This window comes from Cetorhinus maximus, chromosome 5, assembly GCF_964194155.1.
Source record: "Cetorhinus maximus chromosome 5, sCetMax3.hap1.1, whole genome shotgun sequence".
Taxonomy (NCBI): Eukaryota; Metazoa; Chordata; class Chondrichthyes; order Lamniformes; family Cetorhinidae; genus Cetorhinus; species Cetorhinus maximus.
In genome coordinates this window covers 115,824,804-115,968,982 of record NC_135883.1, presented here as the reverse complement: position 1 = coordinate 115,968,982, position 144,179 = coordinate 115,824,804, and the positions used below count along the sequence as shown (strand labels likewise).

Here is a 144,179-nt window from a genome sequence, read left to right as displayed (position 1 = left end):
CCCTGTAAATAACCCTGCTGTTTCTCTCACTCTCTCTCGCTGTAAATGACTACGCTGTTTCTCTCACACTCTCTTGTTGTAAATAACCCTGCTGTTTCTCTCACACTCTCTTGTTGTAAATAACCCTGCTGTTTCTCTCACACTCTCGCCCTGTAAATAACCCTGCTGTTTCTCTCACACTCTCGCCCTGTAAATAACCCTGCTGTTTCTCTCACACTCTCGCCCTGTAAATAACCCTGCTGTTTCTCTCACACTCTCGCCCTGTAAATAACCCTGCTGTTTCTCTCACACTCTCGCCCTGTAAATAACCCTGCTGTTTCTCTCACACTCTTGCCCTGTAAATGACCATGCTGTTTCTCTCACTCTCACCCTGTAAATGACCCTGTTGTATCTCTCACACTCTCTTGTTGTAAATTATCACGCTGTTTCTCTCGCACTCTCTCACTGTAAAAATTGCCCATGTATGTCCTGTCCACAAAAAGCAGAACAAATCTAATCTAGCCAACTACCACCCCATCAGTCTGTTCTTGATAATCAGCAAAGTGATGGAAGTAGACAGTGCTATCAAGCGGCACTTACACAGCAATAACCTGTGCACTGATATTCAGTTTGAGCTCCGCCAGGACCACTTAGCTCCTGACCTCATTTTTTTTAATTCATTCATGGGGTGTGGGCATCACTGGCTAGACCAGCATTTATTGCCCACCCTTAATTGCCCTTGAGAAGGTGGTGGTGAGCTGCCTCCTTGAACTGCTGCAGTCTCTGTGGTGTATGTACACCCACAGTGCTGTTAGGGAGGGAGTTCCAGGATTTTGACCCAGCGACAGTGAAGGAACAGCGATATATTTCCAAGTCAGGATGGTGAGTGACTTGGAGGGAAACTTCTAGGTGGTGGTGTTCCCATTACATTTCTGACCTCATTACAGCCTTGGTCCAAACATGGACAAGTGAGCTGAACTCAAGAGGTGAGTTGCTTGCTTTTGACATGGAGGCAGCATTTGACTTTGTGGCATTAAGGAACCCTAACATAATTGAAATTAATGGGAATCGGGGGAAAACTCTCCGCTGTTTGGAGTTATACCTAGCACAAAGGAACAAAGCTTGTGGTTGTTGGAGGCCATCATCTCAGCTCCAGGACATCACTGCAGGAGTTCCTCAGGGTAGTGTCCTCAGCCCAACCATTTTCAGCTGCTTCATCAGTGACCTTCCCTCCAACATAAGATCAGAAGTGGGGATGTTCGCTGATGATTCCACAATGTTCAGCACCATTCGCGACTCCTCAGATACAGAAGCAGTCCGTGTCCATATGCAGCAAGACCTGGACAATATCCAGGCTTGGGCTGACAAGTGGCAAGTAACATTCACACCGCACAAGTGCCAGGAAATGACCATCTCCAACAAGAGAGAATCTAATCATCACCCCTTGACATGCAGCAATATTACCACCTCAAAAAAATAGTCACCGGACTGGTTAGCATCTGTGCTTTGGGACTGTTGAAAACTGGTTCTTCCCCAATTACGAACGCGGCTGCCCTGGAAGGTTGGAGGCCGGTTGATAACCGACTGATACCTGGTTAGTAGATAGTTGACCTTGGCTGGTTGAAAACCGACTGATCCAACCTAGAGGGCACTCGTCCTCCGTCGAGTTGAAAGGCTGTTGGTGCTGATTGCCGGCTCATCAGCTGCTTTGGTTTGAAGGCAGTAATCCCAGGTTGGCTCCCAGTTGATCCTTATGAGTTGCAATATTACTGTTAGTGACCCCACTCCATGGTGAAATTTTGTGCTTCCCCACGTCATTGGTGTGTGTGATTGTGAAGGCACTGGCTGAGCTAGCTTTCAAATTTATCGGAGAAAATTGAATTAGGTCAACATAGCTGCTGTATAAGTGTATAAATTCCTAATCTCCCAAAAGACCCACCCTGAATGATCAAGTAGGCCTTAAGTGCACAGGAATGATGTGCAGAATTGTAACTAAACTGTTGATCAAGAAACTAAAAGAGACAGTGGATGACTTGAAACTTTTATTGTAAAAACAGAAATTAAATAATGCAAGACTCAACTGAAAGAAACACATTATTTACAAAATTAAACACAACTAAAATAAGCACTTTATCTACAAAATGAAAATGTATTAAAGGCCCATGGAATACGGCTTCTTGTTCACATTCTGATTTCACTCTTTCCTGGAGTGTTGCACTGCCCCATGTGCTAACAGCCAGGGACTTTACAATGTTGTCCGCTAGCCGTGGACTGAGTCTCACAGCTGCTCCAGGGTCTTAACCACAGCCAGCAATTAAACTTATAAGTGAAATAAGGGCATCTAGAAAACAAAACTAGGTAAATAAAATCACATATTCCATTAAGGTTCTCATCCACATTGGCATGACTTCAGAACAGCGTACTTCACGAATGCCTTTAAAAGGTATGTAACTGGCGAGCTGAGCTTCAAGGGGAACTCAGCACTGAGTGCACACAACCACCCTGTAGGACATCAAGGAAGAGGCACTGCGCATTTGGGGTGGCACAGGCAAGTTGGTTTTTCCCAGCTGCCTTTCAGTGCGGTGCCGGGCAAGTGCTCCAATGCGGGTGAGGACGGGGGCCAGGGTCAAGGCAGCACAGAGAGACTGAATGAAGTTCACAAACACAGCCTGGGGGTAGGGAGGGGGGTGTGAGGGTAGTGGCCACATACTTGGAAAAGCTTGTTAGGAATGAGCATTCTTCCATAGCTGAGACTTCAGCTGCAACTCCATTGACATGCTTGGAGTTCGGCCTCTGAAGCATTTCTGCCAATTCAAGCAACACAAAAGCATGAATATGCCACCAAATGCTCCAGAGCTTTTCAGCCCTCGGGCAATCAGATGTGCTTAGATCTCCGTGGCAACAAGCAGTCAACTATGTCAACCTCAGGGGCTTCTAATCGCTAAATGTTTAGCTGGTCTGCGACCACCACAAATGCATCCTACAGGTCTGTGCACGATTCCCAGGGAGTATCCATGACTCCTACATCCTTAGCAGGTCTCAGATCCCTAACATCTTCCAAGGTCCAGGGGGGCTGCAGGATTGGCTCCTCGGAGACAAGGGCTACCCACAGAGGGCGTGGCTGATGATGTCCGTGCGTTGGCCTCAGACTGCAGCAGAGGGACAGTATAATGAGGCTCATGCCGTGACCTGGGCCTTGGTGGAGCAAATGATAGGCATTTTGAGAATGAGGTTTCGCTCCCTCGACCTGTCCGGTGGAGCACTGCAATAGTCCCCAGAGGGTGTCACACATCATAGTAGCTTGCTGTGCGCTACACAACCTGGCACTGCAACAGGGGGAGGCTCTGGCTGAGGAGGAGATGGAGGAGCTGCACAGCTTCTCAGATGAGGATGTCAAAGGGGATGATGGTGATGACGTCCTCGAAGTTGAGAATGCTGGTGATAGGGACATTGCACAGGCCAGATAAGGCAGGCGCACTCAGGAAGCCCTCATAGCTGCAATATTCGTTGAGGATGATGACAAGATGCAGTGAGGACAATCCTGACATCATCAAGTTGCTTCTGTGAATGTTTGACCCCTGTGTTGCTGATAGCAGTGCACTTACCCTCAGTGCTCAGGTCCATGTCATGGAGACGCAGTGGAGGCCCTAATAGTCACTAGATTCCAGGAGGATGATGACGACATGCAGTGAGGACACCCCATAGATCTTCACATAACCTCTGTGAATGCTTGATGCCTGTCTGACTGAGGGCAGTCCACTTGCGCTCTGAGGTCAGGGTCATATTATGGAGATGCAGCTGTGAAACTTTAAAAGTATCTGATTCTTTGTCAGCCTTCAGCACCTGTCCCCTTCAGGAACACAGCGTCACTGGTCACTGATGCTGAAGAGCTGGAGGGCCAGCCCCACCTCAAAGGTGTTGAGAGCACACAGAGAATGACAGAACTCTGTGACGCCTGCCCACGACATTCTGACAGCAATGACAAGCACCGGCGAGATGCAGGTGTGGAATGTGTCCAGTGAGTGTGAAGCTGGACCAACACTTTGGTCTGAATGTTGTACACTGCACAGGAAGAGGCCATGGACTGAGACACCTGCCTTTATCTTGTGTGGGAACCAAGGTTTCACATCTGAGTGATACGAGTACTGCTCATCATAAGAAGGAACCATAGACAAGGAGATGTTCTTGGGAGTTTATTTACAATAGTGAACATTAAGTGCAAGTGATTAACATCCGTGCCCAGGCTGCGCAACTACATCTTCTTACTCACAATGATGAATGTTTTATCCACCATTCGCAGTTTCCTCCAGAAAGGGGTTTCTTAATATGAGCCGCCTCGGGGACATGCCCTCCGTGACATTTGGCATGGTGCAGAGGGGTTTTCTGTATGGACTGCTGCTGCACACCTTCCATTTTCTCGCCCTGGTCCGCCGCCCGGACACGCCCTGGCGTGCCTTGTTGCCGTCCGGCGGCGGAGGCCCCCGATGGGAGGCCCTCTACGGAGGTGTTCTCCCTCTTTCTATCGGGGTCCTGGGTTGGAGAGTGTTGCATGCAGCAGTCCCCTACAATAGGAGAATGTTTAGGTTCACGGACTCCCAAGACACTTGCCCTTTTTGCGGTCTTGTGGAGTCTGTGGACCATGCATATATAGGATGTCTTAGGCTGCACTCCCTTTTTAGTTATTTAAAAAATCTTTTGCTACTATTTTGTTTGCACTTCAGTCCCACGCTCCTGATCTACGGACACCCGGTGCGGAAGGGGGTCGGGAAGGAGGAGGACCTCCTCGTGAACCTGCTCCTGGGCCTGGCCAAGTTGGCCATCAACAGGTCCAGGCAGCGGGCGATCGACGGGGGAGTCCCGCCTGATTGTTTGTCCCTCTTCCGCGGCTACGTTCGCGGCCGGATGTCCCTGGAAAGGGAGCACGCGGTGTCTGCCTGCACAATCGAGGCCTTCCGTGCCCGGTGGGCACCGCGGGGACTGGGGTGTTTTGTTGACCCCTTTAATCACATTTTGGTTTAATGTTTGTAAGTTTCCTTTAAACTTTGTCCTTGGTTTTACAGCTGACCTGAATTAGGGGCTGTGCTTAATTTCTCCCTTGTTATTGTTAATTTAGTTTATTGTTTTGACTCAGAAGAGTTACATCTTCTTAACCTTCCTAACCCTGCTGCTACAACTTGGTGCTCCCTCGACATCCACAGTGAGGGTAGAGGCAGCCTGCTGACTGCAACAATCTATTTGTGATGACTTCGGTGTGTGTCCTCTGGAGGGCCAAGACCTGGAGGGCCCCGGCCTGCTTTGGGTGTCCTGCTGTGGGCCAAATGCACACTCCCCGGCCTGTGCAGGTGAGACAGGAAGAGGGGATTTGGATCGGCCAGACATTCCCGGAGTCACCTGGGTAGATGGCCCCGGGATGTCGAACTGCTGATCCTCCTCCCTATTGGTGCCCAAGGGCCCCTGGCTGACTCCTTGAGGAGGAGGGGAAGCTGGAGTGAGGTCGAGCTGACGCGCACCCCTCTCGCACTGATACTGTTGGAGGCCAACTATGGTGTCAGTGATGGAGTTCAGCCCACGCAGCAGTGCTGGACTGATGTCCTGGATCAAGATTGCCATGGCGGCTGCCATCCTGCCGATATTGACCTTGGTGCATTGGTGTGCCGGCGCTATCACATCGAACTGAAGGCAGACAGACTCCTCCATCATCCCTTGCAATCTGAGGAGTGCACCCTTCCTGATGTTCCCGTGATTGTCTTTGCAGCTCCACCAACTGATTGAGGACTGAGTCCAGATTCTCATCGTCTGACTCGGACTCAGCAGATTCCTTGCCTCCAGCAGTCCTCCGAGGGCCAGTGACCAAGGATGTCCCTGCCTCTGCCTGCCGTGGAACTGATTGTGTGCTGTGCTCACCAGATTGTGATCCACAGGCTGCTCTATCTTGGTCCCACCATGATGTGTGTCACTGCACTGGTGGAGGATGTGGGTGAGCACCATGATGGGTCTTCAACGGTGCTGCTCTCAGGGTCCTGATCCGAGGAGCCCACAGCGCTGGTGTCGGGGTCAAGCTTGCCTGAGGGCGACATGTCAGATGTGCCTAGGACAGAAAGTGGAGGTTATTCGTGCTTGGCAGCTGCATTGAACACAGAACAGCGGACTCAGAGTAGAGTTGAGAGAGGGATAATGTGGTGAAGGTTCCTCATGTGGGTGTTCACCCCACAACCTCACTATTGCTGCAGGAACGGTTCATGTCCTCTCCATCCAGCTCCAACTCGCGACTCTCGAACGGAGTAAGGACCTTGATGTCTGGCACTCCACCCCCAGTCTGGGACTTCTCCCGTTGATTGTCCGTGATCTTGTCCTGCATGAAGACAGATGGAGAAAGTGAGCAAGGCGCATGCCAGGCCGGACGAGAAGGATGCCAGGCATGCGTGTGTGCTGAGTGGAGCCATGGATTGGATGGGGAAGTGATCTCCAGAGGAGATGAGGCCAGATGGAGATGTTAGGGTTTGTGTGAGAGAGTTAGTGGTGATGTCCCTTGAGCTGGCAGTGAGTGAGATGCCAGTGAATGTGTGATGGGCTTGTGAGTGGGTGACTTGAGATTGATGAGATGGTTGACCTACCCTGGCAGCACGAATGAAATCATTCATCCGTTTTCTGCACTGGATGGCTGACCTCTTGTGTGCAGCATTGGCACTGACCACCTCTGCCACGGCCTCCCAAACCGGAGTGATGTGACTGATGGATCTCCTGTGGCCAGAGCGGGGGTAGAGGACATCACAGCGGGCCTCCCTGGCGTTCAGAAGGCTTCCCAGGGATGTGTCACTGAATTGGGGGGGCTTCATTCTTCTTGGCTTTTGGAGCCATGTCTTCCCTGGAGCAGTCCTAGGCTGCAAACATTGAGAACTGTGCGTGCGGCTGCAGTTTAAATATGGCACCCGGCATGAGGAAATGGAAAGGTAATGGCGTTGCAGGCAAATTGGAGACTGTCTGCCAGCAAGACGGCGTATTTCCCGTGACTGCATAATTTATGAGGCAGGAAGGGGACAAAACAGTGTGAAAACCTGGCATTGTGGCCGGCAGGTAAAACGTCCTTTTTCACGCCCGCTACTGCACTTAGTGCAAATCTGGGACAATTCCACCCATCAACTTTTGGGGATAGCCCTTACCACCCACTTGCCAACCTGTGGCCTGCCTAGGCGGCACAGAAAACTGATGAATGAATCATGACTACTGCTAGGAAACTAGACGCAGATGTGATTGATGCATTGCTTGTGGTTGTAAACAAACTGGGCATTCAGTGAGTGGAATCTCTTTTTATTGCGAATGATGACAGGATGGTGATGGGAAGCATGTAGGGCAATGTGGCCTATGTCAGCCTGGACCTTGGGGAAACATGCAAGTAAAAGCAGAGCTGGGAATTGGACTTGGGAGCTGATTATAGATAAAATTTGGGAAAATGTTTGGAGCAGAGTCAGTGGCAGCCTTGGAGCAGAGGGAGTGGGTCCTCTGAAACACAACCAAGAGAGCAGACTGTTGAGTATCTCAATCAATCTACTGAAGTTTAATAATGGTGAAATTGTCTGTAAATAAATAAAGCTCCAGGGGAATAATGTTGCAAATTTTCTTTTATTATGTTGTATTATTCTTATATCTAATATCTACAAATGATTGATTGAATTGATGAAAGGCCTACACACAGTACATTGTACAGTGGCACGTGGCCAAAATCGTCATCCTTAAATATGATTTCAAAATAAACTGTTAAAAAATGATTGTGCTTCTTGGAGAAAAAAATTGAATTTAACTCAATCTAAGCTTATGTTTCTAACTGTTGACAGTACTTGTCATTCGTTAGTCCTTTCTTGGTAATCACTAAGGATTTGTAATCAATGTTCCAGTTGATTTATTCTCTTGTTGATTTGATCGTAAAGTTGTTAAAAGCACATTCACTTCCGATCCATCTTCTTATTCGAGCTAAAATCATCACTAGATGTCTGGGAGGAGACAGAACAAGTCAAATACAGTTCACGTCATTCACCATATTACAAGAGGCAGAACAATGAAAAGGGCCATTTGTTTCATAAAACATATTTTTTAATAGAAAATGGGGATAGAGATTCTGCAGGGATTCCCTAATCTCCTGCCATAACTTTGGTTGAAAATCAGCTGGAACCATGTTCAAGTGGCACAAATGATCACTGAAGTTGTTTTCGCCTAACTATGTACGTCCACAGATTAATTTCAAGAGGACTGGAAGCATGATGTGCCAGAAAACATTTGCTCATCACTACCTAGAATTATTCTGAAAATCTTTTAAACCCATTCTTAAGTAAACTCATTATTAATCAAGTGTTAATTTTAATGTACAAAGTAGTTAATCACTACTGCATAGTTTTGCTGGGAGTCTATTGCACCCATGAATTGTTCTTTTGAGAGGTATGGCTATTTGAGTGAGATTCCTCAAGGTGGAGCCAATGAACATGCTACTGCCTAATTATCACCAGTCACTGTTAGTTTAATGAATTTGTGGGTAGATTTCCCAAACATTAGCCTGGTAGGGCAGACCCATTTATTGCAAATACATGTTGCTCATGACTTTTTTGTCCGTTTGTTTTGCATTTAGGGCTAAAGAAGACAACCCACCATCAATGGCTACAGATCTAATTGAAGTTGTGTGTATATGGGCCAGAATATGACACTCGTCGGGGGTTATGCGCCGGACCCGACCGACTGTTAAATGACGCGCAATGACGTCGGGTGAGCATGCCGATGTCATCGCACGCTTGCGCGATACTTCGGTCGGCAGGCGCACACGAGAGTCGGCAGTGCGCCCGCTGACAATTAAAACGCCTATTAAGGCCATTAAAAAGTTGATTGAATGAAATTTTTCGCTGTCCGGGCAGGCGAAAAGGCCAAGTGGCCTTTGCATTCTTTTGGAAACCTCATCCATGGGCAGGATGAGGTTTCCAACAGCTATTAAAAAGTAAATGAAAATTAAAACATTTCATTAATAACAGGTCCCTGCTCATGACAGAGTCACATGAGGGGACATGTCTTATAACGTTTTTAAAATCTTTATTTTTAATGTTTTAAACTCTTCACCTTCCTGAAGTAGCTCTGTGCCTCAGGGAGCTTTTCCAGGGCGCACCCAGGTGCATGAGTGAACTTGTGCTTTTGCTCTCTCCTCCCTCCCCAAAACAGGCAGCACTGAGCCGCGCGCAGTCCGGCCCCGATCACGGGCAGTAGTCAGCCTCCTGACCGCCCCTGATGAGGAACAAATCCTCCCCGTGATGTTTTGGTTAGATATATGCTTTATCTTTCATCCCAGTGATGGGTATGATAAGACTTGATTAGAATATTCAAGTATATGCATTTAGGAACTTCTCTTTTATAAGGTAAGATATGAATTAGTGCAGTAGTATCTATTTCTTACAACTCTGGTGTGTACTGCTTTGGAAGGAAACATAAGTTATTTTCTAAGTTTTGAACTGCTTTTATTTGGAAACCTAGTTAGGAAATCTCAATCAGGATTGGGCTGGGAGCATTAAAGTTGGCCTCAGTGTTCCTGGACTAGAGAGGAAAAAGCAAATTCACTTAGGGTTCGTGTTCCCAATCACTAATCATTAAACTCCTTTTGTGAGTACTTGATGTGCACTGCTTGGCTGTGATAATCCCCATGGTTGAATAGCCTGCTGACAATTACTGTCTCAGCGCAAAGATGAAGAATGGTTAAATTGATGGAATGCCAGATGGCTTCAGTGCCATTATCTGTGGGATCCTGGTTTAACGTGAGTCAAGGCCTTCAGAAGAGGAGAGGACAAAAAGGAACAACTGTGCTTTATAATAAATATGCTTTATAGGGGGAAGATAAATATTAATGCCAGCATTAACAGACATTGAATGGAAACACTGCTTCTGGCATTACAAAAACTGATATTAAGTTTAAAGTATACTCTTGTTCACTCAGGTCAATGTACCTTACCTTCAAATGTTGTCACACATCTTTTTCCACCATATTCACCAATTTTACTAAATAGGGGGATCTTTATCCGAGCACGCACGCAGTAGCTTGTCCTGGGTTTCAGATTCTGTATATTTATTGTGACACTAGTTGCTGTGTGTGGTTCAGGTCTCTGTAGAAAATAAGGAATTGTTGTTTATTTATTTTAACCAAAAAAAAAATCAGATGAAATACTTTTTTTTTTAAATTGCCTATTTTTGTGCCATTGACTTTTCTACCTTTCTACTCAATTCTCTCTGAACCTGGGCACTACACCCCAGTTTAGTGGTTAGGCAAATAACCGGGTTGCACATCACTTGCAGCAACAGTACTGGGATCAATGAGGGGGCAATGTCTTGTGTTGTCTCTCTACCTGTCATTCTCTTTTCACTGGCACTGATGGCAAGGCTGAAGTCTGGAGCTTCATAGATGTATCCCCCCTGCCACCGGCCATGCATTGGCACAGCAGGTTAGTCTCCAAATTCTTAGACCACAATGTCATAGGAACTTAAGAACAGGAGTAGGCCATTCAGCCCCCTGAATCTGTTCCACCATTCACTTAGGCCATGGTTGGTCTGTATTCTCACTCCATCAACCTGCCTTGGTTTTGTGACCCTTAATATTCTTGCCCTAAAAAAATCTATCAAGCTCACCTTAATACCACCATGGTTTCAGCTTTTATTGGTACAGAAGTTACATTTGCTGAAAGAGATCACAAGGATGCAGAGTTTATGAACTGCAAACACTGCAAATACCCAACCAGAGAACAAAGTATTCTCAAATCAGTATGAGGGGAATTCTACATTCAATCTGAACTGTAACATATCTCGTGTCAGAGACATTTTTGAAGTGACTAGGTTTCCATGTAGAAAATAATCCTATTTTCCAAATTTATAAACAAATCTGGGTATAGATATGCAAAGCTAAAATATATATTTTCTGTTTTTTATGTATTTCTGTTTTTACCTCTTACTATCTATTATAAAAAAAGTTATTACTCCTTGTAATTGTTCTCATTAAAATGCGTCTCTTATTCTCATATATTATCCAACATACCCCAGTATACTGATAACACATTATTTCCTGACATGATGATATACTGGTACCCTGATCCTAGGCCTGTTGCCAGTGCCTCTGTCCAACAGAACCTGTGAGAAAGCTGTTTGCTTTCATACAGTGTCTCATGTGGAAGTCACCATGTGGGGAATCACAAAGTGAGACTCCACATTCAGCAGTTCATATTAAAACTATGGGCACATTAAGATGTTGCAATGCTAGGATGCCAGTACTATGGTGCTTTATCTAAAAGAACTAATGGAGCATTATTACCATAATGCTTTCATCTTACATGATCCAATGGATTGCCTGTAATTTCTAGTTGGTATTCAATGCCACTGTATATTTCCTCCAAGGTAACCCAGGAGCCCTTTTTCCTTCTGAAAGGTGTCCGTGGAACAAACAATTTCACCACTACTGATCTTGCCTGGGGTGTGAGTTTAATCTTCGGAGGACCAATGGCTGCTAAGGGTTTAAAAACATTTGGCATAAGATTAAAAACTGATATTGTATTGACATGAATGCCTCAGATAGATCATAAATGATTCAAAAAAACAACGCCTTATATTTTCTGTTTTTTGTACACACCAAGAGGCTGTAGATCGATGAGTTTTGTATTAGTTTATTGTAATTTTTGTGCTTTTATCCCCTATGCTTATGAGTAAAAAAAAACTAATAAATGTCTCCCATTCGGCCTCCTAACTTCCACATCCCATAAAGTTGAGCTCATCCAAAACAGTGCTGCGTGTAACCTAACTCACAGCAAACCCCATTTCCCCATCATTCCTGTCCTACATTGGCTCCCAGTCTTGCAATGTCTCTATTTTAAATGTGAATTCTTGCTTTCTGATCACTTGAATATCTCCACCTCCCTACCTCTGTAACCCCCCCAAACCCTAATGCTCCCATAAAATCTCCCTGCTGCTCTAATTTTGGTCTCTAGAGCATTTCTGATTTTCATCGCTCCACCATTGATGGAAATGCTCTGAAGAAGAGTCATACAGACTCGAAACGTTAACTCTGTCTTCCTGTCCACAGATGCTGTCAGGCCTGCTGAGCTACTCCGGCATTTTCTGTTTTTATTTCAGATTTGCAGCAACCACAGCATTTTGCTTTTATATTGTTGGAAATGCGTTAAGCTGCCAAAGCCCTAAGCTCTGGAATTCCCACCATAAAAATCTTTGCCTCTACATTTCTCTCTCCTCCTTTAAGATGCTCCTTTAAACTAAACTCTATGACCAAGCTTTTGCTCACCTGTCCTAATAGCTCCTTATGTGACATGATGTCAATTTTTAGTTTGATGCCTCTCCTGTGAAGCAACTTAGGGTATTTTACTATGTTAAAGGTGGTATATAAATGTAAGTCATGTTGTATCACTAAAACTTGCAATGATGCTATCACAAAAATTAAAGGATAATGTACCTCTTAGGAAATTTACTCTTGATGGTATGTAATGAAGCACAGAATGCCAACAAAAGAAAGGAAAAGAATAGCTTGCATTTATATAGCACCTTTCATGACCTCAGGATGTTCCACAACCCCTTACAGCCATTGAAGTACTTTTGAAGTCCATTCACTATTATAATGTTGAAAAGGTATCATTGAATTTTATTCACAGCAAGCTCCCACAAACAGCAATGAGATAATGAGTAGGTAGTCTGTTTTATTGACATTCAGTGGAGGATAATTATCAGCCAGAACACTGGGGCTAACACCAGGACAACCCTGCTCTTGGGATCTTTTATGTCCACCTGAGAGAGCAGATGATGACTCAGCTTAATGACTCATCCGAAAGATGGCATCTCCAATAGTGCAGCATTCCATCAGTAATACACCACAGTGTCAGCTGAGCGTTTGTGTGTATTTTGTTTAGAAAATTTATTTTTTTACAATTCCTCCAAAATCTCTTCCATGGGATTCTAATTAATGCCAAAGAGGTGTGCTCAAAACAGATTGAGGTGCATGGATCACAGCCATTTATTGCCATAAGGGTACAGCATATATTTTTCCATACAGTTTACTATCCAATATATTTCTAGATCAGCATCCTGGGGTGTTACCATTGACCAAAAGCTAAACTGGACCAGCCATATAAATACTGTGGCTACAAAAGTAGGTCAGAGGCTAGGAATCCTGCAGCGAGTAACTCATCTCCTGACTCCCCAAAGCCTGTCCACACATCTAAAAGGCACAAGTCAAGACTGCAATGGAATACTGTCCACTGAGTACAGCTCCCACAACACTCAAGAAGCTCGACACTGTTAAGAACAAAGCAGCCCACTTGATTGGCACCCCATCCACAACCTTCAACACTCATTACTTCCAGCACTGATGTACAGTGCCACAGTGTGTACCATCCACAAGATGCACTGCAGCAACTCACCAAAGCTTCTTCGACAGCGCCTTCCAAAACCGCGATCTCTGCCACCTAGAAGGTCAAGGGCAGCAGATGCATGGGAACACAACCAGCTACAAGTTCGCCTCCAAGTCATTCACCATCCTGACTTGGAAACATAATCACTGTTCCTTCACTGTCACTGGGTCAAAATCCTGGAACTCCCTCCCTAACAACCCTGTGGATGTACCCACACCACATGGACTGCAGCGGTTCAAGAAGGTAGCTCACCACCACCTTCTCAAGGGCAATTAGGGATGGGCATCCTGTTTCACATTCTGTGCAAAATTTTTTAAAAAATGTCAACTCTCGGTTAATTCCCTTTAAGGCTCAAAGAACAAATTTCTCCAGTCCTTTCTCAAAACTCACTTCTCTAATGACTTTTGAAATTTTTTAACGATCTGTCTTTTGAAAGACAGTACACCAAGTCTTAGGGATTTCCACAGTCTAACTGGGGCATTAGGAGGCTGGTCAGTAAGGATCTTTACCTTCTGAATCCTTCTGGGTACTTTTTATTAGATTATTACTTTGCAAGTAATCTTCGAGATTATTCCAGATCATTGCTTTCTCACAAAATCACAAGCTAGATTCAAATGAGGAAGGCCATTCATTCACCTTAATTAATCCATCAGAAATACTCAGGATAAATGAGAAACATATTAATGCTCAAATACTTACTTTCCCAAAAAGGAATAAACCTTTCACTGAGCACCCAGTTTGAGTGACCATTTGTTGTTAGGGCTTGGACTCTTGCAAAGTGTGGCTCCATAAAGTCTTTTGTCTCATGTGTGAGGTCACAGAATGGCTGACTAATTTCCCAGCATTCTGTTTTATTTTTCCATTGCTTTTCTCCATACCTACAATGAACAATTTTATTTTGGTTACATTAAGTACTTGAGAAGGAATAAAAATGAATCGTTAACAGATTGACAGATTACAAGGTTGGATTGAAATCATTTACAAAATCACAAGATGAATATCGATAATGAACGCTGTTCAACCACCTTTAGCTCATCTATCCAGAGAAACTTTTCTCAGTCCCCTTAGTAGGCCATTCAGCTATTACTTCAAAGAGTCCAGACACTTATCCTCTACTACCCAAGGTTGAAGTTCATTCCGTGTGTTCTTCATGTGCAGAACTTTCTGACATTGGTCCAAAATTTACCTTTTATTAATTTGTACCTCTTGTATATATTCTTGTCCAACTATGATGTGCAATGGAGCTAAGACCTCACACTAAAGGGAATTATATAAAGGCCATCTACATTTCCTAAGCAGGCCTGGCAAATGGAGACCACTAGTCTGCTAGGACAAAGGACCCTGCAACCCCCTTAAAATTCTTAATGGTTGAAACATTAACAATCTCAAGAATATAGATAAAGAAATATACATCCTTTGTCAAAGCCAAAGTGAAGAGTTGGGAGTCACATGACCCTCCCTAGCTGGGAGAACCAGTTACACTGTCTTGCTGTATTGCCAAGCAGTCTGCCATCTTCCGTCTAGCAAGCAGCAGCTCAGAGCAAGGGCTCAGTCCAGGTGAAAGCCTAGCCCCCATCTACACTGTTCCTACTAGATCTTTTGATCTTCTATACCATCGCTTACAAGATTAATTCATCTCCATGTACCTATCCCATCGTGGAAGCCATCTCTATGAGAAAGGTGAATTATCCAATATCCGTTTTCAGCCTGCCGACATCTGTGAAGGAATACGCCATTGGACTTTGATTCTGGAATCTGGACTCATGTGAAACAATAATTCTTTATTCTGTGGTCTTTACCTTGTAAATCTTTCTTTCTCTATCCCTGCCCTGTCTTTTATTGTATGACTGAAAAAGGAGGCTATGTTGTGACCCTCCTCTTGTGTTTGAGTGTGTGCAAATAAGCTGCCCCTCTGAGTTTACCCTATCTCGAGTTTGCTGTGGGGTTATTAAGAGAAATTGGATCACACCATAACTGAGGGGTTGGGAAATATGCCACCACTTACAAAGGGGGAAATCAAAATCAGAACACCTTTCTGTTTACGGAAGGTTGGTAAGAGGAGAACTCAGAGCTGTTTAAATTAAACCCCCTCCTGCCTGTAACAGATGGCTTAGTTTTAAGTAATATTCAGCAAATGCTTTTCTATACATTCACTATCCAATATATCTCTATAACATCAATTCTTAGTCAATTCCATCTAAGATTCAAATAACAAATTTCTCTAGTCTTTCCTCAAAATTCACTTCTCTCATTTTAAAGATCTGTCTTTAGAAAGAGTACACCAAGTCTTAGAGATTCCCACAGTCTAATTGGAGTATTAGGAAGCTGGTCAGTAAGGATTTTTACCTTCTGAATCCTTCTGAGTCCTTTTTATTAGATTATTACCTTGCAAGTAATCTTCAAGATTACTCCTGATCATTTAAACTGGTATTTTACCTGGTGCTGAATCCAAATAAATAGGGTATGAAATTCATTCATCCCAGTTTTTGAGTGCAATGCCCTGTGCCCATTCAGTTTGAAGTGGATAAAACAGACAGCTTGTCTGCCCACCTCATCAAAATGATTTTGGTGCCAGTTCATCCACCTCTGCTGCTGATCTTGCCTTCTCAAAGCTGCCTATATGTTCTGCACATAGCAGGAGGCCCAGACCACGTTGCTACAGACCATGTAGTGCAGGCAGCCTGCTCCTTCTTAAAGATAGGGTGGCTCTTAAAGGGAAGCGCACAAAAAATTCCTGCAATGGAAATTCTGGCAATCTGAACACCCAGGACAGACAGAGGGCTCCAGACTGGCAGATGTGGCACTGAAGGCATTAGTGGTGCAGTTATGCAGGAAGAGGGACACCATGGTGCCATGGGATGTGGGGGTGTGGTTGGGGGGGGGCAGGGTTGGGGGGGTGAAGAGGGGGGTGGTGGTTGAGGGTATGCAGGAGACCCTTAAGAACCACTCTCCAAATGCAGTGGGAGCAGGTGACTAAGAAGGTCAACTCCCTGAATATGGTCCCATGGACTTGGCAGCAGAAGTCTAATGACCTCATGAGGGTGGCCAAGTCAGTGAATGTATCCTCATGACGTCACTGCCCATCACTCCATCCGCCTCCCATGCTGCTCAAAGCACCACACCAGCACTAAGCCAGCAGCTATCCCTGGCACTCGGGACTCACGCCTAACGTCCTGATACTCTACCTCACCCTCACGCCTACCAATGCTGCCAGCCTCACACCCACCTGTCACTGCTATCGCATAACTCCAGCTATTCAGCTATGGCAACCACATCACCCAAATACAGTTGTGTCCAATCATTGGCATTTTGCCCCCTCCCTGACAAGACAAGGTGGGCACAAAATAGAAGGCGCAGAGCACAGCTGGCAGGGGACAAGGTCACCTACATCTCCTGAGCCCGATGGAGGAGATGATTCTCAGCATCAAGGGGCCAGTTGAGACAGGGCCCATAGCACCTGACATCTGAGCACATTGGGGATGGCAGCATTTTCCTGCCTTATGTCCCTTCTCAACTCCCAATACATCTTCATCCTGTTTGACATGATAAGCAAGCTGCTGATGGTGTGACAATGGACCTCTTCCTTCTCAGCAACCACCCCACTTCTCTTTTGATTTTCTACTTCAGACACCCAAGAACTGACACCTGCCCAGCCACAGCAGCTGCAGGAGAGGGTGTGAGCAATAACATGACAATGATGAAGAAACTTTGGCCGGGATTTTCCCTGCCCGCTGACGTCAGGCGTGTTCGGTGCCGTGATTGGACAATATGGCGAGAAGGCCAGAAATCGGTTGCACGATGCAGTGAAACCAGTTTGCAATTGCCCTCTCCAGCCGCCGAGAGCGGGCCTCGTTCCTCGCTCGGACGTTGGGAACCTCACTGTAATACATCAGCATATCATTTTAAGGCCAGCCTGCTGGACTCATGAGCCCCCGTTGGATCGTCCACCCACGTCAATGGGAAATCACGCCGACGTGTTTCACAACTGCATATATAAGGTGTGCACTTGGCGAGCTGCACTTCACTCGGGACTTCAAGGTTTGTTTGCCTACCTTGCTTCGGTCAGCGCTCGCATTCATCAGCGCCAGGCTTCACAGACAGCACCACATCACTTTTAAGGGGACTCACAGGTAGGTCTCTACCTACCAGACCAGCCATATGTGGGTGGCTTTTCAATGTCTGCAGGGCAAGGTCTTGCTTGGGGAGGGGGGAGAAGTGGCTTCAGTCAAAGGAAGAGGCTGCAGGATGAGGGCTGTACTGGGGAAGGAGGGTATCCCATGGTGTGTGTGGGGGAACAAGTTGATCTGTGCAAGTGGCCTCAAAGTGGTGGGGGTTGAGGAGGCAGTCTCCAGAGGAGATGAGGCCAGGTGGAGATGTGAGGGTGTGTGTGTGAGAATGGGTGGTAATGTCCCTTGAGCTGGCAGTGAGTGAGATGCCAGTGAATGTGTGATGGGCTTGAGTGTGTGAGTTTAGAATGACGAGATGGTTGCCCTGGCTGCACAGATGAGGTCATTCATCCACTATCTGCATTGGATGGTCAACCTCTTCTGTGCAACATTGGCACTGATCACCACTGCCATCACCTTTCATGCCAGAGTGGTAATGTTGCTGCCCCTCCTGCGATCAGAGTGGGGTTAGAGGACATCACGGTGAGTCTCCACGGCATCCAAAAGGCCATCTTTTCTTTGCTGCAGTCCTGGGCTGGAAGCACTAAGTGCGGCTGTACTTTAAATGTGGTGCCTGGCGTGATGAAGCAGCGAGATGATGGTGTGGAGGTGAATTGGAGCCCGTCCGCAATCAGACAGCATGTTTTCCGGGAATGCATAATTAATGCGGTGGGTTTGGGATGATACGGTCATTGCAGCTGGCAGGTAAAACGTCATTTTTCCCTCCCGCTACCACACTTAGTGCAAATCTTGAGTGATTCCGCTCTTTGTTGCTTGATCTTACAATCCCAGCCACCAGCTCAGACATTGACACAGCATGCACATTGGAAGCTAGCATAGCATTGTGATCAGGATGTGATAAGCCACCAGGCATGAGTGGGCAGCAGCCAGGCCTAGGGTAAAGGATGGCTTGTTTGCCAGCTCACAGGTGGGCAGGATGGTGGACAAGTACTGCTGCAGAGGACTCAGATGAAGACATTGAAGGACTGGTATCCAGGCGAGCGCTGATTAGGCATGAATGCCAAAATTATGGGTGCATTGGTTGGCTGTCAGATAGCCTCCTATCATTATCAAGGAGCGCAGAGGGGTGCTGCTCCAATTTGGCAGAGGACATGGTGCAGAACTTGATCTGTCTGCAGCCTCTGTTCCAGCTCCCAGTCATGCTGCAGCCCCAGCAGACTGTCAATGCTAGGCCCTGTACCTGTTGCAGCTTTTGTGTGAGCAAGATACCTACTCCCCTATGAGGGTGCAGCAACACTCTCTGGCAAATGTATAAAAACACCTCCAAAAACACTCCAGAGTACTTTTAGGAACTATGTAATTGAAAAAGTTCCAAAAAAAAATTAACAGAGCTGGGCCTTTAAATAACACTACTGAAACCTTGGGCTGAATTCTATGAGCTGGGGCATATTGCTCACCCCAGCCACCCCCAGTAGAATTGTGACCGACTTTAAAAATGGGTGTCCTCCACGGTATGATGGGGGTGGCCATAATAAGGTAATTGCGGTACTTCCGCCCCTCAGGGAAAGGAATTCCTATCCTTGAGAGCTGCCGGCCAATCTGATTGTAAGTACTGGTCCCAGCAGCGCCATAACTCAGTAGTGGCTGCACACTGCTGGGACTACAAGCAGTTCCCTGAGAAGAAGATCCATGGTAACCGGACCTTGAGCTAAGTCCAGGGTTCTTGGTCAGGAAGGAATCAGGAACCCTTGGGGGGATCAGGGAGGGGTGTGGATGTTGGTTGGAGGCCGGGGAGGAGTAACTTCTTGGGGGGTGTCCTCGTTGAGCTCAGGCACCTCCCCAAATGAGGAACCCTCCCCCACCACTCAATCCATTCCTTTCCCCCTTTTCACCTGAGATGATGAAGTAGTGGGCTGGCCTTCATATTGCCTTCCCCAGCTGCATGTATTGTGGTGGCAGGATAGCAGAAACAGGCCCCTAATTGCCTATTAATTGGCCAGTTAAGGGCCTCAATAGGCCAAAGAGCAGGCAGGCTGGCTAATGCCTTACCCGCCCACTATATTATGCAGTACAGCTCAGGGGTGAGTGAGAAGGAGGTGGGCTAGCCCCGTGACCTATTTTAACTCCCCCGTAGCCCCCCCCCCCCCCCCACCCCCCACAACCGCCCCTGCTCTCCGCCCCTTCACCTGCAAATACACCTGCTGGGGGGTCGTAAAATTCTCCCCCTTGTGTCACATCAGCTAGTTGGACTGTGTGATGCCAGGGTAGCACCAATTAAGTTTGTTTGAGGGCAGGCATGGGTCACAGTTGTGTGCGCCCCTATCAATGAAAAATGTGCAGCTGCATGGACAGTAGATCGCGGTGCAGCCTACCCTTAGGGATAGCAGGTGTAGGCACTTGTGGTGCAGCTGGAATTTGCTGCATGTCTTGTTCATGGGGTTTTAGTTGCCTGGGCCTATTTTGCTGCCCTTTTGAAAATGGGTTGTTTATTTCCAATCTATTGGATCTTTCCATTTTTCATTAACTTCTTCAATGCTTCACATATCTCATCCCCAATGTCTTATTAATATCTGTCACTGGAAAAATTTTTTTTAAGCCCTTATAGCCAGTTAACAATTTCCATCCCATTTAGAACTCATTTGTTATTCGATCCTTGGTTATAACATTTTAGGGACAATTGAATCATTTAATATGTAACTATCTTAAATGCATATCTGTCTTCTATCTTTTAAGATTCTGACCACTCTTCCTTCTTGTTGTAACACTCTTTAATTGCTATTTTTTTCTATCTGTCACAATATTTCCTTCCATGCCCTCTTTATCACTTTCACCATAATTTTAATGTGCTTCTTCACGTTCTTATATTTACCTCAGTAAAATAAACTTACATTTTATATTGCACCACATAAACAGTACTCTTACTAGTATGGCTGGCTTCCTGCCATTGTAAAATGTTGTAGAAATCATTGGAATTGAAATTCACTTGCTGTGGGTCTGGAATAAGATCTGAAAATGGAACAGGATGGTTATGCTTGATATGAGAAGGTTTGGCAGCACAACATGTGTCCTGATGTAAGATTTAATCATTTTTTTTCTTGTTTAACTAACGTTCCCGAGCAATTCATTTTTATAGCAAACCTTCATTAGCAATTTTACTTTATGACATTTTGATGGTTGATTTCCTTCCAGTGATGCTCGGCATCATCAGGTCAGGCCTATTCCGGGACTGCCCTAGACCATTTAAATGATCTAGGGCAACAAATCCCAGTGATCCTGGGGCTGGTCAGGCATTTTGGGTGCCCAAGAAACCTGGCCCTTGAAGGTAAATTTTTGTTTTACTGTTTTATGTTTTTTTAAAAATTATTTTACGCTATTTGTAGTGTTCAAAGGCCAAGTTACACAGGCTCTTTTAACATAGCATACCTAATTACAATAATTCATGAAGCACAAGTTAGAGGTGAGAATAATATGTAGCACCTTACCATGGGAGAAAATATACAGCACCATTTATAAAAGCTACCATATGCCAAATTAATATTTAATTTAAGATATGACAATAGAATTAAACATTATGACAGCTACATTATTGACTTAACAGATACTTACTCACTCACTCACTTTTCCAGAACCTCATTATCCAATTCAGGGTTGTGCGGAATCAGAGCTTAACCCGACAGGCAATGGGTGCTAGGTGGGGTACATCCATCACAGGGCATATTTTCTCACACACACAGACACACACACACTAAGGGGTAATTTAACTGCAGCCAAACCGCCGAACCAGCATGTCTTTGGATGGTGGGAGGAAACTGGAGCACCCGGTGGAAACCTACGCGGACACGGGGAGAATGTGCAAACTCCACACTGATGCCCAGGGTCAGAATCGAACCCGGGTCCAGACACTTACTAAACTTGTTAAAAGAACCAAGTTTTGGTTTGGATAACAAATACATGGGAAGATTTCCACGTGAACTACATGTTAATCGGAAATCAAGTTTACAATTTGGTTAAACATTCCTCAATAAGGCTCAAATCTTCACGGGAAAACATAGAAACATAGGACTTAGGAACAGGAGTAGGCCTTTTGGTCCATGGACCCTGCTCTGCCATTCAATAAGGTCATGGCTGATCTGGTTGTAGTCTGAACTCCACTTTCCTGTCTGCTCTCCATAACCCTTGACTCCCTTGTCTATCAAAAATCTATCCAACTCAGCCTTGAATAAATTCAATGACCTGGCCTCCACTGCTCTCTGGGGAAGAGAATTCCATACACTAACAGCCCTCTGAGAGGAAAAAGTTCTCCTCATCCCCATCTTAAAATGGAGAGCTCCTATTTTTAAACTGTGCCCCCTAGTTCTAGTCTCCCCCACACGAGGAAACATCCTCCTGGTATCCACCCTATCCAGTCCCCTCAGGATCTTATATGTTTCAATAAGAATACCTCTCATTCCTCTAAACTACAATGGGTAAAGGCCCAATCTGTTCAATCTTTCTTCAGAAGATAAGGCCCTTAGCCCAGGAATGAATCGAGTGAACCTTCTCTGAACTGCTTCTAAAGCATTTATATCCTTTTTCAAATAAGGAGACCAAAACTGTAGTCAATATTCCAGATGTGGTCTCACCAAGGCCCTATACAGCTGCAGTAAAACTTCCATACTTATATATTCCATTCCCCTTGCAATAAACACCAACGCTCCATTTCCCTTCCTGATCACTTGCTGTACCTGCATACTAACTTTTTGTGATTCATGTATCAGGACACCTGGATTCCTCTGTACCACCAAGTTCTGCAATCTCTCTGCAATTAAATACTATACTGCTTTTCTATTCTTCTTGCCAAAGTGGGAAAGTTCACATTTTCCCACATTGTATTCCATCTGCCAAATTTTTGCCTACTCACTGAACCTGCCTATATCCATTTGTAGACTCTTCATCTCCTCCTGACAACTTATTTACCTAGCTATCTTGGTGTCATTGGCAAGCTTAGCTACCATACATTCAGATAACTTCATCCAAGTCGTTGATATAGATTATATATAGTTGAGGCCCCCAACACTGATCCTTCTGGCACTCCAGTAGTTACAGCTTGCTAAACCAAAAACGACCCATTTATCCCTATTCTCTGCTTCCTGTTAGCTAACCAATCCACTATCCATGGTAATATGTTACCCCCTACACCATGAGCTCTTATTTTGTGCAGCAACTTTTGATATGGCACCTTATCAAATGCCTTTTGGAAATCCAAGTACTCTACATTTACAGGTTCCCGTTTATCCGCATTGCTTGTTACTTCCTCAAAGAACTCTAATAACTTAGTTAAACATGATTTCCCTTTCACAAAACCATATTGATGCTGCTTGATCCCATTATGATTTTCTAAGTATCCTGCTATAACCTCCTTATTAATGGATTCTAGCCCTTTCTCTATGACAGATGTTAGACTAACTGGCCAATAGTTTTCTGCTTTCTGTCTCCTTCCTTTCTTGAATAAAAGTTTTACATTAGCTATTTTCCAATCTGCTGGGACCCTCCCAGAATCTGAGGAATTTGGAAAATTATAACCATACCTCTACTATCTCTGCAGCTACTTCTTTTAAGACACTAGCGTGCAGGCCATCAGGTCCTGGTGACTTGTCAGTCTTTAGGTCTGACAGTTTTCCCAGTACCTTTTCCCTGGTGATGGTGATTGTTTTAAGTGCCTCCCTCCCATTCATCTCTTGATTTTCAAGAGTTTTTGGGAAGTTTATTAAGTCATCTACAGTGAAGATATACACAAAATACCTGTTCAATGCTTCTGCCATTTCCTTGTTTTCCATTATGAATTCCCCTGTTTCACTGTCTAGAATCGGCGTTCTAGATGAATATTCACTTTAATTACTCTTTTCCTTTTTAAATACTTGTAGAAGCTCTTACTATCTGTTTTTATAATTCTAGCTAATTTTGGTAGTTGCCGAGTGGATGGTCCATCTCTACCTCCTCTGGAGACCCCAGCATCACAGATGCCAGTCTTCAGCCAATTCAATACACTCCACATGATATCAAGAAGTGGCTGAGGGCAGGGAATACTGCAAAGGCTATGAACCCTGACAATGTTCCCGCAATAGTGCTGAAGACATACTCCAGAACATGCTGCGCCCCTAGCCAAGCTTTTCCAGTACAGCTACAGCACTGGCATCTACCCGGCAATGTGAAAAATTGCCCAGGTATGTCCTGTCCACAAAAAGCAGGACAAATCCAGCTCAGCCAATTACCAGCCCATTGGTCTACTCTTGATTATTAGCAAAGTGATGGATGGGGTCATCAACAGTGCTATCAAGCGGCACTTGCCTAGCAATAACCTGCTCTTTGATGCTCAGTTTAGGTTCTGCCAGGGCCACTCAACTCCTGATCTCATTACAGTCTTGGTTCAAACATGGATAAAAGAGCTGAACACCAGAGGTGAGGTGAGAGTGACAGCCCTTGACACCAAGGCAGGATATGATGAGAAGGAAAAGAGAGGCTTTTAGCAGGTACAAGGGAAGTAAATCAGCGGAGGCATTAGTGGAGTACAGAAAGTGCAGGGTGGAGCTTAAGAAAGCAATTAGGAGAGCAAAGAGGGGATATGAGAAAGCTCTCATAAAAGTAGGGAAAATGCAAAGATATTCTTTAAGTATATCAATGGGAAGAGGATAACCAGGGAAAGAGTAGGGCCCATTAGGGACCAAGGGGGCAACCTATGGGTGGAGCCAGGAGACATCGGTAGAGTGTTGAACGAACACTTCATATCTGTCTTCACACAAGAGAATGAGGGTGAAGGTATCGAACTCAGGGAGAGAGACTGTGAGGTTCTTGAGCAAATTGATATAGGGAGTGACAAGGTATTGGAGGTGTTGGCAGGCTTAAAAGTGGACAAAACTCCAGGTCCGCATGATTTGTGTCCCAGGCTGCTGAGGGAGGCAAGGGAGGTGATCGCAGAGGCTTTGACCCAAATTTTTAATTCCTCTCTGACCATGGGGGAGGTGCCAGAGGACTGGAGAACAGCTAATGTGGTTCCATATTTAAGAAGGGTTGTAGAGATAAGCCAGGGAACTACAGAACAGTGAGTCTCATGTCAGTGGTAGGGAAACTATTGGAGAAAATTCTGAAGGAGAAAATCTATCTCCACTTGGAGAGACAAGCTTAATCAGGGATAGTCAGCATAGCTTTGTCAGAGGGAGGTCATGCCTGACAAATTTGATTGAATTTTTTGAAGAGGTGACCAGGTGTGTAGATGAGAGTCGTGCAGTTGATGTAGTTTATATGGATTTCAGCAAAGCCTTTGACAAGGTCCCACATGGGAGACCTCTAAAGAAGGCAAATGCACATGGGATACAGGGCAATTTGATAAGGTAGATTCAAAATTGGCTTAGTTGTAGGAGACAGAGGGTGATGGCAGAAGGCTGCTTTGGTGACTGGAAGCCAGTGTCCAGTGGCATACCATAGGGATCTGTGCTGGGTCCTCTATTTTTTGTCACTTATATAAATGACATAGATGACTATGTCGGGGGGTAGGATTAGTACGTTTGCGGATGACACAAAGATTGGCCAGGTGGTTAACAGTGAGGTTGAGTGTCTTGGGCTACAGGAAGATATAGACGGGATGGTCAAATGGACAGATAAGTGGCAGATGGAATTTAACCCTGAAAAGTGTGAGGTGATACACTTTGGAAGGAGTAATTTGACAAGGAAGTATTCAATGAACAGCATGACACTAGGAAGTTCTGAGGAACAAAGGGACCTTGGCGTGTGTGTCCATAGATCTCTGAAGACGGAGGGGCATGTTAGTGAGGTGGTGAAAAAGGCATATGGGACACTTGCCTTTATCAATCTAGGCATAGATTACAAAAGTAGGGAGATCATGTTGGAGTTGTATAGAACCTTGGTGAGGCCACAGCTGGAGTATTGTGTGCAGTTCTGGTCACCACATTATAGGAAGGATGTGATTGCACTGGAGTGGGTGCAGAGGAGATTCACCAGGATGTTGCCTGGGATGAAATATTTAAGTTATGAAGAGAGGTTGGGTAGACTTGGGTTGTTTTTATTGGAGCAGAGAAGACTGAGGGGTGACCTGATCGAGGTGTACAAGATTAAGAGGGGCATGGACAGGGTAGATAGGGTGCAGCTGTTCCCCTTAGTTGAAGGGTCAGACATGAGGGGACACAAGTTCAAATGAGGGGCAGGAGGTTTAGGGGGGATGTGAGGAATAACTTTTTTACCCAGAGGATGGTGACGGTCTGGAATGCGCTGGTGGGTTGCCTCACATCCTTTAAAAAGTACCTGAATAAGCACTTGGCACATCATAACATTCAAGGCTATGGGCCAAGTGCTGGTAAATGGGATTAGTTGGTAGGTCAGGTGTTTCTTACGTGTTGGTGCAGACTCGATGGGCTGAAGGGTCTCTTCTGCACTGTGTGATTCTGTGATTCTGTGATTTGACCGTGTGTGGCATCAAGGAACTCTAGCAAAACCAGAGTCAATGAGTATCAGGGGAAAACACTCCACTGGCCCAACCATCTTCAGCTGTTTCATCAATGACCTTCCCTCCATCATAAGATCAGAAGTGGGGATGTTTGCTGATGATTGCACAATGTTCAGCACCATTCTTGACTCCTCAGATGCTGAAGCAGTTTTAAAAATTCATTTACGGGATGTGGGCTTCGCTGGCTGGGCCAGCATTTATTGCCCATCCTTAATTGCCCTTGAGAAGGTGATGGTGAGGTGCCTTCGTGAACCGCTGCAGTCCCTGTGGTGTAGGTATACTCGCAATGCTGATAGGGAGGGGGTTCCAGGATTTTGACCCAGCGACAGTGGAGGAACAGAGTTATATTTTGGGGTTACCGTTGACCAGAAACTGAACTGGACTAGCCATATAAATACTGTGGCTACAAGAGCAGGTTAGAGGCTGGGAACCCTGCGGCGAGTAACTCATCTCCTGGCTTCCCAAAGCCTGTCCACCATCTACAAGGCACAGGTCAAGAGTGTGATGGAATACCCTCCCATTGCCTGGATGAGTGCAGCTCTAACAACACTCAAGAAGCTTAACACCATCCACGACAAAGCAACCTGCTTGGTTGGCACCCCATCCACAAACATTCACTCCCTCCATGACCAACACACAGTGGCAGTGTATACCATCTACACGATGCATGGCAGGATAGTACCTTCCAAACCCATGACCGCTACCATCTAGAAGGACAAGGGCAGCAGGCACATGGGTACACCACCACCTGGAATTTCCCCTCCAAGCCACTCACCGTCCTGATTTGGAAATATATTGCCGTTCCTTCACTGTCACTGGATCAAATCTTGGAACTCCCTCCCTAACAGCACTGTGGGTGTACCTACAACACATGGACTTCAGTGGTTCAAGAAGGCAGCTCACTACTACCTTCTCAAGGGCAATTAGGGATGGGCAATAAATGCTGGCCCAGCCAGCGAAGCCCACAACCAGAGAATGAATTTAAAAAAAAATCAAAGTCAAAGTTCAAGTTTGACAAAGTCATTTTTAAAATTTGTTAATGGGATTTGGACATCACTGGCTGGGCCAACATTTATCGCCCATCCCTAATTGCCCTCAGTCAGAGGACATTTAAGAGTCAACCGCATTGCTGTGGGTCTGGAGTCACAAGTAGGCCAGACCAGGTAAGGACGGCAGATTTCCTTTCCTAAAGGACATTAGTGAACCAGATGGGTTTTTACAACAATCAGCAATGGATTCGTGGTCATCATCAGACTATTAATATTTGTTGAATTCAAATTTCACCATCTGCCGTGGTGGAATTTGAACCCATGTTCCCAGAGTCTTTAGAATGTTAGTCCAGTGACAATACCACTACGTCACCAATGTTAAGAAAACAGCCTAAAGTTAATGGAAATGGAAGGCAATACCCAGACAAAACGAGAAAAATGCCAGATAGGTTAATCGAAAGCATGCCTGAAGGAAGAAGAAGTAAGTAATTCTTTTCATTACTTCTTGTCAAACGATGATATTTTTGTTGATCGTGTACTGGTGTTCATTATATGTACGTTACTCTGGCAGTATCTGTCATATACGTTTTGGTTGTGATCACAGTAAAAACATGTATGCAACTCAACCTCTTTAATTTTCTGGTATAGTTGATGGTAGTTTAGTCATATTGTATTCTGGGACTCATGTACATGTCCCATTTTAATGTATAATTTGTTTTTTGAAGAGGGGAGGGTGTGTAGTATATTGCAAGATCTGAGCACTTTGTTCTATTGTCCTCTCTGCTGCTATCTCTGTTGGGGTAGTATAAATAAAGTTGGTTCAATAATGGCTGTCTGCAGCTGAGCATTGTCAATACACAACAGGTTTATTTATTAGTATACTTTTGGCCTGACCCTGCTAGCTCCTGTTGGTCTTATGAAAGGTAAAAAATATTAGGCTTAAATTGTACAACAACTGGATTTCACAACCAGCAATGTGAAAGCAGCAAATAAGGCATTGTTGAGTGTTATAGCTTCTACAGGCTTTCACAGAAGGGGAAAGGTGCAGTTGGCAGTCATACCTGGATTAAGAGACAAAACTCCAAAAACAGTGTTAGAATGACAGAGGAAGATTGAAAGCAAGAGAGAGAGAGAGAGCGGGAGAGAGTAACGAGGCACAGGAAGAGAATATTGTGTGAAAAGCATTGAAAGAGTGAGAGAAAGAGAGAAAGGTCAAGTGCAATAACAAAGAGAGAAAAGAAACATGATAAAAGCAGAGTTTGTGTGAGAAATCATGCAGAACAGCTTCTCCAGAGGAGTCTAGGCTTTTTAAGATGCATATACTCTGGGCCTCCAAAACAATCAGGCTGCAGAAGTTTCCCGCAACCCCCAGAAACGTTTCAAAAACAGTACCAACCTGACCTCAGTCTCACAGGCCTGCAAGCCTGCTGAGAGCTTCTGTTTCCAGCCCTAACTCGCTGGATAAATAAAGCTCTCGAGAGTCAACTGCAAGATGAGGAACAGAGTGAGGACATCTTGTAGTAATTGAAGGTCTAGCCTTTCCTACTGCCTATCAGGGATCACGTGATTGTTCTTGGAGAATCCAGCCAATGAGCTCTAAGAGTGGGTAATCCGGAGGTGGGAGCGATGTGGTTTTTCTAGGTGAGGACTTGGTTCAGGCATGTAGCTTCTGAAAAGCTCTCTGTAATAAAGTTATCTGTTTCAAGTAGAAACCTATCCAATACGTCGTCATTACACATCTGACCTGGCCAGGTGCCCAATATGGAACACCATTGTACACATCTCAAAGCTGGCAGTGAACATTGCCATGAGAGGTCCACTATACCTTAATTAGACTTTTTTTAGGGCAACTGTAGCTATCTTTAATCATCCAGATCTTAGGGTGGATTGTTCCAGTCCTAACCAGTGGTAATGAAATAACCTGTGAAAGGCCTGACCTGTGCTTGTGAAGGCTATTTGTAAAGGATACCCTATTATTTATTCATGAGCCAGAACATCCAATTTTGTTCAAATCATTTGTTTTCATTGTATTATGACTTATGACCATTGCCCTAGATACCAGCAGAGCTGCTTAACTGAGCAGTTGGTATATTTGACATTGTTTAGACAACTAAAATGCTCTTTATGGTTATGCTGAAATTGCTCTAAGGAATCTTGTGGCCCGGTCATGCTAATACTATGTTTAAATCATAACTGCCCCAACATTGACCAAACTGAGGGCACATTAAGGATAAAACTGCACTATGTTCTGAGCAGGCGCCAGTTTCGAACCCGTACGTTCATTTCAACAACTCCTCACTGCAGTTCTTGTATTTCCACAAAATGTATGAACAGGACCCGTAATTTACTTACCAGAAACTTGTGAACAACATAGCTGTGGGAAACAAAATAGCACCAAAGATTGAACTGGGAATCTTGCCATCTCTTCTAAGGGCTCTGTAATCATTTGTGGGCTTTTTATCAGGTAGAAAAGGAGAAATGAAACTACCTTACTTGAAAAATATTTATTTAAAAAAAATCCCCCTTGCAGCAGAAATCCAATAGTGCGGAACTACTGCCTTTCCCTGCATTGCTGCCTCAGCACAGACACATTTTCTGCACCAGAGCTCATTAAAAATATAATTGGCAGACTTCTGATGGGATTCAGCTTGTTAAGTACAAAGGAAGAGAATCCCTTTGGTGCCACAGTGGGGGTATGGCTGCAGCATCAGAAAATCCAGTGAATGACCTTAAATATGCAGAAGTACCTGAAGATTATGGGAGATGTCCCACTGAAGTTCTTAGCCAAGCCTCTCAACAGATATGTGGTGAGTGTCGAAAAGGGAGGAGGCTGCTACATTGTCTTCCTGGGACCCACAATCACTAATGAGTACCTTGACAGGCCAATCAAGAATGCTAAGAGAAACAGAGGGATCTGCAGGAGTACTAAAGAAGGAATCAAGCCTGGGAGATGACCCGAGCTCAGGAAGGCATAGAAATCCAATTGGGGATTCTATTGATCTGTCCTGCTGTTTGTTTGACAACTAGTGTTACATGCAAAGAACTTTCCTCCAATGGAATGGAATAAAACCATTTACAAACTCCATTCCCTAGTCAGTGAGACTCCATCCCTCTCCCTGCCTACTGTCTCTTGCTGAACCAAGCTGTTCAGTCGGGATTTTCCATGCCTGCCTGCAGGCTGCGTTCCCTGCCATTGGACGTCGGGAACCTCATTGTTATACATCAGCATAGTATCATAAGGCTGGCCTGCCGGACTCATCCCCCGCTGCTGGATCGTCTGCCCACATGGGCGGGAAAACACGCCAATGTGTTTCACAACAGCATGTATAAGGCGTGCACTTGGCAGGCTGCATTTCACTCTGGACTTCAAGGTTCATTTGCCTATCTTGCTTCGGTCAGCACTCGCAGTCATCAGCACCAGGCTTCACAGACAGCAGCACATCACTTTTAGGAGGGCTCACAGGTAGGTCTCTACCTACCAGATCAGTCATATGTGGGTGGCTTTTCAATGACTGCAAGGCTAGGGATTGCTTGCGGAAGGAGGAGAAGTGGCCTCAGGCAAGGGAAGAGGTTGCAGGACGAGAGCTGTACTGGGGAAGGAGAGTATCCTAGGGCGTGTGTGGGGCCACATGTTGATCTGTGCAAATGGCCTTAAGGTGGTGAGTGCTGTGGAGGCAGTCTCCAGAGAAGAGGCCAGATGGACATATGAAGGTATATGTATGAGAATGGGTGGTGATGTCCATTGAGCTGGCAGTGAGTGAGATGCCAGTGAATGTGTGATGTGCTTGAGTGTGTGAGTTTAAAGTGATGAGATGGTTGCCATGCCAGGCTGCACGGATGAGATCATTCAACCTCTATCTGCATTGGATGGCCAACCTCTTCTGTACAGCATTGGCACAGATCACCACTGCCATCGCCTACCAAGCCAGAGTGGTAATGTAGCTGCCCCTCCTGCAGCCAGAGCAGAGGTAGAGGACATCACAGCGGGCCTCCACGGTCACCAAAGGGTGCTTGAGAGCTGCTGTCTTTTTGCCTTTTGGGGCCATGTCGTCTTTGCTGCAGTCCTGGGCTGGAAGCACTGGGCATGGCTGTACTTTAAATGTGGTGCTAGCATGATGAAGCAGCGAGGTGACGATGTGGAGGTGAATGAGAGCCTGCCCGCCATGGAAATGGCATGTATCCTGGAAATGCATAAGTAATGCAGCGGGTTTTGGGATGATACGGCGTGAAAACCCGCCATCGCGGCTGACAGGTAAAACGTTGTTTTACCCGCCCGCTACTGCACTTAGTGCAAATCTGGGATGATTCCGTCCATCGTCTTAGATCCTAAGATTAGCATCCAACCACATATCACCTCCATCACCAAGACCACTTACTTCCACCTCCATTATTATCAATCATCTCCATCCCTGCCTCACGTCATCTGCTGCTGAAACCCTTAACTTTGCTTTTGCTACCTCAAGATTTTGCTATATCAATGCAAGTTATAGCATAACAGCCATACAAAAATATAAAGAAGATGCAAAAACCTCACCCATAAATTGTTTGCAATGTGGCTTATCCTGCTTTGTCTCTCGAGCCTAATCTCTGTAATTCGAGGTCTGCTGCCATTTTCTTTTGAAAAATCCAGTTCAGCCCTGCCTGTTGCTGCCTGACTCAAACCCCTCCCAATTTGGCCCATCCTGAATTAGGAATCTGATGGAAATTGGGGTGGGATTTCCAGATCTGGGTGATGTCTGCCATTTTTAAAGATCTGCAGAGTCTTCCAGACTCTGCGAAAATTTGGTCCCTTGTAAACACCCTTTAGAACCTTTTATGAAGGATAAATATTGACCTGGACAATATCAATTGTTGTGGAGAAGAACAGCCACTCTGGAGTCTGTGAAGTCCAGATAAGTAAAAATCTTTATTCAAGTACGCCTGGGAGAAGCTCCCGAGTCTGCCAAGGAAAACTTGTCAAAATTTCACAGTTTACAGCATCTTTTATAATTCTAACTTCCATACGTTATTACTAAACCTCGTTAACAGTCACAAATAGCTACAAGATATTGCTTAGCAACTACTAATGGCTACAGGATCTCGTTAAACAGCCGCCCATGGCTAGTCATTCTGATACATTCACCACCTGGTGAGTTTCTTTGACCTACTTAGTGAGACAATAGCTAAAGAGCAGATGTTAGACCATAATAAGACCATAAGACATAGGAGCAGAAATTAGGCCATTCGGCCCATCGAGTCTGCTCCGCCATTCAATCATGGCTGATAAGTTTCTCAACCCCATTTTCCCACCTTCTCCCCGTAACCTTTGATCCCCTTACCAATCAAGAACCTATCTATCTCGGTCTTAAACACACTCAATGACCTGGCCTCCAAAGCCTTCTGTCGCAATGAATTCCATAGATTCACCACTCTCTGGTTAAAGAAGTTTCTCCTCATCTCTGTTCTAAAAGGTCTTCCCTTTACTCTGAAGCTGTGCCCTTGGGTCCTAGTCTCTCCTACTAATGGAAACACCTTCCCCACGTCCACTCTATCCAAGCCTTTCAGTATTCTGTAAGTTTCAATTAGATCCCCCCTCATCCTTCTAAACTCCATCGAGTATAGACCCAGAGTCCTCAAACGTTCCTCATATGTTAAGCCTTTCATTCCTGGGATCGTTCTCATGAACCTCCTCTGGACCCTTGCCAGGGCCAGCACATCCTTCCTGAGATACGGGGCCCAAAATTGCTCACAATATTCTAAATGTGATCTGACCAGAGCCTTATAAAGCCGCAGCAGCACATCCCTGCTTTTATATTCTAGTTATCTCAACTTCCAGCTTGAACCCCTCCACCCTGCCTGGGATTGAATTCCGTTTATTGTTTACACAGGCTGTGAACAGTTCCAGAATGTCAAGTATCCCATCATGCCCCTGAGCCTGCTCTGAGGTTATCAGTGTGTGCGATATATATATTTTAATTCCAGTGCTAACTGCTTAACTGTTCCACTTCACAATTATAAACTAAGTTGCCAGTAATGAGATTAATTATTTTTTCTAAGTAATGTCTACCTTCACCATTTCATTGGCAAAAATCTGTTATATGGATCGGTCAAAATACACTACCGGTGGGATTTTCTGCACCTGCCCGCCACTGCGATCTTCCGGTTCCGCCGCAAGTCAATGGACTTCTGGCTGGGGCGCCACCTCGCCGGCGGTGGGTCCCACCCGCGACAGGGCCGGAAAATCCCGATCTACAAAGGGCATTAATCAAGAGCTCTGTTTAAAGTGCTGTCCTCTGGTTTTGATTACTTTATATATGCATAAACAAAAATTTTATAATTAAAGAGACCATGTCAAATTTGGGAATATACTTGTGACCATTATCAAAAGTCTAATTACTTGGTGACTGAATAGCTCACCTAAAGGTTATTTTCCCTGGAGCAGAGGAGATTGAGGGGGGACATGATTGAGGTGTATAAAATTATGAGGGGTATGCATAGGGTAGACAGGAAGGAATTTTTCCTCTTGGTGGAGGGATCAATAACCAGGGGGCATAGATTTAAGGTCAGGGGCAGGAGGTTTAGAGGGAATGTGAGGAAGAATCTTTTCACCCAGAGGGTGGTGGGAATCTGGAACTCACTGCTTGAAAGGGTGGTAGAGGCAGAAACCCTCATAACATTTAAGAAGTATTTGGATATGCATTTGCGATGCCTTGGCATACAAGGCCAAGGGCCTAGTGCTGGAAAATGGGATTAGAATAATTAGATACTTGTTTGACCGGTGCAGACTGGATGGGCCGAAGGGCCTTTTTCTGTGCTGTAGACCTCTATGACTTTATAAATCATTTTAAACACCTCAATTAGATCACCCATTAACAAGGGAATACAAGCCACATTTACGCCACCAGTTCTCATAATATAACCCTTTCAGCCTTACTACCATCCACCACCTTAAACATTCACTTCCTCCACCACAGCACACAGTGGCAGCAGTGTGTGCCATACACAAGATGCACTGCAACAACTCACCAAGGCTCCTTCAACAACACCTTCCAAACCCATGTACCCTGCTACCTAGAAGGGCAAGGGCAGCAGATACATGGGAACTCACCATCCTGATTTGGAAATATATCGCCGTTCCTTCACTGTCACTGGGTCCAAATCCTGAATCTTGCTTCCTAACAGCACTGTGAGTGTACCTACACCACATGGACTGCAGCGGTTCAAGAAGGCAGCTCACCACCACCTTCTCAAGGATCATTAGAGATGAGCAACAAATAATAGCTTAGCCAGCGATACTCATATCCCATGAAAGAATTTTAAAAAAAAATTCTGGTGAATTTGCACCATATCCCAATGCTAATATATCCTTCCTAAAAAACACATAAAATACTGCAGATGTTGGAAATCTGAAATAAAAACAGAAAATGCTGGAAATGCTCAGCAGGTCTGGCATCATCTGTGGAGAGGGAAATAGAGTTAATGTTTCAGATCAATGACCTTATATCAGAATTTGATGAAAGGTCACAGGCTTGAAACTTTGGGCTGAATTTTCCCAGACCCATGGAAGTGTGGTTGGGCCAGAAAAATAGGAGAAAGCTGAGTCAGAACAGCTCCTGATACATTCCCACCACTGGGGTACTCTCCCAGGGGTGGTCTGGGACCAGGATTCACTATGCAGGCAGGCAAATAGGGCAATAAGACCTAACTTTTGCAATGGTGTTGATATTTTCCTGCTGCCCCACCCCCTTGCATTTTAGCATCTCCCAGCTCATTGGAGGTGGCCTCCCTGCAACAGACCAGTGGGCCATTAGTGCCAAAAGCCTCCATGTAGGCCATGTAGACTAAAAGATGCAGCTGAATATATCAGTACTCCTGTGGAGGGGTTTCCTCCCCAGCCTGATGGTCCTACTGGCTTTGGGCCTCTTTATTTGCTGTTGAGATGTCTTTGCCATTGCCTTTCTACATCAGCAGCATCCTCCTCCCTCAATGCGGCTAGAATGTAAATGCAATTTTCACACCTCTTTAATATCATAGAATGGATAACACAAATATAATATGGCCAGTGTCTATTGTAAGATTCAAATCAATCTTTCAAGGGATTCAAATATACACCCTATACCGTTACGGTGAATTAAACTTTATAGTTGTATTTAAGATTTTCAGTTCTTTGCGAAAGCTTTGGTTTTCTGTTGTGATAAAAATCTAATTAGTACAAGTCTCAGTATCACGTAGGTGGTGATCAGGATTCTGTCTCTCCGCCATTTAATTTTAACAGAGCTGGAGTGAGGAGGATTGGTGATGCACTCTGCTGTTTCCCTGCCCACTTGTAGCCCTTGCATATCAGTTACAATTGAAAGTTGATGCTTAACACATCTGCCCATTTATTGGCAAATACATTGAAATGATATTCATTTTTTGGCAATGAGTCACCAGATGCATTTTCTTTCATTTACCCCATTGCAACACTGGACATCATGGACACCTTTTTTGTTTCTGAGTTCCAGCATTTCTGCGCTTAAATGACCCAAGTACCAATGCAATTGTTTGCAGAGCAACACTTTGCATAGCTTAAGTGCGTTTCACGTTAACTTTAAAGTTTCTTTCAGGGCATCTTTTGGTTTTACGGTGACTATCAGCAAGTTCTACGCCACTGCAATCCTCTTGCTCCTGCCAGCCATATAGTTTTTAATGATCTGGAGTTGGAAAATCAGCTGAGATTGGCAGCACACTTTTGCTGCATCAATGCCAGAGGTAAATCCCAATTTTGCATTTCTGAGCTGGTCACCATTTCTGATAGAACAAACAAGGAAGGCCCAAGATTTGATCCCTGGTCTGTGCTTTGATTAGCTGGCCTCAGCTAGGGTAGTGAAAAGGGTACTGAGAATGGCCTCTGTACCCTTGGGTTTAAAAAGAGAAAAAAAATCAGCTGCCATTCCCACTCTTGATCACTACATAGCAACCCCTGTTAAAAACAGACTTCCACAAATGGCATGAACTCTCCCCACTACTGGAAAGCCTGCCCAAACATGCAATCAAGACATGAATGAACAATGACCCTTTGCATGTACCATGAAACCATGTTCCTTGAGGAGAGGAGGGCTGAATATAGAGAAAAGAAGCATTGGGCTGAATTTTCTGTTTGGCTGGGGGGGGGCAGAGCGGGAGCGGACGCGGACCCAACCGGCACCCTTGATCGGGTCCGCGCCACCATTTTACGCGGGCGGGCCAATTAAGGCCCACCCAGCGTAATGCCTGACTCCCGAGGATAGCGGGAGTAGTCAGGCAGCGGCAGGAGTGCATTGTCCGCTGGGTACAATGGCAACCCGGTTCTCTGTTTATCAGAAGTGCTGGCAGCCTCTGCAATGTCAAGTGGAAGGGCTCACCAGAGGGCTTCTGGTGATCAGGCCAGTCTGGAGGGTAGGCCAGCAGAGCAGGCAAGGCTGGAAGGTAGGGTAGCAGGACAGGTTAGGCCGGAGGGTAGGGCAGGGGGGCAAGTGTGCCCCTCGTTTCTCACATGACTGCCTTGCTGCCCTCCTTGAGGAGGTGGCAGCACGGCGGGAGGTGCTGGTTCCCCAGGATGGGAGGAGGAGGCCCCCCCACATGATGAAACGTGCCTGGGAGGAGGTGGCGGAGGTGGTGAGCTTCCGCGACATGGTGCAGCGCACCTGGGTCCAATGTCGCAAGAGCTTCAATGATTTGTTGCGATTTTGCAGGGTGAGTACCATGTCGGCATTGGTCATGTAACCCAGCAGGTCGGCTTACCCCCACCTGCTGCCCCGCCCCCCCCCCAAAATCTGAGTGTAGTGATTGCATTGAATCATTGACGGCATTTGTCCTTTGCTGGGTGGGCCAGCAGATATTGCCCATGCTGAGGTCAGCCTGAGATGGTGATGAAGAGATGTGTATTGCCCCTGCAGCATGTGTTACACTGAGTCCCACATGACTGGTTTGGGGGCAACCTGGAGGAGCTGCACCTAGGCACAGTGTTTGAACTGCAGGACATGTCCAAGTCAGAGTGATGAGATGCTGGGAGGGGAGCCTCAAGGTGGTGTGGCAATGAACCATCTTCTGCACTCTGCACTCCACGTGCTTGTGCCTCCTTGCTATGGAAGGATATACCATGTGGTGCCTAATGTGATATAGGCAGCATGTGTCCAAGTGGGTGGTGGGGGATTGTGGAGCAGGCCCAGCATCTTTGTGTGAGTGTTCGGTAGCAGCGGGGTGAGGAGGCTCTGGAGGTCTGCAATGTCCCACTCTGGTTCGGGTGGGCGAAGAGACCATGTACAATTTTCACTCATCAATCCTCGCCTCTCATTTTCAGGAGATGAATGCTCATAACACGGCAGAGTGTGTGAGGTCTGGGGGCGGCCAGGCGCAGATCGCCATTCTTAGCCACTTCAAGCAGGAGGCCCTGGATCTGGAGAGGCGCCATGCACCAAGGTCCACTGGTGTTGGTGAGGCTGGGGTGCCACGGCCAGGTATTTATGCCCAACAGTGAGGTCAGCATTGTTCTCCCAACAGCCATGGCAGTGCTGAATGTTAAGTGATTTAATTTTGCAACATGGCTTCACCATTGGTTATGGAAGGATGAGAGCATAGTGACCCGGGGGACAAGGATGGACTTTGTCATTATCTCCACGTTAACTGATCCAATGTCCTTGTTCTTCCTTTCAACATCATCGGAGCAGGGCCGGGAGGAGGAGCAGCAGAGGCCCCCTCTCACACCTCAGCAGCCTGAAGTCTCACCAGTGTCACACCATTTCTGCGAGGCAGGCACCAGCGCAGATACTAGCACCTCGGTGGGAATTCGAACATTGGCTAGTGTCCCGGGGCACAGCGGTGAGGGCCCTTCACAGTCGCTGGAGGAGCTGGCAGAGACAGAGAGTGCCCATGGTGCCAGCAGTCAGTGGCCTGCAGGGGACCAGGCACATGCTCAGTCGGTGCCTGATGATGTGCCTCTGGAGTCGTCCGCGACGCAGCAGGCACAGGAAATGCAGCCAGGTGTGCGGGAGCATCTGGGGGAGATACATGAGGCTATGTTTGGCTTGGTCTCCGTGGTGGAGGAGTCTACGTGGACGATCGCCAAAGCAATGAGCCACATGTCCGAGCACCATGCATCCTCCATGGCGACTCTTGTGGAGACGCTCCTCCAGGAGACCCATTGGAGCTTCCTGGGGATGTGCTCTGACCAGCAAGCCCTCACACCGGCAATGACCTCAGCTGGTCATTGCCAGTGTGGGGGATAGTTTGGGTATCAACTTTCCCAGCTCGGTGCCCATCCATCTATGGTGGGCAGGATGAAGTGACCTCACGTTGGCGCAGCAGCTGCCTGTCGTCTCTGCAGGCTCCTCTCAGGGCGCTCTGGATGAGGGCAGCAGCTCCTCCGCCCCTCTCCCAGTGACCGTTGCATCCAGTGAGGCTGCGAAGGCTGGTGAGATGCCGGCTGTGGAACTGGCAGCTCCCTCACAGGTGGGGCCAGCACAGGCTCCACGGGCCAAAGGACGACCACCAAGGTCATCGAGGCCAACAGGACAGCAGAGTCGGCAGGCTGTCTCAGATGCCACTCCGAGTGAGGAGGCAGCACCAAGACGTGGCACCCGGAAATGGAAGCATAAGGCGCCTTAGGCACACCACGGGTTTTTCACTAGTGCTTTTGTGTTGGCCTGAGATGAGGTCCTTATGATTTGTTTTATTTGTTAACACTATTCTCTTGTTTTTTGAATAAGTTGGTTTTCTTGACAGAATAAATTCAGACATGTCACCATGGCTGAGGGTGCCCCTTTCCTTCTGCACGTGCATGGTTTCCAAAACTGTAATGAGTGCTTGGTTGGACATTTGGTTTTATTAGCAAGGCATTTAGTGACTGTTCATAACCTGGCAGATTTTGCACTGAGGTGTCGAGTGTCGAGCCGACAGCCCAGGCTTGTCGTGGTGTGCTAGCTGAAGGTTCATTGGATTAAACCCTCCCGGGTGTCCCTGCCTTCCTGGAGTATGCCCGGGTCAGCATCTACCCGCTCAGCATTTCCCTGTCTGTGCTCATCCTCGGACTCACTGCTGGACTCATCGTGTGCAGCCGCAGCCACTGCATCGACGTCTTCATCATCCACTGCATCCCCCCTTTCCAGCGCAAGGTTATGGAGAGCGCAGCATGCAACCACTGTCACTGAGACACGATCTGGGGGGTACTGGAGTGCGCCCCCTGAGCGGTCCAGGCATCGGAAGTGCATCTTGAGAAGACCGATGGCTCTCTCCACCACAGCCCTTGTGGTGCCCTGGCTCCTATTGTACCGCTGCTCAGCTTCTGTTCTTGGATGGCGGAGAAGCGTCATGAGCCACCTTCTGAGGGGATAGCCCTTGTCACCCAGCAGCCATCCATCCAGCTGGGCTGGAGCACTGAAGAGCCCCGGCACCTGGGAGTGCCTGAGGATGTAGACATTGTGGGAGCTGCCTGGGTACCTTACACAGACTTGTAGAATCTGCATCCTGTGATCACACACTATCTGCACGTGCATGGAGTGGAATCCCTTCCTGTTGATGAAGGCACCGGGCTCACCTGCTGGCGCCTTGATGGCCACATGTGTACAGTCTATAGCACCCTGGACACGGGGGAAGCCAGCAATGGCCGTGAAGCCTCTGGCTCGTTGTGTCTGGCTTGCCTGGTCCCAACAGAAGTGGATGAAGATCAATGCACGCCTGAACAGAGCATCTGTAACCTGCTTGACACAAGTGTGGACAGCTGATTGGGAGACACTGCAAAGATCACCCACCGACCCCTGTAAGGAGCCAGAGGCATAGAATTTGAGGGCAGCTGTGACCTTCAGAGCCATTGGCATGGGGTGTCCACCCAAACAGTTCGCAGTGATCTCAGACCCTATCATCTGACAGATATAGTTGACTGTCTCCCATGAGAGAGGGACTTTCCTTCGGCACTGCACCTCAGACATATTGAATTAGCTGCTTCGCCACCTGTAAACCCTGGCTGCAGGATAGTGGTGTCTTCTACGGCCCCTTCCGCCTTGGACTACCTCTTGGCCCTGCACCCCTTGTGCCTGCACCTCTCCTCCCAATGGTGGCTCCCCTGGAGGCTGAATGTGCACTCCTGGCCTCCTCCCCCTTCTAGCCCTCCATTCCTCCTCAGAGGAGCTGCCTCCATTCCCAGGCTAAGGGAAGACTTCCTGAAACCTGCAGGCCCAGAAAAGATTCCTCCCTGCAGAGTGCTGACCTGAAGGTTAAGAGCCCAGAAAAAGCAGCTGGTATGCATTTTGAAGTACTGCAGATCATACAGGCAAGTTTCAAAAACTTTCAGAAATAAATGCTTGACTGTGCATATTCACGACCCCAGTGAGCCCTCTTATCCTGTCGTGTGGATGAGGTTAATACAAATGTGTCCTACCCGCCTGCCCGTTGCGCCTGTGCACCGAACTGAAGATCGCACGGGTGCCAAAAAATCGGCATCGATTGGCGCCTCAAGGGCCTTAACTGGCCTGTTAATTAATGGTGGACACGCATCGGATATCTTCGCGGACCCGCCCAGTGAAATATCGCGATGGCGCTCGCCCGACGTCACCGTGCATCACTTTACACGCGCACATGCGGGGCCTGCCCCCGCACGCCAAGGGGAAGATTCAGCTCATTATCTTTGCCTGATCTCACTGCTTAAGTAAATGAACAGTGAATTAACAGTAAATTAACAGTTAACTTGCTCACTGGATATAATGGATTTGTAATGTGGGTGAATTGTACAAAGTCAATAATGTAGACATGACATTTTACATGAATTGATTGTTCTGCTTTTTGCCATCTATTGTAATAGACAGTTAAAACATCCTACTTCAAATCACCTCTCAAACAATGAGTAAATTGAGAAAGTAAAGAAAAGTTGCAGGCAACTTTTGCCAATAGCACTGCACCTGTCACAAGAAAGACAAAATGCAGAAGGAATTATTTAATGGTTTTCGTGGCTGTTAGCATTCATTGTCCTGTTTCAGTATTGCATCCATTTACTGCAATTGTTGGCAGTGTTATAAACTTGTAGTGCATTAAATAAACTATTGCAAATTTCTGTGACAGGTAGCAGTTTAATACTTTGTGCTGCACAAACTGAATTAGTACTAGAGATATAAAGCTAGATTGCTTTATGGTGATGCTACTTGTGTGATTTTATATAGAATGGAGTCCAGCTCAAGAACTCTTAGAAACACAGACGGAATCCAGCTTATTAATAGAATCATGGGATGTTAACGCACAGAAGGAGCTCATTCAACCCAATGTGTCTGGCTCATTTCCTTTCGGTAAACTGCAACCTTCGTTTATTCTAAGAATGAAATTCATCAGAGTTTTATTCAAGCTTCCTCTGCCCACAGTGTAGATAAAAGAAACTTTTCAGCCATCTAGGGTATACCCTCTAGAACTCTTGTCCTGAACCTCCTTACTTTATTATTCCCCTCCATGGTGTTAAATGTCTTTTTAAAACCTTTCAAGTACAGTGGTAGATGGCAAGATTGGCATCTACTTTTAGGATCACGCTTTTTCTCCTTTCATTAACGCCAGTCTCATGGAATTACAAGCTGGATAATAGATTGGCTGATTCACAGGAGGTGACTTGGACTCATACTAATGTCTGAGCCAACATTTTTTTTTTCCTCGAAATGCAAAGCTTGTTTAGAAGATAATATGAATCATCATATCTGCCACATCCCTGGGACACTTAAATTAAGGGGACTTTATAGTTTCGATTTAGTTTTAAATAGCCGATGTCTGCAGAAAACCTAGGGCAGGATTTTGCCCTTGGTGGGCATGCGGGCCCCACCGGCTCGGCGGTGGGCAGACAGCCGACCCCCACCATCGAAACGGGGCCCACCTCCATAGTGAGTGGGCGGGCCAATTAAGGCCTGCCCAGCGGCCTACCCGACGGGAAGCGCCATGTGCTTCCTGTGCTGGGGGTGGAATTCCCCCACTGTCAAAGTGCACTCTTTCACAGTAAGTGCTGTCTCAGGGAGATTAGTGACAGTCTAAAAAACTTTAAAAATAGAAAAATAATAATATTATTAACATGTCCCCCTCACGTGACAATGTCACACGAGATGGGACATGTTAATAAATATAACATTACATTTATTAAAGTTTTTAAAAAGGAACATGAAACCTCGTCCCGCCAGTGGATGAGGTTTCATGTATTATCAGAAGCCCACTGGGGCTCCTGGCCTGCCCGCCAGCCTTAAGGTTGGACGGGCAGGTCCTTTAATTACTTTAAGTACCCTGTCAATGGCCTCAATTGGCCATTGACAGGTTGGCAGGCGGACAGCTGATTTCTCTGTCCGCCCACCTTCCTGAAAATTTAAAGGGGCCGGGGTGAAGTTGTCATCCCGTGTCATTTTCCTGTTGGTGAGTGGGCCCTGCCCCCAAATCGCCGATGGGAAAATTCTGGCCCTAATGACGAGCACTTGGGTGATTCTCTCATTCAGATTTAAAAAAATTTATTTATGGGTTGGGGGCATCGCTGGCTAGGTCAGCATTTATTGTCCATCCCTAATTGTCGGTTCACTAATGCCCTTCAGGTAGGGAAATCTGCCATCCTTAGTTCAGTATCCTGAGGATAAGCTGAATCCTGATGCTATTTCTCTCCCATATCAAAATTTTAATAATGAATTACACACAGCAAAATAAATTGTTTTATTCAGGACTGCAGGTCAGGATTGTCTCTGCAGTTAAGGTTACAGAGTGTGGTGAAATAAATCAAAGCCATGCACTGGGGCACAGTGTCAATGATTTTCAGTGCATGCGCGGGCCAGTAACATTGGATTGCTAGCCCAGTGACATTGCTAGCACACCACCATTTCCCCTACAATCTGTCAGTGATCAGAGATAAAGGTGACTGATTCTTAACCCTTTGTCCGGGGAGCTGAGGCCAATGCTAAGCCCTCTCTTACTCTACCAACAAGAATACTAATTTAACACAGAACAGGGATTAAACCCAAGAATTTGTCTGGCTTGTGCAGATCAGTTTCACACTGGACAATATATTTACTTAATGAGTTACAGCAACCGTCACCAAAGGCGGAAACTGTTCAGCTCTTTCTCCTGCCTAGCCTATGCTATCCAGGTCTCACCAATGTAGAGGAGTGCGCCGAAGACGCAGGCTTGGTAGATTTGGTGCTCTGAGTAAGGTTGCTGTTGTTTCAAACTCTCTTACTCAGCTTGAACAAAACAGCTGCTGCATTTGTGTTGCGTTTGCTGTTTCAGCATCAAATGACAGATTGCTGGTGATTGTGAAGCTCTGACATGTGAAGCTGTTATGGGAGGCATTGGAATAGTGGTATTGACACTGGACTAGTAATCCAGGGTAATGCTCTGGAGATCCGAGTTTGAATCTCACCACGGCAGATAGTGAAATTTCAATTCAATAAAAACCTAGAATTCTGAACCATGATGCCATTGTAGATTGTTGTAAAACAATGTCCCAGATACCAGGTGTCAACCTGGTGAAGCTAAAACACAGGACTACTTGCGTGCCAACCAGCATAAGCAACAAGTGATCGACAGAGCTAAGTGATTCCACAACCAACGGATCAGATCTAAGCTCTGGAGTCCTGCCACATCCAGTCATGAATGGTGCTGGACAATTAAATAACTCACTGGAGGAGGAGGCTCCACAAATATCTCCATCAGCAATGATGGGGAAGTCCATCGGATGTGCAAGAGATAAGACATTTGCTACAATCTTCAGCCGGAAATGCAGAGTGGATGATCCATCTTGGACTCCTCTGCAGGCCCCGAGTATCATAGATGCCAATTCTTCAGCCAATTCGAATCACTACACGTGATATCAAGAAACGGCTGAAGGCACTGGATACTGCAAAGGCTATGGGCCCTGACAATATTCCAGCCAAAGTACTGAAGACTTGTGCTCCAGAACTTGCTGCGCCCCCATCCAAGTTATTTCAGTACAGCTACAACACTGGCATCTACACAGCAATGTGGAAAATTGCCCAGGTATGCCCTGTACACAAAAAGCAGGACAAATTCAACCCAGCCAATTACCGCCCCATCAGTCTATTCTCGATCATCAGTAAAGTAATGGAAGGCGTCATCAACAGTGCCATGAAGTGACACTTGCTTAGCAATAACCTGCTCACTGGCGCTCAGTTTGGGTTCCACCAGGGCCACTCAGCTCCTGACCTCATTACAACCTTGGTTCAAACATGGACAAAAGAGCTGAACACCAGGGGTGAGGTGAGAGTCAAGGGCATATTTGACAGAGTATGGCATCAAGGAGCCCAAGGAGCCCTGAAACTGGAGTCAATGGGAATCAAGGGGAAAGCTCTCTGCTGATTGGAGTCAAACCTAGCACAAAGGAAGATGGTTGTGATTGTTGGAGGTCAGTCATCTCAGTTCCAGGACATCACTGCATGAGTTCCTCAGGGTCGTGTCCTAGGCCCAAACATCTTCAGCTGCTTCACTAATGCCCTTCCTTCCATCACAAAGTCAGAAGTGGGGATGTTCGCTGATGATTGCACAATGTTCAGCACTATTTGCGACTCCTCAGATACTGAAGCAGTCCATGTCCAAATGCAGCAAGACCTGGACAATATCCGGGCTTGGGCTGACAAGTGGCAAGTAACATGCACGCCACACAAATGCCAGGCAATGACCATCCCCAACAAGAAAGAATCTAACCATCACCTTTTGATGTTTGATGGCATTACCATCGCTGAATCCCCCACTATCAACATCCGGGGGTTACCATTGACCAGAAACTGAACTGGATTAGCCAGATAAATACTATGGCTACAAGAGCAGGTCAGAGGCTAAGAATCCTGCAGTGGGTAACTCACATCCTGACTCACCAAAGGCTGTCCACAATCTACAAGGCACAAGTCAGGAGTGTGATGGAATACTCTCCACTTACCTGGTTGAGTGCAGCTCCAACAACACTCAAGAAGCTCGACACCATCCAGGACAAAGCAGACCGCTTGATTGGCACCATATCCACAAACATTCACTCTCTCCACCACCGATGCACAGTAGCAGCAGTGTGTACCATCTACAAGATACACAGCAGGAATTCACCAATGCTCCTTCGACAGCACCTTCCAAACCCATGACCATTACCATCTCGAAGGACAAGGGCAGAAGTTACAAGGGAACACCACCGACTGGAAGTTCCCCTCCAAGTCACTCACCATCCTGAATTTGAAATATATCACCATTTCTTCACTGTTGCTGGGTCAAAATCCTGGAACTCTCTTCCTAACAGCACTGTGGGTGTACCTACACCACATAGACTGAAGCGGTTCAAGAAGGCAGCTCACCACCACCTTCTCAAGGGCAATTAGGGATGGGCAATAAATGCTGGCCTAGCCAGCGAAGCCCACATCCCTTGAATGAATAAGAAGAAACAACCTCCAGTGTCAGATTGTCAATGTTGATGGATGGTGGTGTGGCAACATCCTGGACCATATTTGTCTTCCTGATGTTGATGGCCATACCAAACTCTCCATAAGTGTGAAACATTTGTCTGTTTGCTGCTGAAGGTGTTCTTCAGTATGGAAAGCTAGTGCAGCATTGTCAGCATAGAGCAACTATGTTGTCTTGAACTTCAGGCAAGAAAGGCTGAACAGCTTTCGGCATCTCTTGGCAAGACAAGGTCACCAACTCAGAGGTCCAGGAGTTTGCTAATTCCATCAACTTACACTCATTGCCAACGACAACTGCACTAGTTCAGCTACATTCATCGGATGGATGATGGCCGTATACCTAAAGACCCTCTGTATGTTGAACTGGCCACTTGGTCATGACCTCCTGGGTGTTCATACCTCCACTATAAGGAGAACTGCAAGTGATATATGAAGATGGGGGCATGACAATGAAAACTGAGAGACAGTCACCGACCTCTGTAGGCTGACTGTTTGGATGGGATTTTGAAGAGGTGAGTAGAAATGAAAAGCTCAGCTGGCCGAGAATAAGTCACAGAGAAAACAGAGGCTGGCGAATCCTGGACCTTCTTAGCCCACTATCTTCCTCTGCAGCTATTGTGGCAGAGACTGCCATGCCATTGTGGGGCTCCCAAGCCACACCAGTGATGCCAGAGTTGACCACATGGTACAAATCCCCATCTTACGAGATGGAAGGCTGCCACCTTTCTTCAACAACAAAAGAACTTAATTCTGTGTTAGAAACCTTACTCAGGAAATGTGTTCAGAAGATATCTCTGGCTCTAGATCCCCATTCATTTAACCCCACACCCACCACTTCACCATTCTCAAGTGGCTTGTTTTTTGTCTTTGCGGGATCATTTGAACATACGAATTAGGAGCAGGAGTAGGCCACTCAGCCCTTCAGGCCTTCTCCACCATTCAAAAGAGCATGGCTGATCTGACTGTAACCTCAAATCCACATTCTTGCCTACCCATGTTGACCTTTCACTCTCTTGCTTATCAAGAATCTATCTACCTCTGCCTTAAAAATATTCAAAGACTCTGCTTCCACCACCTTTTGAGGAAGAGAGTTCAAAAGGCTCACTCCCCTCTGAGAGAAAAAAGTTCTCTTCATCTCTGTCCTAAATGTGCGACCCCTTATTTTTAAATAGTGGCCCCTAGTACTAGATTCTCCAACAAGAGGAAGCATCCTTTCCGCATCCACCCTGTCAAGGCCCCTCAGGATCTTATATGTTTCAATCAAGCCACCTCTTACTCTCCTAAAGTCCAGCAGCTACAAGCCTTTCCTGTCCAACCTTTCCTCATAAGACAGCCTGCCCAATCCAGGTATTAGTTCAGTGAACCTCCTCTGAACTGCTTCCAATGCATTAACATCCTACATTAAATAAGGAGACAATACTGTCCACAGTACTCCAGATGTGGTCTCACCAATGCCCTGGAAACTGAAGCATAATCTCCCTACTGTTCTGATGAAGAGTCATACGGACTTGAAACGTTGACTGTGTTCCTCTCCGCCAATGCTGTTGGACCTGCTGAGTTTTTACAGCAATTTTTGTTTTTGTTTCAGACTTCCAGTGTCCACAGTATTTTGCTTTTTTCTTCCTACTTATGTATTCAATTCCTCTCGCAATAAATGATAACATTACATAGAAACTAGGAGCAGGAGTAGGCCATTCGGCCCTTCGAGCCTGCTCCGCCATTCATTATGATCATGGCTGATCAGCTAACTCAATAGCCTGCTCCTGCTTTCTCCCCATACCCTTTGATCCCTTTTGCCCCAAGAGCTATATTTAACTCCTTCTTGAAAGCATACAATGTTTTGGTCTCAACTACTTTCTGTGGTAACGAATTTCTCAGGCTCACCACTCTCTGGGTGAAAAAATTTCTCCCCATCTCAGTCCTAAATGGTCTACCACAATGCCTCAGACTGTGACCCTTGGTTCTGGACTCCCCCACCATCGGGAACATCCTTCCTGCATCTACCCTGTCTAGTCCTGTTAGAATTTTATAGTTTCTATGAGATCCCCCCTCATTCTTCTGAACTCCAGCGAATATAATCCTAACTGACTCAATCTTTCCTCATATGTCAGTCCTGCCATCCCAGTAGTCAGCTGGGTAAACCTTCTCTGCACTCCCTCTATAGCAAGTACATCCTTCCTCAGATAAGGAGACCAAAACTGCACACAATATTCCAGGTGTGGTCTCACCAAGGCCCTGTACAATTGCAGCAAGACATCCCTGTTCCTGTACTCGAATCCTCTGGCTATGAAGGCCAACATACCATTTGCCTTCTTTACCACCTGCTGCACCTGCATGCATACCTTCAGCGACTGGTGTACAAGGGCACCCATGTCTCATTGCACATTCCCCTCTCTTAATTTATAGCCATTCAGATAATAATCTGCCTTCCTGTTTTTGCTACCAAAATGAATAACCTCACATTTATCCACATTATACTGCATCTGCCATGCATTTGCCCACTCACTCAGCTTGTCCAAATCACACTGAAGCATCTCTGCGTCCTCCTCACAGCTTACCCTCCCACCCAGCTTTGTGTCATCTGCAAAAATTTGGAGATATTACATTTAATTCCCTCATCTAAATCATTAATATATTGTAAATAACTGGGGTCCCAGCACCGATCCCTGTGGTACCCCACTAGTCACTGCCTGCCATTCAGAAAAAGACCCGTTTATTCCTACTCTTTGTTTCCTATCTGCCGACCAGTTTGCTATCCATCTCAATACACTACACCCAATCCCATGTGCTTTCATTTTACACGCCAAACTCTTATGTGGGACTTTGTCGAAAGCCTTCTGAAAGTCCAAATAAACCACATCCACTGGCTCCCCCTCGTCTACTAGTTACATCCTCGGAAAATTCCAGTAGATTTGTCAAGTATGATTTCCCTTTCATGAATCCATGCTGACTCTGTTCAATTCTGCCAATGTTTTCCATGTGCTCAGCTATTAAATCTTTTATAATGGACTCTAGAATTTTCCCCACTACTGACGTCAGACTGACTAGTCTATAATTCTCTGTTTTCTCTCTGCCTCCCTTTTTAAATAGTGGGGTTACATTAGCTACCCTCCAATCTGTAGGAACTGTTCCAGAGTCTATAGAATCTCAGAAGATGACCACCAATGCATCCACTTCTATTAGCTTTCCTAATTACTTGCTGTAAATCCATACTAGCCTTTTTTGATTCATGAACTAGGATACCTAGAGCCCCCTGTATCTTAGAGCTCTGCAATCTCTTGCCATTTAGATTCTTTTTTATTTTTCCTGCTGAAATGGACAATTTCACACTTTCCCACATTATGCTCCATTTGCCAGGTCTTTGCCAATTCATTTAACCTAGTTATATCTCTTTGTAGCCTCCTTGTGTCCTTTTCACATCGTACTATCCTGCCTATCTTTGTGTCATCAGCAAATTTAACAACCATACCTTCGGTCCCTTCATCCAAGTCATTGATGTAAATTTTAAAAAGTTGAGGCCCCAGCACTGATCCCTGGGGTACACCACATATACATCTTGCCAACCAGAAAATGACCCATTTCTGCCTACCCTTTGTCTTCTGTTAGCTAGTCAATTTTCTATCTATGCCAATATGCTACCCTCTACACCATGAGCTTTTGTTTCTCGCAATAACCTTTGATGTGGCACCTTATCAAATCTAAATACAGCACACCCACTGGTTCCCCTTTATCCACAGCACATGTTACTTCTTCAAAGAGCTCCAATAAATTGGTTAGACATGATTTCACTTTTACAAAACCATGTTGACTCTGCCTGATTGCCTTGAATTTTTCTAAGTGCCCTGCTATAACATCTTTAATAATAACTTCTAACATTATCCCTCTGACAGATGTTAAGTTAACTGGCCTAAGTTTTCTGCTTTCTGTCTCCCTCCCTTTTTGAATAAAGAAGTTATATTTGCTATTTTCCAATCTAATGGAACCTTCCCCAAATCTAGGGATTTTTTTGAAAGTATCTCACTAGCCACTTCTTTTAAGACCCTAGGATGAAGTCCATCAGAACCTGGGGACTGGTCAGCCCGCAGCTCCAACAATTTTCTCACTACCACTTCCTTGATGATTGTAATTTTTCTGAGTTCCTCCCTCCCTTCCATTTCCTGATTTACAGCTATCCTTGGGATACTACTTGTATCCTCTACAGCAATGCAAAATACTGGTTCAATTCATCTGCCATCTCCTTATTTCCATTATTATTTCCCCAGACGCACTTGTGCAGGACCAATGCTCACTTTGTTAACCCTTTTCTTTTTTAAGTATCTATAGAAACTCTTACTATCGGTCTTTATATGTCCTGTGATGATTCACAGTTCCCTTTGTTGAGCAGTAATAGGTTTAGGATTGGAATTATGATACGGATAAAATAAATTGGTTAGTTCATAAAATGGGTTGGGGGTGCAGTTAGCTCAGTTGTCTAGATGTCTAGTGTGTGGATCAGATTAACACCAACACCTTGGGGTTCAACCTCTGTTCCGGATGAGGTAGACTCAAGGCCTGCCTCCTCACCCAACCCGTAGTAAAAACTCACAGCACTTTGCTGTGGTTCGGCGAATAATTGCTATTCAGGCAGAGAACTCAAGAAGAAGAGAACTTTATAAAGTATATTTTTCTGAGGGATACCTACATTTTATTGATCTCCAAATTTCTTGTTATTATTTTTAAAATGCATTTGAACGCAGAGATGCATTTAAGGCGAGCTCGATAAGCACATGAGGGAGAAAGAAATAGGAGGTTATGATAGGGTTAGATGAAGTAGGATGGGAGGTATTTCATGTGAGGCATAAACACTGGTATAGACCAGTTTGTTCAAATGGCCTACTTCAGTACTATAAACTCTGTTAGTAAATGGGATCATTGCATTTACAGACAATTACATTAGTTACTTCGCTGAAGGAACAGTGATAGCCTTTGCGGCCGATATGGCTCGAGTGCTATTAATAGCATGGTTTGCCGAGGATAGCATTCCTAGTCTGCGTTCACCAAATGAAGTTTAGAGCAACATTTATTAACTTATTTAGTTCTTATAAACATCAATTGAAAACTTACTAAATGCCTGCTGGCATTTCAATGCCAGTCAATATTGTCTTAACCAGATCTTTTGTAATTATCTCACATTGATGCTGTTTGAAAAAAATGCAATGACCTAAGTTTATGGTGGATGGAAAATGCTGATTTTTTTTTATCCATGGGATGTGGGTGTTGCTGGATAGGCCAGCATTTATTGCCCATCCCCAATTGCCCTTGTTCAGAGGGCATTTTTAAGAATCAACCACATTGCTGTGGGTCTGGGTCACATGTAGGCCAAAGCAGATAAGGACAGAAGATTTCCTTCCCTAAAGGACATTAGTGAACCAGATGGGTTTTTATGACAATCGACAATGGTTTCATGGTCATCATTAGACTTTTAATTCCAGATATTTTATTGAATTCAAATTCCACCATCTGCCGTGGTGGGATTCAAACCCAGGTCCCCAGACACCCCAGGGCCTCTGGATTATCAGTCCAGTGACAATACCACTATGCCACCGCCTCCCCTCAATAAACTATGGGGCCACTTCAGTCCAATTTGGTCAGAGTTAATTAAAAACAGAAAATGTTGGAAGTACTCAGCAGGTCTGCCAGCATCTGTGGAACAGGAAATAGAGTTAACGTTTCAGGTGTACTTTCTTCAGAACTGGGAAAAGTTAGAAATGTAACAGGCTTTGAGCAAGTGGAATGGAACAGGGTAGGAAGAAGAAGAAAAGGGAAGGTCTGAGGGCACAAGAGATTAAATGACAAAAGGATTCATGGTGCAAGGCCAAAGGAGTGGCAATGGGGCAAGTAAAAAACAAAAGGATGTGTCTAGATCAGGTGTGGATGACACGATCCTGAATAGCTGCCATCCAAAAGCAAAAAAAAGGGAATTAAGAGCAAAACAAGAGAGAAAAACACAAACCAGCAAAGAAAAACAAAACAAGATGAGGGCAGAGGTTACGCCCTAAAATTGTTGAACTCAGTGTTGAGCCTGGAAGGCTGTAAAGTGTCCACTCGTGGGCAGGGATTTTCCAGCCCCATCAGCAGCAGGCATCATCATGGGTGGGACGGGAAAATTTGGAGAGCATCCAAAGGTCAATTGATTTTTGGTCCCTCTCCAAATTTTCCCGTCCCGCCTGCAATGATGCCCGCCGCTGGCGGGGCCAGGAAATTTCACCCAAAAGATGAGGTACTGTTCCTCGAACCTTGTGTTGAGCTTCATTGGAACATTGCACCAGGCCTAGGACAGAAAAGTGGGAGCAAAGTGGAGAATTAAAATGACAGCGACTGGAAGCCTGGGGTTGTGCTTGTGGATTGAACAGAGGTATTCAGCAAAGTGGCCACCCCAATGTAGAGGAGACCATATCTTGAGCAGTGAATATCCAGCCAGGAGAAACAATGAATCAGTGTCTACCCTGTCAAGGCCCTTCAAAATCTTGCAAGTTTCAATGAGATCACCTCTCATAAACTCCAGAGAACATAGTCCAATTTACTCAGCCTGTCATCATAGGACAAGCTCTCATCCCAGGAATCAATCTCAAGAACATTCACTGTCCTGCCTCCAATGCCAGTTTATCCTTGCTTAAATATGGATGCCAAAACTGTGCACAGGTGGTCTTAACAAAGCCCTGAACACTTGTAGTAAGGCTTCCATGTTCTTGTGTTCCAATCCCTTTGCAATAAAGGTCAACATGCCATTTGCCTTCATGTTTTTGGTTGTTAATTGGCTGAAGCTGTGTGTTCCTTGGGCTTGGGAATGGGGATTTTATAAAAATTCACAAGCCATTACATGAATCAATATTTCTAAGTTGTTTGGAATTAAGAAAGTATGAATGTGATTTTTGAGACATCATTATACATCTACAACTGGAAAAATTTAAAACCTGAATTATTAACGTTTTCTTTAGTTTTATCCTCCTTCAGTTTTAGTCATTAGTCATTTGGAAAGGCTCCTGAAGAAGGAACAAGACAAGTGATTCAATCACATCTGGGGTACTGTGTACAGTTTTTGCCTCCTTATTTAAGAAAGGATATAAATGTGGTACAAGTGCTTCAGAGAAAGTTCACTCGACTGATACCCGGGATGCGGACGTTATCTTATGAGGAAAGGTTGTACAGGTTGGGCCTGTATCCATTGGAGTTTAGAAGAATGAGAGGTGATCTTACTGAAACATGTAAAATCCTGAGGGGACTTGATAGGGTGGATGCTGAGAGGATGTTTCCACTTGTGAGAGAGACTAGAACTAGGGGACACAGTTTAAAAATAACCGTTCTCCCATTTAAGATGGAGTTGAGGAGAAATTTTTTCTTTCAGAGGGCCGTAAGTCTTTGGAATTCTCTTCTCCGGAGAGTGGTGGAGGCAGGATCATTGAATATTTTTAAAGCAGAATTTGATAGATTCTTGACTAACAAGAGAGTCAAACGTTATTGGGGTAGGCAGAACATGGAGTTGAGGCCACAAACAGATTAGTCATGATTTTATTGAATGGCAGGGCAGGCTCGAAGGGCCGATTGGCCTACTCCTGCTCCTAAGTTGTATGTTCATATATATGTCTATGTTTGTTCATAATTTATCACTTTTTTTCCTTTAAAAAAATAGGTGCTATTCTGTTCTGTGTTTAGTTATAAATATTGGTTTGAATTAAGTTTAAATGATTAAGATTAGCTAACCTGTTAAGTTGGCAAAACTGGAAATTTATTTGGGGCCTCAATGAACTTTCAGGTTATCAAGTCTTAATTTCTGGATATAAAACTCACTCATATAACATTGACATTTTTTGAATTTTAAACATTGATTGTTGTGTATTAGAACTTGGGATCATCCTGGGTATACCAAAAAAAATCTAGGGCTAGAAACCATATTTTTATGTTTGGAAACAATTAGAGTTTAATCTAAAATGCCATCTTGTCTGATGAGAAGGTTCATCATTTGAAACTGGGCATTGTTGGAGATACCAAAAGCGTTGAAAATAAAACAGTTTGAAAAGGAGCAACAGTTTCATTGGAATGACCTGTGGAAGTGTCTAACAAAAACAGCATTGTTGTATCATAATATCTGCACCTTTGAATCTCAGCCAAAACATTTACATGCCTATCATTGTTCCAATCCATTCTGTTTGATACTCTCTCTTTGTTGAAGAGGAACTGTTAAAAACTAGTGTGAAACTGCATGTAAATGCCTGTGGAATGATTGTGTTAAAAAAAGGTGATACATTTACGTGCATCTGAGAACAATTTGCTCCACCCTCTTTCAAACAAGAGAAGTTAGCCCTTTCTGCTGGCAGCTTCTTCATTTGAATTTTGGATAATTTTGAGATACTGAAAGTTAGGTGTAATTTAGCAAGTTACTTTTGAGAAGCTAAAATATCATCTAGAATGCAGGACCAACAAACAAAATATGGTAAAAGCAAAATACTGCGGATGCTGGAAATCTGAAACAAAAACAAAAATTGCTGGAAAAACTCAGCAGGTCTGACAGCACATTTCTATTTCTCTTTAGTTCTGATGAAGTCATACAGACTCGAAACGTTAAGTTTGTCTTTCTCTCTACAGATGCTGTCAGACCTGCTGAGTATTTTCAAACAAAATATGGTACTGCCAGGAATCAAATGGGAATGTTTGATTTCTGTTTTGAAGATATTATGGGTATCGGGCATTGGGGTTAAAGCAGTGAGACTTCGGGAGATAGAGGTTAAGACAGTGAGACTTCAGGAGAGAGAGGTTAAGACAGTGAGGCTTCAGGACAGAGAGGTTAAAATAGCGAGACTTCAGGAGAGAGAGGTTAAAACAGCAAGACTCAAGTAGGAGTAAGGGTAAAATAAAAAGCAAGGGTCCATATTCTATTCAATTAACATATGGCTGGGGAGCTCATACCTGTGAATTTGCACATTCTGCACTACGTGGGAAATTCTAGATGGCTCCTGGTGGTCTGGGTGACCCTGTGTGCAGGAGATGCCTCTGACTGGAGCAACTCAAGCTCCGGGTTTTGGAGCTTGAGCAGCAGCTGGGAACACTATGATGCATTCTCGAGGCTGAGAGGTTCATGGATAGCACGTTTCAGGATGTGGTCACCCCACAGCTTAAGGAAGTGCAAAAAGAGAGCGAATGGGTGACCGCCAGACAGAAGAAGGGGACCAGGCAGGTAGTGAGGGAATCCCCTGAGTGCACCTCGCCCGCAAACGGTTTTTCGGCCTGGGAAAATGGCAAGAGTGATGGTTGCTCTGTGGAGGCCAACCAGAGCCAATGTCATGGCACTGTGGGTGGTCCAGCTGCTCAAAGGTGGAGGAAGAAGTGTGGAAAGGCAATAGTGGTAGGGGATTCGTTATTGAGGGGAGTATACAGGTGCTTCTGCAGCTGTAGACATGACTCCAGGATGGTATGTTGCTTCCTGGGTGCCAGGGTCAAGGATGTCACCGAACGGCTGCAGGACATTCTGAAGGGGCAGGGTGAACAGCCGGAGGTCATGGTCCATGTTGGGACCAATGACATGGGAAGAAAAATGAATTAAGTTCTGCAAGCAGACTTTAGGGAGTTAGGTTAGAAATTGAAAAGCAGGACTACAAAGGTAGTAATCTCCGGATTACTCCTGGTGCCAGGCAGCATTAAGTATAGGAACAGAAGGATAGCACAGATGAATGCGTGGCTGGAGAGATGGTGCAAGAGGGAGGGCTTTAGATTCCTGGGGCATTGGGCCAATTACTAGGGGAGGTGGGACCTGTACAAGTTGGATGGGTTACATCTGAACAGAAACGGGACCAACGTCATTGCGGTGAGGTGTGCCAAAGTTGTTGGGGTGGATTAAAACTAAATTAGCAGGGGGAGAGAAGCTGAAATGGAATTAGAAGTTAAAACGCCAGTAAGTGAGACTGGAAGGCAGAGGAAACATAGGCTAGATAAGAAAGAAGTGAGTTTAGCAAGGCTATTGCAAGGAGCCTGAGCGATAAGACGGAATAAGACAGATGAGCTGAGGGCACAGATAGGCACGTGGGAGTATGATATCATAGCTATGACCAAGTCTTGGCTAAAAGAAGGGCAGGATTGGTAGCTCAACATTCCTGGTTATAAGGTATTCAGATGAGATAAGAGGGGGATAGAAGAGGAGAGGGGTTCACACTATTGATAAAAAAATCAATTATAGCAGTGAGGAGGGATGATATCTTGGCAGGATCATCAAATGAGGCCAAATGGGTAGAAGTAAAAAACACAAAAAGGGCAAACACGCTGTTGGGTGTGTACTATAGGCTCCCAAACAGTCATGGAGAGATAGAGGATCAAATATGTAATCAAATTTCAGAGAAATGTAAGAATTATAAGGGAGCAATAGGGGATTTTAAGGACCTAAATATTAACTGGGATAGTTTTAGTGTCAAGGTAGGGAGAGAGCAAAATTCTTGAATTGCATCCAGGAGAACCTTTTTAGCCAGTACGTAGAAAGCCCAACAAGGGAGGGTCACTGGTGTTGCCATAGCCTCCAGGGCTATGGGCCAAGCACTAGAAAATGGGATTAGTGTAGCCAGGTCTTTGTTGACTGGCATGGACATGATGGACCGAATGGCCTCCTTCTATGCTGTAAATGCCTATGAGTCTTTGGAGAGTGAAGTTCCTCCATGCCTGAAAAATGAAACGGAATTGTAATTAATGGGAATTGGAAATTAAATCTGGCTGATGTGAGAATTAATAAAAGAATTTTTGGAACAAACATTGGCAAAATCAGAATTAAAACTGTCAAATTAATGGAATGCCGAATTTCCAAGAAGTCCAGAGCTTTCCAGTGAAAGTAAGGAAAGTGTAAATAAAACTAATAATTTGCTAGCTTTCTCTTGGAGGTGGTTGTGCCTTTGCAGAAGTGTTATTTTGAGAAAATCTCATTTGATGATAGCCTGGCCACTGCCTGAGACATCAGAACCACGCAAGGGGAGATAAGCAAAGATTTTCAGACAGAGGCTGCTGCCCACTGCCACCCCCCACCCAGCTTTCGTTGATCTGAAGGTTCAGAAATGGCTTATCTTGGATGGCATGTGTGGCATGATATTGGGATATGGGTGTAAGAGTGCAAATGCTAACTTGTTACATGTGAAGGAACTAACTTGCAAAAATGCATGGTGAAGTGCACTGAAGAACAACATGCTCAGCTACCTGACAATAACACAGCTTGAAATAGATAATATGGCCATGAGAAAGGGATACGTTTTAAATTATCACGGTATTGACACATACTCCATATAGAAACTGACTTTACAATATCAGGATGAATTAAATACATCAGTAATGGTCAGAGGGAGTAAAATTAAAGTTCAGAGATACAGCTGAAGGGCTAGAAAAGAAAATAATGTTTAAGCAAGAATTATCCACAAGATTGATACAGGGAAAGGGAGAGCTGGAGAATCTTTTAAGTCCATGCATGATCTGGTATTTTATGTTATTGTGTGAGGTAATCTGTAGGTGGGGAGTACCAATCACATTTTACAGGAAAAGTTGCCACCAGGAAATCATGAGAACCAGGCACAATCCTTGGGAATGATGGAAAGGCGAAATAGGACCCTTACAACAATTTTGGAAAAAAACATGCGCAGATCACCTCACTCAATGGGCCAATATGTTGTCCATGTGCTTAATGGCAATTAGGTCGAAGCCTCATAAAACAGGAGTCAAATAAACTAGAGATAAAAACAAAAAACTACTGCGGATGCTGGAAATCCAAAACAAAAACAGAATTACCTGGAAAAACTGAGTGCCTGCTGAGTTTTTCCAGGTAATTCTGTTTTTGTGTCAAATAAACTATGTTACCATTAACACTCTGACAATGAAGCATGAAAGCTGCTACCCCATCTCGGAACCCACATTTGCTTCAAACACAATCATATCACTCGGATAGCAAGTAATGTTTTGTTTCCTGAACTGGTCCATAATATCATTGAACTAAGAATGAACTTTGGAATGCAAGGGAAAGCATTGAATACAGTAGTCCAGTTCAGGCATACCATACCCCTTCCATCATTAAATCTGAAAGCTAGATGAGGCAGGACAATGAACAAAGAAGAGGAGGGATTAAAAAAAAGGGAGAAAGGGTGGCAGTGGTGGCATACTGTTATTAATGTAGACAAACACCCCTGGCTCAGAACATTATCTACATTGTTTGTACTAGCATAATAATCACACTCTGTTACTTGAAACACCTAACTTCAAAATTACAGAGATGAACCACCAATTTGAGTTGGGCTGCCTTAATGACCAAGAAGGAATAAATAGTGAGAGATGAAAATACTTGCAGGTTTCACCTCCAAATCGGAGAATTGTAGAGAATTATGCTGATTGTGTTTTTTATGTATATACCAATTGTATTAGTATTTTAGAGAGTCAGCCTTTAATTCTGTTAGCACTTTTGTAACCAATCAAGACCACTATGTATTTGTCTCTTATAAGGTACCTTTGTAATATGAACTCAGGGCAGGATATTAGTATAGCTCCACTTACAATTGACGAAGCATTGTGATGTTTGAAACTTTGTTAGGCTTTTAATTGTAATTATTTTATCAACAAACAGTTTAAGCTGATCAAGTTGTCTATGCAAAAGAGACCAGGCATGCAGCCTGGGCCATCATGCGTGGGCCAATCACAGCAGCTATCATACGGCTATTCCTCATATGGTAACAATGTGTCACATGGACTTAACAGGATTCAAAAAGTGGATAAAAAAGAAAAGGTTGGAAAGATGCCAGTACACAGCACAGTGGAAAAGGAGACCATCACAAAGGATAGCCTCACAGCGGCATGGAACTATAAGCAAGAAAAGACCACATGACGAGTCCTAGCGTGCTCCACGATCCACAGTCAAAACAGGAAGTAAAACCTATCACGACCTGGAAACTACTGTCTGGCTTATTAAGTTTTATTCTTTTTATACCTTTTTGTAATTAATAAATTCTCTTGAATTGCCACAGGTTATTCTGTCCCTCTGTTGACTTTCTTTGTCAAGTCCAAGAATCCTTACAGCACAGGCACAAGGCTCCTTAGACAAGCACCTTCCAAACCCATGGCCATTAACATTTAGAAGGACAAGGGCAGCGGATAGATGGGAACATCACCACCTGGAAGTTCCCCTCCAAGTCATTCATCATCCTGACTTGGAAATATATCACCGTTTCTTCACTGTCGCTGGGTCAAAATCCTGGAACTTCCTTCCTAACAGCACTGTGGGTGTATCTACACCACATGGACTGCAGCGGTTCAAGAAGGCAGCTCACTACTACCTTCTCAAGGGCAATTAGGGATGTGCTATAAATGCTGGCCCAGCCAGCAAAGCCCACATCCTCTGAATGAATACAAAAAGATCACCTTCCCTCTGCAATGTCTGGCATTCTATGACCTCTTCCTTTTATGTCTCATTGATTTAACTTCTCTAAATCGCCTTATAATCTTGTTCTAATGTTGATACTTACACGTATTTTCATACCATCTGTAAATTTACTATTTGAGCAATCAATCAGTCTCAAGCTTGTGAACAATGAGAGCCAGCACAGAGTCTCAGGAGGCGCCACATTATCTGGCTCCAACTGAAATCTTTCCTTTAGTAATCTCCCTCACTGCACACATTTCACTCAATTCACAATCCATTTTACTATTTCTCAATAATACTGCAACTTCTTGTGATTTAAAAAGTAATTTACAAAGAGTTTTATCCCACATTTTCTGAAAATCCAGGTAGGCAATATTCACTGGACTTCTTTCAACTTCTATTTTAACCATTTCTTCAAAACCTTAAATCAATTTGTTCAGACCAAAATCTACAATTTTGGTTCCAGCGACAATTGTCCTGGTTTATACAGCCTGATGCTCATTGGGAAAATCAAAATCCCCTCGTGATTGCTAAATTTGAATGTTTTGATAGTGCATTGAGAGCACCCACTTTCTCACATTTAAAGCAAGCCTACATTAAATAATGGACATATCTTAGTGATCCAGTAAGCCTTTTCAACAATCACAGTGTGGGAGGTTAGCCCTCTATGGGGGTGGAAGCGGCTGCAAGTAGAAGGGTCGTGTCTCGAACTATTCCCTCTTAGGAGTTGGAAGTTGACGCAAGAGTTAAACTGCCAACTTCATTGAAATGAAGCAAAAATAACTCTACTGTGATGCGAGGAAGGTTGTACGATTGCATTTAAGATGCTAATCTTTCAATCAAAGCTAACTGGTATGCAAAACTTAAGGTCAGAAAATGCATTCACTGAATTTTCCTTGTTTCCTTTAGTTTCTAAGTAATAAATGCAAACGCTTTATTGAACCTTGCAAATTTCTTTAGCAAGTGAGATTATTATGCAGGAATTACCCAGAAAAAGTTAGAAGAATTAAAACCACTTCTAATTTCTGGGTAACTACTGAACTGACCTACCCTGAGCGCCCTCCCCACAGGACACGCAACTACCTCCACCTCCCTACCCCCACTACACCCCCTCAAATCCCCATGGGACCCCTGACTATCCCCAACTCACTAGCCCCCCCAACCCCCCAACTGCACCCCCAACCCCCCCGACTACCTCCCCAAACCCCCAAGGGACTCCTGACCCCAGCAGGACACCCCCAACTACACCAGCCGAGCTACACTGTCACCGACTACACTCCCCGATTACCCCCCCAATTACAACCCCCGACTACACACCACCCTCCCCGACCACCTGACTACCCCCCACTCACCACCGGACACATACGCTCCCCTTTGACCACCCGACCCACCCACCCCACTGACCACCTGACCCATCCTCTCACTGAGCACCCACTAACCGCCCAACTTCACCAACTGATTACCCGACCCACCCCAGCCCCACCGACGACCTGACCCAAACCCCCCCACTGACCACCTGACCCACCCCCCCCCACTGACCACCTGACGCATACCCCCCCCCACTGACCACCTGACCCACACCCCTTCCACTAACCACATGACCCCCCCCCCCCCGCCCCACTGACCACCCGATACCCTCGGACCACCCAACCCCATATTCCTCAATTCTCTGAGAGACCAAAATCTTCTTAAAGTGTATTCAACGATGGAGCATCCACTACCCAAAGGCTTGTGAATCTTTGGAATTATCTACCTCAGAGGGTAAAGAAATTTTTCCTCTTCCCATTCCTAAATGATCGGCCCCCCCCTTTGAAATGGTGCTCCCCCCCGTGTTTTTGACAAGCGGAAACAATCTCTCAGCACCCACCTTATCAAGCCCCTTCAGAGTTTTGTAGGTTTCAATGAGATCACCCCTCATTCTTCTCAACGCCAGACAATCGGCCCAATTTACTCAGCCTGTCACCACCCTTCTCTTCCAAGGGACCAATTTAGTGAACATTCTCTGCACTGCCTCCAAAGCAAGTGTATCCTTTCTTAAGTGTGGAGACCAAAACCTCACACAATACAATCTTCAGTGCCAGAGAGGCTGATTTGCAAGTAATTCAGAATTATTGTACTGTTAAAAATTCCATTACACTTGAATAGACAAGTCACAACTTTTTCTACATGCTAAATTAAGGCTGGGCAATAAATGCTGGCCTAGCCAGCAATGCCCACATCCCATGAATGAATAATAATAAAAAAAAGCAAGTATATAATGGGTAAATGCTGCAACTTCACACCTTCATATGTTTGAATGCATAGTTTCAGGGTAAGGTACCCATACAGAGAAGCACCTGGAGGAGCAGGGCAAATTGGACAGCAACTTCTGGGTTTCTGTGTTTAACTGCGCAGGTGCAGATGTCGATAGTTGCTGCCTGAGTTGCTCCTTAATAAGCATTGATAAGCTCACATTATTCTTATCACAAGATCTGGACCAACAAAATGAGAAAATTTGATGACTGGAAAGACTGCTGATTAGATACCACCCTGTTTTTCTTCCAATGATAAAACTTCAAATGACCCTATTAGTTCTTCACATCTTCTGTTCATTTTATGAGGTGAAATAAATTAATTAAATATCAGGGAAAAAAGAGAAAAAAAGGAATAGGAAAGAAACAAGTGCGCTAATGGCAAATCATACAGTCTATTGGGTCTAATCTTGGCACACCGTTTCCTTCTGTAAATGCTATGGCCACCTGGAGCTCAAAGGTAGAAATCAAAATTTCTTTCTTGGGGGGGTGAGCAATGTGTAGTGCCATGAGTTAACATGTTGCCCAATTAGTACTGCCCAAATTCATCTCAGTAAACAGTGATGATCTTTTCTTCTAATGGCTACACAGAAAGTTCGGACATGTTACAAAGGCCCACAAATGAACCAATCTTTCTCTTTAGGTACCATGCCCTAAGATGGTGTTGGCAACCATGGACTTCCATGTGTTGGCCCATGGTTATGCTTGGGAAGGTACTGCGTTGGTTTGCCATTGCCATCTGCAGGTTCTGGCTGACCAGGAGATATTCCTGCTCTTACCGCCTGCCATTGGCATATTGGAAGGGTTTGTAGATTGATAGTCAACCTAATATAAAGGCAAAATACTGCGGCTGCTGGAAATCTGAAACAAAAACAAAAAATGCTGGAAAAACTCAGCAGGTCTGACAGCATCTGTGGAGAGAAAGACAGAGTTAACGCTTCGAGTCCACTCTGAAGAAGAGTCATACGGACTCGAAACGTTAACTCTGCCTTTCTTTCCACAGATGCTGTCAGACCTGCTGAGTTTTTCCAGCATTTTTTGTTGTAGATAATCAACCTGTTTGGCTACGTTACACACGCACCTTCTGTGGCCATCAAGTCCTGGGGTGGGGCTTGAACCCTGAGTCTCTTGCTCAGAGTTAGGGATGTCACCAATGCAGTACAAGACACTCCGAATCAATTCAAAAAATTCTGACAAATCACTTCAACAAACATGACAGTTCCCTGAAAATCGCCCAGGAGAGATAGGATCGGCTGGAATTTCATGTAAGAAGTTTCGAGCAGAGTGGCAATCCGACTCATTTGCCACCTCCATCAGAATTTACAAAAACATATAAAGCCTGGGGTGTGAAATTCAATTTGCCCTGATTTACAGGTGTAGTTCATCAGAAATGGGGTGCAAGAGACAAAAAATTGGCCTACCCACTTCATCCATGATTGTGGCGTGGGAAGTTGCTGTCCCCATGAAGCCCGGTGTCCATTTCTGTGCATGCATCCTCTGCATAGTCTAGGGGATTAAGTAGCAACGTGCAGAAAGCAAGAATTCCAGGCAACCTCACCTATTTAAAGGTGAGTTCCCTATATGAGGGAAGTTGCAGCACTGCACTGCAGGCTGCTGGATGATTGCTTTTAGCCATTGACAGAGGAGCCACGTTACAGCAAGGGAAGAAGAGGGCTCCCAAATTTAACGATGCTGCCCAAGACACCGTGGAGAGTTAAAGCCAAGAAAGAAATCATGCTTCATTGGGGGTGGGGGCTGGCAAGAAGCCCTCCAAAGTGACCCTGAGAAGGGAGTGGGAGCATGTCACAAGGCTAGCCAATGCCCAAAGTGTAGCATCACAGACCTGGCAGCTGTGCTGAAACAAATTTAATGACCTCACCCTGGTGGACAAGGTGAGCAAATGCATCAGCACATCACATCTCACACCTCTCAAACTGTTCAATACACCACATCCCCATCACTAACCCAGACCATACCCTTCCCCTAACATTCTTCCATTACACGTCACCCAAACACCTTCAAAATATACCAGCCACACACACCTCTCACTGTCTCCACATACCTCCAGCTATTCAGTTATTGTAGGCATCATCCAAACACACTGATACACAGTCAATGACAGCCTGCCCTCTCTCTTAAAATAGAAGGGGGTGCACAACAGGAGGTTATACCAGGGGACTGGAGAAGGACCAGGACAAATACATCCCTCAGTGCCTTGGATGAGATGGTCCTTCAAATCTTCAAATCATGGGCAGCAATGCTGTGGAGCCAGTGGCATCTGGTGCTGCCTTGGTTGCTGCATTTTCTCTAACCCTAATCCTGAAAGAGTCCATGACGTGGAAACTACCGATAGTGACTGTGCACCTCCTGCTTTTCTCCCCACCCCACTTCCCTTTCCCCTACCATCGCCTTTTGTGCTTTCAGATAGCCAGGAATGACCGGCTGCTCAGCCCCTCCAGAAGCAAGAGGAAGGACAAGGGGAGAAAGGCAGCCTTGAAGAAGAAATACTGCCACTCAACCTAACACACACACCCACCAGCTCAGCTACTGGCACAGTGCCATACTTTAGGGGCTGATATAGAGTTGGATTTCCACATGGGGAGTCATCAGCCAAGACAAGGGGACAGGTTAGTTTTTGTGCGAATTCCCTTGAAAGTAACACATCAGTTCTGCTGCTGGGGACTCAGGTGAGGGCCTCGTTAGTGTGGACTATAGGAAAATATTGATGACAATGAACACTGAAATGCTTGGTGCATTGGCAGGCCTGTCAAGTAGCAGCCAGTCACTGACTAGGGGCAGGGAGGCATCCAGCTCTACCATTGTACAGGACATTGCGCAGTGCCCATCCTTTTCATTGTGGACGTGATGGGCTCCACAAAGGCAACACTGTCAGGCCAACCCACGATGGAGTGCCTGCTGGCCACTGTCTCAACTTGCAGTGCAGCGCAGGCAGAGGAAGTCCTCCCAATCTATAAGTGCTGCAGTGGGAGCTCGACAGAGGTCATGAGATCCCTGGCTGCTGCCAGTCAGTCTGTGTCTCCTAACACTGTGGGTGTGGATCTCACACTCAGTGGGGCATTAAGGCTCTCATAATGATCCAATAAACTGTGCTCCTGTTAGGTGGTGTCCTGTGATAGTGGAAATGGCACCACGGTGCACTAACCTGCTGCCCTCTCCCACAATGACAGCATTCGTGTTCCCACCACTGCCACTCCGCCAGTGTCTTTGCTGGTGCTGCTCATCCAGCCAGCCCAGACTGCTACCGTCATGCTAAGGTGGTGCAGCCTAAAGATACTCGTGGGTTCCTCCAAGGCCATCTGCAGACTCCCTCAGTGAAAGTCAGGGGGAGGTGGTGGTGGTATCATCACTGGACTGGTAATCCAGAGACCCAGGCTAATACTCTGGGGACCTGGGTTTGAATCCCACCATGGTTGATGGTGGAATTTGAATTTAATATCTGGAATTAAGTCTAATGTTGATTGTTGTAAAAACACATCTAGTTACTTGGTCTGGCCTACATGTGACTCCAGATCTGCAATAATGTGGTTGACTCTTAAATGCCCTCTAAACAAGGGCAATTAGGGATGAGCAATAAATGCTGGCTTAGCCAGTGACATCCACATCCTGTGAATAAAGAATAAAAAAATCAGTCTTCCACCATATAGGTTAGCACTGCATAGGAGCCAGACAATGGCACCCACAAGACAGGCAGTAAGGAGATGCACAAGGATGATTAGTTTTGTTTTTGATATATTATTGTATGCGTTGCTGGATAAAGTTGTTGAGCAAAGATTTTTGATTTTGCGCTTTATAATGGGGAGTCTGATGGTGAGTACCATTTGAGAATGGAGATTCCATGTTGGCGATGGGGAGGTCCTTTTGACTGAAGCAAAGCCTCACTATTGGCCCCTCTCACTCTGGACAGTTACGGCGAGTACATGTGGTCACCTCCCTTCCTCTTCCTCCTTCTCACCCTGCAAGATGGCCTTTGGATCCCAGTAGGTAGGGGCCGGGCCCTCATTATAGTGAGGTTGTGGAAGACACTGCACACTACCAGAAACATGGAGACCCTCTCAGGCATCTACTGTAGAGGTCTCCCCAAGTGACCTAGGCAGAAAAATCTCAGCTTTATTTTACTGATGGCTTGTTTTACAGTGTTACGTGTGGATGCATGGTTGTCACTGATGGCCCTCTGACTTCACGTAGTGGAATGGCGGAAGGGAGTCATGAGCCATGGGTGGAGGAAACATCCCTTGTCTACAAGCTGCCATCCTGTTGTTCATCTTGGAGAACCAGAGACAGTGGCTCGTGCAGACTGTTGAAGGTAAAACGCATCATGGGTGCTGCCCGGAAAGCAAGCACTCACTGAGGTGAGTTTCTTGTGGTTGGAAACCAACAGGACATTGACTGAATGGTAGCCCTTGTGGTTGCAGTATTGCTTCCCCCCCACCTCCACCGCTGAAGTGGGGAGCCTTCAGAGCACATGTGTGCAGCTGATAGCACTTGGTACTATTGGAAAGCTCGCTATCCTGGCAAGCCCTTGTGCCCTTTCATCCTGGTGTTTCCTCCTCAGGGAAAAGAGGATGAAGTCCCTTCCTCCTGTGTAGACCCTCTGTCACCTCCCAGATACTTCTATGGATAGTGAACTGTGAGGTGTTGCAAAGGTTGGCAGCTACCACCTGGAAGGATTTGGTTGTGAAGAATAAAGAGATGATGGTGATTTTCACTGGCACTGAGAGGGCCATCCTCACCCTGGTTTGAGGATTGAGGTTTTCATGAAGTGACACAATTTCATCACCACCTCCTTAGTGAAGTAAAGTCTCCTGAGGAACTGCACCCGGCTCATCCCATTGCAGAAGTGGTGCTTCTACAAGACTATCCCGGGGTAAGATTTTCTGAGGAGAGCCCTCCTTCTCCTCGCTCCTCACAGACATTACCCTCTCTGCCAGTCTTGCTTATGCTGCAGAGCAAGTAGCACTTCAACTACTATCTTCATACATACGCAAAGTAGTTCTCCACCTTTCTGGGCAGCAGAAACATTCAAACTCCTCCAACAACTCACCACAAGCTTCTAACAACTTTGCCTGAGAAAAATAAGCCAAAAGCACCTCAGCTGCAACTTTTGGGGTCACTCTTTATATGTTAACCCAGAATATCTTGCTTGCTAATACGTATTGTTTCAGGAGCGAATGGGAGGCATTTGCTGTACATTCATTGACCAACTTTAGTACTTATGCCTTGCAGTGATCCATTCATGTCTGAGACATAATCTTGTCCTTTTATTCTCTTCAGCTGCACCTACATGCACCACCTATCACCTGGTATCATACAGCCTATACAGGGAGCGGTTAGTGGAGCCCTCACCGCCAACCTCGACCCCGCACTAAGGTGGAGGTATATCTCCTATGCACCACCAGAAGCAGTGCTACATGAATGAATTCCATTCTCCTGGATTCTCAAAACCTACATGCAAACTACCTCTTTCCAAGAAAGTTCAAGGTCAAGCTTGAGACTTCCCCAGCTAATCTTTCTGCCCCTCGCAGGGAATATGTGACTGTTAGCATGTCAGAGTAGTAGGAGTCATTGTACTTAATTGCAACATGAAGAACCTTCTGCTTTTATCATCATGACTCAACCTTGCAAGTATTGGGCAAGTTCACAAAGCAATTTCAGTGTGGGAATTTTTTTACTGAGTCATGGTCTTGTCACGTGAAATCCAAGCACACAACTGTATTAAAAAAAGAGCAGATTACCAACAGTTTCCTTACGAAATCTAATGCTGTGTGCCACATGCTAAATGGAAAATGTCTTGATATTTATTTTCTTCATTGCCAAATAGACTGGTATTCTACAGAAAATTTTGATTTGATCTGCAGGAAGGTTATTTCTTAATTATTTTAAACAAAGACCTTTACAGCTCCTTTCACAACTTCAGTATGTCCCAAAGTACTTTATAGCCCATGAAGTATAGTCACTGTTGTAACATAGGAAATGCAGCAGCGAAAATGTATACAGCAAGATCCCACAAGCAGCCATGTAATAACGATCACATAATCTTTTTTAGTGAGGTTGGTTGAAGGATAAGTATTGGATAGGTCATCAGTGGGATTCCTTGTTCTCCTGCCACTCTTTCAGGCTTGACTCCTTGTTAGATAAGCCCATAGCTTTTGTGTCTCGGCATCCTTCAAAAGGGTCTCACAAGACATTCATCATTGTCTTTCTAGGAGCAGCAACTCCAACTGCCCCATCCTACTCTGTCACTGAACTTCCTGTCCAGAGCACCTACTCCCAGGCTCTTGAACGTGTTGTCATCTCCCAAATCCGTGCCCATTTTTTCCCACAAGCCTACATTTGAATTCTTCCAATCAGATTACTACTCCTGTCACAGTACTGAAATGGCTCTTATCAAAGACACGAATGATATCTTATGTGACTACGACAAAGGTGAACTACCCTCATCAACCTGTCTACAGCTTTTGACACAGTCTGATGCTGTCCTATTCAAACACTGCTCCAGCTAGGTGGGATTGCACTCACCTTGTGTCATTCTTATCTAATTGCAACCAAAATAATCTGCAATGCGTATTCTTCCCACTCCTGCACCGTTACCTGTGGTGTGCCTAAGGATCTATCCTTAGCCCCGACTATTTATCATCCATGTGCTGGCCCTCAGCAACATCATACAAAAACAAAACATCAGGTTCCATATCAACACTGACAACACCCACTCCACCTCACCATCACCTTTTTCAACCCCTCCACTGTATCTAAATTGTCAGACTGCCTGTCCAGCATCCAATACTGGATGAGAAATTTATTCCAATTAAGTATTGTGAAGACTGAAGCTATTGTCTTTGGTCCATTCCCTAGTCACTGACAACATACTGTTCGCAATCTTGGTGTCGTGTTTGACTGCAAAATGAGTTTTTAAACCACAAAGCTACACCATCACTAAGATCACCTACTTCCTCCTCTATAACGTCTCCTGACTGTCCTTGTTTCAGTTCACCATTTACTGACACCCTCATCCATTCCTTTGTTACCCCTACACTTGTGGCTCAATGCACTCCTAGCAGTCTCCCATGTTCCACCCTTTGCAAACTTCTGTCATCCAAAAGACTGATGCTCTTGTCCTAATTCACACCAGGTCCCGATCACCCATCATCCCCATGCTTGCTGATCTATGCTGGCTTCCAGGCTAAGCAATACTTCAATTTTTAAATTCTCATCCTCATTTACAAGTCTTTCCACAACCTCGTGCCTCCCCAACTCTAATCTCCTCCAACCACAGAACCCTCAAAAATCTGTGATCCTTTAATTCTGGTCTCTTGAGCAGTCCCGATTTTAATTGCTCAACTACTGGTGGCTGTACCTTCAGCTGCCAAGGCCCTGAGCTGTAACACTCCCTCCCTAAACCTCTCTGCTTCTCTCTTCCTTGAAGATAATCCTTAAAACTTACCTTATTGACTAAGATTTTGGTTATCTGCCCAATATCCCTTGATGCAGCCCAGTTCCAAATTTTGCTTTTCTGAAGCTGTATTAATACAAGGTTCTTTTTTGAAACAGCGCCTCGAGATTGCTTAAATCCACCCGAGAGGATAAACGTGGTCTCAGTTTAATGTCTCATCTGGAAAATAGCACCTTCACACAGTGCTGCACTCCCAGGGTATGGTGATAGACTGTTAATCCAAAAATTATGCTCAAATCTTTGGATTCGGGTTTGAACCCGCAACCTTCTGATTGAGAGGTGAGAGCACTACCATAGCCACAGCTGACACATTTAAAAAAAAGTCACACAATAAAAAAAACACAACGATTAAACAAACCATTGGAACTCATTCAGGTTTTACTGAACAAATTAGCTGGATAAATATTCACAATTGAAGCCAATATTCAGTATTAATATTAAATAATTTTAAATTTATTCACATAAGCACTGCTTATAAAACGTAGTTATCATGTTTTGGCTATCTGCAGTACAGGGACAGGCTGTTCCTCAATTTCATTCATTTTTAGTATAGCCTCATGTTCTGCTATCAAAATAATGTCAGGACAGTAGATATTATGTGTTACATCATTGCATATAGATAACAGATAATCTAAGAATGAACAGAAGACTAACCCATTTAAAACAGAAATTGTGTTTCCAAAGCATGTATGAACTAGATCTCATACAACAATAAATGTTCATTTTAAATCAACAACTCTATTTTAAAGTGGTATGCAGCCTCTCAACTTGAAGAATGAAAGGCATTTTCATCTAACTACTCCAAAAACTGCTTACTGAATTTAATTCAAATCTCTCATTGAATAATGTGTTTTTCTCTCATGCATTTTCCCCTCTCTACATGAGGTTATTTCTATTTTTATAACCTTATTTGTAAAATTTTCCCATTGAACATATCTCAAAGGTGGTTCCAATTCCAAAGATTGTGTTTTACCTTGTTTCCAAGCACTAAGAAAGTTTTTTTTTCAGAATGATTATTACAGTCTGGTTTCCCTGCTGAGAATCTCACACTGAATTCTCGCTACACAGTCTGCTTGCTGCATGTTGCTGCAAATTTTGCCTCTTTGGGTGCCAACACCAAGGATTGTAGACTTCTCAAAGTCACAAATCTTGATGGAAAACATTTATTCTTCCCTCCCACCTATCCCAACATATCCACAATGTGCAGTAGCACTACAAGAGACAGAACATCAGGAAAGCTTGGATTGCAGAAGCTAGGAGCCCACTTCACAAAGTCAATATATATGGGGATTTTTAAAAAAAGTATTTATTTGGTATTGAGATTGAGATATCCCCAAAATATAAAACAGGAATTCTGATTTGAAACTCAGTATAGGTGCCTGTGTTTTTTAATCTCAATGACATAATAAAAATTCACACAGCATTCTTTGAAATCACATTTTCTTTTAAGTAACGCTTAAAAATGCAATGCTAAACACTGTTTTCAGAACTACTCTTAAAACATAAAATCTTATTATTTCTTGTCTCTCCTCAAGGGGATTGCAATTCAGAAGTGAGGAACTGATGTTAAATTTGCAGAGCCTTGGTCAGACGCTATATGGCATATGGTGTTCAGTTTTGGACATTGAGCCCCAGGAATGATGTATTAGACATGGAAGAGAGCGTAGATGTACCAGAATTCACTTTCTAGCGCTGGTTGTATAATTGACGAAAGGTCAGAGACCTGAAATGTTAACTCTTTCACTCCTAACAGATGCTGCCAGACTTGCTGAGTATTTCCAGCATCTGCAGTATTTTATACTTGTTTCGTTGATTGGTGTTGGCTGAGAGATAAATATCAGCCAGGAGAACTTTCCCACTCTTTTTTGAATAATGCCATGGGATCTTTTACATCCTTCTGATAGGACAAATGAGGTCTGGGGTATAAAGTTGTCCTGGGAAGTAACGCACAATGAGTCATGGCATTTTGACCTCTACCAAATTTTATTTCGTTTACTGACCAGAACTGGTTGCTGATTGAATAATAGCACAAAATGGACAATAGCCAAAGTGAATTTATAGCCCAAAGTCTCATCTGGAAAATGCACCTCTCCTTGTACAGCACTCCTTCAGTACTACAGTGATGTGTCAGTATAGATTATGTGTTCAAATCCCTGGAGTAGCAATTGAGTCCAAAACTTCTAACTCAGAGGTGAGAGGCAAATCTAGCACAGTTAGCTGGAATGCATTCCCTGCTCCCCCACCCCAAAAGAGTAAAATTTTCAATCATAATAATACAACAAAACATTCAATTACTTTGAACTCTTATGAATGTGCTGCCTTCAATCTACAACTGCCATGCTAGCTGTTTCAGGCATCACAGTTGCACAACAGACAGTCACTTGAGAATGGCAAGGTGTGTCCAGGTACTTTAGAACCGTATGCTGGAACTGCTGACAGTCAATCACCATATCTGTCTTGCAACATGATAGATTTCCAATGTGTTCAGCAAGAAGAATGTTTGTACTAAGTAGCAAGATGCCAGTGCTTTACTCCATCACAGTAGGATTTATTACATTTATTTATTCATGGTATGTGGGTGTCACTTTTTATTTGGCCAGCATTTAATGCCCTTGAGAAGGTGGTGGTGAGCCACCTTCTTGAACAGTCGCAGCCCATGTGCTTTAGGAACACCCACAGTGCTGCTAGGAAGGGAGCTCCAGCTCCCTTCCTAACAGGGACCCAACGACTGAAGAAACAGCGTTATAATTCCAGGTCAGGATGGTGTGCGGCTTGGAGGGGATCCAAAAGGATAGCCTGTATTAGTGCACAGAATCAGTAGAATTATTTAAAGCACAAGTGGATTTTGAGGTTTGTCATAACCCCAGTTATCTGCACAGATTTGCATCACAGAGTCAAAATTAGTCTTGCACAAATCATGAGTCTTCCTCAGGTCACTGTTGTCTTCTTCAAAACAGTCCTCACTAACATTCTTTTGATCTGTGCCATTTATACCAATTTTAGCTGCATATGGATCATTCAAGTCAGCATTTACTGATTCACTGTCATCCACATCAGTATTAACTGGGTCAGCACCAATAATTTCTGAAGGAGCGTTGATCACTTCCATTCGTGTCGCATTTCCGCTCGTGTCAACTTCACAAATATTAGTCACCGCCTCCATTGATGTCAGGATACTTATATCGTTTTCCTCGGTTTTCATGCTTACATTGGTATATGTTTTTCCACGCATAATGTGTTGAGCCTAGAAATTCAATTACAAAATTAAATTTAAGTGAGTTGTGTAACAAGTGTCAAATGCATCTCATCCATTCAAAGGATTTCTTCATCTGTACTTATGAAATAAAATGCTTATGAATTAAAAAACCTATCATACAAAATAAAATATAAAATAAAACACCACTGCTTGTCTAATCTTTTGTTTAAGCTGCCCCGTATCTTTAATTAATTCTTTCCCCATGTGTAAGCTGTCCATTTGATTTTATTCCTTGACTACATTTGCTTTCATTAAATTGTTTATCGCACAATTTTCTTCATTTAGTTGTCTGGCTTAGCCTCACACTTTTAATTTTCTTCTAATCACGCCATCCTAGTTTGAACAGTAACATAGAAAAGTTACAGCACAGGAAACCATTCAGCCCATTGTGTCTGTGCCAGCTGAAAGAGTTCTCCAGCCTAATCTCACTTTCCAGTTCTTGGTTCATCACCTTGTGGGATACAGCACTTCAAATGCGTATCCAAGCACTTTTTAAAAGTGATGAAGGCTTCTGCCTCTATCATCCTTTCACAGGTAAGTTCCAGACTACCATTACTCTCTGGATGAAAATATTTCTCAACTCCTTTCTAAGCTTTCTGCGAATTTTTTAATACTAAACCTGGTTATTGATATCTCTGCTAAGGGAAATAGGTCCTTTTCTTAAAAAAAGAAATCTGCTTCCATTTTTTTAGGCCCTTTTTAATTTTGTACTCCTCAACAAAATCTCCCCTCAGCCCCCTCTGTTCCAAAGAAAACAATCCCAGTCCATCCAATCTTTCCTCATAGCTAAAATTCTTCATTCCTGGCAACATTCTCACAAATCTGAAATTAAAACAGAAAATGCTGGAAATGCTCAACAGGCATGACAGCATCTGTGGGAGAGAAACAGAGTTAATGTTACAGGTTGATGATCTTTCATCACATCTTCCAGGCTTGCTGAATATTCCCAGCATTTTCTGTTTTTATTTCAAATTTCCAGCATACAGGGTATTTTGCTTCTGTATTCTTGTAAATCTCCTTTGTATCCTCTCCAGTGTGATCACATTCTACCTGTAATGCGGTGGCTAAAACTGCAAGTAGTATTCTAGCTGTGGCCTAACTAGTGTTTGGTACAATTCTAGCATAACCTTCCTGCTGTTATATGCTATGGCTTGGCTAATAAAAGGTGTGTCTTGTTAACCACTTTATCTACCTGTCCTGTTAACTTCAAGGCTTTGAGGACATGCACACTAACATCCCTCCAATTCCACTACACCTCACAGTAGCCGGCCATTTATTGTGTATTCCCTTGCCTTGTTTGTCCTCCCCAAATGCATTATTTCACACTTCTCTGGCTTCAATCCCGCTTGCCACTTTTCTGCCCAGTTGACTAGTCTATTGATATCTTCCCACATCCTGCAGTTTTCTTCCTATCAACAACACAGCCAATTTTGAAATTCTTTACGATCTTCTTAATCTTGCTGTTTACATATAAACTGAAATCACTGTTCTATAACCGCTTTGCCAGAACATCAGCAATCTGCCTGCTCTGAGATAGCCTATTCTTGCATAATCTTAATGAATTGGGTACTAACATATCTGAACACAAAGGCACATACAATGACATTGCACAATAGTCAATACAATCTGAATTGGCAAATTCACAGTGTATGATATTCTGTTCCTGTTATCTTGGCATAACTTAAGTTTAAACACAAATAAATTGGTTCTTTCCACAAACAGAAAAAAAGTGCAGACTCACCAAATGCTTGGGTAATGCCTGCTGCTTCTTAAGAAAATAACAGACAAGTGTTATTGCAACCACCACCAGGATAATGAAAATAACAACTCCTCCTGAAATTGCAAGTGCAAGTTCTAAAAGACAAAGAATAAATAAATGTTTATCAATAGTACAACCAATATGTTGCAAGCAATTTTTGTGAAATATGCATATTTGAAGACAAAGGGCACAATTTAAAAAAAACATGAAATATTGAGATTTAACACTGAAATGCCTGCCCCCTTCAATAATCCAAACTAAATTTAAACATTGACCTCCAATGGGAGAGCATTCCATGGGATGCACCAGATGTCAACTTCACTAAACAGAAGATGGAATTTCAGGTGTAGTACAATCATTAAACATTTTCAATTTTTTTCTAATATGAACCAACTGAAAATGAATGAGCAAATAATTCAATATTATAGAAACTATACAACCCCTTGAATCTATTCCACCATTCAAATTATGATTTCGAGGGAGACCATTAACTTCTAAAAATAAATTCAAGCCCACAGTTATTAACTAAAAGATTTATGCAACAAGGTTTCAGGTTTTAAATGAGAAACTTTTACTGCACCAGGAATTGAACAAAGCAAGAACTGCTAACTTATCACTATATTATATCACTATATAAATACTTATTCTTTAAGCCTGAATATCTCAACGGTACACTACTCATTCTACTTCCACCCATTAGTTCCCTATACCGAACTGAGGGTTCCTTCGCTTCTCCTGGGAGCAAACCAAGGTGTGTTGCAGCTCCCAGAAACTAACTTTGATTCTCCTCAGTGTTCCCACTATTCTCCGAGATATGAGATTTCTTTGGGTCCTTCCACTAACATCTGGCTAGGCTACCCTCCAACTCTCCTTAAGCGCCTCACAATTGTGAGCAACCCAACTCAAGCAGGGGGTCTCCCTGCTTTCTTACTTAGTGATTCACAGAATTGTTATAGTGCAGGAGGCTATTCGGCCCATTGTGTCTGCACTAGATCTCCGAATGAACAATTCATCAGGAGCTATTCTCCTGCCTTTGCCACCAACCCCTCAGAACCCTGCACATTCTTCCTTTTCAGATAACAGTCAAATTCTCTTTTGAATGCTTTGATTGAACCTGTCATACTTGAACTAATACTTTTACCCACAACAAAAGGGTAGTACTTTGTGCAGAAAGTACACACTGCCCTTCAAAAAAAAATGTTACTACAAACTATTTTAGGTAACTGGAAGCAACTAGCTGGTCATCTAAGTTTCATGGTAAATATGCACGTGAAAGAATTATGCAGTGGCACTTCCCACTATAATTCCAAGTGAGGAGGGAATTTGAATCCACAATTTAAAGACACTAAAAATAAGTCAGGTACCACACAGCAGAGAAAAAAAACCCATGAGACAAACTAAGGATTTCTTTCACATAACTCCAATAAGCTGATTACAAAGCAGCATTAACAAAAACTAACTGGAATGAGGAACACAGGAACAACAGTAGGTTCTATAGTTTCTCAAGCGAGTTGCAACACTCAATTTGATCATGCCTGATTTTACATCGACTCAATTTATCTATCTTTGTTCCACATACCTTGATACTGTTACCTAATTAATATACATCAGTGGCAGTCTTGAAAATTTCAATTGGTCCATCCACAAATTTTTAGGGGAGTGAGTTCTAGGTTTCTACAATTATGTGCATGAAAAACTGCTTTCTCTCTTAAATGGCTTTACTCTAATTCTGCTCTTGTTCTGGATTCCCCCACCAGGGGAAACAGTTTGCTTGCATCAACCCTGTTGAATCCCTTGATCATTTTAAACACCTTGATTAGATCACCCTCAAACTTGTAAATTTAAAAATACAAATTATGCTCATAATTTAGTCCTTTAATTCTTGGTAATATTCTGGCGAATCTGCATTGTACTTCTTTCAAGGCCAATATATTTTTCTTGACATTCATGATTAAAACTGAATGTTGTGCTCTAGATGGGGCACTGAAGCATTGAAGACAACTGAGGCACCACTTCCTCACTTTTGAAATGAAACCCTCTTGAGAAAACATCTTTTGATTTCTGATCTCAGCCGTTTCCAAGTAACAACTGCTGGCAGCTTTCTCTCTTTGCCTGTTTCTGAGCTGTTCCAACGTGACAACTGCCTGTATCTGTGAGAAATTGTACCTCCCTGCAATCTACCCCCATGGCAATGTGGCACCTTTAGGATGTAGAGAGGATGTAGGCACCCCAGGTAGAGATTTCAGCTAATTAAATTCAATTCCCAAACCTGATATTTGATCTGAAAAATATATGGATACTTTAAGATAAAAGCAAAAAACTGCGGATGCTGGAAATCCAAAACAAGAATAAAAATACCTGGAAAAACTCAGCAGGTCTGGCAGCATCTGCGGAGAGGAACACAGTTAACGTTTCGAGTCCGAATGACCCTTCAACAGAACTAAGTAAAAATAGAAGAGGGGTGAAATATAAGCTAGTTTAAGGGAGGGGTGGGACAAGTAGAGCTGGATAGAGGGCCAGTGATAGGTGGAGATAACTAAAAGATGTCACAGACAAAAGGACAAAGAGGTGTTGAAGGTAGTGATATTATCTAAGGAATGTGCTAATTAAGGGTAGAAAGCAGGACAAGCAAGGTACAGATAGCCCTAGTGGGGGTGGGGTGGGGTGAAGGAATCAAAGAAGGTTAAAAGGTAGAGATAAAACAATGGGTGGAAATACATTAAAAAATAATGGAAGTAGGTGGGAAAAGAAAAATCTATATAAATTATTGGAAAAAATAAAAAAAAAGGGGGGGAATCGGAAAGAGGGTGGGGATGGAGGAGAGAGTTCATGATCTAAAATTGTTGAACTCAATATTCAGTCCGGAAGGCTGTAAAGTGTCTAGTCGGAAGATGAAGTGCTGTTCCTCCAGTTTGCGTTGAGCTTCACTGGAACAATGGAGCAAGCCAAGGACGGACATGTGGGCATGAGAGCAGGGTGGAGTGTTAAAATGGCAAGCAACAGGGAGGTCTGGGTAATGCTTGTGGACAGACCGACGGTGTTCTGCAAAGCGGTCACCCAGTCTGCGTTTGGCCTCTCCAATGTAGAGGAAACCGCAATGGGAGCAACGAATGCAGTAGACTAAGTTGAGGGAAGTGCAAGTGAAATTCTGCTTCACTTGAAAGGAGTGTTTGGGCCCTTGGACTGTGAGGAGGGGGGAAGTAAAGGGGCAGGTGTCGCACCTTCTGCGGTTGCATGGGAAGGTGCCGTGGGAGGGGGTTGAGGTGTAGGGGGTGAAGGAGGAGTGGACCAGGGTGTCCCGGAGAGAACGATCCCTGCGGAATGCCACCGGGGGGGTGAAGGGAAGATGTGTTTGGTGGTGACATCATGCTGGACATGGCAGAAATGGCGGAGGATGATCCTTTGAATGCGGAGGCTGGTGGGGTGATAAGTGAGGACAAGGGGGACCCTATCATGTTTCTGGGAGGGAGAAGGTGGTGTGAGGGCGGATGCGCGGGAGATGGGGCGGAGACGGTTAAGGGCCCTCCCACAACTCTTTCTCCGGTACAACGATGATTACTTCGGTGCTGCTTCATGCTCTCGTCTGGACCTGGAAAAATGTATTAATTTTGCTTCCAATTTCCACCCCTCCATTATTTTTACATGGTCCATCTCTGACACTTCCCTTCCCTCCCTTGACCTCTCTGTCTCAATTTCTGGTGATAGACTGTCCACCAATATCAATTACAAGCCTACCGACTCCCACAGCTACCTCGACTACAGCTCCTCACACCCCGCTTCCTGTAAGGACTCCATCCCATTCCCTCAGTTCCTTCATCTCCGTCACATCTGTTCTGATGATGCTACTTTCAAAAACAGTTCCTCTGACATGTCCTCCTCCTTCCTTAACCGAGTTTTTCCACCCACGGTGGTTGACAGGGCCCTTAAACGTGTCCGGCCCATCACCCGCGCATCCGCCCTTACACCTTCCTCTCCCTCCGAGAACCATGATAGGGTCCCCCTTGTCCTCACTTATCAACCCACCAGCCTTTGCGTTCAAAGGATCATCCTCCGCCATTTCCGCCTACTCCAGCATGATGCCACCACCAAACACATCTTCCCTTCACCCCACCTGGCGGCATTCCGCAGGGATCGTTCCCTCCGGGACACCCTGGTCCACTCCTCCATCACCCCCTACACCTCAACCCCCTCCCACGGCACCTTCCCATGCAACCGCAGAAGGTGCAACACCTGCCCCTTTAATTCCCCTCTCCTCACCGTCCAAGGGCCCAAACACTCCTTTCAAGTGAAGCAGCATTTCACTTGCACTTCCCTCAATTTAGTCTACTGCATTCGTTGCTCCCATTGTGGTTTTCTCTACATTGGAGAGGCCAAACGCAGACTAGGTGACCGCTTTGCAGAACACCTTCGGTCTGTCCGCAATCATTACCCAGACCTCCCTGTTGCTTGCCATTTCAACACTCCACCCTGCTCTCATGCCCACACGTCTGTCCTTGGCTTGCTGCATTGCTCCAGTGAAGCTCAACGCAAACTGGAGGAATGGCACCTGATCTTCCGACTAGGCACTTTACAGCCTTCCGGACTGAATATTGAGTTCAACAATTTTAGATCATGAACTCTCTCCTCCATCCCTACCCTTTTTCCGATCCCCCCTCCCTTTTTTTTTATTTTTTCCAATAATTTATATAGATTTTTCTTTTCCCACCTACTTCCATTATTTTTAAATGTATTTCCATCCATTGTTTTATCTCTACCTTTTAGCCTTTTTTGATTCCTTCACCCCACCCCACCTCCACTAGGGCTATCTGTACCTTGCTTGTCCTGCTTTCTACCCTTAATTAGCACATTCCTCAGATATCACCACCTCCAACACCTCTTTGGCCTTTTGTCTGTGACATCTTTTGGTTATCTCTGCCTATCACTGGTCCTCTATCCAGCTCTACTTGTCCCACCCCCCTCTTAAACTAGCTTATATTTCACCTCTCTTCTATTTTTACTTAGTTCTGTTGAAGGGTCATTCGGACTTGAAACGTTAACTGTGCTCCTCTCCGTAGATGCTGCCAGACCTGCTGAGTTTTTCCCAGGTATTTTTGTTTTTGTTTTGGATACTTTAAGACTTTCCCTTGTTCATTGGTTGCTTTCCAACTTTTCCTCAGCCTGGGAAATTACATGAATAACTTAAAACCCTTATGAAGACAACTTCGCCAAGAAACTCAGAATGGGCTTACTCATTGTTCAGTGTTATCCCACATCCAACACTGACCTTATTAAATAAACACAGGCCAACCTTTTAATGGCAATTACTTCAAGTCTGTTTACCAGCTTCTCACCAGGGGTTTGCATTCATCTTACATTTAACAATTCAATTCCCAAACTAAAAGTTATACTCCAAAAACATGAATCATGAAATGAGACACTTCTGCCACAATTTAGATCATGGCTGCTCTGAACCTTAACTCCATTTTCTACCTTTGGTCAATATCTTAATAACTTTGATAAAAAATTCTATTCACCTTAGCCTAAATGACCCAGTATTCACAGTCATTTTGGGGACTGGGTTTCATATTTCAACAAACCCTTGTGAAAAAGTGCTTCCTGATTTCACTGCTAATTGACCTAGCTTTAATTTTAAGATTATATCCCCTTGTTCTGGATTCTCCCCACCAGCATAAATAGTTTCCCTCTATCTCCTAAGGGATAAAGTCCCTTAATCATTTAAATACCTCAATTCAATTAAATTTCTACCTTCCAAATTGCAAGGAGATCAATTTAAATTTATAAGGTGTCCTTCTAATGACACCCTTTAAGACCAGCATAATTCTGGTGAACAAAAACAAAAATACCTGGAAAAACCCAGCAGGTCTGACAGCATCTGCGGAGAGGGACATAGTTGATATTTCAAGTCCGTATGACTCTTCATCAGAACTAAGACATATGGAAATGAGATGAAATATAAGCTGGTAGAAAGGGGTAGGACAGGAGAGCTCGATAGGGGGACAGTGATAGGTGGAGGCCAAGAAGAGACTGCCAAAGATGTCATAGACAAAAGGACAAAGGCGTGTTGACGGTGGTGATATTATCTAAAGGATGTGCTAATGGTGACATTAAGGGAAACAAGCTAGTGGCAGATGGCCCTAGTGCGGATGGAGTGGGGGGGGAGGGGGGGGGGGGGGGTTGAAATGGGCTAAAAGGTGGAGATGAAACAATAGATCGAAATAAATTTAAAAATAGGAGGGAAAAGAAAAAAATATAGTTGCAAAAAAATTATAAATTATTGGAAAAAGGGGGATCGGAAAGAGGGTGGGGATGGAGGAGAGAGTTCATGATCTGAAATTGTTGAAATCAATATTAAGTCCGGAAGACTGTAAAGTGCCTAATCGGAAAATGAGGTGCTGTTCCTCCAGTTTGCGTTGAGCTTCACTGGAACATTGCAGGAGGCCAAGGATGGACATGTGGGCATGAGAGCAGGGTGGTGTGTTGAAATGGCAAGCGACAGGGAGGTCTGGGTCCTGCTTGCAGACAGACCTAAGGTTCCGCAAAGCAGTCACCCACTCTGCGTTTGGTCTCTCCAATGTAGAGGAAACCGCATTGAGAGCAGCGAATGCAGTAGACTAAATTGAGGGAAGTGCAAGTGAAATTCTGCTTCACTTGAAAGGAGTGTTTGGGCCCTTGGACTGTGAGGAGGGGGAAAGTAAAGGGGCAGTTGTCGCACCTTCTGCGGTTGCATGGGAAGGTGCCGTGGGAGGGGGGTTGAGGTGTGGACCAGGGTGTGCTGGAGGGAATGATCCCTGCTAAAGCTGCCAATGGGGGTGAAGGGAAGATGTATTTGGTGGTAGCATCATGCTGGAGTTGGCGGAAATGACGGAGGATGATCCTTTGAACGCGGAGGCTGGTGGGGTGATAAGTGAGGACAAGGGGGACCCTATCATGGTTCTGGGAGGGAGAGGAAGTTGTGAAGGCGGATGTGCAGGAGATGGGCTGGACACGGTTGAGGGCCCTTGTCAACCACCGTGGGTGGAAAAACTGGGTTAAGGAAGAAGGAGGACATGTCAGAGGAACTGTTTTGGAAAGTGGCATCATCAGAACAGATGCGACGGAGGCGAAGGAACTGAGAGAATGGGATGGAGTCCTTACAGGAAGCAGGGCGTGAGGAGTTGTAGTCGAGGTAGCTGTGGGAGTCGGTAGGCTGTTAATGAATATTGGTGGACAGTCTATCACCAGAAATTGAGACTGAGAGGTCAAGGAAGGGAAGGGAAGTGTCAGTGATGGACCACGTGAGAATGATGGAGGGTGGAAATTGGAAGCAAAATTAATACATTTTTCCAGATCCAGATGAGAGCATGAAGCAGCACTGAGGCAGTCATCGATGTACCGGAGAAAGAGTTGTGGGAGGGGGCCTGAGTAGGACTGGAACAAGGAATGTTCCACATACCCCATAAAGAGACAGGCATAACTGAGGCCCATGTGGGTACCCATAGCCACACCTTTTATTTGGAAGAAGTGAGACGAGTTTAAGGAGAAATTGTTCAGTGAGAGAATAAGTTCAATCAGACGGAGGAGAGTAGTGGCGGATGGGGATTGTTCGGGCCTCTGTTCAAGGAAGAAGCAGAGAGCCCTCAGAATCTGCACTGTACCTCTCTCAAGTTCAATACAGCTTGATGTTCCACGGCCAGAACTGAAAGTGATTCTCCAGATAGGATTTTGCCAAGGCTCTGTACAACAATAATCATTTTCACACTTTTGCATTCCGAACATCTTGAGATATAAAGGGCATTATAATATTCTACTAGTCTGTTTCTACCTGTGCACTAACTTCTAGTGATGTGCATATGGATACCTAAATTACTTTGCTTTTCTGCAACTAATCTCTCATTATTAGGAATTTTTTCTTCTTTGTCTTTTTCAGATCCAATGTGGATGGCCTCACACCATCTGCTATAGTTTTGCACATTTTTCATAGTCCGTCTACCTGGAACACAACTTACTGTGCTTCCTAACTTAGTGTCATCTGCAAACGTGAATATACAGCTCTCCATTCCTTCATTTAAGTCATTAATATATATGGTGAAAAGCTAAGGTCCCATGCATCGATCTTTGAGGAACACCATTGGTCGCATCATTTCAGAGAGCAAATACTTTAACTATTATCTGTCTATTGCCTCTCAACCATTTACTGACCTACGTCACAAGGTTACTTCCAATTCTATGTTATCATTTTTGCTAATAATGTCTTGCGTGGAACATTAATGAAACTCCATATACCTTAGCCAGCTCCCTATATTCAATGATCGTGATATCCACAAAAAAAAGACATTAGTCAGATGACCTACCATGACAAATCCATATTTACTCTCTTTGATCAATTGATCCCTGCTTAATTGCTCATTATGCAATGTTATATTCTGCATATAGTCACACCAGTTCTGCAATGAGTTATAAAATGGAGCTTGCGTTTCCTAGGTTAGGCAGCTTTTTCTAAAAATCACCAATTTGCATTTATACAGCATCTTTAATGAATGATACATTTTAAAATGCTTCACAGGAGTATAGCAAGACAAAAATTGGCAGCGAGCCAAGGAAAATGAAATTGTGATAGGTCAGGTGACTAAAATCTTGGTCAAAGGGAAAAAAAAGGAGAAATTTAGGGATGAAATTTCAAAGGTTGGACAGCTGAAAGCATGACTGCTGAGTGAAACAAAGTGGAAGATGCACTAGAGGCTAGAATTGGATGAACACATTGTACTTGGGGTGGGGGGGGGGTGGTGGTTGCTGGGTTGTAAGGCTGGAGGACGTTAGAGAGATCAGGAGGGGAGTGATCATAGAAGAATCTGAAAACGAGTTTGAGAATTTTAAATGTGAAGCATTGCCAGGCCGCGGACCAATGGAGATCAGCAAACAAAATTGATGGGTGAGCAGTGCTTGGTGAGGATTAGAATAAGAACAGCAGAGTTTCAGATCAGCTCAAATTTATGGAGCATAGAAGATGGAAGGCTGGTCAGGTATGCACTGGAATAATCAAATCTGGAGGTAACAAAGACATGGTTGAGTGTTTTGCAGAAGATGGGTTGGGCAGGGTGTTAGGAAATAGAGATAGTTTAACTAAGTTTAATTGATATTTGGGGGCGTTAGGAATAAGTTTTAGCTTTAATGTTTACGTTTGATTAGTATTTCTGTATCTGTGTGTTAAAGAAAAAGGTCAAGTTGAGTTTTAATTTCACTTTAAAAGGTACCTGCATTCCTAATGAGAGTTTACGACTGTAGAAGTTAAGCAAACACAGGATTAGAAAAACTGGGCTGGTGCCTAGCAACCGGGGTCCAGAGAGGCAGGTCCCTCCCACAGCAAACAAAAGAAACCAGAAGCAGCAGTTTGAGTTCCGTTTTTGAAGACAGCTGCCAGGCAGAAACAGCATAGAATGCTCAGACGGCCAGTTCCAAGTTAAAGTTGGTTGAAAGTAGCTGCCAGGGAGAGATTAGAGCAAAGGGGACAAATAGCCAGTCCCAAGCTAAAGAAGAAAGTCCCCAAGAATCCAGGGGAGTGGAACAGGAGAAAGTCCTAAGCAGGAAAAGGTCCTAAATGAAATTAAGAGTGAGGGGTAGAGAAAGGCTCCAAGCTTCAAGCTTAATGCTCCAAGCTGCAGAAAGCAGAGTCAAAGCGATATAAAGGTGTTGCTATGGGCATGTGAAGCAGTGGTGCACTGTTGACAGCTGAGTCGGTGAGAGAGTGTGTGTGTGTGTGTGTGTGTGTGTGGAACAGCTTGAATGCACGTGGTAACCCAGGGGAGAGGAACATCAGAAGGAGAGTTCAAAACCCTGGAGGTGAACCTTTGTGGAAGGCATCAGAGATAAAGCATTGGCTTGGGAGAAAGTTCCAAGGTAAGTTCTTGGAGAGTGGAGATTGGAAACCCTTGTGTGAAAGACAGAGTTCAGTGAGATTGGTTGACTCATGGTGTGACAAGTGTCGGGGGAGGGGTAGTGGAGTTGATGAGAGATCCATAGCATCTGATTGAGGTGGCATCTGTCGCTTGGGTTTCAGAGTGTGGTGTGTCTGACCACAGGTTGCCTATTGGTTTACATGGACTGTGCACTACTGTGGACATTAGGATGCAAGATAGTTTTTGTAACTTGTGTTATCCTTACAAATCTATATATATCTGTGAAGGTATAGTTGTGGGTGAAGGGCTTTCGTAATTTGGTTCATCTTTTCTTGTTAAATAAATGTTTTATTCTTTTGTTAGAAGTTCATTAGCTGAGTTCAGTAACCCCTCTCTCTCTCTAAACAAACAAATTAAAAGTTAGGATCTATCAAGCTGGGTTCCACTCTGGGGTCAGGCTTGTCCAGGGGTAACCTCAGCTGGGGATTATAACAAAGGGGATAGACAGGCAATGTTATACAAGTAGAAGTAGACAGTCTTTGTGCTGGTGAGGATGTGGGGTTGGAAGCTCAGCTTGGTTTTGTTGATTGTTACTCCGTATGTTGAATGCTCAGTCTACTAATACTCCTAGGTATTTTTCAACTTCATCTTTACCTATTTTAGTGTTACTTCCCGAATATGCATTGCTCAATTCTTCCTGTATGGGGTGCTTTACACTCCTCTGTAGTAAATTTCATCTGTCATTTTTCTATCTATTTGTATATTTTGTGCAATTCTTTGTAGCTTTTGTGCTGCCTTACTGATTCCACTGCCTTTCCTACTTCAGTATTATCTTCAAGTGTTACCAATTTGCACTGAGTATTTACTCTTGTTTAAGATTACCTAGACTCCTACAGATGACTCAGTAGAATACTAAAAAATACACCGCACTACAAGCAAAGGCATGGTAAAATTATTCAAAGAAGTTTCTTTTTAAAAAAAGACTTTACTTAGCAAACATGTTATGCTGAAGTCAGCATAAACAATGAAAAAGCAGCAGGGGAACAAGCAGACTGCCCTAAAAAGTTTTCAAATACAGTAGTTGAAGTTGAGCAGTGGAGGAGATGTACCTTGGGCAGCATTTAACTCACAGTGGAGCTTGAATGGTTAATAGGCTGTTGGGAGTATCTCAGCTCTTCTGCTAGTTCCAAACTCCACTACTGTTAGGGGAGAAAGAGTGAATGTTTTTCTGCAATGGGGTTGGAAAAAGCAAACCCTCAGAAAGGAGGTCCATTCCATTAAGGGTTTTCTCTATCTCTAGGGAACATTGAGCAACTTATTTTTTAAAGACTGTTTAAACATCCATGCTTAGAGTGCATGGCACATGAGGAGGGGAGTGAAGCTGCATCACAACCAAGAACTAGGTTATCTAGTAAATTTTAGAGGATCCTTTCCCTTCTGGCAAGAGGCCAGCTTGCCACATCAAGGTTAATTATGCAGAGGCAAGGCATGCACTTTTTGTGGTCTTCCAAACCCTTATCTAGAATGTGCATAGCGATGTGCAAGTTTGGCTGCTCTCATATTCCAGGTTGGGCAAAACTGGCAGTCCTTTTTTTTTAAAAAGAGGACTGTGTCTGTATCAGGCAAAACATATGAAAGAGAAAAAAAATTAAGGCAGCCATGGATGGGAATTAATACAGCATGAATGTACACTAACTTGTTCTACTGAACTTGGTATTTTCACATTTTTGACAATTTCATCTGTTCGCCATTTGTAATTAAATCACAAACCTAAATGAAGGATGCATTCAGAACTTCTTTATAAACAAAGAGGAAAATATTCACCTATACAGTCACTTCAACAGCTGCAGTTTAGCTGCCAGACATCAAGACTAATTATCCATGCATAAAACAAAATACATGTTTGATCAGGCAGCATACTAAGCACATTGCTCAATAGGGTATACATACCTCTGGAGGACTCAGTGTTGGCTCGTTGCAATTTGGAAACAGCTTCAGATTCCAACTCATCCGAGATATTCACTGAATTCTCATCTTCCACTGGATACATCTCGCTCGAGGGCTCCTCTTCCTCTGGGTACTCCTCATCCTCCGGGGACTCCTCATCCTCCGGGTACTCCTCATCCTCTGGGTACTCCTCATCCTCCGGGTACTCCTCATCCTCCGGGTACTCCTCATCCTCCGGGTACTCCTCATCCCCCTGGTACTCAAGCTCTTTGTCTCCCTCCTTCCAAGGGCAATTCAGCGTTTCATTTAGGGGAATGATATTGTCCTCTCTCCTTAGGGCTGGTGACCAAGGCAACTTCCTTGAATCTGTCAAAATATTGCATGGCATTCATGAATGATGTTTGCCTTCACATGGTTAGTCAAGCATTGGCCATGTGAAATTCATTCTTTGCCAGCATGATTGTTTTTGTTGTTGCCCACTGAAGTTGACGCAAGTCTCCCTTCTCAACTTCCAAAAGGACTCCCTCCTCAGTGGGAGTAGAAAAGGGGAACTGGTCTTTACTATTAGCTACCTAGCTAACTCCCTTGATTTTACATGTTTCAGACATTTGGGAGTTGATTTTTGACTTCTGGATAAGGTAGTTTAGAGCAAAGCTTGCTGAAAGATTAAGTGCAAAAGACACTAAATTGTCTTATTTGAGCTCCTTTGGATAATTAATCACAACTCCACATGCAAACGCATGTCGAAGTAATACATTGCGGAGGGAGCAGTAGAAACTGGTAGGCTTTGCACCCATTTTCAGTCATAAAATGAGCAGAGTGGATACCATTTTCTGTACGGTCACCACCACATTGGTCCTCGCCATTTTTGGGCATTCCTTGCAGACACTTGGAAGCAGGGTTGTCCGACTTAAATATGCAAATGGAGGCCACCCCTGGTCCAGACCCTCCTGCAATGTTTTTGAAAAGCTGAGTAAAGCAGCATTGTGCATGCTCAGTCTGGTTTTTCTATTTCTACGGTACTCCTTCTAGATCCACAGCACTTGCGCTTCATTAGCTTCCAGCAATTGCCAACCTCCATTTCTCCTGTGGAGATTTACATAATGGCCACTGCTGGTGAATTGGTCACCTGGTGCACTGCATCTGGGGGCACAACTAGCCTAGATGCCTTTACGCAATTAAGATAAGACTGTAAGATGTAGGAGCAGAAGTAGGCCATTCAGCCCATTGAGTCTGCTCCGCCATTCAATGTGGTCATGGCTGATCTGATAATCCTCAACTGCACTTTCCTGCCTTTTCCCCATAACCTTTGATTCCCTTACCGGTTAAAAATCTGTCTATCTCAGTCTTGAATATAATCAACCACCCAGCCTCTACAGCCCTCTGTGGTAAAGAATTCCACAGATTCACTACCCTCAGAGAAGAAATTCCGCATCGCCGTTTTAAATGGGCGCCCCCTTACTCTGAGATTATGCCCACTGGTCCTAGACTCTCCTACAAGGGGAATCAACCTCTCAGCAACTACCCTGTCAAGCCTCCTAAGAATCTTATATGTTTCAATAAGTCGCCCCCTCATTCTTATAAATTCCAATGAGTACAGGTTCAACCTACTCAACCTCCCCTCTTAAGAAAATTCCTCCATACCCAGGGTCAACCTAGTGAACCGTCTCTGGACTGCCTCCAATGCCAGTATATCTTTCCTTAGATAAGGGGACCAAAATTGTTCACAGTATTCTAGGTGTGGTCCAACTAGTGCCTAGTATAGTTTTAGCAAGACTTCCCTATTTTTATACGCTATTTCCTTTGAAATAAAGGCCAACATTCCATTTGCTTTCCCTATTATCTGTTGCACTTGTATGTTAGCTTTCTGGGATTAATGCACAAGGACTCCCAAATCCCTCTGTGCTGCAGCCTTCTACAGTCTTTCTTCATTTAAATAATATTCAGCTCCTCTACTCTTCCTGCCAAAAAGTGTATAACCTCACATTTCCCCACATTATATTCCAGCTGCCAAGTTTTTACCCACTCACTTAACCTGTCTATATCCCTCTGTAGACTCCTTGTGTCATCCTCACCACTTGCCTTCCCACTTATTTTTGTGTCATCTGCAAACATTCATTTCCCTCATCTAAGCCATTAATATATATTGTAAATAATCGAGGCCTCAGCACTGATCCACTGGTTACAGGTTGCCATCCTGAAAATGCCCACTTTATCCCAACTCTCTGCCTTCTATTAGTAAGCCAATCTTCTATCCATGCTATCTTATCTTATTAAGTAGTCTTATGTGCGGTGCCTTTTTGAACGCCTTTAGGAAATCCAAATATATTGTGTCTACTGATTCCCCTTTATCTACTCTGCTTGTTACCTCCTCAAAGAATTCTAATAAATTTGTTAGGCATGAGTTCCCTGTCATGAAGCCATGCTGACTCTGCTTGATTAGGTTATGTATTTCTAAATGCTCTGCTATTACATCCTTTATAATAGACTCCAACATTTTCCCAATGACAGATGTTAAGCTAACTGGCCTATAGTTCCCCGTTTTTTGTCTCCCTCCTTTTTTGAATAAGGATGTTACCCATTGGCCGTTTTCTAATTCTCTGGGACTTACCAAGAATCCAAGGATTCTTGGAAGATTACTACCAGTGCATCCACCATCTCTGTAGCTACTTCCTTTAATATCCTAAAATGCAACCCATCAGGTCCAGGAGATTTATCGGCCTTTGGCCCTATTAGTTTCCCTAATACTTTTTCTCTAGTAATAGTTATTGTATTTATTTCCTCCTCCACTTTTCCCCTTGATTATTTAGTATTTTTGGAATGCTGTTAGTATCTTTTACCGTGAAGACTGAAACAAAGTCTTTATTCAACTCCTCAGCCATTTCCTGGTTCCCCATTATTATTTGCCCAGCTTCATTCTCTAAGGCGCCTATCTTCACTTTGGAACAAAAACAAATATACCTGGAAAAACTTAGGTCTGTCAGACCTGCTGAGTTTTTCCAGATATTTTTGCTTTTGTTCTAGATTTCCAGCATCTGCAGTATTTTGCTTTTATCTTCACTATGGCCTCTCTCTGCCTTTTTATACATTTAAAGAAGCCCTTACTGTCCATTTTTATATTACGTGCTAGTTTACCTTCAAAGTTTATTTTCTCTCTCTTTATTATTATTTTTGGTCATCTTTTTGTTGGTTTTTAAAACTTTCCCAATCCTCTGGCTTACCACTAATCTTTGCCACATTGTATGTTTTTTCTTTCAATTTGATACAGTCCTTAACCTGCTTGGTTAACCACTGTTGGTTTATCCCCTTCCTTGAATCCTTCTTCCTCACTGGGATATATATCTTCGTTGAGAGTCATGAACTATTTTCTTAAATGTCTGCCATTGTTCATCAACTGTCTTTTCTGCTAAACTGCTTTCCCAGTCCACTCCAGCCAACTCTGCCCTCATTCCATTGTAATTACTCTTATTTAAGTTTAGCAAAGTTGTTTCCACCCACGTTTCTCACTCTCATACTGATTGCTAAATTCTACGATATTATGGTCACTGTTTCCTAGGGGATCCTTTACTCTGAGATCATTTATTAAACTTGCCTCATTACACATTACCAGATCCAAAATAGCCTGATCCCGGTTTGGATTCACAACACACTGTTCTAAGAATACACTCTATGAATTTTTGCTCGTGTCTACCTCTGCCAATTTGATTTTCCCAATCTACATTGAGATTAAGTCACCTATGATTAATGTACTGCCTTTTTTACATGCCCTCATTATCTCCTGATTTATTCTCTGTCCTACAGTGTAGCTACTGTTAGGAGCCCTATAGACTACTCCCACCAGTGTCATCTTTCCCTTGTTATTTCTTACTTCCACCAATTTGGATTTTACATCTTCCGATCCAAGATCCTTTCTTGGTATCATACTTATTCCATCTCGTACTGACAAAGCTACTTCACCACCCTTTCCTTCTTGTCCTTTCGAAAAGTCACATTTCCCTGAATATTTAGTTCCCAGCTTTGATCTCCTTGTAACCACGTCTCCGTAATGGTTATAAGATCATACCCATTAACCTCTATTTGTGCCATTAATTCATTTATTTTGCTCCGATTACCACGTGCATTTAAGTAAAGGACCATTAATTTTGTACCCTCTGTCCCTTACTGTCATACTCAGGGTATCATTACCTAAATAGCTGCCCTGCAAGGCTTTTTGCCATGTCCTTTTACTTTGTAAGCCTATGTATCCCATTTCCAGAACCCTCCCCCACTCTATTTAGTTTAAAGCCCTCTCTACAGCCCTAGTTATTCAGTTCGCAAGGACACTGGTTCCAGCATGGTTCAAGTGAAGCCCATCCTACTAGAGCAGCTCCTTTTTACACCAGTACTGGTGCCAGTACCCCATGAACGGAAACCCATTCCGCCCACACGAATCTCTGAGCCTCGTACTGAACTCCTTGATTTTATTTACCCTATGCCAGTTTGCCCGTGGCTCAGGTAGCAATCCCAAGATTATTACCTTGGAGGTTCTGCTTTTTAAGTTAGCTCCTAACTGTTCAAATTCTTTCAGCAGAACCTCCATTGTGGTCTTATCAAAGTCGTTGGTACCAACATGGACGACGACAATGGGATCCCTCTCCTCCCACTCCAAGTTCCTCTCCAGCCCTGAGGAAATGTCCTTAACTCTGGCACCGGGCAGGCAGCACAGCCTTCGGGACTCACGCTCACGGCTGCAGAGAACAGTATCTATCCCCGATTCCCAAATCTCAAATTTGAGAAATCCTTAGACCAACTTTGTTGGGCTTATGTGCTCAATTCACGTCTGTAGTCAGGTACTACCCAATTTCTAACCCTAGTGTAGGTGGAGGAAATTTTTTGACAAGTTTATGCAGCATTGGGGATCCTCGGCTTTATAAACAGAAATATAGCGTGCAAAAGGAAGTTATGTTAAATGTTTATTAAAAAACATCTGGTTAGCCCCCAGCTGGAGTACTGTGGCCAATTCTGGACACTACGCTTGGAAAGCATGTCAAAGCCTTAGCAAATGCAAAGGAAACTAGAATGGAACAAGAGTTGAAAGATTTCAGTTGCATGGGAGAGTTTACAAGAACTGTGGTGTTCTCCTTACAGCAGAGAAGGTTAAGCAGAGTTTTGATAGAGATAATCAAAATGATGGAGGGTTTTACTTGAACAAATACGGATAAATTGGCTCTGATACTTATTTGGAGACATGTTGGGAATTGTGAGGCTGGGGAGGGGGTTTGTAATAGCACGTTGGAAACCCGGAAACAACTTCAGCTCATCTGCTAATGGCTTTTTAACTGGACCAGTTCATTAGTATTTTACTTTTGGGATTGGTGTCCAATACACATACAACAGGATCACAACCTGAATATTTTAAGACACAATCCAAAAATGTAATTGAGTTGGAGTTAACAATAAAGAAACAAGAAGTTACATGGGTGATTCATGACATGCAAGGGTTGCACCCTTATGTTTCACTTATTGGGTTGCTGGGGACAGTGAAAAACCATAGAGACAGAATCGTACCCAACAAAGCGAGGAAGAAATCTGCTACTGCAACCAAAGGAAGAGTGGCTGAAAGTGGCCCAGGGGATCAGCAGCAAGAGCATTTTGACATGCTTCTAGATTAGTGCAGGATGTAATTTAATGATCCAACAAGGTCAGGAAAGGTAAATATAGTGGCACATTCAGCTACATCCTGTGCGCACTACCCCAACCCTTCACTTTGCTTTGTCAATTCTCCTTCATCATATCACAGCTATCATACATGTAATTTGTGTGCTTACTCATCCTTCTCTTTCTTTGCACTTCTTCACATCTCCGTCTATCCATCCATTACTGCCAATCATCGTCAATACAATTTCATGCCTGTACCCCATAGTCATCCTCACCATCAGATGAATGCATGCCATCACACTCATTCACAGATCTATTCTTTACAGGAGAATAATTGAGCAGCAACGATGTGCAAAGCACACAGGCCAAGAATACAGAAAGAATGGAGAATACCATCTCAAGCATGAGTGGCTTAATATCACAGGGCATTACTGCAATAATGTGTTCTAGTATCCATTGAGTGTCTAGGATGTTACCATACTGCCATCAATTAGCATTGACAATGCGATACTGGAGGTTGTTGATAGCTTCACAGACCTAGGCCCTACAATCACCAGCAATCTGTCACTTGATGTTACAATCAACACACGCATTGCAAAGCTGCAGCTGTTATGTCCAAGCTGAGTAAGAGTGTGTGGAACAACAGGAACCTGACCAAGAACACCAAACTGAGAGGCTACCAAGCTGGTATGCTCAGTGCACCCCTCTACAGGAGTGAGTCCAACAGGAGGCTGCCAAAAAAAAAACAAAGGAACGGTCAGCTCCAAGGAACTTCAAACACTCCAATCAAAATAGACCAATCATAATTTGACCACATCCATGCAGACTCTGGATAACCACATTAAATAGCTGCCTTAGCCCTGGCTTCACTGTATGTTAGAATCTGCTTGTTTATACTTCCTAATCAAATCATTCTCAGGTTTCAGTCAAGCCATCCATTTTAAGTTATTTGCATCCTGAGGCTTCATCTGGTTAGGATAGGTGTGAGCATAGCAGTTTGGATGTAACAATGACAGGGGTGGCAGGGGGTCAGAAAGTCTATGGATGAGTAGCCAAGATGTCTCCTGTTCCTTTCCATCACAGAAACAGCTATTATGAACGAAGGGAGCATCAGGTGATGTGCCTTCACATCAAAGTACAAGATTCTAGACTTTATTGGAAGGGATAAGTAGGGCCCTTTCTTGGTAGAGCTCACAGGGAGTCAGAAGAACAGCTCTTACAGAAGCCAAGCCTAATCACCTTGGATCTGCAAGAAATGAGGTGGTATTAATAAAGAGTAACCATAATAACTCTCAGCGTTTTTGCGCCTGAGAAATAAACTTACTTTTGGGCAAGACATACACAACTGAACTGTGAGGAATCATTTAACTAATTAAAAAGAGAATTCCTTACATATTGGTGTCCCTGGGTAGCCTTAAGTTAAAGTGTTGAAAGGACGCAAGTTGTATTGCTAGGTACTGTTCCAATGAGAATGTTACGGCTTGTGGCTAAGTGCAATAAGTTAATGGATTTCCGCTCAGGTAATTTGAAGGTATTTAATTTGCGACCTTCATGTTATACAAAGGAAAGGTTTGTGCCTAAGTGAAATAAATTAGGGGATAGTCATTTGGTGACAAGTTGAATACTGGAGTTAAGTGCCATGACTGAAGATTTAGTCAGTATTATTCAGAAATATGTAGACAAGAAGCTAGGCATGTGCAGATGTCTGAGGTAGACAGCCTGGGATGGATATCAGAGTAACATATAAAGGTTACAGAAGGAAAAGAAAATTAAACAGCGCAATCGCAAAGCCTTGGTCATTCTGTAGCAACACAGAGAATAACCAAATTAAAAGAGGAACTAGAATGGAGGAGCATATGGCAGCAACTAATAAGGACAGGTTGTGCAAGGTCAAGAAGTTAAGAAAACAAAAAGCAGCACTGTGAGCTTCCATCTGAGTCTTATTTACAGGCTGAGATTAAAGATCTGAAGACTGATGCAGTTTGAGGCAGAGCTGGGAGAGATGCAAGTGGTAGGACTATATCAATATAAAACTGATGAACTGGGTGCTGCCCTAAAGGGTGTTCTCAAGCAGCAAGTGGAAGACCAGAAAACTGCTGGAAAGGGAGGCAATCATGAAGTGCGTTGAAAACAGATTCGAGAAATGTATCGGGGCGATGGGTTTGGGAAAAATAGAACACAATGATATAGCAAGGCTGTGTGGGTATATGCATACAGAAGGGAGGCCTGAAAGTGCGTTGTGCTAATAATGGCTTAGAGGATGATGATGCCACTTAAGGTAACGAATAAAGATGTAAGTGGAGAGGATGTGCGAGCCACCACTGTACCATTTTGATCTTCTGCAATTAAAAGAGATAACTCAGAATATCCAACAGATTAAACTGAGGGAGGAGCCGAGTCCCTGTATAATTGCAATAGAACATGGAATCATAGAATGGTTACATCACAGAAGGAGGCCATTCCACCCATCATGTCTGTGCTGTCTCTCTGCAAGAACAATTCACCTCGTGGTACTCCACTGTCTTTTCCCTGTAGCCCTGCAAAGTTTTCCTCTTCAGATAATTATCCAATTGCTTTTTGAAAGCCTTTTGAATCTGCCTCCAATACAGGCAGTGCATTCCATTCTTAATCACTTGCTGTGTAAAAAAACCTTTTCCTCATGTCGCCAATGCTTCTTTTGCCAATCACCTTAAATCGGTGCCATCAGGTTCTCAATCCTTCCACCATTGGGAACAGTTTCTCCTTATCTACTCTGTGCAGACTCCTTTTGATTTTGAATACCTTGATCAAATTTCTTCTCAACCTTTGCTGCTCCAAGAAGAAAAGCCCCAGCTTCTCTAATCTACCTATATAACTGAAGTCCTTCTTTACTGCACCCTCTCTAATGCCTTCATATCCTTCCTAAAATGTGGTGCTCAGGACTGGATGTAATACTCCATTTGAGGCAAAAACAGTTAAGTAGCTCACTCAACAAGTAGCTGATTTACAAAATTGCAATGAGGGACAAAAAGTGAAATTGGTGCTCCATGTGTGCCATCCAGATGTGTATAAGTCTTTTCTTGCCTAGATTAAGAAAGGCACTGGGACCTGGAGAGGGGTGAAAGAGGCAGTGCGGAATGTCACGGGTCATCATCAGATCGCAATGCAGCAATGGCCTGCTGGAATACAAACAGGAGACTAGCGAGCCCTCGAATGTGTTTGTAGATCAATTATGGAATCACTTTCAGGCAGTCTTTCCCAGGCACAATCCTAACAGTGATCACAGGTTTTAAGTGGATTCAATACGTGGCTGAATTATATGCTCCATCCACAGCCCCAGTTAGTGATGAATGTCCCATTGTCCAACGCTCCTCCTCATAGAAGAATAAGGGACAATCAAAATATGGGCTCCCGGTCCAGCACGCCCCTAAAATCTAGGCTGGGTCATCTAGAGGGTGTTGGAGTTGTGGGAAAATGGGCCATCTTTACAGGAACCGGTCACAGAAGGAAAATCCAATGAGGTAAAGTGTGTTTGTGGGAGGAGATTGAGGAATTAAAACAAATGTATGAGGGAATCTGGGCAAGTGGGTTGGGTGTACGCAACAAGGCCCGAATTGAGTAATGCTACTAGCATACTACGCCAGTCAGCATCTATGCCGGTGCAAGGGTCTGCGGGCGAGCTGCATTCAGATCCCTACAGCAGGCCTCATGTAAGTGCAAGTGTGGGGCTATGTCTAGAACGTTGAGAGTTTCCCCAACATCAACTGACAAATATGTTCAGACAGAGATTTTCCAGATATCTGCCTGTGAAAGGATGAGGAAGATGGCCAGCAGGAGGTAGAGTTTCTGTGAGCCCAGTGAAGCGAGAGGCAAAGCTGAACAAGGAGCTTAAAATCAGTGTTGTACTGATAACATGCAATTAAGAGCAGCACATCCAAGAAATGTCGAAGAGACTCCGAACCAACCGTCTGAGTGTAACAATGGAACTCCAATGATGCCATCAGCTGTGAAAATTCAAGAGGCTCCCAGAGGACAGCTGCATCAGAGGTCTACCGTGTCAAGCCCCTTCAGAATCTTGCGTATTTCAATTAGATCACTTCTCATTCTTCTGAACTCCAGAGAATACAGGCCTGATTTATTCAGCCATGATCGCTACTGTACAATGATGTGCAGTGGACAGTGCACCCCATGGCTATTCTAGAGGTTCTGGCTGTGAACACTGAAGGGTACCTCAAGATTTGTCAAGGCATTGGAAGTGCATCTTCAGCATCCCAATGCCTTGCTAATCTCACATCTGGTAATATGGCATTCATTGTAGCGCTGCAGGGCTTCAATGGTTAGGTTCGTGACTGTTGTCAGCAGCCAATCGTCTCCTAGCAGCCACTCCTCAAGCGTGCTTGCAGGTCCAAAAATATCAGGGAGCTCAGACTGCCACAAGGTGAAAGCATCTTTTGCAACTCCCCAGGAATTTGGTGTACACGCACAGAAATACTTTTTTGTGATTGCACACCTGATCCACATGTGGAATAGAAGCCCCTGTTGTTGACAAACACCCCTTTATTATTATTTAGTCCACAAGATTGCTTCAGCCCCCTCTACTGGCGCTGTGTTTCCATCTTGCTATCACTGGCGAGTTTCGGGAAGCCCAGAAAACCTGTGGATGTGCCATTAAATGTAAAGCAAAGGTCAGTTGATGTGTTGTTTTAGCTGAGCATATGATAATAATTAATTTGCAGCTTTAAAGGTATTGTGTGCAACCTGCCTGACCAGGAAGATGGCAGGTTGGATCTTGCTTCCCAACTTGACAACATTTTTACCAGTTTAACCCTCCCTACCAACTCCCAAATCCACGTGGTCCTCAGAATAAAACTTCTCTCACTTGTTTCAAATGGAGGAATGATCAGTAACCAGAGGGTACAGGTTTAAGTTCATTGGCAAAGGGACCAGCAGCAGGGGAAATTTTGTTTTATGTTACAATGACCTGACACTGCCTCAAAGGATGTTGGACGCAGATTCAGTGATAGCTTTCAAAAGGAAACAAATACCTTAAGTGGAAAATTTTCCAGGCCTTCAGGGGAAGAAGTGAGTTGAACTAATAGCTTAACTCTTTCAAAGGGCTAGCACAGGCACAATGAGCCTCGTTCCACGATTCTATAAGTTAAATTCAAAAAGGATGAGGATAATTTGAAAAAGAATGTCATATGGGAAGAACAACATTTCTGAAAGCCTTGAGATCAAAAAGAGACCTCAACTCAAGCCTGCATTTAGGCTACAGAAACCAGGTAATAAAGGATGGCAGGAAGAAAAAAATGAAGTTAAAGGGAAACCTAGGCACAGGTTTAAGCAAGCGATGGAGCAAGTTATGGCCTCCTTTGAAGAAAGTTTAGGTCAAAGTTGTACTACTTTGGATTACAGCTGTCTGTTAACATACCTGCATGTGTTATCCAGTCTTACATTGCAGGTGTACATGAGAAAAGAATAGAAGGGTAGGGTTGGATGAAGTAGCAAGGGAGAAGGCATAGACGAAATGCATGTTTCTGTGCTTTAAATTTGAGCCTCTGCCACATCTGCTAATGCAAGATAACCTCACAGCTCTGCAGAAGATGGCTGGGAGCAAGTGTGCTAGCAGTAGGGCACACCTCTTACACTGTGAGACTTGCTTGGTGATCCATTCACAGCAATATACTTGAATCCATCAGTGCCAGTAAAAACTGATCAACTGGCCAACCTGCTGTGTTGCTTCAGTTTGCACGAAAAGCTTTCTGGTGAGAATTGTTAACAAGCATTTGTATAGAATTGAATTTTGCTGCATTCTGTTGATTGGTTAGCTAAATAATCAGCAGCTAAGGCTAGCAATAGTTTCTAAACAAAATATTATGAAACTTGTGACAATATGCTGAGATAATTTACTAGGAAGTTTGTCAGGAGATATAAAAAGTTGGTAATAATGCAGTGTAACTTTGATGTCTCTGAAATTACCATAACATTACCTTGCCATGTCCTGTAAGCATTTCATATTAGTCACAGGGTAATAAGATGATTACTGATGAGGAAGAATATTTTCCCATCTTAGTACCAGAAAGCCTTTAAATTCCATCATCCAATTAGTTCATAAACATTTCTGGGATTTTCACCACTGCTACTCCAAGGCTGGAATTTTTCAGCCTCTCCCGCCAGCAGCATCTTTCAGGTTATGTATAAACAAGAAAGATGCAACTAAATTTCTCTCTATTCCAGTCCGGCCAAAGTCAACGGACACCTAAATGGCTCGCCACATTTTCCAGTCTGGCCCCTGTTGGGGCGGGGCCTGAAAATTCCACCCTGAAAGTCTATTCCATATATTGATTACATTTTGAGTGAAGAGGCATTTCCTGCTTTCAGACCTAAGTACCATAATTAAGGAGTTTGTCATACATCAAACATGGTGTCTGGCATAGATGCATAAGATGTAAACCTATGCTGAAGTAAATCTTAGCAAATTCCACGAAAAGCTAACATTGCCTGAATCATTACAGCTGCCCCTTGACGTCAATAGTATGGAATATGGCAAAATGTACCAACCATAATATTTTAAGAGCTACTATCTTGTTATGAATGAGAATCTTTGAAAGATATTGAGGAAGCTCTTTGAAAAGCATCCTCTTGCACACAGAGGCTTCTTGCAGGCTTGTCAGTACAATCAGCAACAACCACCATGAAATCTGATCATTAAAATATCAGCTTAGTAGCAATCTTACCAAGAAAAAAATGGGGGCAGGAGCAGTTACGAGAGTACCAGTGCTACTGCCTAATAGAGCTAATTGGAGAGAGATATTCAGTGCAACAACTTCACTTGCTGCAGTTTGACAAATCCCATGAATGTTTACAGTATCTGTAGTGCAGTTTGCTGTCAATTTCTAGAACAGCACATATTAGAGAGGCTGTACTATTTTTGGATTTGAGCAACAAATCACTTCAGATCAGCAGTATACAATAGCATTACCTGGGAATGATTCACTTGATTCAATCAGCAAACAGGTTTCTTGTGATCTTTCTCCCTTTAATTTTAAGGCATCTAGACATACTTCAGCAGACACACAAGTGACTCCCACTGGCACTTTAATTTTCATATATGGATTCTTTTCTCTGCAGATTTCATTTACCTGCAAGAAATGAAATGCATGATCAGACAGTCAAGAATGAAATGATCTTCTGGCTAAGAGTTGCAGACTTGCTAGCACTACGTGTAGTATACTGCAATAAGTTTCCTGGTGTGGCCTCTTAATTTTAAACCACTTGTGGCCCCAGCTACTTCTTAACAAATCTTGAAAGGCCATCTCTCAAATGTACGGATCTTTCTGATTAGAGGTGGGGAGCCAAAAACAAAAATGTCCAAATGCTCTTGTTCCTCATCACTGCAAGTGTACTAGCAGCACTGATTTTTGTATATCGGAACTGATGTTAAACAAAGCCATATTCAACATGGAGATGTACTGACTCATCGATTTGGGAGAGGGGCCCATAAGTAGTGATCTCCTGAGGTGAAGGTCTCCTTGGTTTCATTTAATTTGAAGCTATGAAACTTATTGTTTAGGACTCCTGGCACAATGTGATAGTGACAGTTAAGAATGCTGGCTAAGACACGATTGTGAATGAAAAAAAAGAGAAAAAAGAGTGAAAAGAACAAATTTACATCTATATAACATATAGGATTAGGATATCTTAAAGTACAGGCATTGAATCATTGTTGTAGAATAGTACAGCTGCCTATTCTTCACACAGAAAGATCCGACAAACAGCGATGAGATAAAGGGCTGGATATGCTGTTTTGGTGATACAGGATACATGTTATACAGGACAGGATATGGGACAGCTTCCCTATTCTTCCTCAAACAGAGCTTTAGGATCTTTTATGTTTACATGAGAAAGGATCAAAGGCAAGTTTAATGTTTCAGCCGAAAGACAGAACCTCTTCACTCCAGCATTGCACTGAAGTTTCAGCCTAGTTAATGTGGGGTGGCGCTTGAAACCATGACCTTGTAACTCAGGGCATGAAGGTTATGGCTTCACAAAAATGTTGACGCCTAAGACTATGTCAGACTTCTCATTGACTAGTCTGTGGGGTCTGTTCTCTCAGTTTGGGTTACTATATTCTAGAGTTTGCATAGATGAAATGAGGCAGCGATGAATGTTAATGGAGAAATACATATCGAAGTTGTTTACCTTATTGACAAAATTTCCACATCAAATGAAAACGATTCCATTATATAAATATAAACATGAGCAAGACAAAAAAAAGCATTTCTAAAGTAGTGACTAGACTAAGAAAAAAATTCAGTACTTAATACTAACTACTACAACCGTACAACTTTTTAAAATCCATTCTCAAGATTTCTGGCAAGCCCAGCATTTATTGCACATCACTGGTTATCCTGGGGAGGTGGGGGTGGACCTCCTTGAACCACTACAATCTGATTCTTGTTATTCTTTGAGTGACTTGCTAGCCACTTCAATAATGCAGTTAAGTCAACCACGTTGATGTGGGATTGGAGTCACTTATAGACTAGGCAAAGTTAGGTCAGCGGGTTTTCTTCCTTAAACGAACATTAAATTAATATATACACACCTATCCAATACAGAAAACTGTATTATTTGTAGCAATATTAGAAAAAAAAACCTAACATTAAAAACTTACCAGCTCAGGGATTTCAGGATTCCAGTAGTAAATACTGTACGATAATGTTTTGAAAATCCTTCGAATCGTGCTTGTTGTGAAATTAGGGACTGTGTAATTTATTTCCACTGTTAATTCAACCTCATCAGCCTTAAGGCGTACAGTAGGAGGACCTAAAGTGGCTGCATAAGACATCAATTACAATTATAAACACATAATTCCCTTATGAAATATTTAATAAACACAAAACAGCAAGTATTACAATAGCAACCATGAACAAAAACTGCTGGAAAAATTCCACAGGTCTGACAGCATCTGTGGAGAGTTAACGTTTCGAGTCTGTATGACTTTTCTTCAGAACTAAAGAGAAGTAGAAATGTAGTGAAATATATACCGTTTAAGGGGGGTGGGACAGGTGAAGCTGGACAGAAGGCCAGTGATAGGTGGAGGCAAAGGAGAGATTGCAAAAGATGTCAAAAACAAAAGGTCGAAGGGGTGTTGATGGTGGTGATACAGGCTAAAGGAGGTGCTAATGGTGATATTAAGAGCAGAAAGCAGAATGAGCAAGTGACAGATGACCTAGTGAGGGTGGGTTGGGGGGAGGGGACGGTGTGGGGAAAAAAGATCAAAATAGGCTAAAAGGTGGGGATGAAACAATAAATGGAAATAAATTTTTTAAATAATAATAGAAATAGGGGGGAGAAAAATATATATATATAAAAATTAAAAAATAAATATTGAAAAAAGGGGATCAAAAAGGGGTGAAGATGGAGAAGAGAGTTCATAATCTGAAGTTGTTGAACTCAACGTTAAAGTGCCTAATCAGAAGATGAGTTGCTGTTCCTCCAGTTTGCATTAAGCTTCTGGAGCATTACAGCAGGCCAAGGATGGACATGTGAGCATGAGAGCAGGGTGGAGTGTTGAAATGGCAAGCGAAAGGAAGGTCTGCATCATGCTTGTGGACAGACCAAAGGCGTTCCGCAAAGTGGTCACCCAGTCTGCATTTGGTCTCTCCAATGTAGAGGAAACCGCATTGGGAGCAGCGAATGCAGTAGACTAAATTGAGGGAAGTGCAAGTGAAGCGCTGTTTCACTCGAAAGGAGTGTTCGGGCCCTTGGACAGTGAGGAGGGGGGGGAAGTAAAGGGGCAAGTGTTGCACTTCCTGTGATTGCATGGGAAGGTGCTATGGGAGGGGGTTGAGGTGTAGGGGGTGATGGAGGAGTGGACCAGGGTGTCCTGGAGGGAACGGTCCCTACAGAATGCAACAGGGGTGAGTGAAGAGATGTGTTTGGTGGTGGCATCATGCTGGAGTTGACAGAAATGGAGGAGGATGATCCTTTTGAATGTGGAGGGTAGTGGGGTGAAAAGTGAGGACAAGGGGGACCCTATCATGGTTCTGGGAGGGAGAGGAAGGTTTGAGGGCAGAGGCGCAGGAGATGGGTCGGATACGGTTGAGGGCCCTGTCAACCACCGTGGGTGGAAAACCTCGGTTAAGGAAGACATGTCAGAAGCACTGTTTTGTAAAGCGGCATCATCGGAACAGATGCGACGGAGATGAAGGAACTGAGAGAATGGGATGGAGTCCTTACAGGAAGCAGGATGTGAGGAGCTGTAGTCGAGGTAGCTGTGGGAGTCAATGGGCTTGTAATGAATATTGGTGGACAGCCTATCACCAGAAATTGAGACAGAGAGGTCAAGGAAGGGAAGGGAAGTGTCAGTGATGGACCATGTGAAAGTGATGGAGGAGTGGAAATTGGAAGCAAAATTTGTAAATTTTTCCAGGTCCAGACGAGAGCACGAAGCGGCACCGAAACAGTCACTGAAGTACCGGAGAAGGAGTTGTGGGAAGAGACTGGACAAGAGGAGAGAGACCAGAGTCAAGATAGGAAGAAATTAGTTCCGTGGGGCAGGAACAGGCTGACGTGATCGGTCTACCGGGGCAGTCCTGTTTATGGATTTTGGGGAGGAGGTAGATGCTCAGCATCTTCCAAATCTGTGATCCCTTACCACCTAGGACAAGGGCAGCAGAGACATGGGAACACCACCGCCTGGAAGTTTCCCTCCAAACCTCACACCATCCTGACTTGGAACTAAATTTTCATTCTTTCACAGTCAGTGGGCCAAAATGCTGGAGCTTCCTTTCGAACAGCACGGTGGGTGGTTCAAGCTGCCACCTTTTCAATGGCAAGTAGAGACGGGCAACGAATGCTGGTCATGCCATTGATGCTCACGAGCCACAAAAGAATTTTTTATAAAAAAGAGTGGCTTGTACCCCAGTGCCTTTTTCAAACAGTGAATTAAAAAATGTACTGTTCTCATCTGTCACAATTTTAATGCAATTTCATAAGGCTTCAATTTAAAAACATATTGGCATCCCCTAAAGTTCTGTAGAAAATTGACCCAGCAATCTTAGTTATGGGCCTATATTGCCCTATCAGATCTCAGCTGGGGAGTGATGAATCAATGCTTCCAGTGCCAACTAGACAGTGGAAGGAAAAAAAAAAGTCAGCCAAAGCCACCCTCCTCACCATTTAGCAGTTTTCCTGCAAACTGTCTTCATGTTCGGTGGGCACAAGAAACGCCTGGTTGCAATATATTACATCACAGTTAGCTGGTACAAAGTACTTAAACTTGTACATGAGGATTGACTGTCAGAGAATGGGGGAAAGTAATTATGTTTTGCCTTTTATGCAGCAGCTCTCCGCTATCAGGAAGAAACAGTTTGCTTTTACTACATTTAACTAAAAAGCACATTGAATTGCTCAGGTTGATAAAGGTAATTCCCTATTTGTTAACCATGGCAGGAAATAAATTGACAGCAAGTGCAATTTATTTTCCATTGCTGATTGAATCTTAAGTTGTAAGCAGAGAGTTGTGAAAAGTACTGCTGAAGATATATGTCATGTTATGCCACATGTGTTATTTTATGATCAGAAATTTGATTGCAGGTGCCCCTGTTTAAAGCGCATACAAATAGCAGGTTTTCCTTTTAGCCTGGTTGGTAAATTAGGGACGTTCTCCGATAGCAGTGCCTCAGTAACCTCGCTAAAACAAAATCGGAGTCTTTTTAAAAAAGAAACTGCCACTCACTGTCTCCCTCCCTGACCCTCCTGCTCACCCCTTGCCTCCTCCAGTCCTCCTACTCGATGCTTTCCTCCCAACTCTCCTGCTTGCTGCCTCCCTCGCCGATCATCCACTTTGCTCTCCTTCTCCGGCCCTCATGCTTTGCTGATCCTCGTGACTCAGCATCTTATCCCTCTACCCTCCTGCTTTGCCAACCCTCCTGACTCGTCACTTCTCTCGATTGTCAATCCTCCTGAGTGGTCACCTCCCTCCCTGACCCTCCACCTTCCTCCCAACTCTCCCACACCCTCCCACAGGCAGCCTTTCTCGCTCCCGCTGCTCACAGTGAGGGCTCAGGGGCGGGAACTGGCGAGTGAGAAGGAGCGACAGAGGAGTGGCTAGCGGGGGTTTTGGGGAGGGAGGGGGGGTGCAGAGGGTCGGGGTGGGGGGGAGGCAACAAGCAGAAGCGTCAGTGAACTGCAGAATCAGGAGAGGTGACAAGCTGGAGAGGTTGTGATCTGGTGAGTCGAGAGAGGCAGTGAGCTGGAGGTGGAAGTGACGAGCAGGAGGTAAGTTGGAAAAGATGATACTGTAAATTGTTAAGAATTGGTGAGTTATTAAGAGTTAATAAGAGGATTTTTGGGCCATTTAGCTTCAAGGCAGCCAATAGGTTTTAAATGTAAAAATTACAGGTCAGGAATGTAACCACCCTTACTACAGGTTTTCTTAAGGCAAAGTGATTTTCATTTAGTACGTTTTTGTTTAGCTCACTGTTTTTCAGGATTGCTAAACAAGGAAAGCCGTACTATACCAAATTTTGACAGAAAGCTTAAGGAGAAACCACAGAACATAATAATTATAAACATTGGGAATTCAAAGGGGTGTGTTTTTTTTTTAAAAACAATCAAAGCCAACAACCCTTCCTGGATTGAGTTAAACTTTAGTAGTGATTTAGAGTTTATAAAATATATTTTGTTGAAAGGCCTATTAATAAGATTATCTCAAAAGAGGACCACACTTAGCAACAGTTGCAAATTAAGGTTAAAAGATGTAAAAAGTAAATGACAGTTTTCCTTTAAATTCCAACTTACCATTATTACCAAAAGTGAATCGGTAAGTGTGAGCAAAGCTTGACTTTTGTGACTTTGTAACTGTATTAACTTTGGCATAATAACCATTCTTTTCTCTTTCTCCAGGTATGAAAGCCTCACTGAGATCACACTGATACGTTGAAATATTTGAACAAGGCAAGAAAGGTTTCCATTTATCACAGCTGTAAAACAAAAGTTTTTAAGGTTATAGTACACAATTTATCAACCTTTAAATTAAAAGATACATTAAAAACTAAAAACTTACTTGTAAGCCTTAAATTCAACATTAAACCATGAGGCTCTAGATGTATCAACGACATCCCACTTCAAGACAGTATGAAAATCATAAGACTTTATAGAGAGATTCACTGGAGGCGAGAGTTCAGAAAGCCCTGGTGAAAAATAATTTTGAAGAAGTTATTTCCTTTGATTAAGAACAGAAGCTGCAAAATTCAGTTGTATAGCTCCCAATGTTTAGGCACAGTGCCAATTTGCCAACAAAAGGGAGTCTGTGGCACATGTGCAGACACTTCTGGTGCTAGCTGTACCTGATGCCATTTTGATGAGTATGGTCCCAGAGGGTGTATGACCCACTGCTCCTTCTATTTCTTGTCTGTTGTAGTCAGAAAGGGGCCTTATTGTTCTTGTGCTGCTTCTTCCTTCCTTTTCTTCCTCCTCTTTCTGTTCCTTCTCTTACTGTCATCATATACCTGGTAGTAGAGGTTTTCCCCTCATGGTGGGGAGGTTGTGCAATATGCAGCAAACCCCCACAAATCCTTCAGAGCAGTCTAGGCAGCGGAAGCATTGTTTCCGGAAATGGTCTACTCTGGCATATTGTGTAGGGCAAGCAATGTATCCCTGGCATTTAGTAAGATCATGGCTGATCCTCAACCTCAACTCCATTTTCCCACCCAATCTCCATTTTGCCTGATTCCCTTAGAGTCCAAAAATCTTATTGCACTCAGCCTGAATATAATCATTGACTGAGTATCCACAGCTCCACTGGGTAAAGAATTCTAAAAGTTCACAACCCTTGAGTGAAGAAATTTCTCATCTCAGTCCAAAATGGCTATGCTTTTATCCTGAAATTATCCAAACACAACCTAATTTCCCATTCACCAACAATCTACACAACGTTTTCCCCCTATCACTGATCATCACTGTCTGCTTGGTATCAATGCAAAAATAAGTTACCACAAAATAAACATTCCAAGCCAATTTATAAATCAAACCATGTCACATTGCATACAAACATTAACCAATCACCTATCCATTCCTTTATTTCCAGTCTCCTGTGTCCTTTGCCTCCCCTAATGCTCAGTGAAGAAAAAAAAGTTTTTTTAAATTATATTAGAAGAAAAAGGGTTGTTAATGGTATTGTGAGTCTTTAAAAATAGATGTGGGCAATGTTGAAAATGAAAATAAGGAAATGGCAGACTTATTGAATCATTATTTGGTGTCAATCTTCATAGCAGGAGATGATAACCAGTATTAGAAAAATAATGGCTCTAGAGATGGACAAATTCGACTGGATCGCTTCCAACCTAGAGGTTTAAAGGAAATTGGCACAGAAACGGCATATGGTTCACATGGCAAGTCATTTTCAGGACTTAACTATAGATTAAGAATCAGTATCTGACCTAGTACTAACCTTCAAGTAAATTAGGTTAGTTTGTTAAGCATGGAACTGCCTGGAGTGGCAGTTATCCGTCAACCACCTGAAAGACGGAAACTCAGAGTAGCAAATTAGGTTCACATGGGAATTTGGTGCACAGGGGAAAGAGGTGCGACATACATAGGAATTTTCTAAGTTAATTAAGTGAGTAATTAAATTAAGTTAACTAAATTAACATGATTAACAATGGCAGGACAGGTGTTATGTTGCAGCTGTGGAATGTGGGTGCTTCTGGATGCCAAGTGTAAGCAGCTAGACAAATTCCGGATCAGGATTACTGATCTGGAAGTCAAACTGCAGACACTGCACAACATTGGGAGTGCTGATTGGTTGGCAAGTGGCGTTGTCATGGAGAATGCACCACTGATAGTTATGATAGTTAACTGCCAAGCATTGTTTGAAATTTAAGCCGTGACATCCATTCACTGACTCATTCCTCAGGGCAATGCCTTGACCAATCAGAGTCAAGTTGCCTGTTTAAATTTCAAACAATGCTTGGCAGTAACTGTCAGTCATCATCAGTGGTGCATTCTCCATGGCAATGCCACTTGCCAACCAATCAGCACTCTCTTCACATACAGTATAAATAGTTGTTTGACCCTTTATATTGATATTCTTGCGAGTGTCCTGATGAGTGCAAAATGAAAAGCTTAGACACATCTCCGTTCAGCAATAATCATGGGTGATTTTAATCTACATGTAAGCTGGAAAAATCAGACTAGCAGTAGTAGCCTGGATGAGGTGGTCATAGAATCCTTTCGAGATAAGTTCTGTTTTTAAGAGCAGCACGTTCTGGAACCAACCAGACAGCAGGTTATATTAGAATTGGTTTTGTGTAATGTGACAGGATTAATTAATGGCCTCAGAGAGAAGGCACCCCTAGGTAGCAGTGACCACAATATGATTGAATTTTACATCCAGTTTGAAAGGGAAAAGAGTAGGTTTAAGATTAGTATTTTAAATTTAAATATGGGCAACTATGTGGGCATGAAAGCTGAGCTAGCTGAAGTGAAGTGGAATACTAGGCTAGGGGATAGATCAATAGAAAAGCAGTGGCAGACATTTAAGAGAATATTTCAGGATACTCAGAATTAGTATATTCCTACTATAAAGAAAAGTTCTAAGGGGAGGACCCACCAGCCATGGGTTAACTGAAGAAGTTAAGGAAAGCATCAAATTAAGAAAAAAGCATATAACTGTGCAGAGATGAGTGGCAAGTCAGACGATTGGTCAGAATATAAAGAAGGGCAGAGAATGATTAAAAGGTGAACCAGGAGAAAGAAATTAGGGTATGAGAGGAAGCTAGCTAGAAATGTAAAAATGACAACAAGAGTTTCTACAGGTGTTTAAAAATTAAAAAAGTAAAGTAAGTGTTGGTCCTTTAGAGTGAGAATGGGGAATTAATAATAGATAATAAGTAAATGACGAAATGAAGAAATATTTTGCTTCTGTCTTCACTATAGAGGATACAAAAATCATTCCAGTAATAGCTGTAAATCAGAAGGTGAAAATGGTGAAATTAAAATCACTAGGGAAGTGGTACTGAGCAAGCTGATGGAGCTGCGGGCTGACAAGTCTCCGGGCCCAGGTGGACTTCAGCCTAGGGTCGTCTTGAAAGAGCTAGCTAATGAGGTAGTAGATGCGTTGGTATTAATTTTCCAAAATTTCCTAGATTCTGGAAAGGTTCCATCAGGCTGGAAGGTAGCAAATATAACCCCTCTATTCAAGAAGGGACGGAGGCAGAAAACAAGAAACTATAAGCCACTTAGCTTGATGTCTGTTATGGGGAAGGTGCTAGAATTGATCATTAAGGAGGTTATAGCTGGGCACTTAGAGAATCAGCATGGTTTTGTGAAAAGGAAATCATGTTTAACAAATTTATTGAAGTTCTTTGAAGGTGTAACACGTGCTGTGGATAAAGGGGAGCCTGTAGACGTGTTGTATTTGTTTTTCCAGAAAGCATTTGATAAGGTGCCACATCAAAGGTTATTGTGGAAACTAAAAGCTCATGATGTAGAGGGTAACAGAATAGAAGATTAGCTGTCTGGCAGAAAACAGAGAGAATGCATAAATGAGTCTTTTTCTGATTGGCAGGATATGATGAGTGGAGTTCCTCAGGGGTCTGTGCTGGGGCCTCAACTTTTTACAACGTATATCAATGATTTAGATGAGGGGAGTCAAGGCATGGGAGTTAAATTTGCAGATGACACAAAGATAGGTAGGAAAGTATGTTGTGAAAAGGACATAAGAAGGTTGCAGACAGGTATAAATAGGTTGAGCGAGTGGGCAAAAATCTGGCAGATGAAGTATAATGTAGAATAGAAGTTATTCACTGGCAGGAAGAATAAAAAAAAGCAGAGTATTACTTAAATGGAGAACAGCTGCAGAATTCTGAGGTGCAGAGGGATCTAGGTGTTCCAGTGCATGAGTCACAAAAAATTAGTGTGTAGGTACAGCAAGTAATTAAGAAGGCTAATGGAATACTATCCTTATTATGAGTAGAATCGAACATAAAATAATGTTATGCTTCAATTATCCAGGACATTGGCGAGAACACATCTCAAATACTGTGTGCAGTTTTGGTCTCCTTAAATAAGGGCGGATGTAAATGCATTGGTGGTGGTTCAGACAAGGTTTACTAGACAGACTGGGCTTGTTTCCACTGGAGTTTAGAAGAGTGAGGGGTAACTTGATTGAAATATATAAGATCCCGAAGGGTATTGACAAGGTGGACGTGGAACGGATGTTTCCTCTGGTGGGTGAGTCCAGAACTAGGGGACCCTGTTTTAAAATTAAGAGTTGCCTTTTAAGGACAGAGATGAGGAGAAATATTTTCTCTCAGAGGGTTGTGCAACTTTGGAACTCCCTGCCTCCGAAGTGGTGGAAGCAGGGTCATTGAATATTTTTAAGACAGAGGTAGATTGCTTCCCTTGCCTAACAAGAACCTAAATTTATCGGGGTTGATGGGAATGTGAAATTCAAAACACAAACAGATCAGCCATTATCTTATTGAATGTTGAAGCAGTCTCAAGGGGCCAAATGGCCTCCTTCTGCTTCTATTTCATATGTTCTTACGCTTCAGACATATTCTTCCAAAGCTCTCGGTTCAGGCATTGTCCCTTTGGATTGGAAAACTGTAAATGTGACTTCACTATTTAAGAAAGGTGAGAGAGAAACAAGGAAATTGTACTGCCATTAGTCTAACAACTGTTGTTAGAAAGTTATTGGAATCAATAATTAAGGACAGAGTGACTGAGCCACTTTGAGAAATTTGAGGAAGAGCCAGCATGGATTTGTGTAGAGTAGACCATGTCTAATAAACCCAACTAATTTTTTTTAAGGAGGTAGCTAAATGTCTATGAATATAATTTATATGGACTTCCAGAAAGCATTAGAGGCAAGGCTCCACATAAGAGGCTAAAATTAAAGCTCAGCAAATTACTGCCTTGGTTAACAGATTGGTTAGGTAGTAGAAAGCAAAGGGTATGCAGTCGAATTAGAAGTAAGTGATGAGTGGTGTTCCACATGGATCCGTGTTGGAGCCTCAACTCTTTACTATGTTTATTAATGACCTTCATAATTCAATAGCAAGTCATATATCCAAGTTTACTGATCAAAAGAGAATAGGTCCAGGTATCTCTTAAATGTTGAAAAGCTAGGAATGGAGGCACTCCATAGAGATTTAGGGGTCCATGTGCACAGATCATAAAAATTCAGACGTCAGATACAAAAATTGATCAAAAAGATGAATGGAATGTTAGCTTTTATAATAAGATGGCTAGAATACAAAAGGGGGGATGTTTTGCTACAGCCATACAAAGCCCTGTTCAGACTACATCTAGAGTATTGTTTACAGTCCTGGGCACCATGTATATTGGAAATGGAGGGAGTGCAGTGCAGATTCACCAGAATGTTGTCAGGGTTCCAAGGGTTACATTATAAGGAGAGATTACATAAACTGTGCTCGTGCCTGGAATATAGATGGTTAAGGAATGATTTGATTGAGGTTTTTAAGACTTTGTATATCTATCTGATCAATTCCTTTCAAAAAAACCTTTTTCACTCATAGGACAGTCTGGGCAAGGGGTCATAATCTTAAAATCAGAGCAGGGACATTAAAAAGAGAACTTACGCAGAGGGTAGAATAAGTGTGGAGCTCTGTCCCAGTAAAAGCAGTTGATGCTAGCTCAATTACTAGTTTTAAATACCAGATCAACAGATTTTTGCTTGCTAGGGCATTAAAGGAGGAGCCAAGGCAGGTGGGTGAAGTTAGGATATAAGTCAGGCATGAATTCACTGATTGGTGAAACATTCCCAAGAGGCCAAATGGTCCACTCCTGTTCACAGAATCACAGTGCAGAAGAGGCCCTTTGACCTATCGAGTCTGCACCGACACGTGAGAAACACCTGACCTACCTACCTAATCCCATTTACCAGCACTTGGCCCATAGCCTTGAATGTTATGACGTGCCAAGTGCTCATCCAGGTACTTTTTAAAGGATGTGAGGCAACCCGCCTCCACCACCCTCCCAGGCAGTGCATTCCAGACTGTCACCACCCTCTGAGTAAAAAAGTTTTTCCTCACATCCCCCCTAAACCTCCTGCCCCTCACCTTGAACTTATGCCCCCTTGTGACTGACCCTTCAACTAAGGGGAACAGCTGCTCCCTATCCACCCTGTCCATGCCCCTCAATCTTGTACACTTCGATCAGGTTGCCCCTCAGTCTTCTCTGCTCCAACGAAAACAACCCTAGTCTATCCAACCTCTCTTCATAACTTAAATGTTTCATCCCAGGCAACATCCTGGTGAATCTCCTCTGCACCCCCTCCAGTGCAATCACATCCTTCCTATAATGTGGTGACCAGAACTGCACACAGTACTCCAGCTGTGGCCTCACTAAGGTTCTATACAACTCCAACATGACCTCCTGTTCTTCTGTATTGAAACAGGACTAACATTAATTTGTATGCAAATTAGATAATACTGTTTTTTTCTTTTTTTCTGGAGTGTCTTTCATTTTATTTGAGTGTATTTGTAAAACTGGAACCAGAGATGGGAATGGATGTATTTGTGTCTTTTGTTCTATAGTGAGATGGAATTTGAGGAGCACACAAAAGTGATGGAAACAATTTATATGGGTCACTGAGTTTTGATCTTCCCATATTTACATATTTCAATTATTATCGTTCCAGAAAGCAGGACAAGTTCACTCTGGTCAATTAGTGCCCCCCTCAGTCTATCCTCAATCTCTAGGAAAGTGCTGGAAATTGTCGCCAGCACCATTATCAGGTGGTACTTGCTCACTGATAACCTGTTCACCAATGCTCAGCTTGAGTTATGTGAGGGCCACTCAGCTCCGGACCTCATTACAACCTTGGCCCAAACATGGACAAAAGAACTGAACTCGAGGTGAGGTGAGAATGATTGCCCTTAGCATCAAGGAAGCATTTGATCAAGTATGGCATCAAGAACCCCTAGCAAAATTAAGTCAGCTGGGAGTCAGGGAGGAAACCCATCACTGGCAAGAGTCATACCTAGCACAAAGATCGTTGTGGTTGTTGGATGCCAATCATGTCAGCCCCAGAACATCGCTGCAGGAGTTCCTCAGGGTAGTGTCCTAGGTCCAAACATCTTTACCTGCTTCATAAATGACCATCCTTCTATGATAAAAGGTCAGAACTTGGCCTGATTGCTGATGATTGCAGAGTGTTCAGTTCCACAAGGGGTGAAGGTGGCATAGTGGTAATGTCACTGGACCAGTAATCCAGAGACCCAAGCTAATATTTTGGGGACATTGGTTCAAATCTGGAATTGAAAGCTTGTCTCAGTAATAACTGTGACAACTAGCATCGATTGTCTTAAAACCCTATCTGATTCACTAACGTTCCTTAAGAAGGATATCTACCATTCTTACCTGCTCTGGCCTTAATGTGACTCCAGACCCACAGCAATGTGGTTGACTCTCAACTGCCCTCTGCAATGGCCTAGCAAGCCTTCAGTTCAAGGGCAATTAGGGATGGGCAACAAATGCTGGCCTTGCCAACGATGGCCATATCCTGTGAAAGGATTTTTAAAAAAAATTGCAACCTCTCAGATAACGAGACTATCTGTACCTGAATGCAGCAAGTTCCTGGACAACATTCAGACTTGGGCTGATAAGCAATATTTGTGTCTCACAAATATCAGGCAACAATCACCTCCCACAAGACATAGTCTCCCCATGACATTGAAACAGCATTACCATCACTGAATCTCCCAACAACAACATCCTGGGATGGGGTTACCACTGACCAGAAACTGAACTGGACCATATAACTACTGTGGCTGCAAGAGCAGGTCAGATGCTGGATATTCTGGCTCAGGTTCTGACCTTCCAAAATCTGTCAACCATCTATAAAGCAAAACGTCAGAAGTGTGATGGAATACTCCCCGCTTGCTTGGATGAGTGCAGCTCAAATAACAGACAAAAAGCTCAACACCATCCACTACCTTTACGCCTTCCATCACTGGTGCACTGTAGTTGCACTGTATAGCATCTAGAAGATGGGCTGCAGCAACTCAAAAAGTCCTCTTTGACAGCACCTCCTGAATTAGTGATCTCTGCTGCCTGCAAACTCAAGGAAGGAAGCAGGCACATGGGAACACCACCACATACAAGCTCCTTTCCAAGTCAAACACCATCCTGACTTGGAAATATATCACTGGTCCTCCCCTCTTTGCTGGGTGAAAATCTGGAACTCCCTACGAGCACTCTGGGTGTACCTACTCCACAAGGACTGTAGCAGTTCATGGAAGTGGCTCACCACCTTCACAAGGACAATTAGAGATGGGCATAAGTGTTAGTTTTGCCAGTGACACCCACACCCCATAAATGAATAATAAAGGGGCACAGACTGCAATGATAGTTTCAACAGAGGGCCAGAAGATGCTCAAGTTTGGATCTAAGCATGACATACTTTTGATTAATATTGGTTCTTTCTTCACTGAGCTGACTTGCTCTGACAGGCAGCTGGTGTGGACATGACAGGCCAAATGACCGCCTGGGCTGGAACCATTCTATGATTCTACGACCCAGAATTGAGCTTTCAACCCCGTATCCTCTCCATCTCAAAGACGACTGATTTCCGCCAGAATAATTTTGGGGCTGCTCCACATCTCTGCATAACACTCACTTTCAGTAAAATACAAACGTGTAGTAAAATGCACAAAGAACTTTGTCCCTAGAATGATTACACATTGCAAACAAATCTTATCAAATGTAATTTAAAAAAAAATTTTTTTTTTTTGATTTCCAGTATCCGCAGTTTTTTTGCTTTTATCTTATCAAATGTAATATGCTTAACAAAAATATGTGGCTATTCTACCTCCCTTAATAATAAATATTTTCTTATAAAGGCAACACACTGATCTTTTGACAACCTATTATGGGAAAGGTGGAAAATAAATCCTACTTCCTCCTCACAAACCCTGAACACTGCTACAGAAATTGTGTCACCTTGAGTTTCAGATTACTCATGATCAAATGGCACCACTTTAACTAGCAGCAAGTCCAACACAAACATGTGGTTAAATTAATCCTTCTTTTGTAAGATTTTGAAAGATAAACAGAAAATGCTGGAAACATTCAGCAGACCAGGCAACATTTGTGGAGAGAGGATAGAAGTTCACATTTCAAGTATAGTGCTTTGTCAGAGCTGCAAAATGTTACAATTAGATAGCTTTCCGCCAACTCCAGCATGATGCCACCACCAAACACATCTTCCCTTCACCCCCCCGGCGGCATTCCATAGGGATCGTTCCCTCCGGGACACCCTGGTCCACTCCTCCATCACCCCCTACTCCTCAACCCCCACCTATGGCACCTCCCCATGCCCATGCAGAAGATGCAACACCTGCCCCTTCACTTCCTCTCTCCTCAGCATCCAAGGGCCCAAACACTCCTTTCAAGTGAAGCAGCATTTCACTTGCATTTCCCCTAACTTAGTTTACTGCATTCGTTGCTCCCAATGCGGTCTCCTCTACATTGGAGACACCAAACGCAAACTGGGCGACCGCTTTGCAGAACACCTGCAGTCTGTCCGCAAGAAAGACCCAAACCTCCCTGTCGCTTGCCATTTTAACACTCCACCCTGTTCTCTTGCCCACATGTCTGTCCTTGGCTTGCTGCATTGTTCCAGTGAAGCCCAACGCAAACTGGAGGAACAGCACCTCATCTTCCGACTAGGCACTTTACAGCCTTCCGGGCTGAATATTGAATTCAACAACTTTAGATCTTAAACTCCCCCTCCCCCCATCCCCACCCCGTTTCTTCCCCCTCCCTTTTTTCCCCAATAATTTATATAGATTCTTCTTTTCCCACCTATTTCCATTATTTTTAAATCTACAACTAATACCTTGTTAGTCTTTCCACCCCACCCCCACTAGAGCTGTACCTTGAGTATCCTGCCATCCATTCTTAATTAGCACTTTTCTTAGATAATATCACCACCTTCAACACCTCTTTGATCCTTTTGTCTGTGACATCTTTTGATTATCTGCTCCTATCACTGCTTGCTTGTCCCCACAACCACCCCACCCTCAACTTCTCTCTCCCCCCGCCCCCCACCTTAAACCAGCTTATATTTCACCTCTCTCCTAACTATACTTCAGTTCTGTTGAAGGGTCATGTGGACCCGAAACGTCAACTCTTTTCTTCTCCACCAATGCTGCCAGACCTGATGAGTTTTTCCAGGTAATTCTGTATTTGTTTTACAATTAGATAGCTTACTGGAACTGAACAAGGAAGAAGGGAACACAAACACAAGAAAAGGAAAGGAATGAACTATGTTAGGCTGAGAACAGGAGCTAGATAAATGGTATTAGTGAAAGACAAAATGAACATAATCATGGATATGTTTTTTGTTTCTCTAATTTCTAAAAGCCAGAGAATGCATGCATAGTTAAAGCAGGATAGTTAAGTGGAGCGAGGCCTAATCCTGAATGCATTAGTAGCACTAACAACTGATTAAGATGATACAAGACCAGAAAACGCTGGAAAAACTCAGGTCTACAGCATCTGTGGAGAAAGAAACTGAGCTAACACTGAGTCCGTGTGACCCTCCTTCAGAGCTGAAGAGAAGTGGAAATGTGATGAAATTTATACTGTTTAAGGGGGGTGGAGTAGGTAAAGCTGGATAGAAGACCAGTTTCGATGATGCCACTTTCCAAAACGGCATTTTTGATGTCTTCCTTCACCAAGGTTTCCTCCCCACTGTGGCTGACAGGGCCCTCAACCGTGTCTGACCTATCTCCCTTGCCTCTGCCCTCACACCTTCCTCTCTCTCCCAGAACCATGATAGGGTTCCCCTTGTCTTCACTTTTCACTCCACCAGCCTCCACATTCAAAGCATCATCCTCCGCCAACTCCAGCATGATGCCACGGCCAAACACATCTTCCCCTCACTATCCTTGTCAGCATTCCGTAAGGACCATTCCCTCCGGGACACCCTGGTCCACTCTTCCATCACCCTCAATACCACATCCCTTCCCCACGGAACCTTCCCATGCAATCGCAGAAGGTGCAACACCTGCCCCTTGCCTCCTCCCTCCTCACCATCCAAGAACCCAAATACTCCTTTCAGGTGAAGCAGCGCTTCACTTGTACCTCTTTCAATTTGGTCTACTGCATTCGCTGCTCCCAATGCTGTCTCCTCTACATTGGGGAGGCTAAAAGCAGGCTGGGTGGCCGCTTTGTGGTACACCTTCAGTCTGTCCGCAAGCATGACCCAGACCTTCCTATCGCTTGCCATTTCAACACACCACCCTACTCTCATGCCCACATGTCCGTCCTACTGCAATGTTCCAGTGAAGCCCAACACAAACCGAAGGAACAGCACCTCATCTTCCAATTAGGCACTTTACAACCTTCCGGACTTATCAAGTTCAATAACTTCAGACCATGAACTCTTTCCTCTATCCTCACCTCTTTTTTTAAAATCCCCTTTTTTCTACATTCCTTTTTATTTTTTATCCACTTATTTTTGTTTATTCATTTATCCATGGTTTTATTCCCTTTTTCATCCACCCTTCTATCCCATTTTCTATCCTTTTTTACCCCACCACCGCCCCTTCTCCCACCCCATCCCCAAAAAAGCCATCTGTTACTTGTTCATGTTGTTCTGCTATTATTACATTCTGCCTTCTTACCTTAGCCACTATCAGCACCTTTTTTAGCCCTTACCACTACCATTTGCACTCCCTTTGTCCTTTAGTTCATGACATCTTTTGTCAATCTCTCCTTTGTCCTGACCTATCGCTGGCCTTCTATCCAGCTTTAGCTGCTTGACCCTCCCCTTAAACAGTATAAATTTCATCACATTTCCACTTCTCTTCAGCTCTGAAGGAGGGTCATACGGACCCAAAACATTAACTCTGTTTCTCTCTCCACAGATGCTGCTAGATTTGCTGAGTTTTTCCAGTATTGTCTGGTTTTGTTTCAGGTTTCCAGCATCTGCAGTATTTTGCTTTTATTGATTAAGATGATAGTTGAGCTCGTAACATGGCTCGTTTACGTTTGCTAGGAATGACATGCATTCAGATGCAGGGACCTGTCTCTACACACAAAAGGAATATGTACAAGCCTTGCACCTTTTTTTTTGAATTACCCGGAGCTTAGGGAGCCTTAGTTCTTTGTTGCTTTCTCCAGGGCAACATTTGGACCGGAGCTGACTTGCCAACTGCGCAGAACCCTTTCTTCCTGTAGTATAAATTGCTGTGATCGTTTGAAACTTGGCATTCTTGTATTTGTCTTGATGAGTGCAAGATGAAAAGTTTTTGCAACATACATCTTGTTTCAGTTATATTTAAAGCTTACTTCTGTGCTGCAATACCTATGTGATGTTCTGTGTAAACCTAAGTTTTGAAACCTCCCAAACTAAAGAGTTGATCAAACTGGATGAGCCTTTAACAGAAACTTTTAACATTCATACATGTGCAAAGTGCTCAGAGTTCTCAGGTTAGAATTGGTCAAACTAGCAGTATACACTTCTATGCAGATCTGCTCACACTCCTTGAAGAATTATACTGGTGTCAAACCAGTTCCTGTAGCGAGATAGGCAACACAAAATTTCTACATTTAAGTTTTTTTTCCTAATTACTTGAGTTTTAAGTAGGTCACAATGTAACAACCACAATGTTTGCATTGCTTACTATCTCACAGTTAAAATGAAAACACTGCAGTAAAACACCTACAGGAAGAGGAAAGTAACTGTTTTTATCTGATCATTATCGTAATACTCATTTGGTGACAGCTGTAGCTCAGAAACTTTCACCTCTGAGTCATAAAGTTGTGGGTTCAAGTCCCACCCCAGTGACTTAAGGTACGTAGGAGTAGAAGTAAAAAGCAAAAAACTGCGGATGCTGGAAATCCAAAACAAAAATAAAAATAAAAATACCTGGAAAAACTCAGCAGGTCTGGCAGCATCTGCGGAGAGGAACACAGTTAACGTTTCGAGTCCGTATGACTCTTCAACAGAACTAAGGAAAAATAGAAGAGAGATGAAATATAAGCTGGTTTAAGGGGGGGTGGGACAAGTAGAGCTGGATAGAGGGCCAGTGATAGGTGAAGATAGCCAGAAGAGTCATAGACAAAAGGACAAAGAGGTGTTGAAGGTGGTGATAGTATCTAAGGAATGTGCTAATTAAGGGTAGAAAGCAGGACAAGCAAGGTACAGATAGCCCTAGTGGGGGTGGGGTGAAGGAATCGAAATAGGCTAAAAGGTAGAGATAAAACAATGGATGGAAATACATTTAAAAATAATGGAAATAGGTGGGAAAAGAAAAATCTATATAAATTATTGGAAAAAGGGAGGGATCGGAAAGGGGGTGGGGATGGAGGAGTGAGTTCATGATCTAAAATTGTTGAACTCAATACTCAGTCCAGAAGGCTGTAAAGTGCCTAGTCGGAAGATGAGGTGCTGTTCCTCCAGTTTGCGTTGAGCTTCACTGGAACAATGCAGCAGGCCAAGGACAGACATATGGGCATGAGAGCAGGGTGGAGTGTTGAAATGGCAAGCGACAGGGAGGTCTAGGTCATGCTTGCGGACAGACCAAAAGGTGTTCTGCAAAGCGGTCACCCAGTCTGCGTTTGGTCTCTCCAATGTAGAGGAAACCGCATTGGGAGCAACGAATGCAGTAGACTAAATTGAGGGAAGTGCAAGTGAAATGCTGCTTCACTTGAAAGGAGTGTTTGGGCCCTTGGACGGTGAGGAGAGGGGAAGTAAAGGGGCAGGTGTTGCACCTTCTGCGGTTGCATGGGAAGGTTGGATGGGCAGTAAAAAATTTCATTCAGTTGTTACTTTGATGGCCATATTGGCCTGTTAATTGTCGGCAGGCACGTGCGGGAGTTGGCAGCACGCCCGCCAACCGAAATATCACGCGAGTGCATGATGACATCGGGATGTTCACCTAACATCATCGCACATCATTTTGCATTCCAGCAGGTCGGGCGCATGCCCACCCCTCAGCACAAATTTCAGCCCCAGGAGTATGAATTTCTCTGCTGTGTAACATTTGTTTGTCATTCATGCCTCAGTTGGTAAAATTCTCGTCTTGGAGTCTGAAGTTTCTAGGTCTTGTAACAGCTTGACTTGAGGCATAGCTAGTTCTGGAATTCAAGCCTTCAGCATCATAGCCAATATGTTGTCGAGGCCCATAGCCTTTGCTGAGTCAGGTACGCTAAACCGTTTCTCGATGTCAATGCAGCATATCAAATTGGCTGAAGACTTGATTGCTTTGACTAATTGATTGCTTGAACTAATCTGTGAAACAACTCTCCCAATTTTGGTCCCAGGTGTTGTTAAGGAGCCAGTTGTAGGGTTGTCTGGGTTGAGTGCGTCTTTGTCACAACCGGTGCCTAGTATAGAGCGGGAGACCTGACCAGTTTTATTTTTATTGTTTTTGTAGCAGCTTGATATAACTGAATGAATGGCCTATCAAGCCAGAGGCCGCTTCAGAGTCATGCACATTGCCAGAATCACAAATAGGGTAGATTTGGTAAGGTCACCAGATTTCCTTCCCTACAGAACATGAGTGAAGCAGATGGGTTTTAATGCCAATATGGTAATTGCACGCTCACCACAGTTATATATTCAATTAACTGAATTTAAATTCCCCAGATGCTGTGGCGGTATTTGAACTCATGTCACTAGGTTAGCAGTCCAGGAGTATGGCAACTATGGTACGACAGCCATTTTAAGTTGATAAGGTAGTTAAGAGAACATTTGGGATATCTAGCCTGTGTAAATGGTGGCAGTGAATAGAAAAACAAGTCAGCCTTAACCTTTACAAATCTCTGATTAGGCCTCAGGTGAAGTATGGTTTCAACTCTGAGGAAGGATGTTAAAGCCTTGGAGAAAGCACAGGGAGGTACGTAATAGCAGGATGATACCAGGGAGAGGGAGTGAATGGCGGAGCAGACTCAATGGCCCAACGGCCTACTCCTGCTTCTATTTCTTATGATCTTAGTGTTCTGTCCAACTAAATGGGAAAAACTGTAGAACCAATTTAGCAGTAAGGTTGATTGACCAGGGACAACCAACTGGTGAAAGAATAAGTGCAAAAAATTGATAGTACAAGTGATTAATTCTCAATATGCTGTGGCTCAGTTGGAAGCACTCTCATTGCCATGTCAGAAGGTTGTCTCACTCTGGGACTTGAGTACTAAAGTCAAGACTGATTCTCCAGTGCAGTACAGAGGGAATGCTGCACTATTGGAGATGCCGTCCATCAAATGAGGGTTAAACTGAGGTCCTTTATGCTCTCTCAGGTGGATGTAAAAGATTCCATAGCATTATACGGAGGAGGAGCAGGGAACTATCCTCGGTGTCATGGCCAATATTTATCCTTCAATCAACAGCACAAGAAACAAATGATCTGGCCATTATCATATGGCTGTTTGTGGGAGCTGTGTGGAAATTGATTCTGTCCTGCAAAGGTAAGTTGACCATTTCATAGATCAGTATTGTGAGAGTGTTGAAGTGCATGAGAGTTCTTTTCCCATTTGGAGAAGTGCTATGATGCATTCAAAACTGAAGAAAACAGTGCTTGGGGACTCTATTGCCATGATCTGAAGTGACTTAAATGTTCACAGTGCTTTAAGTTAAAAAAAGGGTCTGCAGCTTTTACTTAGAGAAAAAGCCACCTCCCCTGTGCAGCTCTGATTGACAGACCATCTGGTGTAGCTAAGAAAAAAACCTAGTCAGGCATTTCTAGTTTTAATAGGCTCCATTGTCTATAGTTGCATGTGTTTGTTTTGACAGCTGAGCACTTTATGAATGCTTTGCCCAGTTTCAAAAGCTGCTGAACCATTTATCTCAGCAGAGGGTTGTCCATATGGTTTGATTGACAGTCTAAGAGGTTATTAAATTTGATGTGCTTACTGAATAGATGTTTGATTTTTAACAACTGAATGACCACTTCAGGGGATTTAAGTTTTCCTTCACTGGGTCTGGAGTTTTATTTTCAGTGTGAATGATGTGTTTTTGAGTGACAGCTCTATTAGATTGTTAGAAGTGTCCTTTTCTCATGTCCATTTCAAAGGCTTCCCATTGCCATTTCATAGTTCAAGAGGACTGTCACAGTGGATACAGGGCGGGTAGCCATGGAGAACACATGGGGATGCATGGGGGATATGAGGTGGTGGGGGGAGGTGGGTGCATACGAAGGATATTGGAGAGTTGGGCCAATGTCCTTCTAACCAGCCTGCCTTGACACCCATACTCCTCCGATGCTACCTCAGGAGTTGGGAAACCCAAACCCTGCTCGACATCTCCAGGAGTCAAAAATATGGTGGGTATGGGTTTCCAAAGTTGGGAAATAGCCCTACTCACATTTCCCAAGCCCAACACAAAAATACAGCCTAATGTTTCAGATGTGTCACCTTTCATCAGAGCCAGAAAAATAGTTTGTGTTGAAGAGGAAGGATTAAAAAAAATACTTTGGCCCTATGTAAGAAATCAGATCAGTGGAATGAAGGAATAATAGTAATGTGAAAGCATATTGTCGCATCAGAAGTAACTTGGCAAACTTATTTTTCATTCCTTTGAGAAGAGGCATCATCTCACTTGTACTTGACATTACTACATAACAAAAATGTCAGTTTTACTGCTGGCAACTTTTCTATCATTTAGAAATTCTTTAGTTTAAATGTTAAGAATTCATTTATTTTGGAGTAAGCTTCTATCAATATGCATAAATCGGCAAAATATGCTTTACGAAGCAAGCATGACAATTGAAACAAATAACATTCAACCTTGAATCAAAGTCATAAAAAGCAATGCTGTGAAGTATTATAGAATGAATCTTACAACAGTAACAGCACAGGAGGAGGACTTCTTAAATAAATTCTTTCATGGGGTGTGGGTTTCGATGGCAACGGCAGCATTCATTGCTAAATTGTGCCTGTGCTGGCCCTCTCTCTGCAGAAACAATTTGTCAAGCGCCACTCCCTGCCTTTTCCTGGAAGCTCAGCACACTTTTTCTTTTCAGATAATGATCCAATGATCCTTCAACTGATCCTACCTCCAGGTAGTACATTTCAGATCCTAATCACTTGCTGCATAAAAAAAAAGTTTTTCCTCATGTTGCCACTTTGCCAATGACCTTAAATTTATGCCCTCTGGTTCTTGATCCTTCCACCAATGGGAACAGTCTCTCCCTATCTACTCTGTCCAGACCTCTCGTGGTTTTGAATACATCGATCAAATCTCTTCAACCTTCTCTTCTCCAAGGGGAACACTCCTTACTTCTCCAAGCTATCTACATAACTTAAGCTGAGTGCCTTTGTTTTGGCAGGCGTATTGGAAAAACTATGAAGCAAGTGAAACAAAACTGTTAACATTTTAAAAACGCTGGGCATCAAGGCACAAGGTCTAGTCAGTCAGGTTATGACAATAACAGGTGAATTAGTTTTTACTGTAAATATGCTGATGCCAAGCCAAACATTATAATCTAAGCCAACGCAAGTCCATTTGATGGAGTCATTAACTAATGCCACTCATTGAGCGTTTTACTTCTTTAGTTGCTGAATGATGGTAGGTTTTGTTCAGTAATTAAACACATGCACTTGCATTTAGATCTTTATTGTGACTACATTTATCAAATTTCCTACTAAAATCTATGTATGTGGATGAATGACTACTATGGCTTTTCAGCAATTTCTAATGCATAACACTGAACTAATTATATTCATTTTTTAAAAATGCCAAAATCCATATTTTACACAATGTGCACACACAATGTGTGTATAACTTAGACAGGTTTGAATTTTCTTATTACAGCCAGTGATTTTGAATTAATTTTGCATTCTTTCTGTTGAGTGGGTAGAATCTTGAACTGGCGCTCAGAGCCACCTTTACCAAATGTACAACTACCTGTGAGGCAAAATTGTGTTTTGCATTCATCCACCCATTTGCCACTATAAATGTAATGTCTGTCTCATCTGGATTCAGAAAGCATCCCATACTTGTTAAGGACTATGTTGAATATTTTAGTGCAAATCCTTCTGTTTACTATTTCCATCAGGAAGCAGAGTTCCAAATACACCCACCATTGTATCATAAAATATAATGGCCCAAATTTTCCAGTCAGCATCAATGCTGAGCACATTGACACTGCTCACCAAGATTTCTGCAACCCGACCCTTTTACAATTTTTCAGCTGTATCTTCTGATCCCGGCTGAAGCATCGAAGGACCGGCACAGCCATCCCTAGAGAAGATCGTCGCGTGCAAGAAGAGATGGAAGAAGGGAGCGCACGCTCCCTTTTCAAGACAGTAACTGCCTTATTCTGGTAAGCACTTAAAAATACAAGTCTTTCAGTAAGTGAGCGATTTAGTGAATGGGCAGGTGGGTGAGGTATTGGAGGCGAGTAGTCAGGGTCAGGGAGCTAGTTGGATGGTCAGAGGTGTGCTCAGGTGGTGTCGGGTCAGTTTAGAGAGATGATTGGGTGGGGGGTTTGGTTGAGAGTTGAGTAACGCAGGCTAACCACCGAGTTAGACCAGGTATTAAACTGTGTTATGTTTCCAGGATAAGCATGCAACTAAGTCCCGCATGTCTGGCCCAAGTCTCCACCTGAGCTCAGGGTTGACACATTCACGGAAGATCCCAGGCAATGGAACTCAGCCCACTGCACATAGGTCTGTGTGTCAGGACTTCTCCAGAGTCCTGACGTGCATCTCCCAGTGTATTTCCCATCTCCAATGATCCAGAGACTAGAAGATTCAGGCCTATATCTTTATTTCTGCCATTCCAGTCTGTGAGAAACAGCTCAAGAGCTGCACATGACTCATTAAGGACTCAGACTCAGGTGCAGCTCCAGACTTAACCAATCAAATCTATTTTGATGGTAATTAGATGACTTGTTTCTTTTTTGAAAAAATTATTAATAAACTAACACTCAATTATCTACATAAAACGTTGTTTACTCTAGGAGTAATGATTTTACATTTTTCTACTGAAAACTTGTCACTCTTAAAAATAAAATGCAGTTCTAATAAAAACAAATTTTTAAACTGAAATCCTAAAACAGTTTTGCATTGTTGAGAGATTTTAAATTAAAACCATAAGACATAGGAGCAGAAATTAGGCCATTCGGCCCATCGAGTCTGCTCCACCATTCAATCATGGCTAATAAGTTTCTCAACCCCATTCTCCCGCCTTCTCCCCATCACCTTTGATCCCCTTACCAATCAAGAACTTATCTATCTCGGTCTTAAATACACTCAATGACCTGGCCTCCACAGCCTTCTGTGGCAATGAATTCCTTGGATTCACCACTCTCTGGCTAAAGAAGTTTCTCCTCATCTCTGTTCTAAAAGGTCTTCCCTTTACTCTTGAGGCTGTACCCTCGGGTCCTAGTCTCTCCTACTAATGGAAACATCTTCCCCACGTCCACTCTATCCAGGCCTTTCAGTATTCTGTAAGTTTCAATCAGATCCCCCCCTCATCCTTTTAAGTATATCCATCAAGTATAGACCCAGAGTCCTCAAACATTCCTCATATGTTAAGCCTTTCACTCCTGGGATCGTTCTCGTGAACCTCCTCTGGACCAACTGCAGATCAGATTACCCTCTCATACAAACAAGAAGCCATCAAGCAGAACATAAAAACCTGTAAACCAGCGGAAAGAGGATGTGGAAGGTGCTTCTGCCCAACTTACTGTACATAATGTGATGAGTAAGAGGCCCTGAACAAAGACACTATCAGTGCCAACATGGGCCAGCAGGGGAACATCAACCCCGCCTGACTGCACATTTCAAGGTCCAGGACTACGTGCTGAGGGATGCGCTAAAGCTTGGGGCAGCCGCCGCAAAGGCGCAATGGGGAAAGGTCGCTAAGACCTTTCTGTCATAGTGCACCGAGGGGCTGGGAAAGGTATAGACCCCTCAGGCTGTACAGCTCACAATGGTTTTCCGGTTTTACCTGTCATTTTTTTTTCCCCCCCTGGCTGAAAGACCACGTCTTTTTGGGACCGCGCCCCGTACGCTTTTTGTTCGCATTCGATACTCACACACTCCTTGAAGCGAACGCCAGCAGCATGGGGAGAAAACAACGAGAAGCAGCAGGCTCGACACTGGAGTTCCCCTCCGCCACATTGTAGCCAAGCCCCTTCAGTGTCTCCGCGGATACATGGATCTCAGCTCCGACTCATAATCCGCCTCAGCGACCAGCCGGACACTGCAGCGAACTCTCCCCATCGACGAGCCGGACACTGCAGCGACCTCGGCCCGCTCCACTCTCACCCCTCCCCCCCGCGCCAGCGCCGCTTCCAGTCTATTCGCGTCTGACGGACAAACACAGACTCCTCCCGCAGCAGGACGTCACCTCAATCTTGGAGAAAACCAAAGCAAGTGAGCCTGTGCGCGGACTTTCCAAACGCGTCATGATTATTTGCATCATAAAAGCATAACACTGTGGATGCTGGAAATCTGAAATAAACAATAGGAAGTGCTGAAATGTTCAGCAGGTTTGGCAGCATCTGTGCAGGCATAGAGAGAGAGAGTTAACATTTGCAGCCGAATTTGACTTCTTCAGAACCTTCAGTTCTTAGTTGCACCCTTGCCTAACTGGAAGTTTAAACTCTCCTATAGATTTAAGTTAAAAAATTAATAAGATTTAAGAAATAGCTAATTAATAGAACAACATTTTGTGTTTAGATAGCACCTTTAATGTTAACTAAACGCCCAGAGACGCTTCACAGCAGCGTTATGAAGCAAAAATTAAACACCATGCCACTTAAAGTGGCATTTAGGGCAAAAACAGAAAATGCTGGAAGAACTCAGCAGGCCCAACAGCGTCTGTGGAGGGAAAGACAGAGTTAACGTTTCGAGTCGGTGCGAGAATTCTGAAGAAGAGTCATACGACTCAAAACGTTAGCTCGGTCTTTCTCTCCACAGATGCTGTTAGACCTGCTGAGTTTTTCCAGCATTTTCTGTTTTTGTTTCAGATTTCCAGCATCCACAATATTTTGCTTTTATGGTATTTAGGGCAGGTGGCCAAAAGCTTGGTTTAAGTTGCGTAGCAAACAATAGATCAGTTTGCACCTGTGAAGGAAAAAATGTAAAAATGGATTATTTTTTATATTTTTGGGGAATATTGTGTTATTCTGTGAAGAAGGCTGTGTGTCTGTGTGTGTGTAAATGATTTAATTAAACTGGGGAAAGTTTACTAGAAGACAGGTTTAAAACATGAAAGGATAGAGGCGTTAGGTTTGCACATTTGTCATAAAATAATATGAGGGGTTGAGGTACAAGTGGATAGGTTGGATCTAACATTTACCTTTTTAGATAAGTGGAGAGTTTGTTTGAATATTAATGGGAAGTCAGAGGTGAAAAGAAACATGTTTGCATCTTGCAGGAGTTCCATTGGTAAATAGAAGGGGGTATATTGTATTTTGTTCACCTGAAAGCAGAGACAAACTTGAAACATGAAAGATTTTATGTTTGGAAGGCTATGAGTTTCAAAGAGGTGTGAGAACAATGGAACCTGAGATGAAAGAGGGAGAAAGGTATTTTAGAGTTACCATGGAAAGTTTAAGGGCATTGGTAGCTGTTGGCTGTGTGAGGAAGATCTTCTGGAAATAGCTCGAGGCTGAGAGAAGATGCAGTTTGAATTAGCCATCCGGTCAAGCCTGAAAAGGCTGCGAGAAACAGTCTTATTTCGAAGTTTTTGGTTTCCACAGCAGAGTGGAAGAGAGTTTAAGAGATCATGTGGTATGCCTTTATTAAAGCTACAGCAGTGTGACATGGGTAATATTACTGGATTTTTTTGGTTAAACATCTATAAAGGACTGCTGCCTGGAAGGTGTTTAATTGTGGGTTTGACCAAGTAGGGAGTCTTTTGGGGGAATGTTTTGCAAAACTAATTTTAACTGTGCAACTGTAATCTTGTGTGCTTAAGTTTTCTTTTATCCTTGTTAATAAAACTTTTAATTTTTAAAATCACAAAAGTGTTACTGGACTCTTGCTCCTGAGGTCAGGACGTTTTCTTCTTGTTTTCAGAATACAAAATAAAACGTTGTGGCCCGTCAGCCAAGTTTCCCTCTGGGATTTGGTTTGCACAGCAATTAACATCTGCTGTGGTCATAAAATATGACAGATTGTCTTTTTTGGGTACAACCCTTGGTTACAAACCAATCTTACAGGTTCTGAATCAAGCCATCCAGGATCCTGTTCCGCTGCTGGGAAAATGTTGGAGTTGCATTTTGGCTGTTAGACTACTGAGGCTCTGACAACACCCCAAACTCTGGGGTTGTGGGGAGCTGCCATTTTTGATGTCCTCATCTCACTGAGAGGCAATAGGAATATTTCAAGTGGCATTGTCCATTATGTTAAAACTCCAGCTGCTTGCAGATGATTTCAAAGGCATCTCATCCTGGCATTAATGCATGTGGGCATTATGCAGAAATACTTAACAGTAGGGGCAAGGGAAGCAGAATTGATGAGTATTCTGGCATGATGGTCTCCACAGAAAGTGCCCTCCATTTCTCCTTCTCTTTGTGCTTTTCTTTTCCCCTCCCCCCTGTTTCCCTAGCTTTGAACATGCTTATAAACTTAAATCTCTATATTGGCATAGACCAGTTGGGCCAAGGGGCCTGTTTCTGTGCTGTGGACTCAGTGTAATGTCTTCCATTTCTGATGAAAGTTCATATGATTTGAAATATCAACTCTGTTTAACTCCCCACCGATGCTGCCTGGCCCACCAAGTGTTTCCAGCATTTTCTTTCATTGTTAAAATGTATTTGCTTTTCCTTTAAAAATCTGTTATGGGAAGTTCAGATTTTCCAGTAAGGCTAAAAGAATGAGAATCTTGATTACAACACAACTAACCAACTCTCTGATGGAAGGAACATCATTATCAAGGTGTGGTGAGTAGGAGAATGTGAAAAATGCTTTATTTTAGTTAAAGAGAAGATTGATGACGCTATTGAACATGAATACGATGGGCACCAAGTATCTCATCAACCTTTTCGTATCTCTTTTGCCTTGTTCACCTTTATTGCTTTCCATTTCTCTCCTGGTGTTTGACAAGGTGTTTACTAAAACCCGCTTTCACGGCCATATTTCCTTCCTCAGTGACTGTCTCCGTCTCTGACTTACCCCACGTGGATTTCAACTGAAGTACCATCCCTCATGTTTCGAACCCACCCAAGATTACAGGTATCTCCAGGACATACAACGCTCCTCGGACTGCTGTTCCCGTCGCATTCTGAGATCCATACTTAGTGCCATGCGCCGCCATGTGAACACAGTCGACCTCTCCCTCCAGCAGCACCGCCGCACCCTTTTTCAAAGCTGCGCGTGCCCCCAGTTTCATTTTATTCTTCGTCTCATCTGACGCCTCAACAAGAAACTTTGTCTCTTTCTTTCAGGTGCAAAAGAACGCAAGCTGCAATAACTCATTGACACCAACACCCATCCAGGACCCTCCACCCCTGCCTGTCCCTCTGTCCCCATCCCGTCTTCCAATCCCAGGCCCGGCCGTGTATTCACCATACCCCCTGACCTTCCCCTCTCTGACGCTGAACATTCAGTGCTCAGCAAAGGTCTTAGTTTCATACCCTTACGCCCTCATCTCAATGAATTTCGGGCTCGGCATGATGCTGAACTCTTCTTCCGCCGCCTTCCTCTCCGTGCTCACTTCTTTGGGCAGGAGTCCTCTCCCTGTTCAACGGATCCTTTTACCCACCTCCAATATTCTCCCTCCACCTGGACCCCTCCCTCTGGATTCTTACCTTCTCTTGATCTTTTCATTGAGAACTGTCGGCGTGACATTAGTCATCTCAATTTCTCTGCTCCTCTCACCCATTCTAACCTGTCTCTCTCTGAACTTGCTGCACTCCGTTCTCTCAGGTCCAACCCTGACATTGTCATCAAACCCGCTGACAAGGGTGGTGCTGTTGTTGTCTGGTGCACTCACCTCTACCTCGCAGAGGCTGAGCGTCAACTCACAGACACTTCCTCCTACCTCCCCCTGGACCATGACCCCACCACTGAACATCAAGCCATTGTTTCCAGGACTATTACTGACCTCATCTCCTCTGAAGATCTTCGCTCCACAGCTTCCAACCTGATAGTCTCCCAACCTCGGACGGCCCGCTTCTACCTCCTACCCAAAATCCACAAACAGGACTGTCCCGGCAGATCGATCGTGTCAGCCTGTTCCTGCCCCTCGGAACTCATTTCTTGCTATCTTGACTCCATTCTCTCTCCCCTTGTCCAGTCCCTTCCCACCTACATCCGTGATTCCTCTGACACCCTACATCATATCAACAATTTCCAGTTCCCTGGCCCCAACTGCCTCCTCTTCACCATGGACGTCCAATCCCTCTACACCTCTATCCCCCACCGGGATGGTCTGATGGCTCTCCGCTTCTTCCTCGAACAGAGGCCCGAGCAATCCCCATCCACCACTACTCTCCTCCGTCTGGCTGAACTTGTTCTCACACTGAACAATTTCTCCTTTAACTCCTCTCACTTCCTCCAAATAAAAGGTGTGGCTATGGGTACCCGCATGGGCCCCAGCTATGCCTGTCTCTTTATGGGGTATGTGGAACATTCCTTGTTCCAGTCCTACTCCGGCCCCCTCCCACAACTCTTTCACCGGTACATTGATGATTACTTCGGTGCTGCTTCATGCTCTCATCGGGACCTGGAAAAACGTTTTAATTTTGCTTCCAATTTCCACCCCTCCATAATTTTCGCATGGTCCATCTCTGACACTTCCCTTCCCTTCCTTGACCTCTCTGCCTCAATTTCTGGTGATAGACTGTCCACCAATATCCATTACAAGCCTACCGACTCCCACAGCCAGCTCGACTACAGCTCCTCACACCCCGCTTCCTGTAAGGACTCCATCCCATTCTCTCAGTTCCTTTGCCTCCGTCGCATCTGTTCTGACGATGCCACTTTCAAAAACAGTTCCTCTGACATGTCCTCCTTCTTCCTTAACCGAGGTTTTCCACCCACGGTGGTTGACAGGGCCCTCAACCGTGTTCGGCCCATCTCCCGCGCACCCACCCTCACACCTCCTTCTCCCTCCCAGAAACATGATAGGGTCCCCCTTGTCCTCACTTATCACCCCACCAGCCTCCGCATTCAAAGGATCATCCTCTACCATTTCCGCCAACTCCAGCATGATGCCACTACCAAACACATCTTCCCTTCACCCCCCCGGTGGCATTCTGCAGGGATTGTTCTCTCCGGGACACCCTGGTCCACTCTTCTATCAGCCCCTACACCTCAACCCCCTCCCACGGCACCTTCCCATGCAACCGCAGAAGGTGCAACACCTGCCCCTTTACTTCCCCTCTCCTCACCGCCCAAGGGCCCAAACACTCCTTTCAAGTGAAGCAGCATTTCACTTGCACTTCCCTCAATTTAGTCTACTGCATTCGTTGCTCCCAATGCGGTTTCCTCTACATTGGAGAGACCAAACACAGACTGGGTGACCGCTTTTCAGAACAACTTCGGTCTGTCAGCAAGCGTAACCCAGACCTCCCTGTTGCTTGCCATTTCAACACTCCACCCTGCTCTCATGCCCACATGTCCATCCTTGGCTTGCTGCATTGTTCCAGTGAAGCTCAACGTAAACTGGAGGAACAGCGCCTCATCTTCCGACTAGGCACTTTACAGCCTTCCGGACTGAATATTGAGTTCAACAATTTTAGACCATGAACTCTCTCCTCCATCTCCACCCCCTTTCCGATTTCCACCCCCTTTTTATTTCCAATAATTTAAATAGATTTTTCTTTCCCCACCTACTTCCATTATTTTTAAATGTATTTCCATCCATTGTTTTATCTCTACCTTTTAGCCTTTTTTGATTTCTTCACCCCACCCCACCCCCACTAGGTCTATCTGTACCTTGCTTGTCCTGCTTTCTACCCTTAATTAGCACATTCCTTAGATAATATCACCACCTCCAACACCTCTTTGTCCTTTTGTCTATGACATCTTTTGGTTATCTCCACCTATCACTGGCCCTCTATCCAGCCATACTTGTCCCACCCCCCCTTAAACCAGCTTATATTTCATCTCTCTTCTATTTTTACTTAGTTCTGTTGAAGGGTCATTCGGACTCGAAACGTTAACTGTGCTCCTATCCGCAGATGCTGTCAGACCTGCTGAGTTTTTCCAGGTATTTTTGTTTTTATCTTATCAACCCCATGTTTTCTGGACTAATGGTGTGATTATCTACTTAAAGTTGAACACATTTACTTGTAGTGCATAATTTTTCTGCCCGCACCAACCCGCTCGGGCGCGATAACATCAGCTGCCAACGTCAATGCGCACTCATGCGATATTTCGCTAGGCGGGCGCGTAATGGAGACGGAGGCGCGCCCGCCATTATTTAAGTGATCAGTTAAGGCCCTTGACATGCCAATCGTCTCCGGCTTTACATAGCCTGTGCGATTTTTTGGCCGTCGCACGGGCAAAACAGGCAAGTGGGCAGGCCACAATTAGCAAAAGCCCATCCACAGGCAGGATAAGAAGGGTCAGTGGCATTGTCAATGCGAGCAGTGATGGGTTTTGGATAAAACTTGCTGCTGGTTGCTTCTGTGAACTGGACTGCATCATGTCGTTTCAGAGCTGCATTCTGAACATTTCCAGGCTTCATTTCAGGGCTCATTGTTGCCTCCCAGGCCCCTGGAGGATTCAGACCATGTGGGCCCTCCCAGGTATCCGACTGCCTTCCGTTACCCTGGTAATGGGGGTTGTAGTCTCCGCTGGAGGCTCCTCCTCTGAGGAGGAGGAGAGGGGCAGAAGTGGGAGGAGGCCCGGTGTCCCAATGCAGCTTCCAGGGGAGCAACCTGTGGGAGGAGAAGCACAGGCACGAGGGGCGCAGGGCCAACAGGAAGTTCGAGGCGGAAGGGGTCATTGAAGATACCACTATCCTGCTGCCAGAGTTTACAGGTGGCGATGCAGCTACCTCTGTATGTCTCAGGTGCAATGCCAAAGGAGGTTCCATCTCTCAAGGGACAGAGTGACCTACATCTGTCAGAGGAACGGGCCTGAGATCAGCTCCAACTATGTGGGTGGACACCCCATGCCAGTGGCTCTGAAGGTCACAGTGGCCCTCAACTTCTATGCCTCTGGCTCTTTCCACTTTCCAGGGCTCAATGGGGGATCTGTGTGGAGTCTCCCAATCAGCTGTCCAAAGTTGCGTCAAGCTGGTGACAAAAGCTCTGTTCAGGCGTGCATTAACTTTCATTCAGTACAGTACGGATGAGGCCAGCCAGGCAGAGCGAGCCAGAGGCTTCACAGTGATTTCTGGGTTCCCCTACATCCATGGTGCCATCAACTGCACATATGTGGTCATCAAGACACCAGGGGGTTGCCTTAGTCAACAGGAAGGAATTCCTCTCCATGAATGTGCAGATAGTGTGTGACCACAGGATGCTGATTCTACAAGTCTGTGTAAGGTACCCGGGCAGCTCCCACAACGCCTACATCCTCAGACACTCCCAGGTGCCGAGGCTCTTCAGTGCTCCAGCCCGACTGGATGGATGGCTGCTGGGTGACAAGGGCTATCCCCTCAAATAGTGGCTCATGACACCTCTTCGCCATCCAAGAACAGAGGCTGAGCAGCAGCACAACAGGAGCCATGCCTCCACAAGTGTGGTGGTAGAGAGAACCATAGATCTTCTCAAGATGCGCTGCCATGCCTGGACCATTCCGGGGGTGCACTGCAATACCCCCCAGATCGTGTGTCACTGATAGTGGTTACATGCTGCGCTGTCCATAATCTGGCGTTGGAAAGGGGGACGCAGTGGAAGAAGAAGAGCTTGACACAGCTGCACAGGTAACAGATGATGAGTCCAGTAGTGAGTCCAAGGACGAGCGCAGTGAGGAGAACGCTGAGGGCTTGAACGCTGACCTGGGTAATCTCCAGGAAGGCAGGGACACCCGCGATGCTTTGATCCAACGCTCCTTCACCTAGCCTACCAAATAAGAACCACCACCACATGCCAGGGCTGCAGGCTCCATACTCAATCCCTGACAGGACTACTTCCTTGGCCAACAACATACACCCTGTGCTTTCACAATAAAGTTTCAGGAGACACACATCCTTCATTACATAATGGCCTACCCTACACCAACAGAACAAATGAAGCATACAGAGGCCAAAAGCACAAAATAAAATCTCATTTAATTGTGAATGTGAAACAGAGCTGAAATGAACATTAACCGGTGTTTTTAATCACACCATGAAAAAATTCAAACCAAAATGGGGAAACAAAATATCACCAGTGATAAGTCCATCTTGTGCTTAAGGTTCTTTACATTTACAATTGCAGGTGCTACATCTAGGTGTTCCCCCCTCGCCGGCACTGGCATTGGAGACAGCCTGCTGACTCTGCTGTCTTATTGCCTTGATGACCTTGGCGGTCGTTCTTTGGCCCGTGGAGCCTGTGAAGGCCCTTCCTGGGAGGGAGTGGCCAGTGCAATGGCTGGCATCTCCACAATTGCCGCAACCTCTTCAGATGCCATGGTCACTGGCAGAGGGATGGAGAAGCTGCTGCCATCATCCGGTGCATCCTGAGAGGAACCCACCGAGACGACAGGCAGCTCATGTGCCAACGTGAGGTCGCTTTGGACCTCCCTGTCACCGTTGATGGATGAGAACCTAGCTGGGGTACTGGGTGCCCAATCCATCTCCCACACTGATACTGACCACCTGAGGTCATTGCCGGTGTGAGGGCCTGCAGGTCCGAGTGCATCCCCAGGGGCCCCTGATTGTGTCCCTGGAGCAGCCTTTCCATGAGAGTCGTCACTCTCTCCATGGAGGAGACTGTGTGCTCGGCCATGAGGATCAACGCAGTGGTCATGCTCCGCAGGGTCTCCTCCCAAACGGAGACCATGGCATGAATTCCGTCATGTATCTCCGCCAGATTCTCCAGCACACCCTGCTGGACTTCCAGCATCTGCTGCCTCAGGGACGACTCCAGGGGCCCATCATCAGTCATCGGCTGATCATTGGCCTAGGTCCCCAGAATTCCTCCCACTGTCAGCGCCCTGGGCATTCTCTGCCTCCGCCTGCACATCAAGTGAGTGTGAAGTGCCCTCACCAATGTGCACCGAGATACTAGATGGTGATCTTATGCCCACCAAGGTGCTGGTATCTGCGATGGTGCTTGCATGACAGAGAGGGTGTGATGCATGTGCGTGCTCAGCATGGTGGTCCTCCGGGGTCAGGGGTGGGCCTACAGGCTGCTCGTAGCGACCGCCTGCTGGTGAGCCTAAAGGGACAAAAAGGGACTAAAAGGACATGTCATTAGTTAAGTCATGACACTGTCACTGTGCATGCCAGACACCCTGGTGAGACAGATATATGCATCATAGTGCCCTCATCTTTCCAATATCAATGGGGACTCCAGGTTTGAGGCTCACATCAATATAGAGGCTACACTGGAATGGTAGCAATAACCAACATTCTCACCTCAGTGCACTGCACTCTTACTTTTATCTGGCACCCCAATCTCACCGCGGCCGCTTGACCAAGGTGCATGGCGCCTCCCGAGCTCCAGGGCCTCCTGCTCGTAACACGTGATGATTAGGAGGTGTGGGGGTTCCCCGCCAGTCTGCGACCTCTCAATATTGTTATGGGTTGCCTTCTTCTGAAAGAAAAGAGGAGCATTGATTAGTCCATTCTATACCTGCAGCACCATTGCACCATGGCCAACCCCACCTGAGGAACATCTCGCAGGGCTCAGCTGATTCGTGACCCTGGAGCCGCAAGGCACTCAATCAAAGCAGCCAGGGCTCACCCGCTTGGCCAGCTCCTGCCTCATCGACATTTGGCACTCACACTCTAACACCTCTGAGGTCCACAGGGGGATGGCCAGCTCTTAACTGTTCTGCAAAGTGACCCATGCCAACATGGTATTCACTCTTCCCGATCACAACAGATTATTGAAGCGCTTCTGGCACTGCACCCATGTGCGCCTCACCACATTGTGGCTGCTCTCCCTGGATGCCACCTCCTCCCAGGCCTTTTTGGTGAGGCGCGGGGGCCTCCTCCCGTCTCAAGGGTTTCCCCTCCTGACTGCAACCTTCTCCAGGAGGTCTGCGAGGCAGTCATCCGAGAAATGCGGGGCCGACTGCCCCACCGACCTGCCCTCCCGCCTGCCATGTCCAAACGCAACGGGATCCATCTTCACTTCCACATCCTTCCGTAACAGCCTTCCAGGGGCTGCCTGAGCCGGTTTTGAATTGGCCGCCGGGTCGCCATTGGAACCGGCGGACATCATGCCCCTGCCCCTGCCCACCCCTTCTCACTGATTCCCCAGCTGCCTTTCATGCCAGGCGGGCCTTAATTGGCCCGCTCGCGTGAAATCGCAGTGCGTTGCCAATTGCAGGCGGTGGTCGGCTTCCCGACCATCCCCGCTTGCCCCCGGTAAGCCCGCACACCAAGGGTAAAATTCTGCCCGTAATGTTAGATTAGTGAAGCCGAGCAGGTAATTTTGTCTTTGGGTGCTTGTGTATATCAGGTGCTATCAATTCAGCCACAATCTCTAATTTCATCTTAATTTCCATTCACTTTAATATTTTACACTATCACCCAAAATGAAATTCACTCCTTTGGTGTTTTCATTCCAAACCATCAGAATCAGAAGGGCAAACTAGGAGAATGACAGAACTGAAAAAACTCATCTGGCAGGTTCCAAAATTGAAAGCAAAATTCATTCCACGCGCCATCTCTTGCATCCTTATTTCCTTTGGAAGTTTTACCTAAAGTTAGTCTATTTCCTTAGGAGATTAAACAAATTGGGCAGGAGCAGTGAATCCATAATAGACCAAATTATAAACATTTTGCTGAAATGGATGGGGTTTGGGGAATAGCCTTTTCTTGCATATCATTGAAATACATGCAATACAGTATTCACAGCATGACAGTGTTCATTTACAGACAAAAACAAAACTTTCTCCCCTCTCATGATTCATTCTGTGGTTGTTATGAACCCAATATTTTGTTCATTTCATACAAATATATGTAAGCTACATGCAAGTATGGGGAAGGAGATGGTGGCATGGTGATAATGTACTGGGCTAGTAATCCAGAAACCCAGGCTAATATTCTGGGGTCAAGGGTTCAAATCCCACCTTGATCTGGAATTCAAAAACTAGTGTCAGTAATGGTGACCATGAAGCCATTGTCGCTTGTTGTAAAAACCCACCTGGTTAACTAATGCCCTTTAGGGAAGGAAATCTGCTGCCCTTACCTGGTCTGGCCTACATATGACTCCAGACCCACAGCAATGCAGTTGACTCTTAACTGCTCCTGCAATAGTGTTGCTAGCCACTCAGTTCAAGGATAATTAGGGATGGGCAACAAATTCTGGCCTTGCCAGTGATGCCCACATCCCATGAAAGAATGAAAAAAAGAAGTTGTAGACATGTGTAGTTGTTATTTTTCCCAACTATATGCATAACCCATGTGTACATAGTTTTGTGAATACCAATCGGAATAAAGATGTAAATGATGCAATGATAAACAAGTTTTACATGTATTTATATATGTAATTTATATATATTTGCTTTTTTGTTTCTACAGGAACCAAATTTAGTCCAGTTATACTATTGCCATTGTTCATTTTTGTTGCACACAGTTGCTGTTCATCTGCTGTGGTTGTATTCATTTTCTATCTATGTATTTAAACATTTTGCATTCACCACATAACATAAGACTTTTGTTACGCATCACATGTCAAGAGGGCAATAAAAATTACGATTGGCACTATGCTTTACTTTTAGCTAACAATCAAAACCCAGTTCCATTCTCTTACACATGTAGGAAAGCTTCAGATCAGCAAATTTGAGCCTCAAATGGGATTCCTTCCAAGATCCTTTTCTTAGCATTTCTCATACCCCATTATTTATCAAGTTTAGTAAATTATTTACAACTACAATAGACTAGCAATTGTTACAATTTAGCATCACAGCAAGCACAAAATTAACGCTCTCCGTTGCAATAAGAAACAAAATGTTTCTCAATTCAGGTTTGAGATTAAAAGCTTTAAAGCCACGGCGTAAAAGAATAGTCAGTAAGGCACATTTTACTGGCAAAGTGGTGAATTCGATTGTGCAACATGTACCTATTGGGACACGAATCTAGATATATTTGGTTGACCACTTCCCCACCCCACCCCTACCCTCCAACCACATTTTTTATTATTATTCATTCAAGGGATGTGGGTGTCGCTGGCCAGGCCAGCATTTATTGCACACCCCTAATTGCCCTTGAGAAGATGGTAGTGAGCTGCCTTGTTGAACCACAGTGCTGTTGGGGAGGGAGTTCTAGGATTTTTGCCCAGTGACAGTGAAGGAACGGCGATATATTTCCAAGTCAGGATTGTGAGTGGCTTGGAGGGGAACTTCCAGGTGGTGGTGTTCCAATGTGTCTGCTGCCCTTGTCCCTCTGTGGTAGTGTTCATGTGTTTAAAAGGTGCTGTCTAAGGAGGCTTGGTGAGTTCCTGCAGTGCTGCAACTGTGGGTCGATAGTGGAGGGAGTGAATGTTTGTGGATGGGGTGCTAATCAAGCGGGCTGCTTTGTCCTGGAGGGTGTCGAGCTTCTTGAGTATTGGAGCTACAGTCATCCAGGCAAGTGGAGAGTATTCCATCACAATCTTGACCTGTGCCTTGTAGATGGTGGACAGGCTTTGGGGAGGCAGGAGGTGAGTTACTCGCTACAGGATTCCGAGCCTCCGACCTGCTTTTGTAGCCACTGTATTTATATGGCTAGTTTAGTTCAGTTTCTGGTCAATGGTAACCCCCAGGATGTTGATCGTGGGGGATTCAGCGATGGTAATGCCATTGAATGTCATGGGGCGATGGTTAGATTCTCCCTTGTTGGAGATGGTCATTGCCTGGCACTTGTGTGGCGTGAATGTTACTTGCCACTTGTCAGCCCAAGCCTGGCTATTGTCCAGGTCTTGTTGCATGTGACAATGTGACATGGTCTGCTTCAGAGCCTGAGGATCACAAATGGTGCTGAACACTGGGCAATCATCAGCAAACATCCCCGCTTCTGACCTTATGATGGAAGGAAGGTAATTGACTAAGCAGCTGAAGATGGTTGGGCTGAGGACACTACCCTGAGGAACTCCTGCAGTGATGTCCTGGAACTAAGATGTTTGACCTCCTACAACCACAACCATCTTCCTTTGTGCTAGGTATGATTCCAACCAGCGGAGAGTCCTCCCACCCCCCTATTTCCCATTGACTCCAGTTTTGCTAGGGCTCCTTGATGCCACACTCTGTCAAATGCTGCCAGGATATCAAGGGCAGCCACTCTCACCTCACCTCTGGAGTTTTTAAGGGGAGAGCCTGGGAAGACATCAAAAACTGAGTCATTGTCATGTCTGCTTCTCATGGGAAGTGGAAGAATGTCAGGAAGAGACTTAATTACGTCAAGATCCTTCAGTTCATAGCGACACAAGATTTGATGCTTGACCACAGGATTTGAATATGTCAACACACAATTATGGAGTTGTTTGGTCTGTTCTGGGCAGGGTAATGAACTATGTTAGTGTATTAACTCGGATGTAATAAGTTCTTATACTTTTCCAAGAAGCTTATGATAAATATATCCTTCATTATGAATAAAGTCAAACACAGTGCAATAGTTACTTACAAGTGCCAAACAGTTTTTTTTAAAGAAAGTGGAATGAGCGACTGACTTTTTTAAAAAGCTTTTTTAAAAACATCCTAATGTCGCTATAGGGTGTCATTGGTTCTATGCAGTGAGTGAATGGGCATGGAAGCGCCATACTTGATGAGGTGAAGGGCCATGGCGGATAGGTGAAGGGGTATAGCTTGGTATGGGTGTATGAGAGGCCCTGAGGGGTAGGTGGAGTAGCATACAATGGCATGGATGGGCATGGGGAATGTGGGAGGAGTGAGAGGGTGTGAGTGGTGAGGGTAGGGCACCCTCTATTTTACACCCCAGTATTAGACACCAGTTTTATTATAACTGGGCAAAGTCCCACAGAACCGATTTGGGCCTTTCCCAGAGCCCACCTTGGCACCTGACAGCCCCTGTGGTTGCCTCCGATCTCTTTCAGGGGTCAGCTGACCTAACTGTAGCCCGCACCCACACCCCTGCAATGAAAATCCCACCTTTGCGGACACCTTCTCCTGAGGCGAGTGCGCCAAGCCGGGAAATTACCCAACTCCTGCTACCTGCCTTGAAGATGAAAGTTCAGCCTTGCATGTTTGAAGTGAATAGTTATTTTTCAAAGCTGGGAACTTCAATTCTGACATCTTCTGGATCCTCTCAAGGATCCTCACATATTTCCTAAAGGGTGGCGACTATAACTGGATTCCCAAGTTGTGGCCCAATCAGAGCTTTATAAAGGTTTATCATAACTTTCTTGCTTTTGCACTCAAAAGCTCTTTTTATGAAGCCCAAGATCACATATTCTTTGCTGGTTACTCTCTCAATATGTACTGCCACCTTCAAAGATCTATGTACATGAACCCGCAGGGCCTGCTTTCCCTGCACACTCTTTAGAACTGTGCCATTAAGTCTATATTGCAAACCCCGCCAATCCCCTCATCACAGCTGCCTAAATGCATGTGACCCAAGAGGTTTTACTGGGTGAGGTGGTGTCCGGCAAGAAGGGGCCGCCTTTGGGGGATCCCCTGTGCCCATTGGAGGCATTACTCCTCAAGGCCATACCCCTCTTTAAACCCTCCCCCAGACACTCGATCTCTACCTCCCTACCCCCCTCAATGGGGCCTGCCGGTCAGCCCCAGCAGATACCCTAGACTCACCTGAAATCTGGCATCCATAACGCCCTCTCTTCTTTGGAGACTAGCTGTTGTCCCAACAGTGCCCACTTCTCTGTATTAAATTAGGTGGTGGTAGCTAACCCTTGTGGAATGCCATTGTCAACCATCCAACAGTCATGAATGTAAAAGAAATTCAGAAAAGAATGCAAAAACCTGCTTACATCATTAGGGTTCTCAGGTCAGGGAATTTCTGATTGGGTGGGAGTAATAGAAAGTTAATGTAATGGGAAGTTATTGGTGTGACAAGTGGAGAAAGGCAGGCTTAGCTTTGTTGATAACTACCCTATTATTACCACTCTGCTGTCTCTCTGTGGCACTCTGAAACTTAATGCTGATGTTTTACAGGGTGCCGTATTCCCCAGCCATGGCTAAAAAGTCAGCCTGGAGCCTGCCCACGATAAAGCTGGATGCCCTGCAGCCATTCTACACTCAGAGTGGCCTTGATTGGCTCAGGGTGAGACTTCCATCCCTGTCTGGGGAGTAAGTCCTACCTTAGAAATCTGTTGGTCAAACCGATTGGTCAGGTGCCCACTTCCAGGCAGTTAAACTACCCCCACTGTCATGTCGGGAAACTAGATGTTGACCAGTAAATCCCAATCAGCCTTGAACTTGTGGTTAATAAGGTCCTTAATGAACCTAATTGGCCGTCTGCCTCATGAGGGCAGTTACCGCTGCCGGCCCCAAGCTACCTTGGCAAAAATGGCCGGCACCAGGCCTGGGGCTGAGAAACTGGCACGTCAGCGAACACAAATATTTTCAGGTCCCTTCTGCCTCCGCTCTGATCTCAGCAGGACTTGAAAATTCAGTCTTCTGCTTCCCTGACTCTGGTTCTTGTGCATCCCCTTCCCTAACCCCACCTCTGGCGATCATGTCATTAGCTCTTTCAGCCCCATGTTCTGGAATTTTCTTCCTAAATCCTTTGCATCTCCACCTCCCACTCCTCTGCTATGACCCTCCTTAAATCTATCTCTTCTACCAAGCTTTTTGTTGTTATTAATATCCTCTTGTAGCTCTGTAAAGTGCCTTGTGACATTTTGTTACGTAAATCCAAGTTGTTGGATTGTTAAAAGCAGAGAAAATTGGTTTCGAACCAGTTAAAGTCAGATCAGACCATTCTACCTCTCAGAATTATGAAAAATGTAGGAAAATAGTAACTGCATATCAAAAGTTAAATCAAACAAACAGTAATTTATTATAGAGGTTGTAGATATTAGCTATTTTATTTGAAGAGCCAAAATTATGTCATTTGTACGTTAAGGAACAGGATGTTTATAAAGACCTTGTAGAATTTTAAACTTTAATAGCTACTGATGTACATATTACAAAATGTTGTTTTGAATTTCAGCTTCGCTAGCCATAATACACAGTTCAACTTTCCTTCTACAATCACCATTTTCAATCAGCTTCAGCATCTGAAATCAAATGAAAAATACATTAACAACAACATTAACATTAAAACGTTTATGAACTATGTTAGCACATACCATTTACAGTTTGCTTCCATTATCCAAAGTTATTAAATTTTAAAGTTGCATAAGGACTTCTTGCAAGCCATGTAGACATGTTGTGTCACTGTTACTTAATCACTTGTTTATCTTACATTAAATAAATTTGTTCGTTAGTTAAAATCTGAAACAAGACCTGGGGCAGAATTTTGCCCTTGGCGGGGGTGCTCTGCAGGGGCAGGCGGCCACCCGCGATTGACTCCGCTTCGTAATTTTGCATGGGTGGGCCAATTAATGCCAGCCCTGCGTGGATTGCGAGCGGCAGCACTGAGCACCTCCTGTGCCCACTTGGAGAGGAGTCTCCCTCCAGGCACTCCGCCAGGCCTAGCGCGCAGTTCGCACATGTGCACGAAAGAGCGCTTCAACCTCTGTGAGGCACGGAGCTGCCTCAGGCAGATTGAAGCGCTTTTATAAAAAATTAATAAAGACAGTAAAAGTTTAATAAAACATGTCCCCTCTGTCACATGAGACGGGACATGTTTTTAATTCCAAAATAAAGTTTTCATTTAATGTTTATTTGCATTAGGAAACCTCATCCCGCTCGAGGATGAGGTTTTCTAAAAAATGTAAAGGCTGTAAATGGAAATGTCCATAAGGTTGGGCGGGCAGCGTAAATTTGAATTTAGTTAGCTTGTTAATGGCCTTAATGGGCCTTTTAATTATCAGTGGGCACGCAGCCAACCCCGTCGCATGCCCGCCGAACAAAACATCGTGCGAGTACGCGATGACGCCGGGTGTCATTTTACGCACAGGTGTGTCAGGCGCACACCCGCACGCCGAGTGTAAAATTCTGCTCCTGACGTTATGAAGCTATGTTGCTATTTGTAGATAGATCCTGTGGGCACTTTATCAAAAGCTTACTTGATATCAAAGCTAGTGAAGATACTCTCATGGTAATAAAATATTGAGACTCAGCAATAAAGTAACGTAAGATATTCAAGCTGAAATATCTAGTGTAATTAGGGTAGAAAATATTCCAAAACAAAATGCCTCTGTCAAGAACAGAACTTCACTTATTATTGCTCTGTAGCGTTAGATTGCCTGTGATCTAAGGGAAAGGTTCCCTGCCATGGTAATTGAATCCTTTCACATAGAAGTAAGTTGAAAATTTCTGGATTTTTTTTGTAAGAAGAACATAAGAAACTAATGGAGAAAGTTATTTAGGTCACTTAGCTCATCATCCTTTTTAAAAGTTTTGGCCTCAACTAGAGTACTGTGTTGAAACTTGGGCACTACACTTTGGGAAGGATGTGAAGCTTTAGAGAGGATGGAGAAAAAGATTTACCAGAACGGTTCTAAGGATGAGGGACTTCAGTTACAAGGATAGACTGGAGTAGCTGGGGCTGTTCTCCTTAGAGAGAAAGGTTGAGAGGAGGGGTTCTGGACAGAGTAGATAGAAAGAAACTGTTCCTGTTTGAGGACTCACTGAGAACCAAAGGACACCGATTTAAGGTGATTAGAAAAAGAAGCAAAAGTGACATGGGGACTTTTTTATGCCAAGCGGTTAGGATCTGGAATGCAGCACTTGAGAATGTGGTGATGGCAGATTCAATTGTGGCTTTCAAAAGGGGGTTGGATGAGCACCTTAAACTGAAAAAGAATGTAGGTCATGGGAAAAGGCTGGGGGAATGAGACAAGCTGAACTGCTCTTGCAGAGAGCCGGCGCAAACTCAATGGGCTGAATGCCCTTCCTCTGTTCTGTAGTCATCTGATGATTCTACAAACTCACAGACCATGTACAACCTGCTATATAATACATTCCAGCTTCCGTATTTTCATTATTTTTCCACCAGTTTTGAGCTTTTCCCCTTGATATTCTCTACAGTTTCTCCCCAGTACCTTAGGAAATGTAATTAATTCATTGTCACCTTTGAAACTTTCAAAAGGTTTAAGTGAAAAATACATGACTGAATTTTCAAATTCCTGTGGCCAACACCATCGCGCCTCCAGGTCATTTTCCTGGTGATGGGATGGGGGTCAGAAGGGCTACCTGTCCATAAGTGGAGGATGCCAATTCAGGTATGTCAATAGCCTATTAAAGCCAATTGTCAGAGGCTGACTGGAATTTTTCAGTAGGCCTGCGGGCCGCTGAGGTGCAGCTGGGCTAATCGCCTAGATGTGACCTCTCAGCCACAAACCGGAGGAGCCAGTGATCCAGGTAGGAGGCCCTCTCCACCTACCTACCTGGCCACAGATGCTGGCCATCCAAGGCAAGGAGATCTTCCCCCACAAGGGCTGCTTGAGGCTATTTTGAATTTAAGATTTTTAAAAGTTGTAGAGAAGGTGCCTAAAGATGGGAATTTTCCCTCTCTTCCTTATCTGAAATGGCAGGCTGCATCTCCTTCCATATTGGAGGGCCCATTGGCCCTTCAGCTTCAAGAGTCCACTCACCATCCTTAATTAATTGGACAGTGAGCGAGCCTGCCCTCAGGCAACTAATTAGTCAATTCCAGGAAAATCTCTGCCGTATGACTGTTTTCCACACAATGCGGGGTCACGGCCATATTTGACCCCTGACATTGGGGTCCCAAACCAAACTCAAAATCCTGCCAATAATTGTTCTACAGAGAATCACCCTGTTTCTTTACTAAACTTTTAAGCTGTGACTCACTTGATCATATTTCATTGCAGTCCAAAAAGCATCCTTGATTGATCAGTCGCATATCCTTTTTTTCTCACTCTCACAATTGGTGACGAGAGCATGCAGGCCATTTTGCACTGTTATTTATAACTTTGCTTATTCTTGACTTAGGTGTTCTTATGATATTTTTTGATATTCCATTAAACCTTTTGCCAGTTTCTGAAGACGCTTGCTAATAATGCCAAACTTTGGTTCTATCCCTGCATGCCTACAAACTGCAGTCATGAATCAGCTTCTGAAAAAGGCAACCATCCATCCTCCCTAACTCCCACCTAGTCACCAATATCTCTTCTCTTTCTTGAATGTAATTTTTGAATGTAACATAAATGGGCAATTTTCCACATTGTTGGGTAGACGCCAGTGTTGTAGCTGTACTGAAATGCCTTGGCTAGGTGCACGGCTAGCTCTGCAGCACAGGTATTGTTGTGATGTCGTCAGGGCCCTTAGCCTTTGCAGTCAACAGTGCCTTCAGCTGTTTCTTGATATCTAGTGGAGTGAATCGAATTGGCTGAAGATTGGCGTCTGTGATGCTGGGTACCTCAGGACGAGGCTGAGATGGATCATCCACTCGACACTTCTGGCTGAAGATTGTAGCAAATGCTTCAGCATTGTCTTTTGCACTGATGTGCTGGGCTCCCCCATCATTGAGGATGGGGATATGTGTGGAGCCTTCTCATCCTGTTAGTTATTTAATTGTCCACAACATTCACAACTGGATGTGGCAGGATTGTAGAGCTTTTATCTGATCCATTGGTTGTAGGATCACCTAGCTCTGCCTATAGCATACTGCTTCCGCTGTTTAGTATGCAAGTAGTCCTGTGTTGTAGTTTCACCAGGTTGACACCTCTTATTTAGATATGCCTAGCATGCCCTGCCGCATTTTTCATTGAACCAAAGTTGGTCCCCCAAATTGATGGTAATAGTAGTCTGTGGGATTTGCCAGGCCATGAGGTTACAGATTGTGGCTGAGTACAATTCTGCTTCTGCCCATGGCTCACAGCGCCTCATGGATGCCCAGTTTTGAGCTATTAGATCTGTTCTGAATCAATCCCATTTGGCACAGTGGTAATGACACATAACACAATGCAGGATATGCTTAGTGTGAAGACTAGACTTCTTCTTCACAAGGACTATGCAGTTCTCAGTCCTACCAATACTGGCAAGGACAGATGCATCGGCGACAGGTGAAAAGGC

At 44.2% G+C, this 144,179-nt stretch overlaps 2 protein-coding genes across 2 annotated transcripts; both read right to left on the bottom strand.

The window, feature by feature from the left end:
- Positions 1 to 6,181: 6,181 nt before the first annotated feature.
- On the bottom strand, positions 6,182 to 31,423 carry LOC144681130 (interleukin-22 receptor subunit alpha-2-like). The gene is made up of 5 exons (XM_078542859.1): positions 31,393 to 31,423; positions 20,419 to 20,536; positions 14,103 to 14,281; positions 11,322 to 11,494; positions 6,182 to 6,331 (listed from the first exon to the last, which is right to left on the bottom strand). The coding sequence occupies exons 1-5, from the start codon at positions 31,421 to 31,423 to the stop codon at positions 6,182 to 6,184; spliced, it is 651 nt and encodes a 216-aa protein (XP_078398985.1).
- Positions 31,424 to 69,006: 37,583 nt separating this feature from the next.
- LOC144680864 (uncharacterized) lies at positions 69,007 to 124,329 on the bottom strand. Its single transcript, XM_078542340.1, has 8 exons — positions 124,055 to 124,329; positions 104,098 to 104,224; positions 103,833 to 104,014; positions 99,700 to 99,860; positions 98,008 to 98,167; positions 85,413 to 85,775; positions 73,573 to 73,685; positions 69,007 to 71,819 (listed from the first exon to the last, which is right to left on the bottom strand). Exons 1-8 carry the CDS (start codon positions 124,137 to 124,139, stop codon positions 71,403 to 71,405), a joined length of 1,608 nt encoding a protein of 535 aa, XP_078398466.1. The 5' UTR covers positions 124,140 to 124,329; the 3' UTR covers positions 69,007 to 71,402.
- Between the last annotated feature and the right edge of the window lie 19,850 nt (positions 124,330 to 144,179).

What these genes read in the sequence shown, in the direction of transcription:
- LOC144681130 (XM_078542859.1), bottom strand. Translation starts at nt 31,423, where the DNA reads ATGGAGATGATTGATAATAATGGAGGTGGAA. An exon ending in TGATAATAATGGAGGTGGAA is followed by an intron (nt 20,537 to 31,392) that starts GTAAGTGGTCTT and finishes TTCCATTTTCAG; the next exon opens with ATCTTATTCCAGACCCACAG. An exon ending in GTTTATTCCTTTTTGGGAAA is followed by an intron (nt 11,495 to 14,102) that starts GTAAGTATTTGA and finishes TTAAACCCTTAG; the next exon opens with CAGCCATTGGTCCTCCGAAG.
- LOC144680864 (XM_078542340.1), bottom strand. Translation starts at nt 124,139, where the DNA reads ATGTGGCGGAGGGGAACTCCAGTGTCGAGCCTGCTGCTTCTCGTTGTT. An exon ending in GTTGAATTTAAGGCTTACAA is followed by an intron (nt 104,015 to 104,097) that starts GTAAGTTTTTAG and finishes TTTGTTTTACAG; the next exon opens with CTGTGATAAATGGAAACCTT. An exon ending in ATTCACTTTTGGTAATAATG is followed by an intron (nt 99,861 to 103,832) that starts GTAAGTTGGAAT and finishes TGTCTTATGCAG; the next exon opens with CCACTTTAGGTCCTCCTACT.